Source organism: Peromyscus californicus, unplaced genomic scaffold (genome assembly GCF_007827085.1).
Source record: "Peromyscus californicus insignis strain IS unplaced genomic scaffold, ASM782708v3 Scaffold_5__1_contigs__length_169319896, whole genome shotgun sequence".
NCBI lineage: Eukaryota > Metazoa > Chordata > Mammalia > Rodentia > Cricetidae > Peromyscus > Peromyscus californicus.
In genome coordinates this window covers 33904900-34049078 of record NW_026294573.1, presented here as the reverse complement: position 1 = coordinate 34049078, position 144179 = coordinate 33904900, and the positions used below count along the sequence as shown (strand labels likewise).

At 41.7% G+C, this 144179-nt stretch overlaps 2 protein-coding genes and 1 long non-coding RNA gene across 3 annotated transcripts; 2 read left to right on the top strand and 1 right to left on the bottom strand.

Annotated features, from left to right (window-relative positions):
* Positions 1-29767: 29767 nt before the first annotated feature.
* Foxj3 (forkhead box J3) lies at positions 29768-130674 on the top strand. The gene is given in 14 exon segments (XM_052715576.1): positions 29768-29910; positions 49966-50026; positions 68301-68625; positions 81975-82049; positions 100509-100592; positions 110437-110472; positions 110474-110539; positions 116685-116813; positions 119648-119822; positions 120273-120686; positions 122895-122996; positions 124229-124420; positions 126036-126143; positions 127880-130674. Coding segments are annotated over 13 exon segments (1866 nt in total). The 5' UTR covers positions 29768-29910; positions 49966-49982; the 3' UTR covers positions 127996-130674.
* Positions 130675-132522: 1848 nt separating this feature from the next.
* Positions 132523-140416, bottom strand: LOC128097420 (uncharacterized). Its single transcript, XR_008213859.1, has 2 exons — positions 140304-140416; positions 132523-138073 (listed from the first exon to the last, which is right to left on the bottom strand). It is a non-coding gene; the product is annotated as an uncharacterized LOC128097420 (long non-coding RNA).
* Positions 140417-140767: 351 nt separating this feature from the next.
* Guca2a (guanylate cyclase activator 2A) lies at positions 140768-142836 on the top strand. The gene is given in 4 exon segments (XM_052717913.1): positions 140768-140839; positions 141598-141691; positions 141694-141804; positions 142164-142836. Coding segments are annotated over 4 exon segments (342 nt in total). The 3' UTR covers positions 142229-142836.
* The last annotated feature ends 1343 nt before the right edge of the window (positions 142837-144179 follow it).

The following is a 144179-nucleotide window of genomic DNA, read 5'->3' as shown; positions in this document are numbered from 1 at the left end:
TATGACCAATACCCCTATCTGCTACAAATTCTATTTTGCCAAGTTTTCTCTTTAAGACTCTTAAGGTACGACACACAAGAAGGAAATGAATAGAAAACAAGAGGTTGGGACTGCAGAGATGGCTCAGTCGGTGAGATGCTTTCTTTGCAAGCACAGGACTTGAGTTCAAATCCCCAGTACCCGTGTAAAAAGCCAGGCAAAGCAGCACTCATCGACAGTCCCAGTGCTGGGGAGGCAGAGGCTGGAAGGGCCCTGGGACTTCCTGGCCAGTCAGGCTAGCCAAACCCATGAGCTCTATCTCAGATAAGCTGGGGATCAATTGAATACACTCAACCTCTGACTTTCATACACATATGCACAGATGTGTACATGCACTTATATGCAGGAATATCACATGTGTGTGGGCACAGACACACACACACAGGAACCAAAAGATCATCTGATTCTCAGGTTAGCTAACAGCAAATAGCCTATAGGGCAGAGTTCAGCCAGCAGACCAAGTCCACTCACTTGGCAAATTTGGAGACAATATACTTAGACTGCCTGCAGGAAGAGGGGCGCGCTTATCCTACCTGCAAAGCAGACCAGCCTCTTGGTTTGTTTTTGAAATGTGGGCCTTGTTATGTTGCCTGACTAGTCTTGGACTCTTGAATTCAATGAGCTCCTCCAATCTTGACTCCAAGGTAGCTAGATATATGTACATAATGTACTGCCGTGCCCTAACAGAGCAGGCCTGTTTTACTTAGCTGAGCTTGTACTATTAGGAGACCTATTTTGTATGGTCTAGAGAATGATCTGGGATACCCATCTTCTCAGTTTTGTAGTGGGTTTTTTAAGTATACAGTATGCCAAAGTAAAAGAATTAATAACAAGTAGCTGACTGACAGACAGACAGCAAACCTCATAAAATGCGTTGCTCAAAGCATCCAGCAGAAACCATTTGAGGAAGCTCTATTGAGCCAGCCAGAGTTCCCAGCAGAGTCTTGGGCAGGGCAGAGCATCCCCTTGTCCCCTAGCGTGAGGCTTCCAAGTAAAGGAAGAAACAGCCACAGAGAGAGATAAGGTCATTGAATTGAGTGCTCAGAGCATCCTGCAGAAACTGAGGCAGTCAGCCTGAGTTGAGCTTCCAGGAGCTGGACTGCCCACGGCTGGATTTCTCCTTCTCCCACAAGCCCTTTTGTATCGTGGACAAACACTAGTAACCTCTGTGGGAGACAGCTGTCCTCAAGAGCACCCCGCTTTCACTCTTGTTCTCTTCCCTCTTGGCGGTAGGGTTCGAAGGCCCAGCCCATTCTGGACAAGGGGTCTTGGAAGACGTTTAACATAGCCATGTTCAGGTCTGAAAGTGGGAGGGGCCTACCCTGCTACCAGAATCAGCTTCTCAGTGAGCTCAAAAAGCACACAACAGTTTACAATATAATGGGCACAAGATTGGGCTGGGTTTACACAATAGGAAATGGGTAATCACCTTTTAACACAGTGACACCAACCCTAGTGAAATGTGGACTAGTCAGGTCCATGTTTTAGGGCCAGGCAAGATGACTCAGCAGGCAAAGGCTCTTGCCTCAAGTCTGACAATGCAAATTCAATTCCCCGGACCCACGAGGTGGGAAGAGAGAATCTACTCCAGCAGGTTGTTCTGTGACCTGCACATGTCCACTGTGGTACGCATGCATTCCACACCACATCAATACATAGCGTAATAGTAATAAAAACAAACTCCTACTTTAGTCTTTTTGTAGATTCCCATATACACTTCCTAAAACCATTGTAATTTATTGAGAAGTAGGAACATCATTGGCCAGCTTTGACTTTTTAAAGTATTTATTTATTTATTATTTGTTTGTTTGTTTGTCCCCAGACTCTGAAATCAGCCTCAGGAGTGAAAGAAATGAAAAGAGTATGGGTTGTTGCTAATAACAACCACATTTAAACTCATGTTTATGAGGCAACTTTTGGAGTGCCCAATGGGGAGGCTGGTTACCAGAGCAACGAACCACATGGTTAGAAGGAGGGAACATGCAATCTCTAAGAGGAAGAAAGATCTAAGGCTGGGTGATCAGTGGCTAATGATGTAACCAACCATGCCTACTTAATGAAGACAGTCCATAAGACCCCATTGGCATTGCCAGAGTTCTGAGCTGGCGAACACTGTGCACTAGGAGAAGGCACAAGGTTCACGTCTCTCACCCCAGACATGCCTCTCTTCTGCGTGGTTGCTCCTGAATTGGATCCTCTAGAATAAACTGGCAACTGTGAACGAGATGTTTCTGTGAGCTCAGTGGACCATCCGAGCAGGTTGTCAGACCTGGTGCCAGAGTGATTGGGAATCCACAGTTTACAGCTGGTGAGTCAGGAGTACAGGAGGTGGCTGGCAGCTGAAGAGATTACAGTCTTTGGGGCTAACCTGTGGGATCTGATCCTAATGTTGGGTGAACAGTGCTAGGATTGCATTGAATTATGAGCTAGCCATATAACGACCACAGGTTATTGGGTAACTGCTTGTTGTAGAAGAGATATGCATATGTAGTATTAGAAGTATTGTGTGTGAGCCAGGTGGTGTCGGCACACGCCTTTAACCCCAGCACTTGGGAGGCAGAGGCAGGTGTATCACTGAATTTGAGGCCAGCCTGGTCTACAGAGTGAATTCCAGGATGGTCAGGGCTACACAGGGAAACCCTGTCTTGAAAAACAAAACAAAACAAAAAACAAACCAATCAAACAAAAAATCAGACAAACTAAATAAAATGAACTTCCTGTCTGGGATGGAGATGTAGCTCAGTGGCAGAGAACTTACCCAACATGTATGAGACACAGACTTTGATCTCCAGCTACAAATACACACACACACACACACACACACACACACACACACACACACACACACACACACAGAAGTGGGGAAGGACAACACTCCCATACTGAATTCTGGCATAGTCAGAAAGAGCAGAGGACACAGGAGGGGAGAATTCCAGCAGCCTGAACACACCCAGACACACATTCCTTAAACCACAAGTTCTTAAACTGTCTTTGAGAGAAACGTCTCCATTCAAGTGCAGGTTGAAGCCAGTTCCCCAAGAATGGACATGCGCAGAAGTGGACATCCGGTCCATGGGCATCTGGCAGCACAAGCTAGAAACCTCCCAGGCAGAATTAGATGACTGCCTCGAAAAGAAAACTGAGACCTGTGAAGCCCTCCCTGACTACTGGAGCTGAGCAATCCTAAGTCCCTTCTTCACACTATCCAGCTGGCAAGCAGCTTCTCCCCTCTCCCTTCCTAGAAATTTCCTCAAAGCCAACTGACAGGAGAAGCTGAATTTTTATTTTATTGTGCCACTTTCATGGCTTTTGGCCTCTTTATTGGTTGATGCCGAAAGAAAGCTTCATTTATTTATTTATTTGCAAGAACTCAGCACCATGGGTGGCTTGTATGTATGTTGGATAGTGGGGTCTTTTCTATGTTCCCACAAATGTGTGTGCCATGACCATTTGCCCACCTAGACAGACTCTCTCAAGAGCCATGTATTATGCGTACTGTTTCTACATATAGTAGGCATTCAGACACGTGTTGATAACAGTTAGGCATCTAATTGTTATCTTGATGGGGAAAAACCCATGAGGCCTCAACCCTACACAAAGAACTACAGGCAGTTAGGTAGTGCTCGGAGCGTGAGAGGTGGTGCGCCCCAGAGAAGAACACACCAATTGGTTGTCCAGTATCCAACGGTCAGCCCTGAAGACATACATACAAATAACATCATATGGATTCAACAGGCTATATTTAGGAATATACATATATATGTATGTATGTATGTATATGTGTGTGTGTGTACATACAGATGTGCATGCAATAACAAGGCAATAAGAATAAGAATAAGAATAAGAGGCTATGAATTTGAAGGAGAATGGGAGGGGTATATGGCAGGGTTTTGTGGGGCATACATGGGCTGCAGAGAGGGTGCCAAAAGAAATTTAGATAAACAGAGCTTAAGCTTTAAGCTGTTTACGCAGAGAGTGGATACAAATGGTGCCAGAGGAAGTTAGTTTAAGCTGTTTGTGCAGAGAACAGATACAAAGGATGGCTAAAAGAAAGTTAGCTTGGGTTGTTTGTATGGAGATTAGAGGCGAATGGTGAGGAAGGAAGTTAGCTCAAGTTATTTATGCTGAGATAAGATACTAAAAACAAAAAATAATGTCAGGACATAAACAACTTGTAAATAGGGTGATCTTTAAAATGATTGGTTGGTTCCTTCACCCCCTCCTAGGGTTCTGAGGTTTTCTGGTATAAAAGAGGCTTACTGCCTATCAATAAATGAGTTCTTGCTTGACTTGACTCCCCGCTGCATCTGATTGTCTCCGGGTAAGAGGGAGTCTGGTACGCACTTGCCTTTCCTCGGTTCCAGGCCACCTCTTCACAGGTGACCTTAGTTCCCAGTGGGGCAAGTCCCCACAGGGTTTGGAGGGAGAAAGGGAAAGGAGAAATGCTGTATAAATTACAATTTAAGAGAGAGAGAAGGAGAGAGAGAGAGAGAGAGAGAGAGAGAGAGAGAGAGAGAGAGAGAGAGAGAGAGAGAATGAGAGAGAGAGAGAGAGAGAGAGAGAGAGAGAGAGAGAGAGAGAGAGAGAGAGAAAGAATGAGAGAATTGACCTTAAAAAGTCAGGAGTTTAGTCAGAATTGGAAGACCTTGGCAATATTTAAGGAATGAAGAGACAATTAGCTCTGTCAGCTTTTGTTTTTCAGGGTTTTTGGTTTGTTTGTTTGTTTGTTTTTATATGCATTGCTGTTTTGCCTACATGTATCCCCTGGAACTGGGGTTATAGACAGTTGTGAGTTGCATGTGGTGCTAGGAATTGAACCTGGGTCCTCTGGAAGAGCAGCCAGTGCTCTTAACTGCTGAGCCATCTCTCCAGCCCCTGTTTGTTTTTTTGAGACAGGATCTCTTTGTGTAGCGTTGACTGTACTGGAACTAGCAATGTAGATCAGGCTGACCTCTAACTCATAGAGATTCTCCTGACTCTGCCTCCTGAGTGCTGGGATTAAAGCTGTGCACCATCACTCCTGGTAATTTTTTTTAGTGTGAGTGAGTGTGTGTGTGTGTGTGTGTGTGTGTGTGTGTGTGTGTGTGTGTGTGTGCCTGACTGAATGAGTTTATGTGCACCACATATGGTGGAAAAGGCTGGGGGAATCAGACCCTCTGGAACAGAGTTACAAGTGGTTGTGAGCTGCCTGATGTGGGTGCTAGAAACAGAAACCAGGTTCTTAACCACTAAGCCTTCTCTGTAGCCACAGCTCTAGTGTTCTTAATGAACTGAAAGATGGATTGGTCACATAAGATAGGTCCCAATTGGCTAGCTCAAGTACTCAGACCTCTTCCAGGTTTCTTAGAAGTCATTCACTTATAAATGACAGAAAATAAATGTAAACCAATATAGGAAAAAGGGAATACACTGGCTTATAATCCTTGGAAGGCTAGAGAGGCCTCAGTCTCAGCTGGACCTGGGAATGGAAGGTATCCACACTGACCAAACGCACTGGCTGATTTTGTGTGTCAACTTGACACAAGCTAGAGTCATTAGAGGAAGGAGCCTCAGTTGAGGAAATGCCTGCATGAGGTCCAGCTGTAAGGCATCTTCTCACCTAGTGATCAATGGGGCAGGGCCCAGCCCATGGTGGGTGGTGCCATCCCTGGGCAGGTGGTCCTGGGTTCTCTAAGAAAGCAGACAGAGCAAGCCATGGGAAGCAAAGCAGTAAGCAGCTCCCCTCCATGGCCTCTGCATCAGCTCCTGCCAACAATAAAATAATTTAAAAAAATGTTTACGTCTCAATTTTCTTTCACTTATTCTAGTGGTGGCTCCCTCAGTAGCAATACAGAACAGGTAGGTTGCACTATTCATGTGGTTATTTCCTAGTCTAGTCAAATGACCCTTGAATATGAATGGCTAAAGCTCTGAGCAGAAAAGGTGTATGCATCTAGCCTAAGGTTAAATAATTGTGATTTTTTTCCCAAATAGAAAAAATTGGAATTAAGAAACTGAGTCTCATAAATTTAAAAAACGCTCTTTATTAATTGTCCTTACTATTACCACCTCCCACTTGTCTGTCTGTTGGTACATGCTAGATGGCAGCAAAGTAAATAAGCAGAAGGTAATTAATATTAATAGAAAAAAAGAAGAGACAAGAAACACATCACAACCAGCTCAATAGCTCATGGTGTTTTCCTATAACATTGTATACAACTAGTAGAGAAATATTTTGCTAGTCACAATGCTCCTGTCACTCTATAATTTGGACAAAAAAAAAAGATAAATAGCTTTCCCTAAGTATGTGGGGGCCAACTACAGTGTCATCAGTAGTGGAGGGAAGCTGCCTTCCAAAAGGGCACTAGCCCCACCTTGTAAATGAAAAACGTCCTCCTGGAGGAACAAGAATGGATACATCTGAATCTGATCTTCTGAGTAGGTGTATGATTTAGACTATATAATTTGTTTTCATGTTTATGAGTGTTGTGTGTCTATGCATCATGTATATGCCTAGTACCTATAGAAGCCGAAAGAGGAGGTCGTCAGATCCCCTGGAACTGGTATTACAGGTGGTTATGAGCTGCCATGTGGTTCTGGGAACCAAACCTGGGTCCTCTGCAAAAGCAGCAAGTGCTCTTAGCTGCTGAGCCATCTCTCTAGCCCCTGAATATATCATTTAATTGAATACTTTGAATTAGTTAGGTATAACATTTGCTTGATCATTATTTTAAAAGCAACAAATACAAAACCCATTTCTCCCTCAAAATAAAGAAGTGTGACAGCTCATGATTGCTGTGGTGGCTCCTTGGTCATGGAACCTCCCAGTTCTTCCTTCCTGTGTACCCATCATCTCCAGCACACAGCCTGCCTGCTGGCCATTACTCATACTCAAATATAGATTGTGAAGCTGGAACCATTTATCTGTCTAAGCAGCAGGAAAAGGGATGAAGAGGTGAAGGACAATTAAATCTTCCTAGGAAGTCCTTCCCAGTGACTTCTGCTTACACTGGATTGATTAAATCTACAACAGAAATATGAACTTTGGCTTTCCATCGGGGTACATGGCTTAGTGTTGTAGAATATTAATTTAAGATATGTTACATTCATTTATGCTGTGGAATATTTGTTTAATGATGCAAAGATGTGTTGCATTCTTTTCTGTTGCATTTGTTTAACTCTGTGAAACTGTGTTACTTTGCCTGCCTAAAACACCTGATTGGTCTAACAAAGAGCTGAATGGCCAGTAGGTAGGCAGGAGAGGGATAGGTGGGGCTGGAAGACAGGGAAAATAAATAGGAGGGAAAATCTGGGGGAAAAAGAACAAGGAGGGGAAAAAGGGGGAAGAGAGAAGGATGCCAGAGACCAGCCACACAGCCACATAGCCATAATAAGATGGAAAGAAAAGATCTACAGAAATAGAGAAAGGTAAAAGTGTTGGGAAATATTATCTTAAGGCATGTTTTCTTTTGTTTGTGTTGCATTTGTTTAACTCTGTGAAGCTGTGCCCGTCTAAAACACCTGATGGTCTAATAAAGAACTGAAGGCCAATAGGAAGGCAGGAGAAAGGATAGGCAGAGCTGGCAGGCAGAGAGTATATACAGAAGGAGAAAACTGAAAAAAAAAGAAGGAAGCAGCCAGAGGAGGAGGACATCAGCGCCAGCCACCCAGCTATACAGCAAGCTACAGAGTAAGAGTAAGATTTACAGAAGTAAGAGAATGGGAAAAGCCCAGAGGCAAAAGGTAGATGGACAATTTAAATTATGGAAAAGCTGACTAGAAACTAAACCAAGCTAAGGCCGGGCATTCATAAGTAAGAATATGCCTCCATGTGTGATTTATTTGGGAGCTGGGTGGTGCCCCCCACAAAGAGAAAAAAAAAAACCAACATATAAGCCCTGAGGCAAAAGGTAGAAGGGATAATTTAAGCTGGCTAGAAATAAGCCAAGCTAAGGCCTGACAATCATAGAAAGAATAAGTCTCTGTGTGATTATTTGGGAGCTGGAGGGTGTGCAAAAAAATTAAAAAACAACTACAGCTTAGAATTAGGAAGGAGGGCATCACATGTTGGATACAGTAATGGGCATTCTGTGACCTTCCATGTTCATGGTATTCTTCTTCTAGTAATTGAACCACCTAGGCCATGGAGCCAGAGGCTAAATTTTTTTCAGCCTCCTTTACAGTTATTTGCATCTTTAAACAACATAAAGTGAGCTGAAGCATTTGTAGAAAACTGCCTGTCCTTCATCTTTCATTTCTCCCTGCCCACAGGTGATACACAGAGGTGTGGTGGACAAGTCAGCTATGTATATGTGAGGACAACACCTTGGGTGAGGGTGCAGTAGCCGGACAGAAGGTACTGTGCCCAGATAACTCTGTAGGTAGAACTACCTACCACTCTGGACCTTCTGCCTTCTACATCTTTTCAAGTCCCTGCACATTGGTATTCTTTTGTTATGGTGGCTTAGCTTGTATCCAAATACACTTTCTTTGCCTTGCTTTATTTTTCTGTGAGATGGCAACGATGTGATGTATTCTACTAAGTTATTGGAAGAATTAGAAGTAAGGTAGCATTGGGATATGAGTATGATACATCACAGTTAATAGCCTAGACATTGGGAAGCTGATTTTTAGCACTTTTAGGAAGCGTGTGGCATGTTTTCTTGTTAGCATAATGGAAGATCATTGCTACGATTTGGTCCTTGACTTAGAAAAGCATGAGATTTATACTTAAGAATAAAACCTCTCATTTAGACCAGGTTGCATGCTGGATTCACACTTTCTGCTGCCTAGGGTAAGTGAAATGTGCTTACTTTCATTGCCCTGAGTTTGGCGATCAGCAAGTGGGTCTCAGGGAGACTGCCCACTCTGGCCTGTCTATTGTGCAACATGTTAGGAACTGCACATGGGCAGGAAACAGCTTGAAGAAATCAAGGCACTTCCCTTGGTGGCCTAATAGAATGACTGCTGTGACCAGTGCTAAAGAGGCAAGGCTATGATTTGTACAAACCCAAGCCTTGATTTCCCTCCATTCCTGTGCAAAATGTGCTGTGATTGGTGGAAACACAAACCTTCATATATATGTGAGTTTGTGCTGTGACTGATCCAAGTACCCATTCTGTGATTAGATAAGATTCTCTTAGACAGCCAGCTTGGGAGACATCGTCCTGTGTTGCAGCATAAGACCCAATCAAAAGCTTGTCTCCGGTGACCTTCTTGACCAGTTTTAGCAGTATGGATTGGGCTGGTAATGTGAAGCAGCAGCAGAAACAGCCAAGAAGTAGTGATCTAGAGTCAGCAGTGGCAATGCGGCTAAGTTCATTCCCAGGCTGAGTTGCCGAAGTGGCAAGGCAGCCTTCAGCCTGACAGCTGAAGGAGAGGCAGAGCTGAGTGGTCCAGAGGCCGAGCTGTAGAGCCGTGAGGTGTCTAGCTGCTTAACAGCTGAGGGAGAGGCACATGACCAGTTCAAGACAGTGGCCGGGGCAGGAATGAGGGCCGGGGTGGGCAGAGATAGAGCAAATGAAGTGCTGAAGCTAAAGGAAGCTGTAAACAGAGAAAATAAACTGCAGGCCCTGGTTGGAAGAAGAGTTTCAGAGCGCTGTCGAAACTTTTGGGCCAGCCAAGTGTCTGAGAAACCCCTAGCCCAAGAGATAAAACACTGGCTGCTGTCAAGTGCTGAGGAACCCTAGTGCACAAGCCTCCCCAGAAGCTCTGATGCTGGTTGCTGCCAAGAGCTAAGGAATTCTACCTAACCTCCTGTGTGTGGTGGTTTGAATGAGAATGTCCCCTATAGACTTAAGTACTTGAATACTTGGTCTCCAGCAGGGAAGGCACAGGAGGCAGGTCCTGGGGATTTAAATGCTCCACTACTTGCTACTCTGTGTTTGCTCTCTCTGCTTCAAGCTTGTGTTTGAAGATATGAGCCCTCAGCATCTGCTTCCTGAGCTGTGCCCTCTCTCTGTCACTATAATTCTCTGCCATGACGGACTCTCATCCCACCAGAAACATAAGCCAGAATAAACTCTTCCTTCTATAGCTTGCTTTTTTATCACACCAACTGAAAAAAAACAAACTAGAATACCAGATCTACACGAGAGTTAAGGGCCCCACTTCCCAAGGCTGGCAGAAAGCTGTAATCCCAGAGGGTACCTACCACTGCTCCTGTCTAACTGCTATCACATGCTGCTGTCATACCAGAGGGTACCTACCACTGCTCCTAACTGCCATCACATGCTGCTGTAATACCAGAGGGTACCTACCACTGCTTCTAACTGCCATCACATGCTGCTGTCAAATACAGGGACACAAGTGCTGCCAAAGGTACTTGAAGAGCTCCTTCCTCTTTACCTACCCATGACTCCCACCCAGGTAGAGCAAGAGGACTTCAGCCAACTGATGAGTAACATGTTAAATCACTTCTGTCAGGTGTTCAGTTTCACCTTACACATGTCTAAGTAACTTATATGAGGTGCTGTTAGTGATCTAGAGATGCCTTACCGCTATGGGGGAATGTCTATAGATTATACACCATTTTATTTTTTAAAATTATTTTGTTTTATTTTTGATTTTTTTTTGAGACATGGTCTCACTGTGTCCTAGAACTATGTGGACCAGGCTGGTCTTGAACTCATAGAGATCCCACTGCCTCAGTTTCCCGAGTGCTGGAATTAAAGGAATGAGCCATCATGCCTGGCCCTTTTCTTTCTTCTTTCTCTCTCTCTCCTTTTTATTTTTATTTTTTTGTTTTTGTTTTGTTTTTTTGTTTTTGTTTTGGACAGGGTCTTACTGTGTAGTCTTGGCTAACCTGGAATTTGCTATGTAGATGAGGCTGGCCTCAAATTTATAGAGATCTGCCTGCCTCTGCCTCTCTAGTGCTGGAATTAAAGGAATATACCACCATGACCAACTTTGATTTTCTTGATTAATGTTTGATGTGGGAGTGTCCAGCTCACTGTGGGTGGTGTTACCCTAGGCAGGTGGCCCTGGGTGAGATAAGAAAGCCATGGGGAACAAGCATGTAAGGAAAAAAAAAGAAAGAAAGAAAGAAAAATTTCGAACATACAAAGAGGAAATGGAATGGATGCCTGTTCCCATATTCAGCTACATGGATGCTAGTTTTTTTCTTTTTTTCAAGACAGTGCTTCTTTGTGTAACAGCTTTTTCTGTCCTGGAACTCACTCTGTAGATCAGTGTAACAGCTTTTTCTGTCCTGGAACTCACTCTGTAGATCAGGTTGGCCATGAACTCACAGAGATCCACCTGCCTCTGCCTCCCGAGTGCTGGAATTAAAGGTGTGCGCCGCCGCCGCCGCCGCCGCCACCGCCGCCACCGCTGCCACCACCACCACTCAGCAGATGCTAATATTTTATACCCATACTTGCTTCAGATTTTTCAAAAAGGAGTAAATATTGGAAGCAGAGGCAAAAATCTATAAACACCACGATAACTTCACTTCTGTCCTTCTCTCCCGCCTCTAACAACTATTATGAATTCAGTGTCTTTGATACTTATGTTTGTATGTGTGCCATAACATGTTTTAAACATGGCTGTATCTTTATGTTGATGGTACTTTACTCGACATCTTATTCCGAAATTCGATTTTCTGTGTTTGAAGTGTATCCTTGTCGATATCTATCACACTGATTACTTTATCTGAATGCTGCATAGAAAACTATGTTGTGATGTGCTGAAACTACACTTTTTCTTTTGTTGGACATATGAGCTGTTTCCCTTTTTATTTATTTTTTTTATTTTTTTGGTTTTTCGAGACAGGGTTTCTCTGTGTAGCTTTGCGCCTTTCCTGGATCTTGCGCTGTAGACCAGGCTGGCCTCGAACTCACAGAGATCCGCCTGGCTCTGCCTCCCGAGTGCTGGGATTAAAGGCGTGCACCACCACCGCCCGGCCTGTTTCCCTTTTTAAAATTACAAACAATACTACCATGTTTCATGGTGTGTGTGTGTGTGCCCACAAGCACGCGCTTGAGTGTGGTATTTGTGTATGAACCCAGGCCCTCAAGCATGCTCAATATGTATTCTACCTGTGAGCTATAGCATCAGCTTGATCATTCTATATGTGACTTTGTGTACATATGTGTGAAGGCTTTTCTAGCCTGACAGAATAACAATTACAATGGAATTAGTGAGTCAAATGGCAGGCCGGTTTTCATTTCCCCAACTCTCCTGGCAGGTTTTCCTTTCCTTCTTGAGACAGGGCCTTACTAAATCACCTCAAGTGTGTAATACTCACATCCCACCCCCCTGAGCAGCTGGAATTACAGGTATGCACCACTGCACGCAGCTGTCAAATTATCTTCTAATTCGGCAGAAAGAGCTGACACCCTGCCCATCAGCACGAGAGCCCAGCGCTCCGTATCCGACACTTGTACCAGCAGCCTTTTTTACTTTCCTACTTAGATGGGTGTGAAATAGTGTCCCAAAGGCTTTCTTGATTATGGGTAAGGTATATTTTTTGCATATTTATTTGCCACTCAGAAATCTTCAGAAATTACCTCTTTTTTTTGCCTCTTTCCTCTTTTTTTGTCTCATATTTATTACTGATTTGTAGGAATTTTATTATAAACTTGTGTACCTCGCCTTGTCAATAAAAAAACCAAAAATTCTCAGATTGAAGTTTGTAATTTATCTTTGTTTCATCTTTGGTTGAGTAGTATTTTAATTTGTAAAGTTTTAGCTAACATAAAATTATATATATTTTGGGGCTGGCAGTGTAGTGTTTTGATACACATGTTTAATATGTGGTGGTCAAATTAGGATAATTAATATTGCTATCTGCTCACCATTCCTTTCTTTTTCCACTCTTTTATACTATTTTATTTTATGCTTGTGGATGTTTTGCCTGCATGTATGTCTGTGCACCATGTGTGTGCCCGTTGTCTGCAGAGACCAGAAGAGGGCATTGGATCCCCTGAATCTGGAGTTATAGATGGTTGTCAGCCACCCTGTGGATGCTGGGAATTGAACCCAGATCCTCTGAAAGAGCAGCCAGTGCTCTTAATCACTGACCATCTCCAGCCCTTCACCATTTGTTCTGTGTGGAGACTGTGAGCTTCCTCCCTGGTTCTGCCCAAAAATAATAGGTTGTTATGACAACAGTCACCATGATGTTCAGAACCCATAACTCCTTCCAGTCTGTTTGGAACTTGCTTCCTGACCTACAGTCCTTCTCCTCTACACTTTCTGGCTTCTAGTGATCACTATTCTACTGTCTTTTACTTTGAGTTAACTTAAAAAAAAAAGATTTATTATTTTATACAGTGTTCTGCCTACATACATGCCCGCATGCCAGAAGAGAGCACCAGATCTCATTCTAGATGGTTATGATCCACCATGTGGATGTATGTATGGAGACTTGCCATGCTGTGAGCTGTGGGTTTGACTGAGAGAGAGTCTACCTTATTGGGTGAAATGGAAGAACAATGGGGGATGATTCCTGATCAACACAAGCACACACACACCAACATGCATGCACATCCATACACATGAAACATGCATATGCAGAAAAGTGGAAAAAGAAAAAAATTTAAGGTTGGATTAAGGTCGCTAACATTGAGATGGGGAGATCGTCCTTGATTGTCTGGGTGGATCCCCTGTGATCACAATGCAGGACAGATGTGAGAGGGAAGTGACAGGAGAGCTAAACTGGAGGGAGGCACATCAGAGAGCTGACCACTGCTGGCATTGAACATGGCTGTGCATGAACCAAAGCACGCTGGCAGCTTCTAGTAGATGGTAAAGGCAAGGAGGCAGATTCTTTTCTAGAACTTCCAAAAGAACCTAGCCACGACCTTGTTCATAGAACAGCAGGACTGATTTCTGACTTCTGACCTTCACAATGATTAGACAACAAGTTTGTGTTATTTCAAGCTACCCAATCTGTGACAATTTGTTATAGCAGCAATAAGAACCTGCACAAAGTGTACTTACTGAAGGCAGTCAGAAAAAGACCAACTTTTGAATGAAAGCTCACAGTTTTGTCCACTGCTGGTTACTTGCAAGTTATTGGAAATGTGGGTTTGAATCCTAGAGGAGAGGCTGGAATTCAAGATTTTAGAATCATTTCATGGAGAAAATACTCGACACCTAGAATGAATGTGAGAGAGTATTAGTAAGTTTAGAACTGTGCTGTCTAATAGAGTCATAACACAGTGAATACAAGTCACATGCCATTCAAAAATGCCATCAACTGGGCCCAGAGATGGCCCAGTGGGTAAAAATGCTAGCCATGCAAGCCCAAAGACCTGTTTGTCGAAGAACTCATATAAAAAGCTGGATTCCGGGGCTGGAGAGATGGCTCAGTGGTTAAGAGCACTGGCTGTTCTTCCAGAGGTCCTGAGTTCAATTCCCAGCAACCACACGGTGGCTCACAACCATCTATAATGAGATCTTGTGCCCTCTTCTGGCCTGCAAGCATGCATGTAGAGAGAACACTGTATACATAATAAATAAATAAATCTTTTTTAAAAAAAAAATAAGCTGGATTCCATGGCACACATCTGTAATCTTAGCACTCTTACTGTGAGATGGGAGGCAGAGATAGGAGGATCCCCTGGATACCTGCAGGTCAGCTTGCCTGGAGCATACAGTGCAGAAGAAAAACAAGAGGGACCCTGGCTCAACAAGGTGGAAGGTGAGAACTGACTCTAGAATGTTGTTCTCTGATGTCCACATTCATTCCATGGTATTCACATGCCTACACATATGCAAGCACAAACACACACACACACACACACACACACACACACACACACACACACACAAATGCACGCCAGCAACCATATTAAAAACATACAAAAGAAAAAGGTGATGTAGCACGAATCTTAAAAGGTCGTATTAATAAAAACAAATGTGAAGCAAGGTATTGGGGTGAACGCTGGAAGATCAGAGAAGCAGAACAAGCCACAACCACCTCACCTTGCTAATTCCTCAGCTGATCCTGTTTCCTCAGGCTGGAAGCCTCTGAGTTCTCATCCAAATGGATCTCAGCTGAACTGCTGCTCAAAAGCCTAAAAGCTTAACCAGGCCAAAAGCTTCTAGTTTCTGGTCCTCATGCCTTAAATACCTTTCTGATTCCTGCCATCACTTCCTGGGATTAAAGGTGTGAGTCACCATTCCTGGCTGTTTCCAGTGTGGCTTTGAACTCAGAGAGATCCAGATGGATCTCTGCCTCCGGAATGCTAGGATTAAAGGTGTGTGTGCCACCATTTTCTGGCCTCTATATCTAGTGGCTGTTCTGTTCTCTGACCACAGATAAGTTTATTAGGGTGCACAATATTTTGGGGAACACAATATCACCATAGTGAAATTGCCAGATGGTGGTGGTGCTCACCTTGAATCCCAGTACTCAGGAGGCAGAGGCAGGTGGATTTCTGTGAGTGTGAGGCCAGCCTGGTCTACAGAGTGAGTTCCAGGACAGCCAGGGCTACAAAGAGAAAGCCTGTCTTAAAAAACCAGAGAAAAGGTGAAATGTATGTTTTAGTATACTAAATATGTCCAGATTGTTGTCATTTTAACATTTAATTGGCACAAATGTTACTAAAGAGCTCTTTGACATCAATTTTTTGCAAGTCTTTAAAATTCGTGTACACCTTACACTTGCAGCACATCTGAGTCCATCGTGTCTACAACTACTTTCAAGGGCTCAGTAACCTTCACTGGGCTGGTGTATAGCTGTATCAGGCAGTGCAATTTAGAAGGAGAGCAGACAACAAATGGAGCCTTGCGAGACACCTGCATTTGAGAGATAAGAGGAGCGAAAGAAGTCACTGAACGAACTGACAGAGGCAGGAGGATAATCAGGACAGCATAATGTCTAAAAATTCAAGTGTATTTCCTAGGGAAGTGCAGGGAAGAAGGTTGTCACGCACTTCGTTCAGAGCGAAGGCTCCTTCGATCTTGAATTTGAGAGGGCTTCCCCTGCCGTAGTGTGGCTCCGCACAACAAAATCACTCTCATTTGCTGTGGCTTTAGTAGTCTCGTGTATGGATCCAAATGTGAGTTTAGGAGCCCTACGGCCGGTGGCTGGAGATAACAGGGTGACTGAGGGACAGAAGAAAGGAACAGTGAGGTGGTACAAAGTTGTCAGAGGGTGTGATGATTTAAAACAGGTGCCTGGTGGGAGTAAGATGGAGATTGGGTTACCATGACAACCGATTATTTCATTGGTCCAATGACCAGTTGCCATGGAGACAAAATCTTTGTGTCAGTGTGACATAGATCCCAAGGGAGAGGATGCTTGTGCAAAGAACCCCATGCTCATTGGTAAAGTTTTCACATTTGCAATAATTTCTGCACTGCTTGATGAAGTCTCTCTCTCAGGCACGCCAGTCAACATGGATGTTCTCCTTCTTCTTTGCTGTGCATTTACAGCAGTCATTGCTTGCAAAATGCACACATTTTTCCTGTTCTACATAATGTCTTCCTGGTAAATACTTTAGTTGTCTTTGTAATGTAGCATTTTCTCTCAAAAGACGTACTTCCCTTGAAGGCAGGGATCATTCTTACAATTGAGTTGCATTTTCCAAGGACTCAACATATTATGCTCACTAGACAATGAGCCAGTAGAGAGCTAGTGGGAGCCACTGGAAAGAAGAGGACCTTGGGAGCCAGCCAGATTTTGGGTTGCATATCTTCTCTGCTTCTTCCATCTGCCAGTTGTGTAGACCTAGGAAAGTTGCCCCCACCCCCAGTCCCCACCCCCGAAACTCCCCTCCTCCTCTTCTTTGAGAAAGAGTCTCATTATATTGATTTGATGTTCTGGAACTCACTACATAGATCAGGCTGGTCTTGAATTCACAGAGATCTGCCTGCTTCTGCTTCTTGAGTGCTAGGATAAAGGGTGTGTGCCACTATGTTCCAGTCCCTGGAAGAAGTAACTTTTTTTTTTTCTTTCTTTTTTTTTCTCCGCCAGGCAGCGTTTTTCTCTGTGTAGGCCTGGCTCTCCTGGAACTCACTTTGTAGATCAGGCTGGCCTCAAATTCAGAGATCTGCCTACCTCTGCCTCCCGAGTGCTGGGATCAAGGCATGTGTCACTGTGGCTGGCTCAGAAGTAACTTTTAATGTAAAAAAGGAAATAGAGGACACACCAGTTTTCATGTGTGAATCTTACTTGTGTTTTGTTTCAAACAAAATTTTAAGAAACCCACCAAGTGACTGGATGTGTAAGCATTGGGAGGGAGCATCAGAGATCTATCTTATGACAAATAGGACAGTGCGGAGCTGTTAGCAGGGTGGACAGGCTATGCAGAGATGGACAGGAAATCTTGGCTAGTTGTCCTTAGACAGAGCATCAATAGCCAGAACATATAAAGAACTACAAAATAGAATAAAGAAACTGCTGATCAATAAATGGGTCACTGAATTAATAGACAGTTCTCAAAAGACGGCCAATGAATGTTTTTAAAAGTGTTCAACATCCTTAACCATCTGGGAAGTGCAAATTAAGACCACTTTGAGATTCTAGCTTGTCCCAGTCAGGATAGCTGCCACCAAGAAAACAAATTGAAACAGATATTAGATGTAGGGAAGAGGAACCTTAACTTAATCCTTACTGTTGTAGAAGTGTAGACAGTGTGGAAATGAGTGTGGAGGTTTCTCAAGATTTGAAGACTAGAAGCACTGTGGGAGCTAGCTCTGCTCTCCCTGGGGTCTATTTCTACTACAGGTGCATTTGCACAGCATTCCGTTTGCTGCAAGGAAATGAAATCATTCTAGGTGTCCATCCACCAGCGAATGGAAAACAAAAAACTGGGTCATTGAATTTATATTCACTTACAAAAAAGGTAGAATTATGGAAATTTCAGGAAAATGGATGGAACCAGAAAAGAATATGTTAAGTGAGGTAATTCAGCCAGGCATAGAAAGGACAAGCACCACATATTTTTCTCTTCTCTGCAGGTCCCAGTTTCTACCTCCTATACATGTGTGTTTATGTGAGAGAGAGAGAGAGAGAGAGAGAGAGAGAGAGAGAGAGAGAGAGAGAGAGAGTGTGTGTGTGTGTGTGTGTGTGTGTGTGTGTGTGTGTGTGTGTGTGTGTGAAGAGAAAGGGGCTCATGAGTGGGGAGGGTAACAGAGGACATGTGAAATGAAAGTGCGGAAGGGACTATTGGGCAGAAGGGTAAAAGTGGGGGGGGGAGGAAGCAGACAGATGGGGGAGAGAAAATGAAGGGGGGCAACCAAAGCTACATATATATGAAAATGACATAAAGAAATTAAGGATATTTTTATGCAAATTGAAATAAACTAAAATAAAGCTATATATCTTAAAATTTTATACACGAGAGACTCTGAAGACTACCAGGAAAACTTAGATATGAGAAACACTTTAAGCAAAGTGGCAGGATATAAAATTAACATGTAAAATTAGTAACCTTTCTGTATATAAGCATGCCAAGAAATAAGAAAAAGAATTCCATTCAAAATTGCAGTAGGGCCAGGCACGGTGGCATATACCTTTAATCCCAGTACCTAGGAGGCAGAGGCAGGTGAATCTCTGAGTTCCAGGACAGCCAACAGCTACACAGAGAAATCCTGTCTCGAAAAAAAAAAACACCACCACCACTACCACCACCACCACCACCACCACCACCACCACCACCACCACCACCACCACCACTACCACCATCAAAAAAAACCCCCAACCAACCAACCAACCAAACAAACAAACAAACAAACTAAAACACATCTCTTTGGGGCTGGAGAGATGGTTCAGTGGTTAAGAGCACTGGCTGCTTCCGGAGGACCTGAGTTCAATTCCCAGCAACCACATGGTGGCTCACAACCATCTGTAGTGGGATCTGATGCCCTCTTCTGGCCTGCAGGTGCACATGCAGACCAAGCACTCATACACAAATAAAAACATGTTTAAAAGAAAAACAAATGCAGGAGTCGGGGAAGAGGATGAGGATAAGGTGGCTGCCACCTGTCTTGGAATAAAGCTAACTAATGAAGTAAAAGACTCCTACAATAAAAACTTTAAAACACTGAAGAAATTGAGGAAGACACAAGAAGGCTGAAAGATCTTCCATGCTCATGGATAGGAAGAATTAATATTGTGAAAATTATTATCTTTTATTGTTTTTTGTTTGTTTTGTTTTGTGAGATGGGGTTTGCCTGTAACTTCCCTGGCTGTCCCGGAACTCACTTAGTAGACCAGGCTGGCCTTGAACTCATAGAGATCTGCTTACCTCTGCCTCCCGAGTGCTGGGATTAAAGCCACCATGCCCAGTAAAAATGGTTTTCTTAGCAATAGTAGTTCAATACAGAAGGTTCAATACAGTCCCATCAAAATGTCAACATCATTCTTTTTTAGCAGAAAGAGGAAAAACAATCTTAAAAATTCACATGGAAACAGAAAAGACCCAAGATCCTGAGCAATGCTTAGGAATATCACCATGTCTGATTTCAAGTAATGCAACAGAAACTTAGTAACAGGTAGCTCAATGGGACAGGATGGAGGACCCAGATATCTTTATTGGCCATTTGTACTTTATCTTTTGAGTGTCTGTTCATGTCATTAGTACATTTATTTATTCATTAATTTTTTTTTATTGTAAGACAGGGTCTCACATACCTCAGGCTGAGATATGTGACAGCTACTTGATTTTTGACAAGCATGCCCTAAATACACACTATAGAAAAGACAGCATCTTCAATAATGGTGCAGGTAAAATTGGATGTTGGTATGGGGAAGAATGAAACTAGACCCTTATCACTCACCCTGCATATAACTCCACTCCAAATGGATCAAAAACTGCCATATAGGATGTGAAACTCTGATACTATTAGAGGAAAAAGTAGGAAATACAGCTCAAGATACAGGTATTAGTAGGGACTTCCCGAACTGGAGTCACCCAGAAAATAATGCCGACAACTGACAAGTGGGATTATGTGAAATGACGGCTTGTGTACAGCAAAGGAAAGAGCTAATGGAGGCAGGGGCAGCCTACAGGTGGGAGAAAAGTCTTTGCTAGCTGCGCATCTGACAGAAGACTGCTATCTAGACTAGACAAAGGACAAAAAATACCTAAATAAAGAAATCAAATCACAGGGTTGATGAGCCAGCTAGTTGGGTGTGGTGGTATATGCCAGTAATCTGAGCAGTCAGGCGGTGGAGGCAGGAGGATCGGGAGTTCAAAGTCCTCTTCAGGTACATATCTTGTACTAGGTTAGCCAGAGGTATTTGAAGGCCTTGTCTTACAATAAATAGATGAACGAATAAGTAAATAAATGCGCTAATGAAATGAACAGACACTCTACAAAGACAAAGCACAAGTGACCGATAAATGTCGGAAAAATGTTCAAATTCACTGGTGACCAGAGAAACACCAAACTACACTGAGATTCCATCTCTGTCCAATGTTACTAAGAAACCAACAGATGCAGCAAGGACGTGATCAAAGGGAAGCTTCGTGAACTGCTACTGGGGATGCACACTAGCTAGGGTGCTATGGAATTCAGAATGGAGGGGCCTCCAAAAACTGAAAATAGATCTAGCCTGTGACCTGATTATTCATTTCCGGGTATTTATCAAGAGAATTCCGGGTCAACACACCACACTTACAACAGTACTCACAGTAGCTAGTTGTGGGGACAACTGTAGCTGTCCATTAACAGAGGAAGGGTAAAGAAAATGTCGTATACACATACAGAATGGATTTTTTTTTCAGTCATAAGGAAGAATGAAGCCATATTGTTTGTAGGAAAATGGATGTGTCTAGAGGCAGTCTCAGAATGTGTTTTCTCTCACCGCAGTTCCTAGATTTTATGTGCACAAATAAAATCATGTGTGTGTCTATGACATGGAGTGAAATTGTCGGGGGACAAAGGCAGTTAACAAAACAGAGGAGAGTTAAGCAGGGTAGAGAAATATGGGGGATACACTCAAAGTACATTGTGTGTAAATGTCCTTATGTAACCATTACCATATAAGTCCATATACACTGATAAAAATAAAAATATATTAAAAACATTTAATAACAATAACTTCATAAATGCATGTTAAGATTGTAGACATGATAATATTTTGTTGTAAAGAGAATTCATATCTTTTGTAGGTATGTTTGAAAAAAATGGGTGTATTAATTTGTTTGATGTCTGGAGTTTGCTTCAAAATAACTCAGAAGGTACAAAGTGAGGGTGAGGGCAAGCTGTAGATGAATCTGGCCTGCCTGCCACTTGACAGCTGCTGTTACAGTTGGGTGTTGAATATGAGGAGTTCCTGGCATTTCTTGTCATTTGCATATGTATTTGAAGTTTTCCAAGATGAATAGCTTGAAAAAGACAAGGAACTCTATATTTAGAACATTGGTAGGGACAAAGTATATAACCTTTAAACATACAACCCCCAGTGACCTACATCCTCCAACAAGGCCCCACATCTTAAAGTTTCCAGAGCTTCCCCCAAAGATGCCAATACATGGGGACCAAGCGAGTATTCACAGGAGCCTGTGAAGGATGTTTCACTTCCAAACCACAACAAACATTAAGCTTCTCTATCCAAAACTATGCACACAGAGACCGAGATGTAAGAAAACAAAGACTATTCCCTAGTATGGTGTTGGACACACTGTGAGGTTTTAGCACCTATGTTAATGTTTCTTCCAGTAGTTCTTCACAGGGAGGTTTCTATGTTGTAAACAAAAATGATACCTCATTGTTAGATGCCTTTATAAACAGACTCTGAGAGGAATTTTACAGGCAAGAGGTATGGTTTGGTGGGGTGGGGGGCTTCTGTGATCAACCTTGGTGGAGGAATAAAACAAGTAGAAATGGGCAGAGGAAGTTCAGCTGTGATGTAGCTAGCATACAAGTCTCACTCACTTCCTCACCGAAGCCTGGGGAGTGTGAGAGAGGGAAGTGACCCTCTCATGTTTCACCTTGAAAACTGGAACTGAGCCTTTTTTTCTGGGAACCCCTCCCCTGTGTGTCTTGCTTCAAGCCCTGATACACTTTTCAAGGCTAAGTTCAAATGTTCATGTATATGCAAACACTTTCTTAAGACCCTCATCTCCAGTCAGATTAAATTCTGTCCTCCGCTGTCCTTTCTCCATGAACCAAGCAGGGAACTAGGAACAGTTACTACTCATAGCTCTCCTGGGTACTCTTGAGTGTTTGTGCTTTCTCTTCATTGACAGCATACTTATGAAGAGCTACTATCATTATTCCAATTTGCAGATGAGAAAACTGAGCTTCCAGACATTAAGAAATTTGCCCAACTAATGTTATGGAGCCCAGGGTGGATTTTAACAGCAGATGGGAGCCCATGTTCTTGATCACAATTATGCTATACTGCCCCCTAGCTACTGCTTTTATCTTTGTAGTATCTTCACTTTTTAAGGGAATGGTAATAAGCAGGTTGAATCTCTCCCTGCTTTTGGAGGATTCATCCACAGGTTTGGACAGGCTTAGTCTGTGGTGTTCTCCTCAATGTTGCATCAAGAATATCCCATGGAAGGTTTTTTTTTTCTCCTCTACTCACTGCCTCAGTACTGGGGATTGAACTACTAGGGGCCCCGGACATGCTAGGCTATAGGCTAGCCTACCACAAAGGTCTTTAAATCACCATTCTTTACTCTTCGAAAAGGCTTAGAAAATGTTAAGCCTTGGGACTCTCTGACCTGATGTTCATCGGAGTTTAGCGTTTACCTACATGTTTTCTTTGTCCAGTCCCATTATCACCTTGATCAAGCTAAATTTCCAATTGCTAAGCCCTCTGGAATCCTTAGTGCTTTTCATAGCTCTATAATGCCCCAGGAGAGTATGTGTGTCTTTAATGAACTCCTACTTTGCTCTAAACCCCCCAGAGCCCATGTCCCATTCTTCATTTGTGTGGCTTTTAAATAGAATTAGAAGTATGACATAAAAATAAAAATAATCTCCTAACCTAAGTTGGCAACAAACTGTAGCATAGCAAGAGCCTTTGCGGTGAGTTAGGAGATCTAAGTTACAATTCTAGATCATTTTGCGACATTAGTTTGACAAAAATATGGACAGTACCTAGCAGATGTCGGGTATGATGATGGTACCATGTTTAGAAACAAATGTACATGGTATGTTTGAAAAACAGGGACTGAATTCTAACCACCTTCATAACTTCCCTAGGCCGTGTGGCACAACAAGGCTTAGAGAGGTCTGCTTATGTCCACAGATCAAAATGGAATTTAATTTTTTTTATGTCCCATTTCCTTTTTCTTTTCATACTCCCCATGCAATCTCTTTACCTGGAAAAGATACCAGAGCTTTGAGAAACTCCAGAAAAAGGTTCAGAAAATGTCTGTATCAGTCAGTATAAGCTCTGTTATGCTACAGGAATGATCCTCAGGTCTCAATGGCCCAATGGGTTGATGTTGTTTTTCTCATTTGTTGGATCCTTTCCAGGTCAGCTGTGACTTTGCCATAGGTGGTTTCCATTCTGGGTCGGGGCAGATGGACTAGCTTTCACCTTGAGCAGTGATGGTCATCAGGACAGCAGGAATAAAGGAGAGCATGATACGGCACACTGCCTGAAGGCTTGGCTCATACTGCCACTCCCATTCTACTAGGCAATATAAGTCATGTGGTCAATTCTGCTCTCAAGGGGAAGGTCTAACCCAACCTTGGGAGGCATCGTAAGCATTTGGGAATGGTAATCTAGTCAACCATACTGTCTCTTTAATTTAGGAATGGTAATCTAGTCAACCATACTGTCTCTTTACACCTTTACTCATGGTGCTTGGATGCTAAGACATCATCTTGAAATGGCTAGGCCCAGGTACTTGCTAATTTCACGTCAACATAAACAATGATTGGGGGTTTGGAGAATCTTTGAAAGTGGGCAAAACAAATGATAAGAATCAGATGGTTCTGGGTTCAAATCTTGACTCTGTTTGCTCTTCTTCAAAACTGAAAAAAAATTCCCAGTTTTGTTGTAAAGATTAAATAAAAATACACAAAGGGTACATAAAGGATATCCAATAGGTGGTAACTACTCCTTATCACTGTCTCCCAGCACTGGAGCTTCTCGAAGGTTCCTATTTAGTACATAAGGCACAAAATCAGACAATAATGTCATACCTTGAAGCTAATCATTTAATTTCCAAATTGTCACCCACAGGGTCAAGTTACCTTGAGCTACAAACCTTGGTGACATGCTCTTGCTAACCAGGTTCCATTCATTCTAACATTCACTAACTGGTGAAAAAGAGGCCTTCCTTGTGGTCCCTCTATTTGAACACTATTTGACTCACTCTTCCAAGTGCCATTTCATCTATGCTATTGCTTACAACTAATGTAACTACTTCATTCAGTCTACACATTTGCTCATGTTTGCTTGGCTGTCTTGGTGCCTTTGTGTTTCTCATTATGTTTTTTAACTAGCTTGGTTGATTCTGAGAGTGTAGGTAAGATAAGGTTTGAGGCAGGTTATAAGGAACCGAGGACACGTGTGTGTGTGTGTGTGTGTGTGTGTGTGTGTGTGTGTGTGTGTGTGTGTGTGTGTGGTATACTAGTGCAAATTTGTTGTCAGGTTAGCAAATAAATTATCTTGGCTTTTTACTGGTGGTGATGGACTTGAGTCTAAGCTGAACCTTTCTACAGAAAATGCGTGGCTCATACAGTTTGGGAAACTACCTTTTGTTTTACCTATACAGTCAGAAGCTAAAGCCAAGCTACTGGAGGGGAGAAATCAGTTTAAGAGTGGTTTACATAGAGAATGTGGTCTAGCTCTGGAAGTTAGTTATTGCCATCAGCCATGAGTATTTAACGACATAATAAGACTCATTTTTGTGGCTTGGCTCTTGTATCCACCCAACCTTTCCCCGTTTATATACGCTGTTCTGTTTTTTCTCCTCACTTCAGCTTTTCTCTATTCCCAAGGCTGCCACTGTCTCAGGACAGCAAATTTCTTCTCATTTATTGACTTAACCCTATTCCTACCTTTTAAGGGGGAAGCTTTCTTTGCCCCTCCAGGTCTATAGCTTCCTACACCAAACTGAACAGTTTGCCTTGCTTCTTCTCCGTTTCCATGGCACAAACACAAATCTTTGCTGAATTGCATTGAAATGAATTGTTTATCTATTCATGTTTAACTGCTTGATATTTAGCACAATGCTTGGAATGAGTAGGCACTTGATAAATGATTGTTGATCGCTCTTTAAGTATGTATAGTGACTCAAGTGTTGTGATTAAGTAGCTGTAAACAGTGCTAAGAGCTTCCCAATGGCCTATGTGTACCTTTTTATATTTTTTTTACATATAATACATGAAATTATGTATTATATAAAGATACCCAAGAAATCTGGAAGGCCCTACCTCATGTTTCTCTCTTCTCCCTCTTGCAAATCTTGGCTCATTTTAAATTTATTTCTCATTTTCCTTTTTTTTTTTATTTGCAAAAAATACAGACAAAAGGATCAGAAGGAATCTCGTTTGTCTAAGTGGCTGTGGGGTCACACACTTGTCAAACATCCTGCCATTGAAGTACCTAATCTTTGGTTCATAGGGTTCTTACAGCTTGGCACTGGACTATATCCTTTTCAGGGAATTTACAATCCACACAAAGCTGGGGAAAGACTGCAAACAATAAAGAACAATAACACCTTCATCTCTCTGCTTTGCACAATCTGTCTCTTAAGGTCCCCAGACTTACCATCTCCTTTTTGAGGGCTGGCCTGCTCCACCTTCCCTCCCAACCTATCAGCATCAGCATCCTGCTCCACCTTCTCTCCCAACCTATCAGCATCCTGCTCCAACTTCCCTCCCAACCTATCAGCATCCTGCTCTAACTTTCCCTCCCAACCTATCTGTACCCCCCAAGACAGCACACTACTCTTTTCCTATGCTGACTCTCACCTGTGTATACAGTGAACAGTTGTCTTTGGGGGCTCTGACTTGGTGATAGCCTGTTCACAATCTCTTTGGCTAGGTCTCTGTGATTAGTTTCTAGTTTGTAGATACAGGAATAGAGATGGAAAGAAACTGTATTTGATATAGGCGACACAGGAAGTTAAGGAAAATTAGATTTGTACCCAGGTCTGCCCTTCCAATCTCTGTTTTAGATGTTTCTTCCTTGCAAGGTCCCAGAACCTTTCTTGTTGCTATGGCCATTGCAATCTTTGTGTGTGTGTGTGTGTGTGTGTGTGTGTGTGTACATATTTCTCTACATGTTAATTTTCTTAAAATTAATTTTTTTTTTTTTTTAGTTTTTCAAGACAGGGTTTCTCTGTGTAGCTTTGCGCCTTTCCTGGAACTCACTTGGTAGTCCAGGCTGGCCTCGAACTCACAGAGATCCACCTGCCTCTGCCTCCCGAGTGCTGGGATTAAGGGCGTGCGCCACCACCGCCCGGCTAAAATTAATTTTATTGTGTATGTTTAAGGTATATGTGGGGGACCATCCCCCACCTTTTACCCAAGGGTACTCTTGAGGAGAGAGGGATAAGAGATTTAGACAGAAGGATAGAGGGGAGAGAAAAAGACAGAATCAAGATAGCCTCAGGAGGGCCTGGGTCCTTATCCACCAGCCCAGAACTTTATTCAAAAGGCTTTTTATAACAATGCCAAGGGGCAAGGCAAAAGACCTCCCCCTTGCTAGATACAGCCAAGTGTAGACTCTTCCAAACACCTGGTACCCAGGCCCGTGATCCAACCATCCTCTTATGCAGCCCTGTTGGTAAAGCAAGCTCAGATCTCACTAGGAAACCTCTGTGGGATACTACAGTGTAGTGATATATTGTGCCCCCTAATAAATTTGCCTGGGGATCAGAGGACAGGGCCAGCCACTAGATTGGACATAGAGGTCAGGCAGGTTTGGCACATATCCTTAATCCTATCACTTGGGAGGCAGAGATCCATCCGGATCTCTGTGAGTTCAAGGCCACACTGGAAACAGAGCCAGGCAGTGGTAGCACACACCTTTAATCCCAGTACTGGGAAGAACACACTCCTTTAATCCCAGGAAGTGATGACAGGGTGGAGAAAGGTATATAAGGCATGAGGAGAGGATTTCAGTCAGAGGATTTGTGGAGTTGGTGAGGTGAAGTTGGCTGTGGCTTGCTCTGCTTCTCTGATCTTTCAGCGTTCACCCCAATATCTGGCTCTGGGTTTTTTATTATAAGAGCATTTAACATTTGAACAACACACAGGTGTACAGCACAATGTTATGGGATGAAAATCCATGGTAAACAGGTTACTATAACAAAGCAAATTGATGCATCTATCCTCTTACCACTATTTATTTTTCCTTTTGTTTCTGTCGCCAGACCAGCTATAATCTACTCATGTAGCAGGAATCCCATATAAAGAACAATTTTATCAGTCTTCCATCTTTTGAATCTCAGTGGCTTCTGGTTCTGTTCCTCAAAAGTAGTGGCTTCTCACCCCGCCTTGCAGGTATGTAAATCTGTTCTTTCCCCAGTTCTGTGCCCCCTGTAAACCAGAATGCACATTCCTAGGCAGTGTCTCAGAAAGCCAAACCAGTGAGACATGTCCTGCCCATGGCTTGTGAGAGGAGGTAGTGAATGGGTTTGGAGCTAAGTCCATGTGTGTTTTGTACTTTTGACTCCGTCTTGTGGCTGACTCTCCTCAAGTGTCTCAGGGAGATTTCTGACTATGGTCTTTCATGATCCTGATCCCAGGTTAAACCCTGGTGACTCCTGGCTTCAGTTCACACTGACAAATGGGAACAGTTGCATCCATCTCTTTAAATATGTGACCCAGGCTGTTCTTTAGTACATTTCTGTCTATAGCTCAGGTGGAGGAAGGTCGGCTTTGAGACCTGAAAGGCTGGGAAGTCTAGTTAGTGTTAATTATGTTCCATTGAGGATCCACCCAATAGAACAGCAAACCAGGAAATTCCAATTCCCTTGATGAACTGAAGCTCTCAGAAAGGCTGGAAAGGAGGGTGGGAGCATCCTCTTTGGGACTATGTTTTTCTTATCACTGTGGTGTTATGTGATTGATTAATCTATTTATTTCCCACTAGCCTGAGTTCTTTGTTGGTGAGACAGGATCCATGTGGGCCAGGATGACCTCAAACTCATGATCCTCCCCTATATCCTCTCCAGAGCTGAAGTTATATATAAACATGCATCTAGATATTTTTAAAAATTATTTATTGTGGGGTGTATGTGTGTATATAGGCACATGCCATAGCCCATGTGAGGAGGTCAGAGGGCAACCCTGTGGAGTCGGTTCTCTTCTTCTACTTTTATGTGGGTTCCAGGGATTGAACTCTGGTCACCAGGCATGTGCAGCAAGCAATCTCTTTTACCTGTTGAGCCATCTTGCTGGCCCCTAGTCTGAATTCTTAAAAGTAGACAACTATATCTTATTTTCCTGCACACTACAGTCCTAGTCTAGGCCATCTGTTGCAGAACATTTAACTATGTAAAGGTGTTATATATTTGTTTAACTCTGTAAGGATGTGTTGCTGTTTCACCTTGCCTGCCTAAGGCACCTGATTGGACTAATAAAAAGCTGAAGGGCCAATAGCTAGCCAGTAGTGGGATAGGCAGGGCTGAGGGGCAGAGAGAGTAAGTAGGAGGAGGAATCTAGGCTAGAGAGAGAAAAGAGAACTGGGGAGAAAGAGAGGGAGACCCCCGGGGCCAGCCAGGCAGTCGCCAGCCAGCCAGATGTGGAGGACATAGAGAAGGAAAGGCAGACAAGAAGCCCTAAGGCAAAAATGTAGACAGAGAGAAACAGGTTAAATCAAGTTATAAGGCTACTGGGACCAGCATAAAGTAATGCCGAGCATCCATAATCGATAATGTCTCTGAATCATGATTTGGGAGCTGGTTGGTGGCCCAAGAAAGCCTACTCCAGTTGTCACCTTGTCCCTGGATAATGTCAACTCTTGACTTCCTACCCTGTACTCTAAGCAGAGCACTCAACTTCTGTTTAAAGCTCTGCAGAGACTGTTACAGCCCACAAGATCCCGCTCGCTCGTCTTTCACCTCTCCTGGCCTCACTACTACTAACATCACAGGGATGCTTTAACCACAACCACACTGAATCCCTTCACTTCTTTCAAGTCCCTGATTCAAGTTGCCTTATGAATGTGGCTCACCCAGACAGCTCTCTTTAAAAGGACTATCCTTCTAGTGTTCCACACAGCTCTGCCCTGACCTGGTTTTTTCCCTATATCATTCAACGTTTTCTAACATATTACAGAATTCTTTTTATTTTTATCACCTTTCTCTCTGTTCAAGAGAGAATGATAGTTCCCCCCTCCCTTTTGTTCACCCTTTCATCTTAAGCACTTGGGGTATCATGGAGAAAAATGGAGACTTTGAATTCCCATTGCTTCAGATAAAAGTGTTGAGTGATGATGGCATGGAGGGAAGGCTTCATGCTGTCTAAGCTCAGCAAAGTTGTCAGGGACAATTCTCTCAGACCTTAGCTTTCTCATTCAACCAAACTCACTGACATCCATCTAATAAAACCGAATGTAGGAATACTGAGCACCTGCTGTGAGTTCACAATTGTTCTTAGTGCTGCAGGGAGCCTACGACTGTGACTTAACATCTGCAACAGCAAGTAATACCTCCCAAGGTCATTAAGTGTAAAACGATAGGGCAGGTTGTCAATGCTAAGAGTTCAGAGGTAAGATCAGTGAAGACTGAAGGAAGTCCAAAGTTTACCAGAAGTCTGAACAACCCTGCTAAACGCTCCACCTGTTGACAGCAAAGCCACAACCCGGCCAGCGAACTTGAGATGGAGAGGATGACGCGGCAGGGGCAATGACAAGATGACATGCCTCGGTAGGGAGGGGCCTCGAACCCCCGCTCTTGACATCCCCAACGCAAGCAAGGTCCAAAGTGCCCCGGTGGCGGCCGGGAGAATCCAAGCTGTGTGCTAGTCCGGGCGGCGCAGTGGCAGAGGTTGGAAGGCGGAGGTCACGAGGTACATTTCTGAGGAGCTGGAATCCCGGGAGAGGGCCCGGGGCCGCCTCGGCCGCCCTTAAGCGTGAGGCGCAAACACGGCAAGGCGTTCCGCGCTGGCCACTGTCGGTTCCCGCCGTCCGCGAGCGGGCGGAGCCGCGGCAGCCCAGGGGCACTACTTGTCCCCGCGGAGGAACCCCTCGCACATCGCGGTGGCCGCGACGGGGCGGACCGCCGCGCGGAGGACGCCGGGCCGGCAGCGCTGCGACGTCGCGGGAGGCGGGGGTGGGAGGGAGCGGGCCGGGAAGTAGTTCCGGGTGCGCGGCCCCGGATGTTGGCTGCTCCCGCCGCTGCCGCCGCCGCCGCCGCCGCCGCCGTCGCCGCCGCTCTCGGCGCCGCTCCGGGCCTGGGCCGCTCTCTAAGGGCGCCGTTGGGACCTTTCGCGGGGAACGGAGACGCACGCAGCGGCCGGGGGCTCGGCCGGGCCGTTCCGGCCTGCGCAGCCTGAGGTGAGCAAGCGTCGCCAGGGTCTCGTCCGGGCTGGGGCGGCTGGCGGGGAGGCGGGGCTGGGGCATCTCCTGGGACGCGGGCGGGGGCTGCCCTGGGCGAGCGGCGCTCGCTCCCCTCCGCGCACGCTCCCCGTGGCCCGCGGTGGGCGCCGCGCCGGGCCGGGCTGGGCCGGGTCGGGTCGGGTCGGGCCGGGCCGGGAGGGAGGTGCCTTCCCTCACCCGCGGCGCAGCTCCTCAGCTGCCGCTGCCCCTCAGCCCAACGCCGCTGGCGCCTGCCCCTCCCCCAGGTGGGCCCGCGCCGCGGGAGCCGGGGAGGCGGAGGACCGCGACAGTCGTGCTCTCATCGCTCGGTGACCGGCGCCTGGCCCGGGCTCGTCCGGTTCCCGGAGCGATGCGGCGTCCTCTCTTCGCGCTCGGGGCTTTTTTTCTGCCCGGACGGCGGCCAGTGCTCTGCGGGTCGGGGGTGCCCTGCGGGGGTGAGGAGGCTCGGGCGAGGGTCCCGCCTTCTCGCCCATCCTGTCGTCGTCGCGTCCTTCTCTGGCATTGGGGCAAAGGCAGCCTTCGCATGCGGACGTGTTGCTGCTGTCCTGCGTGTGTTGCATCCTGCCCACGTGGTAGTGTCCCGTCCCTCCCACTCCCTCCATTTTTGCAGTTGGTCAAGAGGGAGTTAGCGGGATGGCTTTTCCCCCCCCCTGCTGTACAGCCCCCCACCCCCCCGTGATTTCTTCCGGGCAGCGTGGAAGGTGTTAAGGTCAGTTTGTTTTGCTGAGAATGACTGTTTTATGGAAGAATCAAGAGTTGTACTCTTACGAAATTGAGACCAGTAGGGGACATACCAGACCTTAGTTCATTGACATCTTTTCCACCCCAGTAGCTCTTGTTCTTTTCTCTACCGCTTAATCCTCCAGAGAGCAAGCACTTGCTACTGGTGTGTTGATGTGCACAGTATTCCGTTCTCTATTCTACTTTACGTGTCTCTGTGGCCTAATGTTTTCCATTCTGTGTTGGTGCAGTGCTCTGGTGGTTGCTAGATTCCCTGAATGAGTCGTGTCAGGAAGCTCGAGATTGGTGGGCTTCTGTTCGCCTTTCACTGTTTGTCTTTATTTTTTCCTTATGTTTTATTCCCCAGTGAGAACGCATGCATGCATGTTCTTTGGGCCTTAGTTATATACATAGGTTTTCTTTGGCAGGTGGATTAGGTTCCACTTGGCTGTACTGAAAGTTCTTTTATTCCACTTTTCTAAAATGCACTAGGTACTGTTGGGCTCTGTCTAACACTGGTTTTGAAACACGTGGGTATTGTTGTTCGTTTTGTTTTATTTTCCCCTAATAGCTGTCTGTTCCAGGTTAAGGTTTCCATCTTGGCTATGTTTTGCTCTTTGGAGACCACAGATTACACTCTTTCCAGTAGCACTGACAGGCTTTTTATTCCTTTCAAACCATAGCATGTATTTATAGAGAAAACGATAACTGCTCCCCCCTCTTTTTTTTCAGGCCAAGTGATCTCCATCTTTATGTTAGGAAGGGGTGTAGATGTGGTTGAATTTTTGAGTATTTAGATGAGCTTGGAGGTTGCTGATTCCTGTTTGGTTTTGTTTGGAATTGAGATGAATCTTGTTCTGTGCTTGTTTTGTGCTGCTGAGGAGTTTCTCATGCCTTTATTAGATGTTTTGTGGACGAGATCGAGATGTTTATTTTGGCTTTCAGTTTATTAGTTGGGGTAAAATGAAACTTAACTGTTTTGAAGTCATTCTTGTGAAAATTTCTAGTATTCTCGTTTTTCACACTAAAGCTTTTCCTTTTTTATTATTTATTTATTTTTCAATTTTAGACAGTCTTATATAGACCAAGCTGACTTCTAAGTCAGTGTGGTGAGGACTGGCTTTGAACTCTTGATCATGCCTTCACCTCCCAAGTACTGGGATTACATACCCTTGTCACTACTATAACTGGCTACATTGTAGTCTCAAAATGCTTTTTTTTTCTTTTTTCTTTTTTTCTTTCGAGACAGGGTTTCTCTGTGTAGTTTTGGTGCCTGTCCTGGATCTTGCTGTGTAGACCAGGCTGTCTTCGAACTCACAGAGATCTTCCTGGCTCTGCCTCCCAAAGCTGGGATTAAAGGCATGCGCCACCACCGCCCGGCTTTAAAATGTATTTTTGATAGTGCCTTTTCCCTTTTTTATCTGATACAAGTGTGAGTATATTCTTCCTTTTCCTTCTATGTAGAATAAAAGTATTTAAATACAGATTCTGCTTTCATTATGCTAACTTTGGGTGGGGCTGTGAAAATAGAATGTTGTTCTGATACATTCTGAGGCACATTTTTATAGTAAGGCTGTCAGCATTTGTATACTTGTGTAAAGTACCATGCTGTGAAGTAAGATATATAAAGACACACAAGGACTAAAATAATGGGTGTCTGAAAAAGGAGTGGAAGTTGTCTCTACCTTTGGAGGAGCAGCCTTATACATCATATGTACTAAACAGTCTTTCCATTTGAAATAACGCAGCCAAGTAAGTGGTGTGAAAAAGGAATTTCCAATGGCAAAGAGGCTTATTCAGGAGATTAAAGGGACTTGTAAAGGCAGAAAAGTGGCATGATACCAAGTAGCTTGATGGTCACAGAGCATTTTATTGGTGGATAAATATATGTACTTATACGTTTGTTTAGGGTACATTGGTTGAGGATCATCAAGGATAGAGGATTTGGTTTGGTAGGGTGCCTTAGTACTTTCTCAAGACGTGAAACGATGTATATTGTATCCAAGAAAGGTTTCTGTGTCAGCTGAGTGTGCAGGAAATGGGGAAACTGACTAGAATGTTCTTGGAAAGTTTTAGGAAGAAGATGATGGTCTGATATAAGAAACTGGTTGTAGAGCTGGGCGGTGGTGGCGCACGCCTTTAATCCCAGCACTGGGGAGGCAGAGCCAGGCGGATCTCTGTGAGTTCGAGGCCAGCCTGGGCTACCAAGTGAGTTCCAGGAAAAGGTGCAAAGCTACACAGAGAAACCCTGTCTCGAAAAACCAAAAAAAAAAAAAAAACAGAAACTGGTTGTGAAAGTAAATAACATTTATTGAATGCTTATAGCATTCCTGGAATTATTGTAAGCTTTTTACATATTTTTAATTTTTACGTTTTGGAATCATCAAATGACTTAGCAGGGTCCTAGCTGTGTGCATTTAATCATCATTTATGGTGGGTGGTCCTGTGAGAGACACATTTGCAGTGATGGCCTGTAAGTGGAAGTAAAGCACTTGAGTAGACACTTGTCAGGAGGGTTGTAGGACAGTGGGGGACTCTGCAGTATTTGGGGTTTTACTTAGGCTAAGAGGAAAATGAAGCATTCTGAGAGGAACCAGGAAGTAGTTTCTGCCATCGAGGCCAAGAATAGGAAGATTTTCTACAGGGTAGGATTGTTGACAATATTTAATTTAGTTTTAAAATTCATGGACAGCGACCTTAATGCAAAGACATTGAACCAGACCAGAAGGAATTTTGAAAGGAAAGTAACAGATTGACAAATTATGTTTTCACAGGTTCTGTAGAGATTTTATGCTGGTATGGTAATATTTTAGTATTTTCTCCTAAAGTTTCTTCTGGTATTATTATTGATCATATCAGAGTTACTCAATTGTCAAAAAATGAGTTTGTCTTCAAAAAAGAAACTAGTGTTCCAAGCCGGGTGGTGTTATTGCATACCTTTAATCCCAGCACTTAGGAGGCAGAGACAGGAGGATTGCTGAGTTGGAGACCAGCCTGGTCTACAGAGCAAGTTTCAGGACACCAGAGTTACATAGAGAAAACCTATCTGGAAAAACAAAAAACAAAACAAAAAAAAAGAAAAAGAAACTAGTGTTCTCAAGATAGTTACTTTTTACTTTTAACTATTCTTTTGTTTGTTTTTCTTTCTTTCTTTTTCTTTTTTTTTGGAAATAGGTTTCTTTATGTAGTCCTGGTTGTTCTGAAACCCTCTGTGTAGATCAGGCTGGCTTCAAACTCAAAGGTTCCCTTGCTTCCGGCTCCTTCACCACCACCATGCACCAAAGGATCACACTGTTTCACACTGACAGTCTCTTGTGTCTGACTTCTTTCTTGATTAAGGGTTGTTGATGTAGTAAGTCAGTGTTTCATTGCCAGATATTCTACAGTATAGATATATTTTTATCTAGTCTTAACTCATTTAAGCCCTTCATCAATGTCATCTAGTCTTCATTCTACCAACTCTTACAGCTTAATTTTTGGTTTATAAACTCTGCTGTGCTCTACTAGGCATTAGGGATCCAGAGGTGTAAGCCATGGTTGGTCCTTGAACATGTGTAGAGCTTTTATGGTGTGTGTATATTTTCTCATTCATTACCTCATTTGATCACACAGCAAACTTCAGTGTAGGGAAAACATCTTAGGGACGAACTGTGTTGTTAGATGACCTGCCCAGGATTGCACTTGAACTGCTGGAGCAGATGTCATCTTTGTTAATTTTTTTTTTCTTTCCTTTTTTTTTTCCTTTCCATTTCTCCTATTCTTTACTTACTACATCAACAACCCTTAATCAAGAAAGAAGTCAGACACAAGAGACTGTCAGTGTGAAACAGTGTGATCCTTTGGTGCATGGTGGTGGTGAAGGAGCCGGAAGCAAGGGAATCTTTGAGTTTGAAGCCAACCTGATCTACACAGAGGGTTTCAGAACAACCAGGACTACATAAAGAAGCCTATTTCCAAAAAAAAAAAAAGAAAGAAAGAAAGAAAAGAAAAACAAACAAAAGAATAGTTAAAAGATCCCTGTGTAAATTTCTGAAGAGACAAGGGAACTTGGAAATCCATATCACTTGGAGAAATAATTTCATTTTTTGGTGCCCCTCCCCCCCCCAAAATGCTGTGTTGCTTTGAACTTGAAGCTATTTTCTGCCTCTCCCTCATTAGTATGGGATATAGTATAGGTATGAACCACCACATCCAACCTGGGAATTACTGAATTTTCGTGAGGACTCTTGGGGACTCAAAGTGAAGACTTAGCAGAATTTTGTTGCTTGTTTGCTCTGTTTAGACAAGTCATTTTATATTTCTGCCCTTCCTCCTAGAACTTGAATGGTATGGAATGTGATGACAGTAGGTAATGTTAGTAATAACTACACTAACATTTTGAGATCTTATTTTAGCAAAGAAGTATTCAGAATACATTCAATATACGATCCTTACTACGGTCCCTAAGTAGTAGATTTTATTATCAGATTTTCACAGATGAGGAAATAGACACTTTAAGGTGAAATAACTTGCTTAAGGGTACATAGCTAGGAATGGAAAGAACCAAGTTTTGAAGTTTTCATAGTCTAATGTCAGAACTCGGAATTAATCACTGTACTGTTTTGCTTACTGATTATGAATTAATAAAAGGTAACATTTCAAAGAAGAGCATGATTGGAATATGAAGATTGGATTTTGAATATAGTTGGAGAAGCAGTGAAAATGACTTGACATTGCATGAACATTTCTTTTAATGTGGACCTAAAATAAGATAGATGCTTAGACATCAGTGTGTGTTGTTTGTTCGAACAGCTTATTCCTAGAAACTACATACTGAGTGCTCTTCACTGTTGGTGTTTTCTGCCCGGTAGCTTCCCTCTTTGCTGCTATGCAGAAACTTTGCCCCTCTGTCTGCAGTTTTCTCTGAACTCAGACTTTGCTTCCACTTTGAACAGTTAGCTTTTTAGTCCAAGAGGGAGGCACTCTACCTCTTTCTCCTCAAAACTCATGAAAGCATCACAGTGGCATTTCATAATAAATTTGAAAATTTTCAAATATCTTAATTGGCATAACAGTATTTCAGTGTACAAAAAAGAACCAAAGTACAGTGTTTTGGCTTTAGAGATTGACTTATACTGAAATTGGGAACGGCATCCGTTGTACAGGATTTTTGATTTAATAGAATTTGTTATAACCAGATCAGCAAAACATTATTACTGTAGGCCATCTGTTGGGAAATGGAAATAGCTTTGTTGCGAGGAACCAGATGTTGTACTTATATTTATAACAATGGCACTCACTCTACTTATTTTAAGTAACCTTTTGCTGGTAGGTACCTTTGGTTGCTATTCTATTTGATATATGAGAACTCGATGTTTTTCAAACTGATGAATACTCTTGTACAATCAGGTCAAAACAAATGACTTATGGTGCCAAACTTTAATACTACAATAAGATAAAAATTTTTACTCTGACACTCTTCCTAGAACCCCAGTTTCTAATACTTTCTAGGCTACTTGGGTTGCTTTAAGAATTTTACCATAAATCTAACATGATTCTGTTTTGGTGTGATTGGATCTATATTAATATTACATTGTCTTTATTTTCCATCTTCACTGAATGAAATACTTTATGACAGATTCAGACTTATGAAGTACAATTAGAGGAACTATTAGAATATAGTCTTAGCTGGTAAATAGCTCAGAGATTAGGAATGCTTGCTGTGTAGTTATGAGAATGGAGTTTTTAATTCCAGCACCTATATAACAAGCCAGATACTCTGCAAATGCCTTTCTTTACTCCCAACTCCAAGGAATTCAACACTCTCTTCTGGCATCTATTCGAGTTAAGTCACAAGCCTGTGTATGCACGTTTCCATATACTCACACAGACGCATACATGAATAAAATCTTAAAAAAAAAAAAAAAAAAGACTGGTGAGGTAGCTTGGTTGGTAAAGGTGCTTGCCACCAAGCTTGATGACCTGAATTTGGTTCTCAGAACCCACATGGTGGAAGGAGAGAACTGACTTCTACAACTTTCAGTCAAAATTTTCACCTGGAGTGCAAAGCAAAGAGCTGTCAACTGAATTCCTAGTCAGTAAGAATACTGTTAGTGGGATAGGATTAAATTCAGATGAGTATTCTGATTGACTAGAAGAGTTTAGTGCTAATGTATGTATTAAAAACCCCAGAAATTGGAATCAGCTCTTGCCTTAGGTTGAGACCTGACCTGACCGTTTAAACCATCAATAGACCTTAGTTTCTAATCGTTACTGTGAGATTTGTGAGAGGAATGTAGTAGTAAGTAAAACTTGTGGCTTTCAGTAGTGGTTTCACATTTTGTTTGCTTACAGAGAACGAGTTTGGGAAGAGGTTATAGTATGATAGAAATAGGTTATTTACATTCTAGATTTTGGGTGATTATTGAATTATTAAAAATATTTTTTTTTTTATTTTGCAACACAGTTCAGCTCCACATATCAGCCACGGATTCCCCTGCTCTCCCCCCTCCCGCCCCCTAAAAATAATTCTTGTCAATAGACTTCATGGGTTACCCTACTGTCACCCATGGTGAGTCCAGAATATACCTCATTCACTTTCTGTCCTATCTTGTATTACCAACAGAAAACTGTCTTATGATGTGTTTCAGATTTATATACTTTGCACCTTTTAGTGACTTTCTTTCCTGAATTTCTTTTTTTTTTTTTTGGTTTTTCGAGACAGGGTTTCTCTGTGTAGCTTTGCCCCTTTCCTGGAATCTTTTTTTTTTTTTTTTTTTTTAAGGAATACAAAGCACACATGCACACAGTCCTAAGGATTCAAACACTAAGGAAATTATCATCGAGAAGATAACTTTTTTTTTAAAGATTTATTTATTATGTATACAGCATGCATGACTGCAGGCCAGAAGAGGGCACCAGATCTCATTTCAGATGGTTGTGAGTCACCATGTGGGTGCTGGGAATTGAACTCAGGACCTCTGGAAGAACAGTCAGTGCTCTTAACCTCTGAGCCATCTCTCCAGCCCTTTTCTGAATTTCTTACAAAGAAAACTATAACTATCTAATCTTCAACTCCCTCAGAGACCCGAGAAGGAAATAATACCTTAAAAATAATTACCTAGTAAAACAGGAAGTGCAAACAAGTGACTTCCAAAAAATGTGAGTTATGACAGAAACAGCCAGCTTCCTGGACAGTCATCCGAGGTTTCTCTGCAATGTTGGGGCATCATCTTCGGCCTACGGCTTAGCATATTCACTGACAGACTCATTTGTGAAGCAGGATATATACAAGGCCTATAGCTTGACCCACATTTGGTGCGAGTATTCCATTTATCAGGTAAACTTGAATTCCGCCAGTGTCATGTCATAATTCAGGATTTTAAATTCTGGAAATTGCTGGTGTTTTTGGAATTTGGCTTCCCATTCTTCTTGGCTTGCGGGTGACTTTATCTCCTTTATTAAATGCCAGTCTACTATTGAGAGACCAGACTCTGTCAGGCTAGTTACTCTTCCAAGAATAACTGTTCCAGCTACTGTTCCACTGTACACCAGGAGCTATCAGTTCACTGCCTGTTCAGCAGCCTTCGAAGGAAGGGGCACTGTACCATTTCTGGATTGCAAAGGCACTTTGGCAATGGTGCCATATTGCCCTGGCCTCAGAGGATGCCTGTTGCCAAAGCTGCAAGGATCGGCAGTCCGTGTGTGTGTGTGTGTGTGTGTGTGTGTGTGTGTGTGTGTGTGTGTGTCCGTCCGTCCGTCGGTCCGTCCTGCTTGTCCATTTTGGGCAGCATACTGTCAGCAGTTGATGTGAGGGCACTTTCTTGCCCAGTGGCTAACTTTTGCCACTGTGAAAGTAAACTCCATGTGGAGGTTCTTCAATGCTTATATCTTCTGTACTTACTATGCAGAACATGTAGGCATTCTTACATATTCAGTCAAATAGTACATAAGAAGGCATTTTGTTTTTCATCTTAATTTTAAGAATTTTAGTATTGTTTTAAATAGTGTGTATCAAGTTACCCTTTTAGCTGGTATGATGAAATAAATACATTGTAGTTCCTAGAATACTGAATTTATCATTCAGGCCAGTGAACTTTCCTATTAAAAGACTTAGGATATGGCCATTTAGTTTCTCTTCCCAAGCCTGCGTTCAGTGGTAGTCTAATAAATAAGGCATGGTACACGCCTGTATTCAGCACTCAGGAAGGGAGGCAGAGGCAAGAGGTTTGCTATAGACTTGAGGTCAGCCTGTTGTACATAGTGATTGAATGCTAGCAGGGAAAAAAAAGGTAGCCTGTTTGTTTTATGTAGGCTTTAACTGAAGCAAAATGTACTTCTAACCAATCTCTTTTTCCTCTGTGGAACAGTGGAGCCTGTAGTCTGCCTTCTTTCACAAGAGAACCCTTCAAGTATTTAAAAATTATTATTTCAACAGATATTTTGATGCAGTGTATGTAAGGCATTGTCAAATGGCAGCTCAGAGGCAGTTCTGTTCCCAGTGACAGGTGTGGATAAAAGATCTATGGGTTTACCAGAAAGTAATGGTTTTGTTTCTACTGATGAAGAAAGTTTCTTAGAATAGGTAGTATTTGAAATGAGATGAGATACGGGCATTTTAGGCTAAGAGAATAACCAGAAATGTAAAAGATGAGGCACAGTGGAAATTAGAGGAAAAGAGGCTTCCTAAACTGTGTATCAGGATATTAAAAATGTTCACTGTTGTTTTCTCAGTACTTGAAGCGTGGCAAATAATTATTAGAAATCAATAAATTGTCACATTTGGAAAAATACTAAATACCTTTTCATGCACATTCCAAAGTAGTTAAGGTTATTGAAATTTTTGATGTCTTTTGGAGTGGAAAAAAATGTAATGTTTTTCTCACTTTTTTGAATACTCACTAGCAGTTGGGAAGCCTCAGGAAAATAATATGCTCAGCCTGTATATTAGAAGTGAGTTGTAAACCTGGAAAATGTTTTCTTCTCTAAGCTTAATAGACCTAGCTTCTTAGCTTCTTCAGTGATTCTCCACTTGACTTGGTTTCCTTTTTTTGTTTTAAATGAAGACAGTCTTACTACACAGCCTTGACTGCCCTAAAACTTGGATTGTAGGCTAGGCTGACCTCAAACTCATAAAGATCTACTTCCCTCTTCCCTCTAGTCCTGGAATCAAAGGTGTGTGCCACCACAGACCATGGACTTTTGGTTTCTAATCTCCTCACTCATATTATGAATCTTTCCCTGTGAACACTCAGCTTTGTAAGTGTTCTTAACATGTCCTGCTCAAAACAACATAGTACTCGGTATGAACTAAGTGAAGAGTTTATGAAGCTGTTAACCTTCTTGGTCTGGATTCTAGCTTTCTAATGAAGCCTGAGACTATTTACTTCTTTCTAGTAGCTGAGGCACTACCCTGGCTCATATTTAGTTCCCATATTGATTTACAAGGATTTCTTTGAGTAAATTCATAGAGAATTCTTTTTAGTAGAGCTATCAAATGAGTACCTGTTTTCTTCTGAATGAATATGTGTGTGTGTGTGTGTGTGTGTGTGTGTGTGTGTGTGTGTGTGTGTATGCTATTTTCTCAGGAATAATAGTCATTCATTTTTGCTTCCTGAAATTTAGGAAAAGAAAAAATAATTAATTGTGCAAATGCTGGAGTTGAATAAATAATACCCAAAGAGTCTACCTGGTCTATTGATTCTATGCAGAAGTATATAAAATATAAGTTGGGTCTGTAATTACAGCTGCTTGAGAGGCTAAGGCAATAGGATCATACATTTAAGGCCTGCTTGGGCTACAGAATGAGTTCAAGGCCAGCTTGGGCAATTTAATGAGCTCCTGTCTCAACATAAAAGGTAATAAGAGGTCTTAGGGTTATAGCTTAGTGAAAGAATGCCTATCAAACATGTGGGGTCTTGAGTTTAATCTTCCATTCTCTCGCCCAACCCCAGTATATAAAATAAAATGATTCCTCATCTATTGAGGTTCAAAAATTGAGGGTTTTTTTTTTGTTATATACCTGAAGTGTCTTGTTTTCTTTTGTACTGATGTTATTTTTTATTTTTATTTTCTTATTACTAATATATTTTTTTGAGACAGGGTCTCACTATATAGCCCTGGCTGTCCTGGAACTTGATATATAGACCAGGCTGGCCTCAAATTAAGGAGATCCATCTGCCTCTGCTGGGATTAAAGGCATGTGCAGTCATGCTAGACTCTTATATTATTATATGTGCCATTATTGTCTTTAACAAAATTGATGGTATTTTCTTTTTTCTTCTCGTGTATGTATGTGGGGTGCCTGTGTGTGTACATGAATTTGTGTGTGTGTGTTGTATGCACATATGTATATGTGTATGAATGGGCGACCAAGGTTGACATTGAGTATTCCTTAATCATTCTCCTTATTCATTAAGGCAGGGTCTTTCATTTGAACCCAGTGCTGTCCCATAGTTTTGCCTGAGGGAAATCCTGTCGTCTCCTCGTATGTACTGGAATTATAGATGGGTGGCTGTTAGGCCTGCCTGAGTTTTATGTGGGTTCAGTGGATTCAAACTCTGGTCTTCATGGTTGCACAGAATTGCTTTAATTAACTACTTAGTCATTTCAATAGGTGTGGGTCATCTTCCCCTCTAATTTAAATTGACAGCATGTCATGGATGTCTTTTGATTTCCAGTGCATAACCAAATTCCTGATTACTTTAAAATGCCTTTTATGATTGGCTTTTAGTTGAATTAAGATCTAGGCAAAGTTCATACATTACATTTAGGGTTTTTGTGTGTGTGTGTGTGTGTGTGTGTGTGTGTGTGTGTGTTTCCTTTTTAAAAAAAATTATCTCAACCATAGCTCACTTCCCCTTTGATTTTTGAGACAGAGTTCTCACTATATGTAGCCCAGGCAGTCTGTGATGGTTATAGCATTAATTGTCAACCTAACAATCTAGAATTAGCTGCTGAGGAAATGGGCCTCTGTGCACACCTTTGTGTGGGGGTTTATCTTGATGCTATTATTTGGGTGACACTGGAATCCTGGAACTGAGTAAGAAGTAGTTAGTACTCATTCATGCTCTCTGCTTTCTGATTGTGAATGCCATGTGACCAGCTGCCTTAGGCTCTGTCACCCTGACTTTCCCACTATGCGGGACTGTGCCTTGAACCATAAGACTTCTCTCTTAAGTTGCTTTTGTCTGGGTGTTATCACAGCTTCAGGGAAAGAAACACAGCTACTGAGCTAGAACTTGCTGTGTAGCCCAGGCTACCCTTGAAGTATCCTCTTGCTTCAGCCTCTAAATGACATCATTTTAGGTATGAGTCAATATGCCTGAGCTTCCTCCGTTTTACTTTTTTGTCAGACTTTGACTCCTTTAGTTCCTTTATCTGTCTCTTATACAAAATTCTTTTATATTGCTTTTGGAACATATAACTTTTTTTTCATCAGTTCAAGTGTTTTGGAACATTAAGTATAAAACATGTGCCAGGCATTGGAGGTAGATGGACGTTATTTGACATGGATTAACCCACTGGAACTAGCATTCTGGTGGCAGAGACATGTGCATAGTGAAACAAGGAGTACAGGGTAGACTTTTTTGCCTTCAGTTTCATGTAGTCCAGGATAACTTTGAACTCGGTATAGAGCCTGGGACCGCCATAAACCTCTGATCCTCCTGCCTCTACCTCCCAAGTGATAGGATAACAGGCCTGTGCCATCATCATGCCCTGTTTTAGAATCATCTGAAAACATCCCTTTAATCATGTCCTGATCAGAAACCCATGATTGATTGTCTCTTGAATGAATCCAAATTATACCCTTTTTGGTCTGGTCTGTCACTCATGGGTCTACTGGCTGTTTTTAAAACCACTTTAATTTAGTTTTATTGTTACTGTGGTGCTGAGGGATTGGACCCTTAGCCTCATACATGGCTAAGCATATACTCTTCCACTGCACTGCCATCCAGTTCTCACTGAATCGTACCACCTTTTTTGAGTGGAACTAAAACCAAGTTTATACTATGCATGTAGCATTTTTATTCTTCAACGAGTTCACAAACATCTTTGAGAGGAAAAAATATATATTTGTGTGTGATTCTAGGACTAATTATGAGTACTCAGAAAATCACAGTTGATGCACCCAGCCTGTTTCTACCTTCCCTGAATCCAGAGTTTCTGCCACTTCAAAGAGAATGTCCTGATCTGGATCTCTTGTTCATTCAGTGGTTCAGATCAGAGATGACAGGTATACAGTTTTTATGTCAACTGCTTTTCTATCACTTTAGCTGTGGGTATCTATTACCTTTTGGTTCTGTTCAGAATTGACCTCAGGCAGCCACTGTTGGTTGAGCAGAATTGAAAATGACGTGAAACCTTTCTGATAACTTTGCCCTATACCTGAATTAACTTATATATCACCTGATAGAACTTTTAATTGACAGACACCCTGGGTTCACCCAGCAATAATGAATTAGGATTTCTAGGAATGGGACAGAAATGATAGCCGGGCAGTGGTGGCACATGCCTTTTATTCCAGTGCTAGGGAGGCAGAGGTAGGCGATCTTTGTGAGTTCAAAGCCAGCCTGGTCTACAGAGCGAGTTCCAGGGCAGCCGGGGATACACAGAGAAACACTTGTCTTAAAAAACTTAAAAAAAAGTCAGCAATGGTTTTTAGACTGATTTTAGGTAGCAGGGAGGTAATTTTTATTTTTATTAATTCTAGTATTGAAGACCATAGTTTCCTGTCATTTGGGGTATATTGCAGCATTTATTCCTCTTGACATTCAGAAAGTTCTGATAGGTTCATTTTATTTTTTAAGGGTATGATAGACTCTTGATTTGAATTACACTAGGCAAAGCACATGAATCCAATGCCCAAGATAAAGATACAGGATCCAGAGAAATGGCATGTTAGTTTTCTAAATATAACTGAGCTCATATTTAAAGCTCGGAACCCTTGAGCTTTCTGAAAGCCAATTCTATCTTTGTTTAATGAATACCTTTAATAATAATTAAAATGGAAGGGCTTAATATATTGGGAGTGGATAGTTTTTTAGATTTTGAATATTTCATGTATATCAATAAAGGTGATTCGAACAAATAACATGATTTAATTTACTGTTGTCACATTTTCCATGAAAATAAGTATATAAATTAGAGGGGGAAAAAGGTCTTTTTATTGGATCACATGATTTGATTTTTGGGTCCGGATGTTGTGGTTAAATTACTGAGCAGAGGAGAAAGACTGGAGCTTCAGGATTATCAGTGAGTTAACGACAGACCCAAAAATAGAATCCTGCTCTTTGCTTGGTTATGATTTGGTTTGAAGAGGGGGTCTGTGATCTGGTTAGATAATTGCAGGAAGTAAGGTTTGGGGTTTGGAAGAAGTTAGAACAACTCTGTTGTGTTTGGCCAAGAAGTCCTCTCTCTCCCTTGTGTTTACCTCCTGATTTAAGACCATGGTTTGAAGCAAGAGGGAAGAAAAGAGGCCAGTTTTAAACTTCGTGCTCTTAATCTTAAAAAGCTGAAGCTAATGGTTGCTCTCTTCCCCCAGCTCATCTTTGTCTCGTTTTGTTTCAGGAGAGGGATATATACTATGTAGTTGATCCATAGGAAATAGTGGTGGCTTTCTTCTGTTTTTTTTTGTTTGTTTGTTTTGTTTTTTTTAAGACTTATGAACCTTAAAAAATTATTTTAATTCTTTGACCAATTTCATATATGTATACATTGATCATATCCACCAACTCTCCCCTCCCACTTGTATGAACTTTTGTAATGGGCTGTATGTGTGTCATTGTTTAGTGAATAGAGTATGGTTTGGAAATAGTGGCGACCTCAGAACACACTGTTGAATGGATCAAGGGGTATCAATTTAAAAGTGATTGTTAGGAGGAGAGTTGCTTTGTAATGACATCATTGCCTTACTACTTTGTTCTGTTCTACCTTTGGATCTTGGGGCAAGTACTATATAGGAAAGAGCAGGAACTTGACAGAATAAAAACGTGTGTGTGGCTGCTGAACTCTTCCCTCTAAACAGATATGATGGGATACAATTCACTCATCAGATAGTTCATCCATTTAAAGTGTAAAATCCAGTGTGTTTTAGTGTACTCACAGGTGCAAACAGCACTGCAATCTAATTTTAGAACTTGTTCCTCCCCCTCTAAGACACTCCATACTCAATAACAGCCAGTCCCTGTCCTCCATTTAGCTAGCCCTTAGAAACTAAGAGTCTGATTACTGATTCAAATTTGCCCAATTTTGGATACTTTGTATAAATGGAATGGTATCATATAATTATAGGGTTTTTTGTTTGTTTGTTTGTTTTTTGTTTTTGTTTTTGTTTTTGTCTTTTTTTCCCCTTTAGCATAATGTTTTCAAAGTTGTAAGCATTGTAGCCCATCAGTACTTTCATATTTAATACACTATTCAGTTACTCATTGGTTGGTGGGCATCTGGATTGTTTTACTCTTTTGTTTTTAGGATTTAATCTTCTGTTTAGGTTTTTCCTGTGAATTTATATATTTAGGGAGGTTTTCTTTCTTTTTTTTTTTTTTTAACCCTTAGGAGTAGAATTGCTGGATTATATGGTAAGTCAGTGTTTAGCTTTTTGATGGACTGATGGGCTTTTCAGAGGAGCTACACAAGCACTAGAGGATTTTAAGAACTTTAAGAAGTTTAAAATTTATAAACTATTTAACTGTTGTTATATCTAGGTGCAGGTGTTCCTACTTTTTCCATCATGGCTTCTGGGGGTCAAACTCAGGTAGTTAGGTTTTCATGACTAGTTCCTCCCCCAAGCCAGCTTGTCTGCTGTGATTATGGTTTTGATTTGTATTTCTTTTGTGGTAAAAAATGCCAAATACCTATGTATTTGTGAGACATCTGCCTGTCTTCTTTGTAGCTAAGGCTGTTGAAATCCTTGCCTGTTTTTAAATTAGATTGCTTTTTTAATTATTGAGTTTGAAGGATATATGTATGTATGTATGTTCTGGATAGAACTTGCTTTTCTAATTTTTCCTAAATTATGTTGAGATAGAAATAATAGACATAAAGACTGGATTAGAGATCCAGTCAGTTTCAAGCAGATCTTACTTTAACTTGCTTTTTAAAAAATTATCTGTGTTTATCTGTACATGTGTGACGATCAGAGGCTGTTTTTTGTGGAGTTAGTAGTTTAGGTGAGGTCTGGGGATTGAACAACGGTACCAGGTTTGCAGAACCATTTTACTAGTTCGTTTTTTAAATTTTCCTTTTTTTTTTTTTTTTTTTTTAAAAACTCTGGAAGTGGGCCGGGCGGTGGTGGCGCACGCCTTTAATCCCAGCACTCGGGAGGCAGAGCCAGGCGGATCTCTGTGAGTTCGAGGCCAGCCTGGTCTCCAAAGCGAGTACCAGGAAAGGCGCAAAGCTACACAGAGAAACCCTGTCTCGAAAAACCAAAAAAAAAAAAAAAAAAAAACTCTGGAAGAAATGGATTGATTGATTCATTGAACAGATAAAAGTAGCAGTAGTCAAAGAAACCTCTTAGCAATCAACCACTCCTTACCTGCTGTCCTCCACACCTGGTCTCCTGGCAACAACATTGTCATCTACTGTCATGTCCTAGATAAGAGTTTGGTTATTCTGTACTGTTTGTGTAAATGGAATCATATAATATGTGGCATTTTGTGTATGAATTTTCACTTAGAACAGGCTTTCAAAAGCTCATCTATATTGTAATACATAAAAAGATGTCATTCTATGGTGCAATAATATATTACATATGTTGTCATTGCTATACTGATACACATTTTGTTTCCTGTTCATTAGCTGATAGTAATTTGTTCTTTAATTATGAATATCCAAATGCTATGGAATGTTTAAATACAAATTTTTATAGGAATATATAAATTGTCTTGGAGATACATATGTCTATAAATAGAATTGCTCAGCCTATGGTAACTTTGAACTTGTAAAAGGAGTGTGTGTGTTTCTAGGGATTGAATTTAGGGTCTTTTGCATGCTAGGTAAGCAGTCTGCCACTGAGCTATTTTCTATCTCCTTTGCCTTTTTAAAAAGTAGTTGATAGAGGAGAATATGATTTCTAAAGAGTTAAAGAGTCAAAATGATTTTGGCTAACTCCACAGCTCTTCATTGCCACCTACCTATGGAACAGACTACCAAGGGTGATGTTTGGGTCCGCAGAGCAAATGCACCCAGATTACTGCCTCACAGTCCTGGGTGAAGAGGGAAGAGACCAAGTCCTAGATGGTCACATCTTTGATTAAGTTCTACCCACTTACAAAGTTACTTCATTGGAGAGGAGTAGACTTAAGAGGCCAAGAGTGTTAAGAGAAGGTGTACTTCATAGAAACCAAGAGTTAGAAAGAAGCATTGGCTCTAACAGCATTGAGGTAGAGCCCTGAGAGCCATCTTATATGAAAAGACTGCTGTTTTATCAAGATGATGGAGTCACTTTTAAGAATGATAAGTTTAGGATTTTCAGGAGGTAGTGTTTTGTACATGGTTGGAGAACTGAGGGTACCCTGCTGGAGAAAGAAGGGTTTGATCTGCATTTGGGCATTTAAAATACAGTGCTAGATAAACTACCTGTGACGTAAAACAACAGAGAAAGGTAACCTTGCGCCTGAGCTCTATGGTTTGATTGTGCTGATACTTCTCCTCTATCTTACTATGGGTGGCCTGTTTCTGATTTTTGTGTTTTAGTTGTGAATTCATTATTCACATGCATTATTTTGAACCCCTGCTTGGAAGATTTTTTTTCCAGACCTAGATCAAGGGGGAATTTCTCCTATATCTTATAGGCACTTTAAGCACAATTCTAGCTCTGAGCTTGTGTGCACTGCTGTACTAGCCCCCCATCTCCTTGCCTCCACTTAGTGCCAAGGATTAAAAAACACAGTTTTCCTTATTTCTCTTGGATAAGACCTGTATTTTGCTGCTTTAACTTTTAGAGGTCTTAAGTTTGTCCAAGAAAGGCTTGTTTTAGTACTTCTTGTCTAGTTTTACTTCCATCTCTTATTTCATACCAAGTTTTTGGTTCTTTTATAAGGGTTTTAACATATGTAGCCAGCATTATAGTTATTTTCAGTGGTTATGGTCATCCCAACAAAAACATAAGTTTCTGTCTTTAGTTAGTTGCTGAGAACCCATTTAAGTTTCTTAAAGGTTATAAATTTAGATCAAAATCTAGTGATTTATTTGGCCCTTTTAGTGTTTAGAAAACAGGAGTCAGAGTTCAAGCAAGGTTTTGAATTTCTTCTTTTGAAAACTTGGAAGTTCCTACAACACTGTCTAAAATGCTGCCTAGCAGCACTGGGCTGGAACTGGGAATGAACAGGCTTTAGAGTAAGCACCCCTTCAGTTGCTCACATCTCACCATGTTCACCTGCACGTTGTGTACCCGGCCTGTTCAGTCTTTCTGTAGTACCTGTTAATCCTAGACATTTGTGGATTATATTTGTACCTAGTAAAAATATGGACATTCTACCGTTAAGTTATACAGTGTGCTAGTAGATACACGTACATTTATTCATTTATTCTAAACAAATCTGTAATGGTTAATACATAAAATTAGATGGGTGGTATTATCCTCAAGTTTTTTTTTTTTTTTTTTTTTTTTGGTTTTTCGAGACAGGGTTTCTCTGTGTAGCTTTGCGCCTTTCCTGGGACTCACTTGGTAGTCCAGGCTGGCCTCGAACTCACAGAGATCCGCCTGGCTCTGCCTCCCGAGTGCTGGGATTAAAGGCGTGCGCCACCACCGCCCGGCAATCCTCAAGTTTTAATGAAGAAAATAGTAGTGTATCAGAATCTGAACTACTCAAGTCCCCTTTTACTCAAGTGCTACTCTGCTCTTTCTGATTTTGCAGTTCTTCAGATCAAGTATTAGTGGCATTTAATACGCAAAAGCAATAAAGATAGCAGTTTTCCTTGAAGACTAGTTGCATGGAGGAGATGATGTGGGTGTAGGTACTGGCATGTTCAGTGCTAATGGTAGCTTTCAGGCACCTTGCTGGAATGCTTAGAATTCTACTGAACACTTTGGACACAATTTATTCTGTGACTCATCTGTTAACTATGAGGTCTCATAATATGAGGTCTCAGCACTTTTCAGTGTCAATTACATTGTTTCTCTCTCTCTCTCTCTCTCTCTCTCTCTCTCTCTCTCTCTCTTTTGGTTTTTCAAGACAGGGTTTCTCTGTGTAGCTTTGCACCTTTCCTGGAACTCACTTGGTAGCCCAGGCTGGCCTCGAACTCACAGAGATCCGCCTGGCTCTGCCTCCCGAGTGCTGGGATTAAAGGCGTGCGCCACCACCGCCCGGCTTGTGTCTCTTTTATGTGATTGATATGTGTGTCATTGATACTATTAGTAATACTTTTCATTCATACATGTTTTATTATTGGTGATTCTTTTAGCTTTTGATTTTTGTGTGGGAGGCCAGCTTCCACATTTATTTACCCCAGGGACTCTTGAGGACAGAGGAATAAGAGATTTAGATAGAAATAGAAGGAGAGAGAAACAAACACAGGATAGCCTCGGGTGGGCCGATATCCAGCGGCCCCTTCTGTCTCTTCTAAAGGGCTATTTATAGGAATGCAAGGGGTGGAGCAAGGGCCTCCCCCTAGCTCAGCCAAGGGCAGACCCTTCCAATCACCTAGAAACCATACACATGGTCAAGCAATCCTCTAATGCAGCTCTGCTGGGTAAAGCAAGCTCAGATCTCACTAGGAACCTTTGTGGGCCTCCATATTTTTGTTCAATATTTTAATTAGAATTGTAGTTGTTATAATTTAATTTACTTTGAGGCATCTAATAATGAATTCTTTTTTACTTTTAGATTCTCTTTGTGGCCAGATGGGTTTGTATGGACAAGCTTGTCCATCTGTAACTTCATTAAGGTGAGTACTTTCTTTTTTTTCTTTATTGGAACATCTCACATTTGGAAAGTTACGTTGGTCATGTCATATTGTAGTGAAATTCAAGGTGAAGGCTCAGTATAGTGGGTTTTTTTTTTTTTAAATAAAATAGCATCACTCTTCATCTCTCCAGTGAAGTACAATAAATCACCTTTGCTGTAGAAAAAAATACTGCTATTTTGTGACATAGTGCATTTTGGAGTGGGAGGTATTTATGCTTATAGAGATTTTTGAGAAAATGGGATTTAGCTCTGTTAATCTCCAGGGATAATTTTGACCATGAAACAACATAACTATACTTTTGTTGTTTCTTAAAAATTTAATCTGCTTTCTACTTGCTTTAATTAAAAAATACATTTCTGTTGCTTTGTAGCAGATTATTAAGTAAGACTAAATTACTGATTTTAACTTATTTCTGAAGAGTGGTATAAAAACATGTAATTTAGATTATCCTCTTCTACATTAAATTAAGCAAATGAAATTAAAAAGTAGGAATTAAGTTGTTTTATACAAGCTAGTGATTTCAGATTTTTATTTTTTTTTTTTTTTGGTTTTTCGAGACAGGGTTTCTCTGTGTAGCTTTGTGCCTTTCCTGGATCTAGCTCTGTAGACCAGACTGGCCTCGAACTCACAAAGATCTGCCTGCCTCTGCCTCCTGAGTGCTGGGATTAAAGGCGTGCGCCACCACCGCCCAGCTAGATTTTTTTTTTAAGTTACCATATTCTTTGAATCCAGTCTCCTGTTAGATCCAGTGGGTAAAGCACACAAGTGTGAAGCTTTCCTAGGCTGCCATGTTCTATTCTTTTAGTGGCCTCTGAGGGGTTGTTGTTGGTCCAGGAGCAGGTTTGAAAAGTAAGCTTGCTGGGTGTGCTGGCTTATGCCTTTAAACCCAGCACTCGGGAGTTTGAGGCCAGGGTGGTCTCTAGAGCTAGTTCCACTGTGTTATTTTGAACCGGGTTAAAATAACCCAGGGAAAGCTTCACTGAAAAGGAGACATTTGAGTGAAGAGCTGGAAGAGTGATGGAATGAGCCAGATATATATTTGGTATGCAGAGAATGAGCATTCTAAGTAGAGGGAACCTAGAAATTGCCACAGTAGGAGGCTGTTCTATGTTGGAGGAACATTATGCTGGTCAGTGTTAACTGGAGCAGAGTAAAGGATGACTCGAGGGCATGAGGAGAGAGAGAATACATTGCTAGAGTCATGAAAGTGAAGTTAAGGAGTGTGTAGGTTTGGGACAGATTCTCATTTTCTATAGTGACATGGAAGGAAGATGAACAGTGAGTTTGCCCTTTTTTTTTTTTTTTTTTTTTTGGTTTTTCGAGACAGGGTTTCTCCATGTAGCTTTGCGCCTTTCCTGGAACTCACATGGTAGCCCAGGCTGGCCTCGAACTCACAGAGATCCGCCTGGCTCTGCCTCCCGAGTGCTGGGATTAAAGGCGTGCGCCACCACCGCCCGGCGAGTTTGCCCTTTTGTGTTTTCAGTGCTAGCATCCATCAGAGCGAAGCTCCTTGCTGTTCTGTGGAAAACTACATGCCATTTAACCATGAGAACACATTTTCCACTTACGTAGCTTGAGTGTTTTTCCTCCCTTTGAAGGCAAGGGATACCTATATTGTTCTAGAAGTCATTTTGGAAAAAAAAAGCCTGCCACTATTTCTTATATCTCAGAACTGCTCTAGAACTAATTTGACTTAATGGTGATTTCTTTTCATGTCATGGGAGGAATCATTTTTTTAAATATATTTAAAATTTTGGGAATGGTTATATCAAGCTGTTTTGTAGACTGCTCTTCCACTGAATAGATTTCATTAAAAATAACTTATAATGATATGCTGGAACAATCATGTATAAAAGCTATTGACTGATACTTTAAAGTTGTTTTGAGTATTTATGTTTAAGTTAAGGCCTTATATAACCAACGGTTAAGTTGCATGCTTGCCTAAATTTTGCTTGATAAGGTTACAGAACTGGGATAAATAAAATTTACGCACAGTGTGCTGTAATTCTTGTATATAATATTCTAGAATCAGAATCTTTTACATACAGTTATAACTCTGTCAACTAGGACATTGAAGCCCAATAGCATCAGAGTTACAGTAGAGACTTTGATTTCTGCAATGTTCTGTGTGGGTCCTCTTAAGAAAACAGAGGTTCCCATTCTCAGAGAGATGTATGCGAAGAAGACTGTTGTCTGTCATTGGTTTTTGTAAGTGGAAGCTGTTTTCAGATAAGAAAGGAAAAATACATCCTCCTTTTCCCAGGAGGATGTTAAAAACTTGATTACTTATAACAGCTAACTATGCCCTTCTCCAAACCAGAAATGCTTGTCTTGCTGTTGTGACAAAGTATCGGACCAAAACAAAAACAAAAAAATCCACACACACAGAAACCAAACAAAACTTAAAGAAGAAAGGGTATTTTTGGCTTTAAGCTGCTGGTCACATTGAGTCTGCAGCCAGGAAGCACAGAGTGAAGAAAGCTGTTGTCTTTCTCCTTTTTATTCAGTCCAGGATTCCAGCCCATTAAATGGTGCCTCCCATACTTAGGTGTGCCTTCCTACCTCAACCTAATCTAGAAAGTTCCCTAAGAATTGGGCAGAGGGGGCTGGAGAGATAGCTCAGCAGTTAAGAGCACTGGCTGCTCTTCCAGAGGACCGGGTTCAATTCCCAGCACCCACATGGCAGCTCACAACTGCCTGTAATTGCAGTTCCAGGGAATCTAACACCCTTACACAGATGCACCAATGCAAATAAATAACTCATTTAAAAAAAAAGTGGGCAGAAGCTTGTTTCCATAGTGATTTTAAGTCTCATTAAATTGGCAATCATTGACCATCACCTCCTAGATAAGAGCCAGAGTTCTTGGAGTAGCTTGGACCCACAGAGACAACTTCTTGTTTTCCTTTCCACCCTTTGTATGTATCTCCATGTACTTGTATACTGTCTATGTCTAAAGTGGCTAACCTAAAGTTAGGAAGTACATGAGCTGGTGGAGAAGAGCCATATCATATGTATGACTGGTGGAGGTTTGTAATTACAGTTATGAGTGGAAATGGACAATATATGTGTAAGTTAAGTCAGAGAGTGGAATGAAAGAACCAGGATTGTTGGCACATATGTGTGATTCCAGCACCTAGAAGGCAGAAGCTGGAAGATTTCGAGTTCAAGGCCAACATGGGATGTATGGGAAGACTCTGTCTCCAAAATAAAACTTTTTGGGTTTTAGTGGGGGAAGATAAGGTAAATGGGTTAAAACTGCACCCGGCTTCCTTAAATGTTTATAATTTTTTTTTTTTCTTTTTTTCAAGACAGGGTTTCTCTGTGTAGCTTTGCGCCTTTCCTGGAACTCACTTGGTAGACCAGGCTGGCCTCGAACTCACAGAGATCCACCTGCCTCTGCCTCCCGAGTGCTGGGATTAAAGGCGTGCGCCACCACCGCCCGGCCAAATGTTTATAATTTTATTTGGGAGGCCCATACCAGATATTTGGACAGAAGATATCTTAGTAGAAATTATCTAACTAGGTATAAAGTTGTTAACTAGGCAACAGAATGATGAAAGTAAAACTCTTAAGGTATTGCGAAGAGAGACATAAGGAGACACCAACTACTCAGGACTCAGGGGCCAGAGAAACATTCAGTAACATAGAAGATGAGCCTTTAAAATGAGAGTGGAGGAGAGGAGTTGCTCCGTGACTGCTTTTGGTGTCTTAGCTTGCAAGAGAGTGTGTGAGACTGAGACCGAGACTTCTGAGGAAGATGCTGGTGTTTCTGAATTGGGTGTGACAACACTAAATCTCAAGTGCTAGAAACACTGAGAACTGGATTTACTTGGTCCTGTGGGAAGGTGGTGGGGGAGTGTGTGCATGTGTGCATGCCTGCCTGTCTGCCTGCTTTGTCTGTTATTTTATTTCGACAGGGTTTAACTATGTAGCCCTGGCTGACCAGGAATCTATTAGGTAGACCAGGCTGATCTGGAACTCACAGAGATCTGCCTGCCTCTGCCTCCTTAAATACTGGGATTAAAGGCATGTGCCAATCCAGCTATGAGAATGCTTTCTTGAATCCCAGAGACTAGACCGGAAGCTATAATTCACTTCTTCCTTTTCTAGCCTTGCAATCTGTTGTTTTGGTTATTTTCTTGGTAGAACTTTTAAAAAAGCCAGCTGGCAAAGCAGAAGTGTGGTTTGCAGAGAATTCTAGCTCCATTTGGCAAAGCAGAACATAGTGGGGTAGTGTTGAAGTTTGCAGCTGAGAGGCAATGACTTAATAACTGTCATGCTTGTTCCAGAAGACTGCTCAGAAATGTGGCATAAAAAGATGTTTTCTAAGATCTGTTTTAGCCCATCTTAATGTGATTTTGGTAGAATGCCTGCATATTGCTGAAAAAACTTTAGTAGGTCTTGTAAATCATGTAAAAACGTTAAAAAGAAAACCCCTCAAGATTAACAAGTACTCCTGTAGTCTGAATCTGTTGCATTTGTATGCTGAGTTTGGGTGAGAGTCTGAATAGTGAGGATTACCAGGTCATCAGCATCCATTCAGTTGCTGAGTTTGACATGGCAGTGGTGGAGTTCAGGTCCTGGTGGACAGTTTCTGTCTGAGTTGATTCTTAAAAATTTTCAGATTCTGTTTGGTTCTTGAGTTTGGATAAGATGGATTTGAATTTTGTGATGTACATAAATTTTTATGTCTGAGTATAGATTCGTCAAGAGTGAAAACCTCGAAACAAAGCAGGTTTTCCTTGAGCATTTACTCTATAGACAAATGTGCATATATAACATGACTTCTTTTCCTAATATAGCAATACACTTGGAATTTGGTTTCCTCAAAGCAAAAATAGAGGAATTCTTTTATTCAGCATAATTTTGAGGTTATATCTGTGTTGCTGGGTATATCAGGAGTTACTCAGTTTTGGATATGTATACTCACAACAATTTATTTATCCATCCACCCATTGATGAGTGTTTGGGCTGTTTCTAGTTTTATCTATTATAAATAAAGATGCTATGAAAATCTGTGTGCACATATATGTAGCTGGAGAGTTTTCTCTCCAGGTCCCACCAAGCCCCGGCAGTCCAACAGCCCACTTATAAAATAAACACACAGACGCTTATATTATTTAAACTGTTTGGCCTAATGGCTCAGGCTTCTAGCTATCTAGTTCTTACATCTTAAATTAATCCATTTCTATAAATCTATACCTTGCCACGTGGCTCGTGGCTTACCAGCATCTTCACATGCTGCTTGTCATGGGGGCAGCTGGCACTGTCTCCCTCCGCCTTCCTGTTCTCTCAATTCTCCTCTCTGTTAGTCCCACCTATACTTCCTGCCTGGCTACTGGCCAATCAGTGTTTTATTTATTGACCAATCAGAGCAACACATTTGACATACAGACCATCCCACAGCACACATGTCTAAATATATTGTTTATTTTTGGGTAAATACATGAAAGTAAAATGATTGAATCATGTGATGGATTTGTGCTTAACTTTTTAAGAAACTGCCAAATGTTTCTAAAGCAGTTGCACCGTTTTATATTCCTACCAGCAACACTTAATTTTAGCTATTCCGGTAGGTGAGTAGATATCTCATTGTAGTTTTTGCATGTTCTCAGTATCTGATGTGCCTGAGCATCTTTTCAGGTAGTTACTTGACATTGTGCATCTTCTTAGTTCAAGCATCTGTCCAAATATTTTGTCATAAAAAATTGGTTTGTTTTCCTACTGATTTGTGAGAGTTCTTTATAGTTCTAGATACAAGTGCTTTTAAAGATGTTTGTTTGTTTTTACAGATACCCTCTGTCTACTTGTTTTAGGGTTTCTATTGCTGTGATGAAACACCATGACCATAAAGCAAGTTGGGGAGGATAGGGTTTATTCAGCTTACACTTCCACATTACTGTTCACCATGGAAGGAAATCAGGACAGGAACTCAAACAGGGCAGGATCCTGTCAGCAGGACCTGATGCAGAGGCCAGGAAGGGAGCTGTTTATTGGCTTGTTCCATGTGGCTTACTCAGCCTGCTTTCTTAGAGAACCCAGGACCACAAGCCCAGGGATGGCACCACCCACCATGGGCTGGGTTCTCCTCCATTGATTACTAATTGAGAAGATGCCTTACAGCTGGATCTCGTGGAGACATTTTCTCAACTGAGGCTCCTTCCTCTCTGATGACTCTAGCTTGTGTCAAGTTGACACAGAAAATCAATCAGTATACCTGTCCATGTTGTGTTTATATTCTTTTGAAGAACAGAAAGTTTCAAATTTGATAAAATTTATCAGTTTCATATTATGAACTTTGTGTGTGTGTATATGTGTGTGTGTGTGTGTGTGTGTGTGTGTGTGTTTACAATTTCTTCTATTACTTTTAGATTTTACATTTAGGTCTATCTCCCTCCCTGCAGCATCCCCCCACATTTTTGTAAGAGATGTGATGTCAGACCATCCCCCATACAGATATGAACCTGTTGTTTGAATATCATTTTTAAACTCAGAATTTTTTTTAATTCAGTGATTTGTTTGGGAATTTTTATTGAAAGGCAACTGAAATTATATGTTTGAATGTGTTTTGGGCTATATTCTGTTGAGGTAGCTGTATTATTGTAGTTATAGAGTAAGCTTTAAAAACTGCTAGTCATACTTTTTAAATTGGGGGGAAGGACCTGATATAGCTTACATTTGTTAAGTAATAACTTGAAAATTAGATAACTGTAGTGTCTTGAGCAGATGAAGATAAGTTTCAGCAAGAGTTTTAGCTAGGCTTAGTGACTTATGCCTATAACCTCAGCACTAGGAGACTGAGACAAGAGAATTGTTTGAGTTTGAAGCCAGTCTGGGCTACATATTGGGGTCCGGAAGGTTTTTATGGGTGCTAGGGATAGGCTGGTCAGTGGATAGGATATTGCCGTGAGATAGGAGGAATGTGTTGTAGTGTGGTACCATGCTGCATGGTTATGGTAAGCACTTGGAATTGGTTATTTCAAGGGGGCCAGAGGGTAACAGACTGGGGAAGTGGAGAGTCTTGAGGGTTCCCACTACAAAGAAATAAGTTAACCATGATGGGTATGCTAATGCCCTAATTTGATCATTGTATGTACCATAAATATGCATGCTCTGGCTGACATGGAATAAAAGACAAATTTAAAAACCTATGCAGAAAATTTAAGAGAAACTTCATTGTATTTTATTTACCATTTTGTAGCCCCAACATTTAAATACAATTTTTTCTTTTTTTTTTAGATTTATTTATCTATTATATATATAATGTTCTGCCTGCATGTACACCTCCGGGCCAGAAGAGGGCACCAGATCTCATTATTGATGGTCGTGAGCCACCATGTGGTTGCTGGGAATTGAACTCAGGACCTCAGGAAGAATAGTCAGTGCTCTTAACCTCTGAGCCATTTCTTCAGCCCATAAATATGATTTAAAAGCTATCCATTGTACAGTTTTCTTACAGCGATGTTAATATATCATATAACAATTTTCACTACTTGGTAACATTTAAATAATACCTCCTTAGGCTTCATTCCTTTTTGCCATCTTTCAACTGGTTTGTATGTGTGTGTGTGTGCACTCTAGTGAACATGTTTTCTTTTATTGGGACGGCAGTGGGTTTGAGACATTATCATTATGTAATTTTGGCTAGCAAGAAACTCACTATGTAGACCAGGCTGGCCTCTATCTCACAGAGATCTGCTCACATAGAAAACATCAATTCAGTCAGAAAACACAAGGATAAAGTCAGAATGGCAAAGCTGAGAGGCCCTCAAATGGTGTCAAGAAACAAAACACAAACAGCAGAGTCTTGAAAAGCTATGTCTCCAGGCAGAGACTCAGGGTCAAAGACGTTTTAGCAATAAATAGCATCTCTATCCATGATTTCTTGGTAGCCATTTCACCTCAGATAGCTCTGGAATTCCCTTCCATACCTTTTCACTCAAAATAATTATAATGGTAATGAGTTGGTGTTTTATGTAAATTGGTAACTACTGATATGCTCTTAAAGCAAAAGGTCTGTTTATTTAGTTTTTAGATTAATGATTACATTTACAAAATTTAAAACTCATTAGTTAAATTATAGCCTTTTAGGAGTCCAGATCAACTCATTCTATTTTTTTTTTTTTGGTTTTTCGAGACAGGGTTTCTCTGTGTAGTTTTGCGCCTTTCCTGGGACTCACTTGGTAGCCCAGGCTGGCCTCGAACTCACAGAGATCCGCCTGGCTCTGCCTCCCGAGTGCTGGGATTAAAGGCGTGTGCCACCACCGCCCGGCTAACTCATTCTATTTTTAAGTCAGAATGATTGTACTCAAAGTCTTGCCTATGCTGTGAAAACACTCTACCATTGACTTACATCCTCAGCTCTTGAGGTTTGAAAATGTCTTCCTGTGTAGTCAAGACTGGAACTGGAGACCTGCCTCAGCCTCCTGAGTGCTGGGATTCTCTGTAGTATGCCTCTGTGCCTGGCTCTATTTTCCATTCTATCTAATATCATGGTTTCTTCCTTAAACATCACAGTCTTGAAGGAGCTACTCATCTCCGCCTTCAAGGAAGCTGTAGTTAACATTTTCTAAAATTCTCGTGTTAGTTCTCTACATTGATTCTTCCCTCTCTCTACCCCTTTTAATATTTTTGGTCCATGTCTTATAAAAAATTAGAGTGATTGTATGTAGTAGATTACATTTTATCTTATCTTTCTTTTAAACCAGACTTGAAATTGTAACAAGGAACCTAAAAGTAGATACTATATAGTGCATTTATAATCCTCTGGGAATACCCTTTTAAGTAAACACAGATATTTATCATGACCATTCTATGCATTGATACTATAATATAAATGATAGTTAATAATTAAAGCTCTTTATTGTCATACTCTAGTGTGTCATATTGCTGATTTAAGACTTACTGGTAAATTGTAGATTAAAAAACAACCTTCCAGGTTTTATGTAGTGTATGAAAAGTGCCATTGTAATGACTTCTTGTGGCTAGGAAGACTTTCATGATAGATAGCAAGGGTTATTTTGCCTTGGTTTTAAAATCCATAGTGTAGCATTGAATCCATTTAGATATGCTACAGTCTGTACATTGAGAACAATGAGCAAGCATATTCTAATCAGTATCCAGCTTATCAGTAATAATGGCTGACATGAATGAATGCTGCTAATGTGCTCATACTCACTGTGTACTGTGTTCCTACATATTTTGTGATGATCAAAATGAAAATGACAGTACTAGCTTCTGAGCTAGTTCTGACCATTTACACCATTGTGAGAGGCTCTCTGCACTGGTGGTGACATTTTGTTTGTGCTCTAACAAATAAAGCTTGCCTGGAGATCAGAGAGCAGAGCTAGCCCTTAGTTAACTGTAGTGGCCAGGCAGTGGTGGCACACACCTTTAATCCCAGCACTGGGGAGGAGGAAACAGGAAGTGATAAGGCTGGGCGGAGAGAGGAAGTGATAAGGCAGGGGAGAGACAGGAGCTTGGCACCTTTTCAGGATGAGGAGTTGGCGAGGAAAGAGGTGGCTGGCTTTTCCTTTACTTCTCTGATCTTTCAGCATTTATCTCGATATCTGGCTCCGGGTTTTTTATTATTAAGACCAATTAGAATTTGAGCAACATCAGACTATATTCCGAGAACTGCTTAACTATGGAAATTACAAGCAGCAGTATAATCTGTTTCTTTACCATTGTCAGTGCATCATCTTCTCACCCTCATTGCTAGCATTGGTGCTGCCTCACTGGTATAATGTCATAGAGGCAGAATATCTAAGAGATACTGGATGATGATCAGAGACAGAGTAGTTTCAAACAGAGGCAAGGATAAAATTTAATTGAACAAAATGAGTGTGGGCACAAATAACCTAGCATAAGAAGTGTTAATAGCAGATTCTGTTTTGGTTTTTAAGTATCAACTGCAGGGATGGTTTGGATGATATGTGGAAAGGGATTGGTGGTCATTAGCCTATTATCTACTCGTATAATTCCATAGGTAGAGTTTTGAATGTAGTGTATTGCATTCATGATAGATTAGTTTATGTCCCTAAATGTTATTTTTCCTCTTTATAAAGTAAAATAGTTTTTGTTTTTGTTTTTGGCAGGGTGTTGCTTTGTATCCCTGATCCCCTGCCTCTGTCTGGAATTAAAGGCATATACTACACCCTGCCTAAAGTAAAACAGTTTTAAGACAAGAATTTCATATAGAGTAAAGATTACTTTTGGGCTGGGGAGATGGCTCAGTGGATAAAGTGTTTTTTGCACAAGGATGTGAGGTTAGATTTTCAGTACCCACTTAAAAAGCTGGTAAGGCTGGAGAGGTTGGCTCAGCAGTTCAGAGCACCAACTGTTCTTGCAGAGGCCCTTGGTTTGGTTCCAACACCCACATGGTGGCTCACAACTGTAATTGGAGTTCCAGGGGATACAGCACCCTCTTCTGGCATTCTTGGACTCCTGTATACATGTGCACATATCCTCACACAGCCCCCAGTAAAAGCTGGTGGGTGCAGTGGCAAGTGCCTGTGTAATCTTGACACTGGTGAGTCAGAGACAGGTCCCTGAGCTTTCTTACGATTCAGTCTCTCTGAATTAATGAGCTCCAGGTTCATGAGAGACCTTGTCTTAGTGGGGAAATGTTAGAGGTCAGTGGAGGAAGAAGGCACCTGACATCTGGCCTCCACACATAAATATACTCAGGTGTATACTTACCTGTGCACACACCAGCAAATACACATACTACATACATAACGAATTAAAACATTTTGGCTCTATGACCTGTAGCTTTGTACTCTAAACAGGGTTCTAAATTGAGAGTATGGTTTGCATGACTTAAGAATTTTATGAATTAATATAAAAGAGTTGAAGGGTAATTTGGAGAGCATCTAGAGAAGAACAGTGAATATGCTGTGCTTATTAAATTGTGTAGAAAGAGTTGGAGTAGTTACAGACTTTTAACTTAGAGAAGAAGGAACCTAAATGACATTAACTTGTAAAATGTGGCATCATTATGAAGAGAACTCTAGCAAAAGACATTTTTCTCTGTATTCTCCATGGTAGTAGAGATTTAGATTATTCTGAAAAGTATTTTAAAAAGCACAGTGGACTGCCTAATCTAGGAAAGATTGATTGTGCTGTAATTTACTACTTTTGGAAATACTTTATGAGTGGGGTTGGGCTGGGGGCAGGGTCTCATGAACTTGGTGTGGAGTTGAGGCTGGCGCTGAACTGCCATGCCTGCTCCTACCTCCCGTGCTGACGTGATACATGTGCACTGGCTGTCCTGGAACTTGGTCTGTAGACCAGGCTGGCCCCAAACTCAGAGGTCCATCTGCCCTTGCTTTCTGAGTGCTGAAATTAAAGGTGTGTGCCATCACCACCCAGCGGAATATTGTTTTCTAAAGCAATTAATAGGACTTTACAGAATAACCTCATGGGATTCTTTTCTATCTGTTTTTGTGATAGGTGCCTTTGCAGTCACATTTTGTTTTTTTGTTTCTGTTTTTGCTTTTCTGATGACGGTTCTCACCAAATCTCATTAAAAAAGTTTTAATATGCTTTGTATTGTAAAAATTCGTAGAACTTCAGAGGTGAAAGAAAAGTTATGAAAGTTGAGTTGTAGTACGTGACCTTTTGTTATTTATTTGCTGAATTCTCTATCTTTAAATATAATTCTTGTTTTTATTTTCACTTCAGACCAAAAAGGATTTTCTCTCTTTTGGTTTGTCATTTGAAAAGGTTGTTTCTTAAAGGAAAGTTTTTTTGCTTGTTCATTTGTTCTGTTTTGATTGATTGTTTTTCCAAAGACAGGGTTTCCAAAGACAGGTTTCTCCGTAGCCCTGTCTTGGAACTCACTTTGTAGACCAGACTGGCCTAGAATGCATAGAGATCCACTTGCCTCTGCCTCTGAGTGCTGGGATTAAAAGTGTGCACCACCACCCTGCTCTTAAAGGAAGTTTTAACAGATCAGTTATTCATGCCTTAGTGCAAAGTAGTTTAGTGCTGTTCCTTCTTCTCAATGGAACAGGGAACAACTCCTTTAAAAAAGTGTTGAAGCGCCGGGCGGTGGTGGCGCACGCCTTTAATCCCAGCACTCGGGAGGCAGAGCCAGGCGGATCTCTGTGAGTTCGAGGCCAGCCTGGTCTCCAAAGCGAGTTCCAGGAAAGGCGCAAAGCTACACAGAGAAACCCTGTCTTGAAAAACCAAAAAAAAAAAAAAAAGTGTTGAAGAAAGAACAGTGTACCAAGGCAGTTAGAAACAAACTATACTGTCAGGATTAAGTAGGTTCTGCACCAAGCAAATAACATTTTCTTGGTTACACCTTTGTCTCTTTGCTGAAGATAACCAGCTATGGCTTTTCTATATCCCGAGAACTATAGATTCAGAATTCCTTTGTGGAGGAAGGAAGTCTTGTGGACTGTTTCAGGAATCATTATTGTAAGATCTTATTTGTGGAATCAGTATATTTTAGTTTTCATGTGCAGTCTACAAAATTTAAAATCGCCTCTTGGGTGACTTTGAGTAAGTAGTTGTGAAGGGTTCATTTTCACTGAAATTGCTAGATGATTGTGTGATGTAGGGTGTGTATATTTAAAATCACTGAGTAGCAATAATTCATACTTAGTATAATTGGTTTACTTTGTAATCTTAAATATAAATTATAAATTGTGAAGAATAATTCTAAGAAGGGTCCATAGACTGCTGAAGGGGTTCCATTGCATCAAAATAAACCCCCAAGGGAAGCAGAGCCCTAAGCTGGCCTGAACTCATAGAGATCTGCCTCCCTCTGTCTCCTGAGTGTTAGAATTAAAGGTATAAGCCACCATGCTTGGCAACATTTCTTAAAGATTTATTTATTTATTATGTATACAGTGTTCTGTTTGCATGTATCCCTGCAGGCCAGAAAAGGGAGCCAGATCTCATTACAGATAGTTGTGAGCCACCATATGGGTGCTGGGAATTGAACTCAGGACCTCTGGAAGAACAGCCAGTGTTCGTAACCTCTGAGCCATCTCTCCAGCCCTTGGCAACATTTCTTTAGCTAAGGCTTTAGATTGCATTTTAGAAGTAAGAGTGTGTTTTTCAGTCTAAAGTAGTGCTTTAAATTATAGGACGCATAAGGCCATAGGCAGGCCTGCTGTCTAAGCTGAGGATCTATATTTTATTTCTTCTTATAATTCTTTAATTAGTTTATTTCTCTTCTAGGGCATTTTGTTTATGTGACAAGAAGGAACCAGTTTATTATGCACAAAGATTTCATTTGAGTTCTCTGTTGTGCAATTTTTTATCTGCTGCCAAATCTCTAGGTAAAATACCAGGTTCTAGGAATGAAGAGGAAGGGCTCAGTACCATTTGGGTCACAAAATCATCACCCTCATTAGGTTTATTCTTTTTACTTTCCTTTGTGTCCTCTTCTTACCCTATTGGTGATAAAATATCTCCACCATTCTATTTCCTTGTTCGAACTGTAAAGCTTTCTGAATAAGCGTGGCTACTCCTTGTGAATGAGGAAAATTGCAGGCAGAAGCCAAAGAAGTGTGATATGGTAGTAAAAGCACATATGAGGTCATATCAGTGGTGTTTTGTAAAGTGAAATTAGTTCCCCATCTCCTTACTCACTGTCCTGACTTAGTTTTGAGAAGTGTTTTGTTGGTTTTTGTTTTGAGATGGAATTTTATTCAGTAGACCTAGCTAGCTTTGAACTTAGCACTCCTGCCTCAGCCTCTTAAGTGCTGAAATTACAGGCATAAGCTACCACACCTGTTGTGTTGTCATACGTGGACATTCTTTATGCCTTACAAGTTGTGAAAAAATTTCTTTTGGAAGCTCTTTTTTTTTTTTTTTTGTTTTTTGGTTTTTCGAGACAGGGTTTCTCTGTGTAGCTTTGCGCCTTTCCTGGGACTCACTTGGTAGCCCAGGCTGGCCTTGAACTCACAGAGATCCGCCTGGCTCTGCCTCCCGAGTGCTGGGATTAAAGGCGTGCGCCACCACTGCCCGGCCTTGGAAGCGCTTTTAAGTAAAACAGTTGCAACATCAATTTCAGAACTTTAGACCTTAGTTCTTCATTCCTTTTTCTCTGTTTTCATTTCTCCTACAAGCAGTGTGTTCTTTTTTCTTCCATCTTAACCATTTTTTTCTCTGGCATTCCAGTTGAATTGTTTGTGTCAATCTGTGTTGGGCTGTAACTTTCTCAAGTTATAAAGGACCTTGCTGCTGGCAGTATCCCTCCATATGCTGTCCAGTCTACTTTTTGTTACTTCCTTTTAGCCTCTAACAAGTATTTTGTTTCTTGACAAGTACTCTGGTCTGATTAAGCACTTGTGTGAGTGCACACGCAGACACACATACACATCTGAATTGGGTAGTCACTTGTTTTAACCATTGGAGTTCTTTCTTCCAAGGTGCTGAGGGACTCCATGATACAGGGCATTAAACTTGGATATAAATTCTGTGCTATTTATTTAATTCATGCCTTATAAGAACAGGATCTTACTCAGCTTAGGAGATACAGAGTGGAAAGAAATAATGGACTAGGCTTTGTATAGGGAGAGATGTTTGGTTTGAGTGGAGAGACCATTTCAGATGAGAACATTTTTATTCCGTATTGAATTAGTTATTTTTTCAGATCATTTGTACCTGCATTTTATTAGGTGGCATCAGAGATACTAGTTTATGGTCACTGTCCTCAGTGGGGATGTATGAGAGAGGGGTGAAGGTAGAAAGCTTAGGTATATGAAGTGTGTTAAATGCCAAATTTAGGCTAGAACAGCTCTAGGAAATTGAGAGAAGAATTAGTAAAGCAATAATAAAAGCTAAAACTTTTGAAAATATGTCTAGTTGTAGTGTCAGGAGAGAGACATCAAAAGTGCATGGCTGTAATGACGTGAGAAGAGTGTTGCTAATTTCTCTTTGAATGTGTACATTGGACTTGAGGGGATTAGCAGGGAGGGATGGGGAGAAGTCAGTCCAGGAGGCCAACTAGGAAGGAGGCTTTGGGAATGGAGTGAGGTAAAGTGGCCTGGCATTTCCTAATCAGCTCTCCAGAACCAGATTCCTCAGCGCTTTTGGTGCTGTTTTAAAACATCCCACCACCTGTCCCTGACACTAGTGGACTTGTGCCATCACTGTTCCACCAACAGGTTCCTTTCTAAAGCTCCTGGTGAGCTGGCCAAATGTAATGGTCAGATTTGATGTTTTTGCTTGATGGAGACTCACTGCAGCTTCTGGCTTAAGTATCACAGTGGAGGCCCTTCCTGCCTTACTGCCAAGAGTATATAAACTTTAATACATTAGAAACAACCCTGGAACTTAATGGAGTACTTAACGTTTGCCCTAGCACAGAGATAATTAGAAGTACCACATGCCATAATTCTGACACAGTATGGCCTTCTTTCCAGGCTGTTTAGAGCTTCACTTTCTTTAAGATACAGATTTTTTTTTTTTCCTGCCTCCAGGACTGCAGTCTGTGTTTCCTTTATAGTACTTACATTTAATGTTGCTCCTTCATTCAGTTTTTTTCATGCCTGATCTTGATTAAACTGTCGGTTCCCCGAGGGCCAGAAATCGATAATGGTTCTCTGTGTTTATTACTCAAGCAGTCTCATATACATGTATAATTATGAATTCTTGTTAAATGTATTGCCACACATTTAAATACCTCCTTTATGCTGACATACCCCAAGAGTGTTAAGTTCTTACACTGGTGCCAGTTACATTTCAGTTTAAACATGCCTTTATATTAACGTGGGAGTTGTGTGTAACAACTGCTGCTGTCTTAAAATTTGAACAAGGTAAAACTGTGTGCAGAGAGAGACCAAGACAACTAGAGCAACAGCATGTAGGGGAATAATAGCCAATACTTCTTTGGTGCTGAACAGTAATAATAGCTCTCATTTTTATGATCATCATCCGTTGACCTTTAAAAAAACCCTTTTTCGCCGGGCGGTGGTGGCGCACGCCTTTAATCCCAGCACTCGGGAGGCAGAGCCAGGCGGATCTCTGTGGTTGGCCAGCCTGGACTACCAAGTGAGTCCCAGGAAAGGCGCAAAGCTACACAGAGAAACCCTGTCTCGAAAAACAAAAAAAACAAACAAAAAAAAAACCCCTTTTTCTCTGACGTTGTTCTAAGTGCTTTAGATCAGTCACATAGGTACAGCTGTAATTTTCCTCCTCATTTTACAGTGAAGAAGCTACAGAAAAACTATTGACTTGGGCATTAAGAGACCTGGGCTCCTGTCCTAGTTCTACTTGTGCCTGTGTGAAAACAAGCTCTCACGTCAGTGGACCCTTACTTAGTCTGTCCTCTTTAAAGTGAGGGTCAGAGGCTGTAAGCTTCAGGTACTTTCCCCTCGTTTGCTGTCGTGTAATCTTGAAATTAGCACACCTTTATGGCACAGTCTTTATAAGGGACTCGTGCTGGGCCTGAGCATTTCGGACTGCTATAGTGTGGTGGGATCATGTGAGTTTATTTCTTTGTTTGAGGTGCCATTTAGGGGAATTTAAGTTTGGTTTTCAGAAAAGGAGGAGAGAATTTGGGAAACAAGGTAAAACAGTGGCACAGAGCATTAGGAAAATAAGATGAGACTAGGACTCTAGGTCTCTGTGTCTCTGTCTCCTTCCTCCCTGCCTTTCTCTTCCTCCTCCTCCCCTTCTTTACCTCCTCTTCCCTTCTGTCTTCTCTTCTTCCTCTGTCTTTTCCCTCTCCCCCTCTTCCTCCCCCCAACTCAAAGGTGTATTATTAGTACCTTACCTTCTCAAGACACTCCTAGACTAATACTACTAACACCTCCTGAGTAATTGCTTTGTGTATGCACGTGTGCCTTATCAGATAGTATTTTAAGTGTAGGTACTTTGATTGTTTCTTTGTATACATGAGCAACTGGAGTTTCAGACAGTGAACATTTTCACAGGCTCCCAGCTGGAAACTGTTGGAGCCAGTCCCTGAATTCTGATTCCAAACCTGTGTTGTCTCTCAGAAATTGGCTCTGCCCAGGACTCTAGGTTGCTTTTTGCTAGGAGCTACTTGGGATGAAGGACCTATGTGAGGTGTTCCCTGCCACAGATCCTCCTTCTGCTTGGCCTTTTTTCTTTGTTTCTTTAGTGTTGGGGAGCAGATCTAGGACCTTCAGTATGCTAGAGTGTTCTGCCACTGAGCTGCGCTTCCAGCTCTACAGTTTTGACTCTAGTGCTGTTTTGTACTTTGGTATCACTTAGAAGTCATTTTTATCTTCCTCTTTGTCAGTGGGTTACTATTCTTGCTTTTGTGACCCTGGGACAGAATGTTGGTGTGCTCTGCTTGAATACCAGCAATGCAGTCTGAAGTGTCAGCATCCTTTCTGTGTTCTCATTCCACTCTCTTCGGTAGCTTATTTCTTTTGTTCTAGAAAGTGTGTTAACCTGGTGAAACTTCTTTTTCTTCTTGGGGTGGTGATGGTATGAGGTTTTTAGCCTCGGAGAAAAATACATTAGAAGTTCCAACTTGCAGGGCGTGTATTGAAGCCTGGGCTTGTGGTGTGCTTTTTGACCAATTGTGGCTTACTCTCTTATCTTATGCTCTTAGGTCTTCAATTTTTGTAAGCTGGTTTCTTGACTTTGGTTTTTACTAACTGCCTGGTACTGCCTGTCCTCCTTTCCTTCCACAGCTAGCTTGTCTTCTACTATTCCGTTCTGCCCTGCTTTTATCTTCCTACCCTCCCTGCTCAACTTTACCTTCTTGACCTAATGCTGATTCCTGCATCTGTTTCTCAGGTCTCTGAAATCTTGCCTTCACCTTAGTGTTGGTACACCTTTGTATAACTTCTAAAATTTGTGTCCAAGAAATGGAGATAGAAGTGTACAGTTTGAATTTTAAGGGTTTGTGGTGTGTTGGTGAGTAAGGACTTGGGCTGCTGATGGAGTTTTCATACCAAGATCCTGCTGTCCACCCCTCCCCTCCTTTCCCCTCCCTTCCCTCCTCTCCTCCCTCCCCTTCCCTCCCCTTCCTCTCCCTTCTCTCCCCCCCTTTCTTTCTGAGAAAGATTGGCATTAGCAGTCAGTTTATGTATTATTTTGTATTTTAAACCCTTTACGATTGGAGAGAAAAAAGATAGGAAGTGTTGATCCCTTAAATATTTAGTTTGGTCATTAATGTAACTCAGTCTTTTCCCTCCAGATTTAACTCAGGCTTTCCCTCACTTTGGAACTCCTAGATTTGTGAATATTGGATTATTTTGAGAAGCAGGGGTTGTTTTCTTGATATTCACTAAGGAGTCTATTTACCTTCAGGATGACATCTGAACTGGAGAGCAGCCTAACATCTATGGACTGGTTACCACAGCTCACCATGAGAGCAGCCATCCAAAAATCTGATGCTACACAAAATGCACATGGAACGGGAATTTCTAAGAAGAATGCACTCCTTGACCCAAACACCACACTGGACCAGGAAGAAGTCCAACAGCACAAAGATGGAAAACCTCCGTACAGTTATGCCAGCCTCATTACATTCGCAATTAATAGTTCTCCCAAAAAGAAAATGACTTTAAGTGAGATTTACCAGTGGATTTGTGATAACTTCCCGTATTATAGAGAGGCTGGCAGTGGTTGGAAGGTAAGAATTTTGTTTAAATTATAGCTTTTGTGCAATAAGCAATGGTAATAGTGTTAACTGCTATTGATAGTAAAACTTTGTTGAAAGCCATAAAATTATCTGACTTAATCATTTTTAGGATGCCAGAAATGGGAAAAAAATTGGATTCTATTGATTGATTGATGATGTGAGTGTGTGTATGCCACTGTGCACACATGGAGACCAAGCACCAGCTTGTGGGAGTTGGTTTTCTCTTTCTACTATATGGCCCCAGAGATCAAACTCAGGTCATCAGGCTTTGTCAGTAAGTGTCATTACCCACTGAACCATCTTGCTGGCCCTGGGAATTTGTAAAGTTAGTGATGGACTTATTTTTGGAATTAGCATGGGAGAACTTTATTATGTCCTGGGACTGATGTAGCATGGACTGAGCGAGCGCACTGAGGGCACAGCCGTCATTAGGAAGCGATACCTCGTGTGACACTGGGGTAGACAACAGAACTATAGTATGGTGATCAAAACCTAAAGTTTGTATGGTTAGAATACTATTGACCAGATGATAGGCTTTTTTCAGATTTCGTAATGTTTTCTTCAGTGTTCTTTATGTTGCAATTCAGTTGTCATTCTCTCCGTTCTCCTCTAATTTGTGAATGTCCCATACTCTTGTCTTTTGTGACTTAGACATTTTTAAAGAGTTTGTCAGAAATGTGGAGTTTTCCTTGGCTTGGTGGTATTTTCTCATGATAGAAGTAGTGCATTTGGGGCCGAGTAACAAAGAGGTGACATACCCCTCTGCTTATCACAGGGCATAAAATGTCAGCACAGCCATAGTTCTTGGTTAATGTGATTATCTCTGGCTCTCCACTAGAAGGCTACTGTTAATTGTTGTATAAATACAAAGTTTTGGGGAGATATTTTGAGGGCATGTGAACATACTTTCTTTTTAAACTTTGCCCAATAATTTTAGCATTCATTGCTGTTTTCTAATGGTGATTTTTTTTTTCTGTAAAATGAAGAATATTATTAGTTTTCTTCAGCAAAAATGAATTTTCTGCCAACCGTGGTGGTTGTTCATGGCACCTTTAAACCCTACACTAGGAAGGTGAAGGCAGGCATGTCTCTTTGAGTGTGAGGTCAGCATGGTCTACATAGTGAGTTTCAGGATAGTCAGGGCTATGTAGAGAGATCCTGTCTTTAAAAAAAAAATGAAACAAACAACAACAGCCTTGCTGGCTTTTCCTGGTCTTGTTAAATGTGTACTTGTGGCTCTTGTAGATGGTTGTAGTTTTTATCTCAGCAACAACCTGTAACTGCAGCTCCAAGAAATCCAGTGCCCTCTTCTGGTCTCCATAGACACATGTACTCATGTGCACATACATACAGGTGTACACATATAGTTGAAAGTTTTCCTGTGTCCCACCTGGCCTATGGTTAGGACAAATGTCTCTCACCCTTAGGTCCCGCAGCCACTCAGACCCAAATAAACACACACGGGCTAATGTTATTTTTAAACTGTGGCCATGGCAGGCTTCTTGTTATCTAGTTCTTATATCTTAAATTAACCCATTTCTATAAATCTATACTTTGACACATGGCTTGTGGCTTACCAGTACTTTTACTTACATCTTGCTTCTCATGGCGGCAGCTGGCAGCGTCTCCTCCGCTCTGTCCTTCTCCTCCTCTCTCTCTGTTTGAATTTTCCACCTGCCTCTAAGCTGCCTTGTCATAGGCCAAATGGCTTTATTTATCAACCAGAGCAACATATTTTCACAGCATACAGAAAGACATTCCCCCATCAGACACATAGAATACACATTGGAGAAAGAGGTTTTTCTTACTTGTTTAGTCATGATAGTAAGTGCTTGTGGGTATTCTTTGTACTAGCATTATCATCCTTTTTTAAATTTTTTGCTTGTGCTGAACTATCTTAGTCCTTTTTTCAAGACAGGGTCTCACTATGTACTCTGGGCTGGCTTCCAGTTCACTTTGATTATATATAGTCAAGGCTGGCTTTGAACTTGAGATCCTTCTGTCTCAGCGTCCACATACTGTGATTATAGATGTGTTTCAGTGCTGTGGGATGTTCTGTATGTTAAATGTGTTGCTCTGATTGGTTAATAAATAAAACACTGATTGGCCAGTAGCCAGGCAGGAAGTATAGGCAGGACAAGGAGAGAAGAGAATTGTGGGAACAGGAAGGCTGAGGAGAGAGACACTGCCAGCCACTGCCATGACAAGGGAGATGTAAGGTACCGGTAAGCCATGAGCCACGTGGCAACTTATAGACTAAAAATATGGGTTAATTTAAGATATAAGAAGTAGATCACAAGAAGCCTTCCATGGCCATACAGTTTGTAAACAATATAAGTCTCTGTGTGTTTACTCGGTTGGGTCTGAGTGGCTGTGGGACTGGCACGTGAGAGAGATTTGTCCTAACTGTGAGACAGGCAGGACCAAAAAACTCCAGCTACAATATGTAGTCAAGGCTGGCTTTGAACTTGAGATCCTTCTGTCTAAGCCTCCACATAATGTGATTATAGATGTGTTTCATGCCCAGCAAAAGCTTTATATGGAATTTTCACTTGTTATTGGTGACTGAGCCTAGGGTCTCCAAAGTTCTAACTAGGCAAATGCTCTACTACTGAGCTATATCCCCAATCATTGTCCTCCAAACTGCCACCAAGCTTTGACCATTGGGAATGATTATAGGATAATTTCATTCTTTTGTTTCCAGAGTAATTTTGTATCGCCATTGTGTCAGTTCTGGAGTTCACCACTTATTTAAGGAGCTTTTGGAGACTCCACCACTTTAGTTGCCCAGTGAATATGTTATATAACAAGCTACCCAACTTGATTTCTTTTACTTTTGCACACATTTATTCATATTTATGTTTTACATAGGAATTAATCCAGCTGTGTGCTACGTGGGGTGTGTGCATGCTTGTGTGTGTGCATGCTTGTGTGTGTGTGTGTGTGTGTGTGTGTGTGTGTGTGTGTGCGTGCACAAAAAAAGATTTATAGGGTTTTAGGTTTATATTAAATGGTAGTTACTTTTCAGTTTCTTATAAATGTTTTTGCTTTACTACCTTTTTACATTCTTATAAAATTTTAAAGATCTGTGCTTATATACCATGCACCTCTGATATGCCATGTGCTGTGGAAGATAGGCACATGTCTTGAGGGGAAGGATTATGCCACACTAGGTTTTCTGTCTCTTAAGACACAGCAGTGTTTGTATTAGCTTCAGCTAATGCAGTTTGAATTGAAGTGCGATTCTTGCTATCAGCCTTCCTTTCTACCTTCCTTTCATACGCCTTTTTATCTTGCTATTTGTAAACATTATTGTTGTTATTTTATATCTTTCTTGTTCTTTATCTAATTGGTGTTACCTTATTGCTTCAGCTTTCTTTTCCCTATAAAGTGAATCTTTTTTTTTTGTTTTCTACATTCTTTATTGATAGCAATATTATAGAAATTATTTTTGTTTAGATAGCCTGTGTTTTATTATTATTTTTTCTGTACTAAAATACTCAAATTATAGCTGCATTTTCAATTTTCTATGTGCCAGACATTATTCTAAGTACTTTTGTATCATTGTTTCTTTAAGTCACACAGCAGCCTTATTAAGTAGATATTCTTGCCCAAATGTAAAGGTAAGAAAACAGAGGCTTAAAGATATTAAGTAATTTTCCAGAATTTCTCAGGTAGAGAACGATAGAATCAAAACTCAGTACCATATTTGGTAATTTGAGAGTTTTAGCACTTGTTCTTAACCAGTAGTAGATAGCTCATAATTTTGCAAAAACTACATAAGTAGTTGAATTTAATTTGCAGATTTTAAATCCCTCTTAACTGGCTTACTAGTATGAAAAATGATTTTTAACAGCATACTTTTTTAGTAAATCTGCTTTAAGAATATTTCAGTTGGAGAAGTACATTATTTAAGGTTTATAAAAACTATTTTTATGTGTATTAGTGTTTTGCCTGCATGTGTGTCTGTACACTACATGCCTTCCTGGTGCTCATGGAGGCCAGAAGAGAGTATCAGATCCCCTGGAACTAGTGTTACAGATGGTTGTGGGCCACCTTGTGGGTGCTGGGAACTGGATCTACTAGAAGAACAACCAAATTCTATTTTCTCTTTTTTTTTTAATTTATTTATTTATTTTTATTTTATGTGCATTGGTGTTTTGCCTGCATGTATGTCTGTCTGAGGGTCCCCTGGAACTGGAGCTACAGACAGTTGTGGACTGCCATGTGGGTGCTGGGAATTGAACCCGGGTCCTCTGGAAGAGCAGTCAGTGCTCTTAACCGCTGATCCATCTCTCCAGCCCCCTATTTTCTCTTTTTACTACCAGACACTGTAGGTGCTTTTTGTCAAGGTTTGGATTAGTGAGATATAAATCTGTTTAGCAGCAGAAAAACATGGTGTCTGTAGAGAAAAAAAAAATGGCCAAAATTTGAGTAAGAAAGCTTGTCAGAGACTTATGTCAGAGACTTTATCAGTGGCTGTAAACATGAATTCCTGAAGGTATCAGACAGGTAACATAATAAGTCCAGAGGTGCCAAACCAGTGGCTGCATCTCTAATGGGTTCTGGTTATATCTTTCCTCTTAGGCTACATAGTGGACATCTCAATTTTTCTTCCCTAAGGGAAGTGAGAAATCTGGGTTTCTATGTAGAATTTCCCAATTTCCAGATGTTTCTAATTACAGGGTTCTTAATCTGCAATGTAATAAATGTGTCTGTTTTGATTTTGTTTGGTCTGTGGGCTACCAGTCTTTCAGTTAATTTCATTGTCCTTTCATTAATTTGGAAAGGACTTTCTCCTCTTCACTGTGCTTGGGTTTAGTAACACTAAGAAACTTAGTACAGGGTCCCTAAGGGAGTTCATCCTCTTTATTAGATGAAGATACATATAATATGCAACCAGGAAGCTTTATAAAAAGCTCTTGAGAATTATTGTTGACACAGTTGGTCACAGCTACGGTGTATAAGTTATAGTCATACCCATTTTGTCTGTGACCTAGTAAAAAGTGTTAACTCTAGCCGGGCGGTGGTGGTGCACGCCTTTAATCCCAGCACTCGGGAGGCAGAGCCAGGCGGATCTCTGTGAGTTCGAGGCCAGCCTGGGCTACCAAGCAAGTCCCAGGAAAGGCGCAAAGCTACACAGAGAAACCCTGTCTTGAAACCCCCCCCCCCCCCCAAAAAAAAAAAAAAAAAAGTGTTGACTCTAAAGGGTATAGTTACTGAGAACCAGTCGGGAGTATACGATTCTAAAGTGATTGGTACAAAGAATAAAGTGTAACCAGAGTAAAAGGAAGAGGACTTACTAGAAAGCTATTAAAAAAAAGCGAAATAGCAATTTATTTTGAATATTTAGAGGGATATTTTAATTAATTTATTTATTCATCCATCTATTTTTGGTTTTTCGAAACAGGGTTTCTCTGTGTAGCTTTGGAGCCTGTCCTGGAACTCACTCTGTAGCCCAGGCTGGCCTCAAACTCACAGAGATCCTCCTGCCTCTGCCTCCCGAGTGCTGGGATCCAACGCCACCACCGCCTGGCATTTTAATGTATTTTTTTTTTTTTTTTTGGTTTTTCGAGACAGGGTTTCTCTGTGTAGCTTTGCGCCTTTCCTGGAACTCACTTGGTAGTCCAGGCTGGCCTCGAACTCACAGAGATCCGCCTGGCTCTGCCTCCCGAGTGCTGGGATTAAAGGCGTGCGCCACCACCGCCCGGCTTAATGTATTTTTTTTTTTTTTTTTTGGTTTTTCGAGACAGGGTTTCTCTGTGTAGCTTTTCGCCTTTCCTGGAACTCACTTGGTAGTCCAGGCTGGCCTCGAACTCACATAGATCCGCCTGGCTCTGCCTCCCGAGTGCTGGGATTAAAGGCGTGCGCCACCACCGCCCGGCGACTTAATGTATTTTTAAACACTTGATTATAGGGGCTCCTAGTAGAGAGTTGGAATGAACCAGATTATAGAGACCTTAAAATATATGAAAGCCCAGCTGAAGAACTTGTTTCAATTTTTAGGAACAGTACGTAAATTTTGATTATGTTCCTCATCAATCTGCTTGTCCTCACTGTCTTATAAATTGTAAATCTGTTTATTTCTTGGTGATTATTATCTCAAATCATGGTGGGAAATACCTTGAGAAATAGTGATATATTTTCACCTGGAAGGTATGTAGTTTATATATTAAGATATGGTTGGTGGAGCAGGGAGTGGGAGTGAGTGGGAAAGTATGTTTTGTCCCTAAAACTGAAAGAGTCCCCAAAAGATTATCTGGTACCATCTGCTTCAGGCAGACCTTCAGTATCTCTCGGGATTACTATTTCATACTCATTAAGTTCTTTCTCTCACTGAGTTTTAAAACATTGGATGCCTAGAATTTACTGTGCTGACTTTAATTTTCCTTTTTGTAGATATAGGTAGATTTTGAGCATTTCTATGGAGACCAAAAGCTGGGTGTGGTGGCACACACCTTTGATCCCAACCCTGGGGAGGTTAGCTGCAAGTGAATGGATCTCTGTAAGTTCAAGACCAGTGTGGTCTACATAGTGAATTCCAGGACAGCCAGAGCTACAAAGTAAGACCCTGTCTCAAAAACCAAACCAAAACAAAACAACAACTAAAGGAGACCAAAGAGAACTGATTTTTCTTTTTTGTTAGAGGTCTTTGTTTTCATAAATCCCCATTCATTCTCCTAGATTTGTTAAGCAGTTCTATGTCCTGCTGCTTCCCTTCTTTCAACATAAGGAGGAGGTAGATTGGGGCAATTGGAAGGGCATTTACAGCTTGTGATGTCTGTGTTGATTGAATAGAAGGTAGGAAAAAGATTTTAAAGCAGCCACAAACTGTTTTAGAAATGTAGTCACCCAGAATAGAAAACCTTACTATGTTCATTATAAAGGGTCAGATAGAACCTTAACATTCAGTTAAAACTTCCTTTCATGTAAGGTCATTGAAGGAGATTACATTATTAAAGGTAACTCTTGAGTATTCCATAATTGACTTATTTATAATCTGAAATAGAGGAAAAAGAATTAAAATTTTTGTGTTAATCATTTTACTGAGGAAGATTAACCCTACAAATCATTAGGAATTAGGGTAACAAAAGATTGGGGGGAAGGAAACCTTAAAACTAAGTATAAGCAGTAGTAATTATGTCTGATCACATTGAAGAAACTCGTATATAGATGTGCATGGATGTGGAGATGTGCTTGGGTGGATGGGTGCAGTGAAGGCTAGATATCTTCCACAGTCACTTCTCCAGGGTCTTTTTCTTGAAACTGGAGCTTGCTGTTTTGGCTAGACTGGCTGGCCAGTAAGCCCCTGGAATCCTCTGGTCCCTGGCCCCAGTGCTGGGGCTCTGCCTGTGCACTGCTGCACCTGGCTATTGTATTTGCATACTGGGGATCCAAACTCAGATCCTCATGCTTGTATGGCAGGCACTATCCCAGCCCCTTAACTTTTGACCAGAGCAGTCCAACAATGACATACTTTCTCAGGATACAACATAAGGTTGGAGATATACAGAGGAATCATGACTTACTGGATTTGTGTTTGATGGTGTTACTTGAGTAAAGGCATTCTGCACTTACTAACTCCCAACAAAGAAGGTTGGATGGAAGAAGTTGGGAACTATTCTGAAACTTTTATGTGCCTGATAGGTTACATACAACAGATGAGCACAGACTGATATATTCTCCTTCTGCACTGCCCCTCTCCCCTCTCTGTTCTCCTTCCCACAGGGAAGGATGTGGTGATATATTGTGTACCCTAATAAACTTTGCCTGAAGATCAGAGGACAGAACAAGCCACTAGATTAAACATAGAGGCCAGGTAATGGTGGCACACACCTTTAATCCCAGTACTGGGAAGCACACTCGCCTTTAATCCCAGGAAGTGATGGCTGGGCAGAGCAAGGTATATAAGGCGTGAGGAGACAGGAACTAAAGGTTTTTTTGACAGAAGCGTCCCTTTCAGCTAGAGGCTTTTTCAGGCTGAGGAGTTGGTGAGGTAAGAGGTGGTGGCTGTGGCTTGTCTCTCTGATATTTCAGCATTTACCCCAATATCTGGTACCAGGGTTTTTATTATAAGACCAATTTAAGATTCGAGCAACAGAAGAACACTCACAATGGGAAAAGATACAGATAGATAAATCTAATGTTGATTGGATTAGAGGTGCCAGTTTAAAATAAAAAGCAGTAGAGTGCTTTTAAAATTTAGATTCTTGAACTGCAACTCAAGAGATTTTGAATTAATTACTTTGGATGGAACCCAGGAATCTATACTAATACATAATGAGGTTTTAAAAAAATTTTTTTTTATTTTATGTATATGGGTGTTTTGTCTTCATGTTTATCTGTACTATTCACCACACGTGTGCCTTGTGCCCATGGAGTCCAGAAGAGGGTCAGATCCTCTGGGATGGAGTTACAGAGAGCTATGGATGCTTAGAATTGAACCTGTGTTCTCTGTTAAAGTAGACAGTACTCTTAACTGCTGAGCCACCTCTCTAGCCCCATATCTTGAGTTTTTTTGATAAATTGTTTTATGGGATGGGATTTTCAATGCCAAGCAGTATGTCTTAAATACATATTTACCCTGAGGCGTTTTTCTCTAGGCCAGCTTAGGTCATTCTAACCGCTACATTCCTAACTTTCCTGGGGTTATTGGAGATAGACACCAACCACCCAGGTTGGGAAGCCTCAAGCAGCAAAGACTGAAGCAGTGACATGTGTGGCGTATTACATATGGGTGTTTTTATTACACTTCTGATACATGTTTGAACAGATTTTTTGATGACTGAAAAAGCATTGTGATCTAAGTTCTAGTTTGGTGGGCAGGTCTCAGTTCTTAATGAGGCCTTTTACATTTTGTTTAAGAATACAGTGTGGATTAGGAAACCTGTTAAAGATAAGAAGTTAGGAGATCTGACCTAACCATTGAAAGTCAGTCAGGGCTTCTAGGAAGAACTGATTCTGAGGGATTGGAGAAATGGCTCAGTAGTAAAGAGCACGTGCTGATTTTCTAGAGGACATAAGTTCGAGTCCCAGTAACCCATATTGGATAACTCCTAACCTTCTGTAACTCCATTTTAAGGCGCTGCAACACTCTTCTGGCTTCCATGGACACCTGTACATATGCTGCATACACCCACAGACACACACAGAGAGCTCTGTCTCAAAAAATGAGGGGGGAAAAAAACAATATGAATGTTGGTAGGCTTAGTAGGTGGTCTACTCCTCACCATTCTGCTCCTGACATTCACTTCTTTCTTCTGTATTACCATGGAGACCTACCCTTCTGGATGATTTACCCTACTCTAATCTTTCTAATGAGCACATGATAAATGCTTATGGAGAAAAGGTTGAGAGTGAGTATAACTCTGGGGCTATTGTTACTATAAACTGACTCACTAGCCCCAAACCTTGGTTTTTTAAAAGTTTAGTAAGTTTCGGCTGGGTGTGGTGGCTCACATCTTTAATCCCAGTAGTCTCATTAGGTGCCTTATGATCTGAGATCTGATACAGCTCCAAAATAATTGACTTTTAAAAAAAAGTGTTTTGCCATTGTTAGAGATGAAGTATTCTTTATAGTTGGTTACATTCTAAGCAGAGGTAGAAGTATCATTTTTAGATTGTAAATTTACAGTTTGGTAATGAGATGGGTTTCAAAATAAAGTCTGTATACATCTCTTGATAACAATGTATACAGTACATTTTTGAGAGAATATTTTGAGATATTATATTCTTTATACATAAACTTTGGAGAGGAAAGTTCTACTGTATTCATTCTTAGACTAAAGGCTCTTTAAAATTTTTTTTTTCTTTTCTTTGAGAACTTGATAATGTATTTTGGTCATATTCATCCCCATCCTCTTCTGTTTCCTTAATCACCCAGCCTTACCCCCTCCCCTTAATTAAAAAGCCAGTTTGAGTTGTCTGACTATTCTTGGACATGGAGTCTGCCTTACAGTGTGGTCCATATACCAGGTGTCACTCCATTGAAGAATACTGACTTTCCCTTCTCCTCACAGCAATGAAATGCTAACAGCTCCTTAGTTCAGAGTGGGACTTCCTGCTGAGCTTTTCTCCTTGTGGGACTTTGTCCAGTTTGAGCTTACGTAGGTCCTGTGTATGCTGCCAGAATTTCTCCTCCTCTGTGCTGCATCTCTCCTGTTGGGTCTGGAGGACACCATCTCCCTAAGTCGTCCACCACCTCTGGACAGTCTTTTTTGTCCCTTTTCTGCATGGAGTCCACGAGTCTTGAGGGAAGGAATATGATATGAATACTCCATCTAGGGCTAAGCACTCTGAATAGACTTCAGAACTTTAAATTAAAAATAGACATTATGCCAAAAATACAACCTCCAAAGATACCATTTTAAGTAGTGGCTAAATGCAGACGGAGCCCTCTCTATCAAATATTTGACCATTCGAGGATAAACAGATAACAAAAGTTATTTGGGAATGGATTTTGGAGCATTTAATTGGAAAAAGGGAGGCTTTGTGATATTTTCTGTTAAGAATCGTTGTCTAGTCCATTTATTCATGAATAGATGATTTCACAAACACTCCAGTTCTCCAAAGGTATTTTTCTGTCACCTAAGTTGGTGGTTCTTTTCTGCTATATTGAGGAATTTAGATCTTTTCCTTGCCTTCTGTACCCAGCATAGTTTTTTTTTTCTTTCTCTTTCTCTTTCTCTCTCTCTTTTTCGAGACAGGGTTTGTCTGTGTAGCTTTGCGCCTTTCCTGGAACTCACTCTGTAGCCCAGACTGGCCTCGAACTCAAAGAGATCTGCCTGGCTCTGCCTCCCGAGTGCTGGGATTAAATTAATAAGATAAAATTATGCAGCCGGGTGGCGGCGACGCAAAGGAGTGCCACCCGGCTGCATAATTTTCTCTTATTAATTTTTATTCTTTGACACTTTAATGTGTCCTGATCTGTCTATCCTAAACTCCCTTCTTCTCGCAGACCTCTTTCTCCTTCATGTCCTCGCCCTCCTGTTTTAATAACCCACTGACCCAATATCTTTTCATGTAGTTTTCCTATTACAAATAGAACCTTGTTTCTATATGCCTTTGTAATGGAGCAGTGGAATTGGTTTACGTTTCAGAGAAGCGATTCTTCTGTTTTTTTCCAATTTTATCACTGTGTATTACAGAGCAAGGGATTTCATTATGATACTTCTGTCCATACATATGTACTCTCTTCATATTCACCACCTCTGTTACTGTTTCTCATTCTTATCCTCTTTCAAAAAAATGACTCTGAAGGGCTTTGTGGGTCTGTGAGATGGCTCAGTGGGTAAAGGCACTTAACCACCAATTTGTTGACTTGACTTCCATCTCTGGGATGATGGCAAGAGAGAGCTGATTTCCACAAGTTGTCCTCTGACCTCCACATGTGCATACTCATGTGTGCATACATAAGTTAAATAAATAAAAAATAAATGTGGTTTACACAGGAAAGTTTTGTGTACTTTCCCCAATAAGAAAGGAACAATAAGTCACCAGATATAATCTTTTTTTTTTTTTTTTTTTTTGGTTTTTGAAGACAGGGTTTCTATGTGTAGTTTTGGTGCCTGTCCTAGATCTCGCTCTGTAGCCCAGGCTGGCCTCGAACTCACAGAGATCCGCCTGGCTCTGCCTCCCGAGTGCTGGGATTAAAGGCGTGCACCACCAACACCCAGGTCCAGATACATTCTTTTACCTATATTTAAACTGATTCTCATTTACTTGTATTTTTTGTTTTGTTTTTTTGTTTTTGTTTTTTTTTCGAGACAGGGTTTCTCTGTGTAGCTTTGCGCCTTTCCTGGAACTCGCTTTGGAGACCAGGCTGGCCTCGAACTCACAGAGATCCGCCTGGCTCTGCCTCCCGAGTGCTGGGATTAAAGGCGTGCGCCACCACCGCCCGGCTACTTGTATTTTTTAAAAATTAGCTATTTAGTTAAAAAACAACTTTTCAAGGTAAAAGAAAGGGCCTCAGTTCATATAGGTATAGGTAAACTGGTGTGTTTATATCTTTTTCAGAAAACATTATTCCAAAGATGGCTATAGCTACTTGTGAAAGCCCCAATATTATCATTTAAACGATATCTGTATTTGCCTAATTTATTTAATTTAAGGTTCTGAACTATGTGTTTACCATATGATAGTTTTTCTCCTAAATGTTCCTATTCCAAGCTTACCTCTAGCGGAGTGGAATTTTACACTTTGTTTTGTTGGAATGCTAGAGAGTAACTCTGACTTGTGCATGCTGAGCAAGTGCTTTCTCTCTTGGTGTGCTGTATCCCTGGGCTTCAGCACTTTCAGAAACTCACTTAAAAGTGGTAATACGTGTACCTTATAAGCCATTTGGACCTTGTAGGAAAGTAAAAAGAATATAGTGATCACCTAAAAGCCTATGTGGAGTAGCTTCTGACATTTGGCATCCTGATTTATTTCCAAGAATAAACAAACATGTAAGTAACCACAGTTAAGAGGTTGAAATTATGACTCAGAGGTTAAGAGCACTTGGTGCTCTTCCAGAAGACCTGGGTTCAGTTCTCAGTACCTACATGGTGGCCCAAAACCGTCTCCTGTAACTCCAGTTCCAGGGGATTCTTCTGGCTTCTGTATGCACCAGGCATACATGCATGTGGTGTGCAGACATGTGCAGATAAAAACACTCACACATATAAAATAAATCTTAACACACACACACACACACACACACACACACACACACACACACACACACACAGTTAAAGCATATGTGTACAATTTTGTGTTCAATATTTAATGTTTAGCATTGCATCATAGGCATCTTTCTGAACCAGTGAAGTTTGTAAGCAATTAAATGCTACACACACACACACACACACACACACACACACACACACACACACACACCGTTATTAAATCTGCTAGAAATTGACGATTCCAATAACCTGTTTTCATTTACAATATGCTGTACTTAATTTGAAAACCAGAAAGGTTTAACTTTGAAGCTCATTTGTTTATATATTTTTTAAAATGTGTGTGTATATATGCGAGTCTGTATAGGTATGTGCATGTTGGGGTGGGTGCTCTTGGAGACCAGAACAGGGCATAGGATTTTTTGAAGCAGGAATTTTACTTGGTTGTGAGTTGCCTGATTTGGGTGCTGAGATCAAACTCTGCTCTTCTGCAAGTGCAGCAAGCACTCTTACCCACTGAGTCAACTTTCCAGCCCCTGAAGCACATACTAAAAGTTAGCTCTATTTGTAACTATTTCAATTCATAGAAATATATAGGTTTCTTATTTTGTATTTAAAGATGGGGTAGATTTTTTCATAGTTCATTGACCCAGCAATGGTTTTCTTCTTTAATTTCAGAATTCCATACGACATAATCTGTCACTGAACAAATGTTTCCTTAAAGTGCCTCGATCCAAGGATGATCCTGGAAAGGTAGGACATTTTCTTAAATTGAAGTGCTATGTCTCTTGGCACATATGAATCAAGACCTTCTCTAGTTCACTGATCAGTAGTTTCTTTGTGCAACAGCAAGTACTCCTGCCCACTCTTGCTTAGGTGATATGTGTTAAGGACCAGCTCTTTTTAAAAATTTATTGTTTTTTTGAGACAGGTTCTCACTATATCCTGGCTATCCTAGAATTCATAGATATCGACCTGCCTCTGCCTCCTGACTGTTGGAATTAAATGCTTTGCCACCCCTCACCCCCAACTTGAGAGCTCTTTTAAAGTAACAAAGAAGCCAGCGAGAGCTTGTCATTGATAGCTTGCCTTGCTTTACCTAGCTTTTGCTTGGTTGTTTTCTTAGTATTGTATGTGGAATCGTGGAATGTAACCAGTTGTTGAGCTGCTTGTCAGGAGCTGTAGTGGCTTAGCTGTTACTGCCTGGGTTGGAACTGTGCACTTGGCAAGTAGAAAAGTGCTTTAATGAAATAAAAGTTTGTTTCTACTCCATTCTCGGAGTTGCTTTATTATCTCCTGATAGAATTACAGTTTCAGTGTTTCAGCCAGAGGGGAGGGGGCCCCCGTTTTGTTTTAGTGCAACAGTAGTACAGCTACAGCTTTGTAGAATCAGTTCTTTTCTAAAGCTTAGATTGCTGGGTTGGATCATACTTGGTTGTCAACATGAGTTGCTAGATTTGGACTGTGAGACAGTTATGCCTGTTGGCAAGATAATGTTCTTATTTGAGTCATTAGGTGTCTGTTCTTTGTTAGAGAATATCCTTTTCAGTTTTACTGTTATTTTAGTTGTAGTTTAGCTCATTCATGGCTTATGTGAAGATCATCTGTACGTTTCATAAGCATGTCTTTTACATGGTTATGTTCAGTTCTTTCCCTCACCTCCTTTTGGCTAATTGCTTATCCCTCAGGATTGAGCTCTAGTACTACTTCACTGAAGTGGGGTTTCTCTCATTGTAGCCACTGTTACGTTACACCAGCTCCTAAACTGGTCTCTGTTTTAGGGCTTGCTGTCTCTGTTTATAGGATCTTTCACAAAGCAGCCAGCAGTCTTTCAGAAATGCTGACCCCATACCCTAGTGTTACTCTTCATTTATCTACAGAGTCTGAATATTTGAATCATGTTTATCTTGTCCACTGTTGAACCCTAGTTGCTTGCACAGCGGTCATTGCCATTGAGGAGGCGACACCCCTGTTGATGAGCATACTGTACCTTCCTTTTTTTTTCTTGACGTCCACACTCCTAAGCAGTGATGTTTCATAGCACTTTTGAGGATTTGCTCTCCCTATAATAGTCTTACTTTTTTACTTTTTATTTATGCTCATAACTCTAGCATTGTGAGTAGGAATTGATAATGAAAAATTTCTTTCAGGCTTGTTTTAAAAAGACCTAGTTCATTTTTAATGTCCCTCACAATTTTTTTTTTCTTTTAAAGACAGAATCTTACTCTATAGGCTGGTCTAGAACTTGATAAGTAGATTAATCTGGCCTCAAATTCAGAGAGATCTCTCTGCATCTGCCTCCCTTCCCGAGTACTAGGGTTTAAAATTGTATGTGACCACATCCGGCAGTTTTCATTATTAGTATACGAAGCACGTTGAAAACTAATTTTAAAAAACAAGATATAATTTAAAGTCTATGAAGGCACTAATTGGATTTTACAAACACTGATTCTGATTTAACTTTTTAAAAATTTGCTTGTTTCTGTGTTTTGAGACATGTCATACTATGTAGCCCTGCTGTCCTGGTGTTTGCTATGGAGACTAGGCTGGCCTTAAACTTGCAGCAGGCCTCTGCCTCCCTAGGGCTGGAATTGCAAGCATGTGCCATCATGCCTAGTTCTAACTTTTTTTTTTTGAGTTGAGGATCGAACCCAGGGCCTTGTGCTTGCTAGGCAAGCACTCTACCACTGAGCTAAATCCCCAACCCTAGTTCTAACTTTTTTTTTTTTTTTTTTTTTTTTTTGGTTTTTCGAGACAGGGTTTCTCTGTGTAGCTTTGCGCCTTTCCTGGAACTCACTTGGTAGCCCAGGCTGGCCTCGAACTCACAGAGATCCGCCTGGCTCTGCCTCCCGAGTGCTGGGATTAAAGGCGTGCGCCACCACCGCCCGGCCTAGTTCTAACTTTTAAAGGGAGTAAATAATCGATATAATTAATACCTGATTTCTAACTATTTAATGTAACTAAATTTTAACCAATTGGAAGGCCATTAAACACTTGACTGCCAGTTTTATTTTCTTATACACAGAAGGTAAAACCCTTTCCTTCTTTAATTAAATAGTATCGTGGAGTAAGGCTGATTTAAAAAATGTAGAGTTCAAAAAAAAAAAAAAAAAACAAAAAACAAAAAAAAAAAGCCGGGCGGTGGTGGCGCACGCCTTTAATCCCAGCACTCGGGAGGCAGAGCCAGGCGGATCTCTGTGAGTTCGAGGCCAGCCTGGGCTACCAAGTGAGTTCCAGGAAAAGGCGCAAAGCTACACAGAGAAACCCTGTCTCGAAAAAAACCAAAAAAATAAATAAATAAATAAAATAAAATAAAAAATGTAGAGTTCATTTTGTAGTTACCTTTTGGGCCTAGGTTTATTTCAGAATGTAGTTAAAATACAGAGGGACTGGAAAAATTCAGGGGACCTGAGTTAGGTTCACAGCACCTGTATTAGGCAGCTCACACTCACCCATAACTCTAGCTTCAGGAAATCCAACACCCTCTTCTGGCCTCCATGGGCACTTATATTCATGTGCACAAACCCATACACATACACATATAGAACACAAAATTAAAAAGAGAATCTTTTTAAAAAATAGAGATGAATACTGAGAGGTATGCGCTTTCAGCTTTTACCATTTGTCTCTAGCATTAATGTTTTATATTCATCAAAGCTGCCACTGTTCTCATTAATTTATTTAATCTCACAAGCTAGATTTATGATAGTATAATTGCTTTCACTTGGGATCCCAAAGCTAGGTTTGAGTAATATCCATTGTTCTTACTGATTTTGGTTAGAAGTTAATGTTGAGAAGTTGTTCTTAAAAATAACACATTTCTGTGAATAAAGTCACTTTTATTTGCTACTTAGAGTTTATTTATTTTATGTGTATGGGTGTTTTATCTGCATATAAGTCTGTTTATCACATGTCTACCTGGTGTCCCCAGAGACCAGAAGAGGTTGTTGAATACCTTGAGATTGAGTTAAAGGTGGTTGTGAGCTTCCATGTTGGTGCTGGGAATTGAACCTGGGTCCTCTTTAAGAGCAACCAGTGCTCTTAACCTCTGAACTATCTCTATAGCCCCTTTATGAGAATGAATGAAATTGTGCTTTAGAAGAAGACAAAATTCCATTGCTTTTAAGATGTTTTTGAAACCTCAGTGTTACCCCACTTTATAGAAGAGATAGTTAAGGGCAAGGCCAGGGTTCTACTTGTTCATATTCAGTTTGGAGTTAGAGACAGTTATTCTGGTCATAATTACTTACATAACAGTTGCAGAAGGCAGATTAATTTGAAGAGGAATTCTTCAGGAAGAGCTGCAACCGGCTCTTCAGTTTATCATTAGGAGTGTCTCTTTCCAGTCCCCAGTTCCACTAATTTTTTTTTTTTACTTTATTATTTTCTTGTTTTGAGACAGGGTTTTTCTGTGTAGTCCTGGCTGTTCTGGAACTTGCCCTGTAGACCAAGCTGGCCTCAGAGATCTGCTTGTCTCTGCCTCCTGAGTGCTGGGATTAAAGACATGCACCACCTCAACCTGCCTTGATGACTTGATCTTTTAGGTCAGTTAATGGCAGAGATTATTTTAGTGGCATTAGGACTTTCCTCTGTGTTGCTCCACCTCCTTTCAAGTAACCTGTGATCAGCACAGCAGTTTAGGATGAATGCTGAACGCGTGAGGTTCACTTGCTTTGTAGCTGAGTGCTTTTCCCATACCTGTCTTCTTGAGGGGAGGCCAACATGTTGGTTACGTTTGGGTAGTTATAAAAAATTGTTGTTGTTGTTGCTTTGTTTATTATATTACTGTTTTCTGGCATTTGAGAAGCTTTTCCAAAACCACCTTCACCACAGTAGGAGAAAACCATTGAGCCAAGGTGGGGTGGGAGTAGATTTTGGTTTGGGGTATAGAATGGATTTTGTCATCTCTTAGAATCTTGCTAGCTCTAGTCTTGGCCCATTAGGCCAAAGAGGTAGAAATAACTAACATAACATCTTTCCCCTTGTTTCATGCTGTGGCTTCTTGTTTGCTGTGTTACCAGAGAGGTATAAAGAGTAGCCTAGACCCAAAGTGCTTGTTGAATTACTTATTTCATCATGAAGAAGTCTGTCTTTCGTCTATTCTTTGAAATAATTTCAAAGAGCCATATTGTTGCTGTTTTTTTTCTTTTTTCCCTAAAGAAATACAAAATGAAATTATTTTGTCCCATAACTATTCTTTTTAGGAGAACTTTTTTTTTGGTCATCTCTGAGTTGGAGTCCTTTCTCCTTGTCTATGTATCCTGTATTTTTTGCTTAAGAATTTTTTTGTGTGTATGAGTATTTTGCTTGTGTGTAGCTCAGTGTACCATGTTTGTGCCTGGTGCCCAGGGAACCCAGAAGAGGGCTTTGGGTTCCCTGGGACTTGAGTTACAGACAGTTTTGAGCTGCTTCTGGAAGAGCAGCCTATGCTCTGAGTCAGTGAACCATCTCTTGAGCTTCTTTCTTTAATTTCTGACGACCATATTTTTTATCCTTGCTCATTAGGTCTGTTTTCCTTATTTTTGTTTAATTTATTGATCTAAAACTTTTTTGTAAATGTTTTATTGTTTAGTTTGTATTTGCTTAATAGTGATCTTAAAGGTAAGTATTGCTTGCATTATGAAAACACAGTTGACTTTCCGTTTAAAAATGGTAGCTGTGTTCTGTTTTCTGACTTAATCTTCTTTCAGCCTGGTTCTTTTTCCAGTTCAGAAGAATACTTCATTTGAAAGGATACAAAGAACTCTTGGAAGTAGCTTCGACAAGTAGCATGAATAGCTGTAGACTAATAATAGCTAAGAAGGTGGAATCTACCTGCCTGTTCTGGGGTGTTAATTACATACAGTTACTTCAGAAGAGGAGCTTTATGTAGAATGATGGTGGGGAAAACTGCCTGAGAATAGAAGGTCACCATGGCTCTGTAGATTTTGTTCTCATCTTACTTGTAAAGAGACAAACTTAGCTGCTTATAGAAGCAGTTTTGGGAACTTCAGAGATTGTGATTTTTTTTTTTTAATTCCATCCTCTGACTTAGTATAAAGGAACATAACACAGTTTAACTCTTTGCATTATCTTCAAAGGAAATTTTTTTGGGTGTCAGGTGGGTGATGTAACTGTAGATTATTCCATTTGGAACATCTTATTTTTAAAAGATATAGAGAAACTTTAAAGACAATGAGAACATAAAATAGAACACTAAGAGTTTGACAGTTTTGCTGGAATCAGGTATTTGTCCCAAAGAAGGAAGACCAAAACATCAACAACAACAACAAAAAAACCCAAAAAACAAAACAAAACCACCAGACTTAAAGTACATGCATATGGTTTGTGAGGAAGTTGACTGCTTATCTGTCTCTTTGTATAAAGCCAGAGAGAAAATAGGACATAAGGATAACCGAGAGTGTGGTTGGATAAAAATGAAGACATCCTATTGGAGTAAGATTTAAAAAAAAAAAAAAATCCACAGGTTTTTGTAAATGGTGTTTTAGAGTTTGCAGTTTTTGACGTATTTGAGTAGACTTAGTGGTTTTAAATCACTGTAGCTAAGAGCCCCAGCTGCCATCTGGTCATAGGACATAATAGAGTTTATTTGAAGGAGCAGTTTGAACAAAGTTCAAGTGAATCAGTGATTAAAGGATTTAATAACAAGGTCCAAAAGTAAAGAAGTGGATTGATGCCAGTGAGCGAACGTCAAGGCAAAGGTCAGTTGTGAATGTCATATCAGCTGTTAGACACACTGAGGTATGAAAGCCAAGGGTAGCTGGGCCTGGTGGCATGTGTACTGTTCCAGCACTTAGGAGCAGAGGCCTGTAGAGGTTACACATAGAAAAGGGGAAATGTGGTGGTGTTTTACTTGTACTGAAATGTGATTTTAATTGTATGTTAATAAATAAAGTTGCCCGTGGTCAGAGCTATTAGAGCCATACCAAGAGCGTGGCGGTGGTGGTGCATGCCTTTAATCCTAGCACTTGGTAGATAGAGCTAGGTAGATCTCTGTGTGTTCGAGGATACAGCCAACATTGGAGACACACGCCTTTAATCTCAATACCATAGAGGACCTGGAGGGCTGTACATACAGGCAGTGACGAGGCAGTCACGTGTTTGGGTTTACAACCAATGAGAAGGCAGAACAGCTAGACTATATAAAGACATACACATAGGAAGTAGGCCCTTTTCGGAGAGCTCTCTTGGCTGAAGAGGGTCGCTGAATCAGGAAGGGTGAGGCTCTTAGCTCTGACCTCTTGGCTTTCTTCTCTGAATCAGCTCTGTGTTTCTTATTTAATAAGACGGTTAGTTACATCTACAGAGGCCAGTCTGAGCTGCAGAGTGAGGTACTTCCATTCAACAACAAAAGGCTGGAAAGATTGCTCAGCTGCGCCCTTGCTGCTCTTGTAGGGGACCTGAGTTCAGTTTTTAGCATTCACATCTAATGGCTCACAACTGTCCATTAAGAAGCTCTAAGTCCAGGGAATCTAGCATATTCTTCTGGCCTCCATTGGCACCTCCTGGCACCTACACATACATATATAAAAATAAAATAAAATCTTTGAAAATCAAAAGCCAATGTTGATAATAGGTATTCCAAGAATTTGAAAGACTCATAAGATAGAGCTCCCAACCCCCACATTGCAGCATGCTGTGAGCAGTTTCCCCTCAGCACATGCAGTGTCACGCTTGGTTGTTATGTCCCCTTTCCAGATCTAATCATTTTATAAAATATTTAACCTGAAAGTTAATTTTGATGGCTATAAATGGTAATCACTCGCTTTACAATTCTAGAAAATTTGAGAAGCATATAGTGTAACCACTGTGATCAAGATTATGTTATTCTGTTGTTTGGGAGTCAGTCTCCTCTTTCTGAGGCCCTAGCAATTCCTAATGTGTTTTCTGTTTCTAGGAATTTTGCCTTTGTTGGATTGACATGTAATCAGTACATGGTCTTTTTAATTGCCTTTTTAAAATTTAGCATGATGCTTTTGAGATTCATCCATGTTGTGGGCATAACAGTTTGTTTCATCTTACTACATGTATTCCATCCTGTGGGTTTCCCACACAAAATGAGGCTATGAGAGTTGTTGCTATTAGATCATCAGATTCTTTTCTTTTAGGCTTAGACCAGATAATGATAAATATTGAGATTTAACAAACTAGTAGTCATATTAAAACAGCTAGTATTCATATTAAGCTGCCTTTTTAGTGGGTTACATATTAAGGATAGGTGAGCTGTGTGTCTCTTAGACATTCAGAATGATGTAGAAAAACTTTATATTCAACTATAAAAAATTCTGAAAGAATTAAATTAGGGCACTGATTAAATAAAAACACATAAGATACTTTTGCATATCTAACATTTAGAGAAGTCATTTATTAAATCAATATGGTAATTGCATATTTTAAATCTATTAGTTTAGGAGTAAATTACTTAGCTGTCCCTCTAGACTTCATTTACTTAATTTGATAATTAATGCATTTAAAAGCGATGAAATCTGCATTTGTTCCAAAAGGATGTTCCAGGAACCTAAGTTGGCATTGGGATAATTGTTTATACATTCATTCATTCAGCCAGCCAAGCAGCCTGCCTTTGAGAGCCTACTGTGTTCGATTACTAATAGGCTCCTTTGTGGTTGAAGAGAGTAGCTCTGGTGCCTAGAGTGACACTTCTGAGGGAAAGATGATGATGATGTTTCTTACACTGATGCGATGAGAATAAACCAGACTCAAGCCGGCAAGTATGGGGGCTTTTTATGTGGGACATGCAGGTTGCAGTAGCATCCTAAGATGCTGTGGGCAAGATGAATGGCCACATAGAAACTGGGAATGAGAAAGAAAAGATTATTACTATGTGATATAAAACTATGGATGTCGGGGATGGAGAGGGTCTGGTTTCGTTTTCAAAGTTCTTAAAATAGGTGTGCGTTGAGAGCTAAGGAAGAGTGGAAACTGAACATATGCTTCTCAGTGGGCTTATTTAAAACATAAAATTCACAGAATTAGCCATTTAGATTTGCTAGCCACTTAGGATAGGAATTGCTCTCTGGAAAAAAAAAAAAAAAAACTATTACTTTTTTCTACCTAATCAGATAATAACATTTTCTTTTCTTTCTTCTTCTCCCCGTCTCCCCTCCTCTCCCCCCCCTTCTCGAAATAGGGTTCCTTTGTGTAGCCTTTGGCTGACCTGGAACTAGCTCAGTAGACCAGACTGGCCTCTAATTCACAGAGACCCACCTGCCTGTATAGTTGTTGATATGACTTGATGCCTGTATTTGTATATTACTTAATAGAACCAGAGCTCCTTTACATGTTGATTCCAGATGAAATCTGGTCAAACCTGGGAACTTGTAGAGTTGTCAAACATATGAGTGTGCATGCTTTTTCACAGGGTTGGCAGCTTTCCAATGTTTTTAATTTTGAGTGCAAAGCAGTATCTCACCATGATTTTGATTTGCCCAGTCTTAATCACCACTTTTTAAAAAAGCATCTTTTTATGGCCATTTGTGTATATTTTTTGAAGGTTCTTTTCAAGCCTTTAAAAATTATTGATGTCATTACTGAGGGGTGTGTGTGTGTGTGTGTGTGTGTGTGTGTGTGTGTGTGTGTGTGCGCGCGCGCGCACATACACTTCATAGAAGTCTTTTGGTAGATTTATATTGTGAAAATACTTTCTCAGACTGAGGTTTGCCTTTTTATTATAATTATGCTGTAAAAAGAGTAGTCATGTTAAATGTTAATGAAATAAAATGTATTTTTAATTATTTGGTGATTTTTGCGTGTTGTCCAGGCAGACAACTAGTACATAAAGATTTTTTTCCTGTTTCCTTTGTAAGTTTGATGTTTTACATTTATGTTCATGATTCATTTCAAATTAATATTTATGTGTGGTGCTTTTAATTGTCCTTTTGAATTGTTCTTTTATCTTTATGCAATGTTCTTTTTTTAAAATTGATTTTTGTTTGTTTGTGTGTGATGCTGGCACATCATGCTGGCACACAGAGTGTTTGTGTGGCAAACACTTTGTCATTTAATTTATGTCTCAGTACCCACATTGGACAGCTCACTACCACCTGTAATTCTAGTCCTAGGGTATCTGACACCTTCTTCTGGTCTCTGAGCCTGCATGCACATGGTGTACATACATCCGCACATGCACATAAACTAGAATAAAACTCGTAGGAAGAAGAACCCTAGTGACTAGCGTATCCTAAAGGAAAGCTAGGACTTAACTAGAAATCAGGAGACGGGAATTCTTTCCAGGCACTACTTTGTTTTTTGACAGTGACTCAGCTATGCCATGCATAACCAGTATTAGGTTAGAGGTCTCTGACCCTTTTTTTCCCTGTCATAGTTATTATTCTATTGCTGTGAAGACCATGATCAAGGCAATTTTTTGGGGGGGGGGGGTTTCGAGACAGGGTTTCTCTGTGTAGCCTGTCCTGGATCTCTCTCTGTAGACCAGGCTGGCCTTGAACTCACAGAGATCCTCTTGGCTCTGCCTCCCGAGTGCTGGGATTAAAGGCATGCGCTGCCGCCACCACCTGGCCTTCAAGGCAACTCTTATAAAAGAAAGCATTTAATTGGGGGCTTACTTACAGTTTTAGAGGGTTAGTTCATGTCGAGGTGGGAAGCAGAAAGGCATGGCACTGAAACAGTAGCTGAGAGTTTTACGTCCTGATTGATCTGCTATGAAATCTCAAAGCCCACCCCCAGTGACACACTCCAGCAAGGCCACACTTCAGGTACACCTTATAATCCTTCCCAAACATGAGCCTGTGGGGGCTGTTCTCATTCAAATTACCACACCCCCTTGCAAATTACGTTTTTATCTAGATATGATTTGTATACCATCACCTTTTGTTGTGGATCAAATAACCGAGTAGTTTCAGCATATTTGTAAAGCTATTCTTTAACCCCCACTGCTGAGCTCTAGGCATTTCCATTTCATCACCTTAAAAAGGAACACGCCGGGCGGTGGTGGCGCACGCCTTTAATCCCAGCACTCGGGAGGCAGAGCCAGGCGGATCTCTGTGAGTTCGAGGCCAGCCTGGGCTACCAAGTGAGTTCCAGGAAAGGCGCAAAGCTACACAGAGAAACCCTGTCTCGAAAAAAAAAAAAAAAGAAAAGAAACAGTTTCCATTAATGTTTTCTTCTTGTTCCTCCCATTTCAAGCTCCTGGCAATCATTTATTTTCTGTATTTATGAATTTTCTTAATCTAAATAGGTCATACAAAATATTTCAAGGTTGTTTTCTGTTGGCCTCTATTATTTTGCAAAATGTTTATGAAATAACATTTATTTAAAAATTTATAACTATGAATAAAAGTTTATGGGAAACTGTAGTACTAGTTTTCTGGATACATTTGGAAGTAGAGTTGTGGTAATTGTTCATAATCTGACCATATCAGGGATTTGAATAAACATTATGGATTAATACATGATCTTAATATAACTTATGACCATCCGAATATTAAACTATGTTTGTTAGAAGTCAACTCAGTGTATTACTCAGAAAAATCTCCTGGCTACCTTGCCTAAAAAGATGAGAAACAATGTTGTTATGACTGAAGTAAAATTTGAAATTATCTCAGCTACTACTAAATGAAGTAGAAGGAACGACCTAATTTAGGAGAAATACATTTCAGAACAACTGTATGCATCTGTATGTACTTTCCCTGTTGGTACGGCATATGTATGAGACCTTGGTTTCAGTCCCAGAAAAGCAGTGTCCCCATTCAGTAGTTAAGATACAGTACATTCAAGTGATTATGAGTAAAATTTTATGAAAATAAAAATTTTCAACAAACTGGAAAATAGGTGAAGAAAACAAATAGAAAGTGTAGAGCTGAAAAGTAAATTATCTAAATGAAAAAATGCATTGACTGGCACATTGGTATATCAGGAATGTCTGAAAATTAGAAATATGTCCAAAACCAGTGCTTCCAAAGGAAAAACTAAAATCACCCTTCAGAACTAAAAGGAAAAGTACATAAACCAACAGTTACTTCCTGAGCAAGTAATTGAATAATGAGACAGAAAAACACCTAAGGATCTGAACAGCACACCTGCAAGTGTCAGGAATAATTTCTTTACCAGTGCGTATGAGAATGCTCATGAAGGTTGGTCATATAAGAAACCAGATTCAAGTAAGAAAATGAAATTAGAAATTAAACATTTCTAAAATGTCTTTGGTCACCAGAGCAGAAATGACAAGATATTGGAAAAATACTTTGGACTGAATGATAATACAACTGACCATTTGGGGTTTGCCAAGGCAGTTACTTTGAAAGAAGCTATAGCTTTAAATGCTTTATGCGGAAAGATAAGAAGAGTTTCAAACTTTCTTTCTTTCTTTTTTTTTTTTTTTTTTTTTTTAAGATTTATTTATTTATTATGTGTACAGTATTCTGCCTGCATGCCAGAAGAGGGCACCAGATCCCATTACAGATGGTTGTGAGCCACCATGTGGTTGCTGGGAATTGAACTCAGGACCTCTGGGAGAACAGCCAGTACTCTTAACCTCTGAGCCATCTCTCCAGCCCGGTTTCAAACTTTTTACCTACTCATATACCGTAAAAACAACAGGATGAATTGAGTCCATACCATAGTAAGAAGAAAGGAACAGAACAGGGCTGGCAAGATAGCTTAGTAGGCCCAGCAACTTGCCACCAAGCCTTGCAACCTGAGTTCTATCCCACATGATGGAAGGAGACAACTGACTCCCACAAGTTAGCCCTCTGACCCCTTCAGGAATGCTGTGCATACATCTCCCGCAGTAAAGGTAAACATAAAAATAAATTTTAGAATAGGAAAATAACAAACAGTGGTAATTTGAGTCAGGCCTAGTGGTGCAGGCCTATGATCCCAGATGCTCAGGAGGCTGAGGCAGGAGGATTGCAAACTCAAGGCCAGCCTGGACAAAGGTGAACCTGGAGCTGTAATAATAGTAAGGAAGAAGAAATGAACAAAGAAAAAGCAGTAATACCGACCCTACACATTTTTACATATATGTGTGTAAACACACACACACACACACACACACACACACACACACACACACACACGGAGGAAGAAGCAGTTTCCAGATTACTTTATGAGGTCAGTATAACTGTGAAAGTAAGGTTGGGCAAAGAAGAGATGAGGAGAAACTGTAGACCAATATTGAGGAACACATGTAATTTCTAAACAGTCTTATTAAGTAAGAAACACAGAGCCAAATACAGGAGTGAAAGCCATTAGAGATCAGAGAAATAGTGAGAGCCACCAGCTAACCTTAGCTCACCATACCGCCGTAGCTTCCCAAGAGAACCAACTTCTTCCTGTCTAACCTGTGCTTTTATTGCCTTGCTGTTCTGCCTTCTCATTGGCTCTTAGCCCAGCCACTTCACTTCCTCGTCACTGCCTGTCTGTATAGACCTCCAGGTCTCTATGATTGGTACTGGGATTAAAGAGACTGCCTGCCATGTGATTGGATTAAGGGCATGTGCTACCACTGCCTGACTTTTGTTTATGGCTGGCTATGTCCTCTGATCTCCAGTCAAACTTTTTTTATTAACATACAAATAAAATATCACCACATTTCAGCACAAATAAAATATTACAATTTTCCCTTTTTTCTAATAAAAATAAAAAATAAAAAAAAGTTTGAATCCTTAACCAAAAGTTTGCCAGTTGAAATTTTTGCTGTATAGAAAGGAGGAAATGGTGATCAGTGGGATTTGTCCCACTGATGTAATAAAGGTTAAAATTAGACCCAGTTGATGTGATTCACTGTATAAGAAAGAGAAAGCTGAAAAATCATACCGTTTCAGCTGTGGAAAAATAATTTGATAACATTTAATATTCCACAAACTAAGAATTTTTTAAATTAAAAGTGTATATGAAAACTATAGTATATCATGTTTAAACAAGATGTTAAATAATTTCATTCAGATTAAAAGTAGGGGAAGGATGCTTGAATCCACCTACTTTCATCAATAGCTGATAGTGTTAGGAAAGAAAAAAATGAAAACATCTAAATTTAAAAAGAATAAGTTAACACTCGGGAGGCAGAGGCAGGCGGATCTCTGTGAGTTCGAGGCCAGCCTGGTCTCCAAAGCGAGTTCCAGGAAAGGCGCAAAGCTACACAGAGAAACCCTGTCTCGAAAAAAAAAAAAAAAAAAAAAACCAAAAAAAAAAAAAAAAAAAGAATAAGTTAAACTCTGCACAAATTATTGTTATAGAAAATCTCAAAGACTCTGTGAAAGCAAGTAGAACAAGGATTTGGCATGGTCATGAGATGCAGGGCACATAATCTCTATGGACTAGCAAGGCCCTGGAAGATTTAACACACTCCATTTAACAGTAGCATCCACGGTTATGAACTGTATTAACAGATAGATGCAGATCTGCTTACTGAGACATTACCAGGAGAAAGAGAGGAAACCTACACAAATGGAGAGGTAGCAGCATGTTTGCAGAGAAGAGGACTCCTGCTATTGATTATGTGTGGTTAGGTAATACTTTATGTCAGGCCTGTAGAAATTGACAAGTGGGCTCACATGTTATTATGGGCAAAAGACCTGAAAACTCCAAAGTTTTAGGGTATATATTACTTGATTTCAAAATTTCATGCAGCTACAAAAATCAAGACAGTGTGGCATTGGAACACAGTCTAGATGAATTCAGGAGATAGATTGCAAAAATAGATTCATGTATACAGTAAGCTCACTTTTGACACAGGTATTAATGTATTCAATTGATAAAACAGTCTTCTCAAGACTGCCTAGTATATCATGGTGGAAAAAATATCCTTATTTACATTGAAAATCAAGTGAAACAGAGACCTAAGTATAGAAGTTGAGAGTATAAAACTTTTAGAAGAAAGCATTGCAGAAAATAATTTTCATCTTGGAAAAGGCTTTTTCTTTCCTTTGAAAGAAATTTGATAAACTAGACTTTATTGAAGTAAACCCCTTTTGATCCTTATAAAGTACCATTATGCAAGCATTGACTGGAAAATATTCACAGTACATACATCTGACAAAGGATTCGTTATTTAGCATATATGAAAAATGTATAACACAAATCAATGAGGAACTGACAAAAGAGAACTGTATTACCATTCATCAGGAGACTAGAACCGCAGAGACAAAACTACACTTGGACAGAGAAGCATATGTTGCATGAATGGAGAGTAGGACTCTCACATATTATTGAGAAGAGTGGGAAGTAGCTTAACAGTTTGAGTCCATTTATACAAAATTCTAGAAAGGGCAAAAAGCTAGTGTATAATGACAGGAAGCAGACTTCCGGATGTTCGTGAGGGAGGTGGTGGGCAAAGGAACATAACTCTCTTGCACCACACAGAGGCTTTTGCGGGTGATGGAATGTTCTTTGGCTTTGATTTTGATTAGTTACAGGGTGTGTACATTATTAAGACTTTTTTAATTACTTACTTAAAATGAGTGCATTTTGTTTTTTGTTAAAACATACTTCAGGGAAGTTGATTTTAAAAGTAAAACTTGGGTTGGTGAGATGTCTCAGCACATAAAAGTGCTCATAATAGATTTTGCCCCATCATTGATCTCTATGTGGTATTTTATGTACAAGAACTGTTAAAACATTTGTCTTTGTATTTTTTTCGTCTATTTTTTAGTTTATTTTTATTTTGTGTGTATGGTTGTTTTACCTGCATGTATGTATGTGCACCATGTGTGTATAGTGCTCATGGAGGCCAGAAGAGGGTGTTGGATCCTTTGGAACTGGAGTTACAGATGGTTGTTAGCTACCATGCGGATGCTGAGCTCGGGTTCTCTGCAAGAGCAACAAATGCTCTTAAGCACTGGGCTAGCTCATCATCTCCTGCTTTTGTATTTGTATTCAAATGTTTATAGTGATGTGTAAATCTACAGTTTGGACATTGAGTGATTTCCCTAGGTTAATACATATATACACAGTAATCTAAAACCAAACACAGGTGTTTATTATTTCCACGAACACTATTTTTGTTTTTTTTTCCAGTTTATACAACTCAGTAATTTTTTCCTACTTAGATTTCGAAATGCTAGCTGAACACTACTCATAAACTCATGTAAATTGTGCTTAAAACTTGATTTGTGAAATTCTAGGATATAGAAACTACTATGCTAATATATTACTTTTTTTTTTTAAGACTAGGATGTCATGATTTTAATCATTGTAAGCTTCCAGTTAGGCACTAGTTTATGCTTTTGAGAACATCCATGTTTTACATGGTTCTTGTCACATTTATATCAGATCTAGTAGACTCATTCATTGAAAAGCAGTGACCACTTGAGAGGGTAGCCTAGAGGCATGCGGCCAGTGGAAAGCTCCGTGTCTGAATAAACTAGCATGTAGGCCTGCCATCGTAACCCTCTACACTGACATTCTTGGTCTAGTTTGTTGAAGAATTGTTTTATGTTTTGTTTTGTTTTTTGTTTGTTTGTTTGTTTCAGTGTAGATTTATTTTGAGTACTTGGCTTTGTGTCTTACATTGCACCTGGCACTGTGGTCATTACAGTAATGAGTAAAGTAACTCTTGTCCTTTAGGAGCTCAGAGCCTAGATGAAACTATAGTAACTAATTAATGTGAAGTGCAGTCAGTGGTCTAAACAGGTAAAAATACACAACTGTTACAAAAGAGAGAGAATGAGTATGGCAGGAAGAACAGAGGATTTCCTTGGTTAATGTTTAGAGTAAGTTTGAAGGTGGAATATGGGTTGGTTAGTGGTAGGATGGATATTGTAGATAGTGCAACCACTGTCGAGGTTACAATGCAGATACATGAAACATGTTGTGTCTACAGGACTGATTGGGGCTACAGATGTAGTTCATTTGGTAGATTGCTAGCCCAATGCGCACAAAGTTCTGGGTTTGCTCCCAGCTCCTTGTAAACCAGACATGGTGGCACACGCACACGCACACGGGGCAGGGGCAAGCATCAGGATGGTGCAGCAAGTAAAGTGCTTACCATTCAAACCTGAGTTCCCTACCTGGTACACACATAAAGGTGGAAAGAGAGAACTAATTTCATAGACTTGTCCTCTGATCTGCACACATGCGCCATGGCACACACACCAACATGCCATGTGTACAGTAATCATGTCTGGCTAAAGTGTGAGCTTGAGAGGAGAGCTGTTTATCCTTTATTGTTAAGTGCTACAGAACAAGCAGATGAAGAAGATAAATGAAATACTGAAAGCAAGACTAAGTCTGAGTAATATTACTTCAGCTAATTGTGTAAATCTGGTGTATTAGTTATGGTTTCTGTTGCTGTGATGAAACACTGTGACCAAAAGCAACTTGGTGGGGAAAGGGTTTATTTCACCCTCACTTCAATATAGCAGTTCATTATTGAAAGCAGTTAGGGCAGGAACCTGGAGGCAGGAGCTGACATAGAGGTCATGGAGGAATGCTCCTTACTGGTTTGCTACTCACAGCTTGCTTAGCTTGTTTTTTTATGGAACCCAGGACCACCAGCCCAGGATGATACCACTCACAGTGGTCTGGGCCCTCCCACATCAATTGCTAATTAAGAAAAAAATGTTCCTTACAGGCCTACCTTATGGAGGCATTTTCTTTTTCTTTTCTTTTCTTTTTTTTTTACATTATTTCTTAAAGATTGATTTATTTATTATGTATACCTTATTCTGTCTGCATATTTGTCTGCAGGCCAGAAGAGGACACCAGATCTCATTACAGATGGTTGTGAGCCACCATGTGGTTGCTGGGAGTTGAACTCAGGACCTCTGGCAGAGCAGCCAGTGCTTTTAACCTCTGAGTCATCTCTCCAGCCCCCTGGAGGCATTTTCTGAATCAAGTTTCCCTCTGTTCAGATGACACTAGTTTGTGTCATGTTGACTGCGGGGGAGGGTAACACACTGTGTTCCCATTTTTGAAATGCATCTGTCTCACCTTTTTCCTTTCTTATTCCCTCTCTTCTCCCAGATGGATGTGTATGCACACATGAGGAACTAAGGATCAAGGCTCAGCAGTGCTTTTCTGAGCTTTGGTCTCCTCACCTGTATAATGTGCAGATTATATGATTTGTGTAGTTTTCTTGAGTATCTGAAACATAGTGGGTGCTCAATACTTAATTGTAAATGAATAATGGGAAAACTATCAAAGGATATAGTGAAAACAAATTATGACAGAATAAGCAATAAAAGATTTATGCACAGACCTCTTTAGAGTGCCCTTATGTAGATAGAATGTGTTCAAGTAGTTGTCTTTATAAATTTTTCTTCTTACATTTAGATTTGTGGGGTCCCAGGCTATAGAGACTGGAGTATCTTTAACTGTAAAATACTTTCAGGTGTAAATCTCTATATAATGTAATCACTGCAAAATCCATTACAGGGTCTGGGGAGATAGCTAGGAGGTGATAGTGCTTGATCTGTAAGTTTGAGGGCCTGAGTTCAAATTCCAGCCATTACCTAAAAAGCTGGGTGGGTATGGTTGCATGTTCTTGTAACCTCACCATTGAGGGATGGAGACAGACAGCTCTGGAGTGCTCACAGTCAGCCAGCCTACCCACCCCTAGGAAACACTGAGCTTCTAGGTCAGTGAGAGGCCTGCCTCGAGGCAGTAAGGTAAAGCATGATAGAGGAGACACCTGAAGTGGTGCTCTGGTCACAATATTTGTGCTTAGGAATGCACAACCACACACTGAAAGCACACCCCCCCCCCACACACACAGTTTTTAAATTAAAAATAATAAAGAATGAGTCACATTCAAAAAACACATTTGGTTGTTGGTTTCTTCTTGACTCATCTTGGCAAGAACCCTTGGACTGAGATATGCAGCTGTGGTCTCTTCGCTCTAGTAATTCAGCTGTGAGCTTCCCTTTTCTCAGTTTAGAATTAAAGTTTTGCTAGGCGAGGTTGTGCATACTTGTGATCACAACTGCTCATGAAGCTGAAGCAGGACCACAAGGATGAGGTCCTCTTGAGTAACTTAGTGAGATCCTATTTCAGGATAAAAACTTCCGAAATGGGCTGGACGTGGAGCTAGCAGTAGGGAACCTTTCCTGGCAGGTGGGAGGCCTGGAGCTCCGCCACTGGCACCACCTACACAAATGAGCAGCTGCGTTTCTTCTGTTTTTGTTGGTTGGTACATTTGCAAAATGTTTTGTTTTGGAGAAGATTATAAATATTTCTTTAAATGTTTTAAGGTTTACTGTAATATACAATTAATATCATTTCTTTCTTTATCTTTAGGGTTCTTACTGGGCAATAGACACCAATCCGAAGGAAGATACGCTGCCTACTCGGTCAAAGAAGAGGGCCCGATCTGTAGAACGGGTAAATTAACTCATTATCATGATTCATATCAGATATGACATCAGCTTATCAGAAGTGTAGACTCACAGTTCTTTTCCAGTAGAACAGGTGCAATCGCAAGCAAAGTAAGGTTTTGTTTGATACTGTTTTGTATTTTCAGAGCATTTTTCAGACCTATTTGTTTGGTCTTCATCCGTTGAGCAAGGGAGGCAGTTTAGGAATTGCTTGAAGGTTTTGCTCTATTAGGACACAGCTGACGTGTGAGACTCACACCCCGGGCATCTGAGCTTTAGTCGGGTAGCTTTGCTCTGCTCCTCCGACACTGAGGACTGATTTAAATAACAGCCATTGCACAAATGCTCTTCCTGGTTACATCACATTTTCTTCGTTGTCTTCACAGTGCTGTTCCCTACTTTCATCCATATAAGGATCACTTGGAATACAATCTGTGTGCCTGTGTTGCTATAAATCCATGGTTAAAGCTCATTTCCAAGAATGAAAGAAAAGACCTTTGGTTGATATTTCAGTTATGTGTTTTAATACGTATAGTCAACACTTCAACTGCCACCATATGTTGACTGCATCTCAGTTTTCCTCACCCTTTGTACAGTTGCATTATTTCAGCTAAACATCCATACTCATCCTCTTTGCTGTTGTGTTTACTTGCTTCAGGTGTTTACTACTTAGTAAAGCCTTTCCTCCTGTTTGCATTTGTGGTGGTGTAGAATTTTTGTAAAGTTCTTTTATAAAACCACGGCTAGTTTATAGTCATTTTTTCCTGTATTTTTCTCCTTCACTGGACTAATCTCCCCTTAAAGACAAAGAAGTCTCTAATCAAATCCATGTCTCTAACAGTGTGTGACACAGCCTAAGTATTCATGTCACACAGCCTAAATATTTACGTCTCTAATGTTTGTATGTTACACAGCCTGTAGTGGATAGTAGATGTTTGCAGAGTAGATCAGGAAGAAAACATGTAATGTGTGGTGAAATAAATTTGACATGTGACTGCCTATTGCTGGTAAAGGAATATAATTTCTAAGCCTTGACAATAAGGACCAAGGCTATATATAGTATGACTCTGTCTTAAAAAAAGAATCAGGACCTCAGATTACGTTTGAATCAGGGCCACATGAGGCATGGCCACAGAAGAGTTTAGATAGGCAGACTTTTTGGAACCAGGCATCAACTTAATAAAATTAAATGTGAATTAAATACAAAACATTTAGTATCTGTTAGCAGAAATTTGAAGGAAGGGAAAATGTGTTTGAAGTGTTTAGCCCGTGACATTCTCAAGCGGTTTGCATGGATAAGGTGAAGGGGCTGAGAAATCATGGTTGTTTTATTTTTTTTCTGTTATTTATCTCTTTGGAAGTTAACTGGAGTTTGACTTTATTTTTGGAAATTGGAATTGATAATAGGGTTGACAACTTTGCACACTTTTTAGATGTCAATCCTCTCTTTTACTCTGTTGTTAGAGAAACCTTGTTTACTTTTGAGAATCCTAGACTTCCCCTCAGACTGCTGACAGTTGTAAGAATCTAAAGAAACAGAAGATTCAAGGTGGAGAAGCAGGTGCTTTTGAATGTGAAATTTAGACATGGCACTTGGTAAATTCCATTTTCTACTATGTGCTTCTTAATTTTCACTTTTAAGATTAAAGTGGAAAAATTTCAAAACAAGACATCCACATGGACTACATTCTCTCAATATTGCTGATGCTTTATTTTGGCCAAGTTGTCTGTTAGTTGGCAGTGCGGGAAAGGAACTTATGTAAGGAGGTAAGCTGAGAGCAAGATTCATGTAATCAGGTGGACATGTGTTTTAATAAATATTCTGAAAGAGAGTGTTCTTTAAAGTCATGATAACTTCCTGCCTTGGTAAACCAATGTGACTGTTTTTAATATGGAGAGAATCTTAGGGGCTGGTTGTATATATGTACTGTTTTTCATCAGAGTTTTGTAGTATATATTGTTTTTGTTATAATACTTTACATTTTAAGTAGCCATTGGATTTTATTTAAGGAAACATCTTAGATCATGTATATCGTAGTAACATTTGTGAATCTAAAGCCCCTTAATTTAGTTTATCACAGAACAGTAAAATTAGGAACAAGGCAGGTTACATTATAAAGTTGTGATCTGTCATTCTTTTAAGTTGGAAAAACTAATTTTAAATTGTTATGTTATAGTTTAAGATATTTAGCCTTTGGGAGTATCTTTTCTTGTTTTTGTGTAGGTTTTAAGTCAGTTGTCAACTGTGATTAGGTTTACGAAAGAAGACTCCATTCTGTGGTTCCACAGGTCAATGCGGTGCTTCTGAAGCAGAGATATGCTTGGCATGGTTGGTGCAGGAGGGAAGGTCTAGGAGGACTGACTGCAGAAGTTGAAGGTGGAAGCTGGAGACAGGTTGCTGAGTCTTTATAACCCATTGTAAAGATAGATTGTAGGGGGTCGCTGTTGCAGGGAAGTGACAGTATGTTAGTAATGTCACTCTAGCGCCTGTGTGTGCAGTATAAGCTTTCAAGGAACAAAGTTGTTGGACCATTTGGGGAAATGGCTGTGGGTAGTTTTTTTTTTAAGTTCTCTAAAATACTATGCAAATTATTTGAAGGAAAAAGGCCAAGTAGTACTATATAAACTATTTAAAATACCTTGGCTTTAAAAAAAAAATAGAGGAGCTAGAGAGATGGCTCAGCTGTTAAGAACACTGGCTGCTCTTTCAGAGGACCCTAGTTCAATTCCCAGCTCACAGATGTCTGTAACTCCAGGGGATCTGATGCTTTTATACAGACATACCTGCAGGCAGAACACCAATGTACGTAAAATAAAAATGAATAAATTATTATTATTATTATTATTATTTTTGGTTTTTCGAGACAGGGTTTCTCTGTGTAGCTTTGCGCCTTTCCTGGGACTCACTTGGTAGCCCAGGCTGGCCTCGAACTCACAGAGATCCGCCTGGCTCTGCCTCCCAAGTGCTGGGATTAAAGGCGTGCACCACCACCGCCCGGCGAATAAATTATTTTAAAAAGAGTCTGTAATTACCCTTTTTTGGGGGAAACACAATGAAGTTGAAATACTTCATACTTTGTGGTGAAGAAAAACTAAATTGTGTGCAGTTCGGAATCACTTACATTGAATTAAGACAAGAACTGGAAGGTGGACAGATAGGAAAAGGATAACCTTTTTTAAAATGTCTTAATTTTATTCATTATTTTGTATGTATGTATAGGGGGCAGGGCACATAAGTATAAGAGCAGGCACATATGTACTGTGGTGTGTATGTGTGTAGGTCAAAGTACAAATTTTGGGATTTGTTCTGTCCTACCGCAGAGTCTGGGGACTAAGTCAGGTCATCTAGTTTGTGTGGCAAGTGCTTTTTACCTGGTGAGCCATCCCACCGGTCCAAGAAGACATTATTCTAGAGGATAGTCTGTATTTGGCCACGTTTTTAAGATTGTCATGTTATTATTTGTGACTCAGTTTCTCAGTTGAGTCTGAGAAAGAGTAAGGATGCCTTTAAAGGAAAGGTAAAAGTGAGCAGAGGAAGGAATGCAACCAATGCATCCTCTTTGCTATAGAATAGAACAGATATTTAAGCTGTGCAAGAATACCCAGTGTGCACTACTCAGGAGGTACTGCATGTTGCCTCCAGTGTATGTTTGTAAACAAAATCTTGTGGGGTTTTGTTTTGTTTTTGTCTTTGAGATAGGGTTTCTCTGTAGCTTTGGAGCCTGTCCTGGAACTGGCTCTATAGACCAGACTGGTCTTGAACTCACAGCTATCCGACTGCCTCTGCCTCCTGAGTGCCTGCGCCACTACTGCTCGGCTCCTAGGGGTTTTAGAAAAGAAATCCTGTGCATATTGGAAGGTTTCATATGCATGAAACTCATTCTAACGACTGGGTAGAATTTTGTTGTGTTTTGCTTTGTTTTTACGCTATTAAGGGATAGTTTGTGTACAGTTAAATGCATGAAGTTTTGTTACTTGAATGTTTTGATACCTTACTGTTTGTGAAATTTAACAAATGTTAAATGAAACTTTCTCATCATTTTCATAAATATTTCTACTCAGGCTACCACTAATCTGGGGAAAAAAGTATATCTTGATATTTACTCCAACCTTTGGATGGAATTTTAGTTTTCAATGTAAAGGACTTGCATATTTCTAGTTAGTTAGACTTAATCCTGAATATTTTGTTTCATAATGTTATTATAAATTGAGCTTTAAACATTCTCCAGTTGCTTTTGCAAATGTATAAATTTGGTTTTTTTGGGGGGGGGATGTGTCTGTTGGCCTTCTATCCTACAGTCTTGTTAGTTGTAATTATCATTTTAAATGACCTGGGATACTCTCTAAATAATTACATCGTCCACAAATACTGAAAGCTTTCTTTTCCTTCCAGTCCTTTTGCTTCCCTCTACTATGTTACTGCATTTGTAAGCCACGTTGACTGAGTCTTGCTCCTGTGTTTCTATTTGACATTTGCTGCTTTTTTATTGGGGCTTTTTTTAAATGTTTAATTTGTTTGGTTCATATAAATTTATAGTATGTTTTTGTTCGAAACCTTTTTTTAGTTTAGATATATTTTAGTGTTCTGTGCTAATTTGTTTATTGACTTTTTAACTATATCTGATTATATATTTTTTATATTTATGGAAATCTATAATTTCACATTCACAGTCTACTTAGAGTTAGTATTGTACTTTTTCATGTACTTTCCTCACCATGAGTCTCCTTTATTGTAATATATTACCTGTATACACTGACAATTCTTGAAAAGACTGTTTTATTATTTTTGCCTTGAAATCAATCGTACATGATTTTTAAAACTTAAGAGGAAAATAACAGTCTTCTGCATCATTTTCCGTCCTCTGCTGCTTCAGTGTATATACCTCAAAGTTCCAAGTTGTCTGAATGCTATAATTTCCCTTTGGCCAAAAGAACTTTTAGGTATATCTTTTACCAATAAATTCACTCATTTTCCCATCTCCGAAAGGAATACCCTTATTTTTATCACATGAGTATATATATGTGTGCACTTATTGCGTGGGTATATTGAGATAGATTCTTACTTTGTAGCCTTCGCAGGCCTGAAACTTGGGAGTCCTTGCATCAGCCTCCAAAGCACTGGGATTCACATCATCAAGTCACACCATGCCCGGTGTGTTGCTTTCTTGAAAGTTTACATTATGGGTTGGCTTACTTTTGTTTGCTGGAGTTTTGAGATTTTTTTTTCACTGTGGTACTCTGTTGTTTTGAGGAGAAACCCACAGTCCATTTTCCTACTAATAGTCCCCCTGTTTGTAATTTATTCTTTTTCTTTAGATGTTTTCTGTAGTTATTTTCCAGAATCAATTAGATATATCTAACTAAGTATAATTTTCTCTTCCCTTTGTGTTTGTCCTTGTGGTTCACTGAGGTGCTCAAATTTTCAGATTTGTCTTTTGATAAATTTCCAAATGTTAGTTATTATTTCTTTATATTTTTTCCTTTCCCTTTCTCTTTATTCTCAATCATACCAAGTAGATATTTTTTAAAAATTGTATTGATTAATGGTGTTTACAGTGGTATTTCCATGTCGGAATGAATGAGTTGATTGAGCCTTCTACTCAGTCATCAGTATTCATCACTCTTCTATTTGAGCTTGCAAAAGCAACTTAAGGATTCGTTTTAGTTTCTACATATGGGGATATGTAAGCATTACACTTGTCTTTCTGCATCTGCCTTATTTCACTTAACACGATATCCTTCATTTACTGCAAATGACAAGATCTCATTCTTCATGGTTGAAAGATAACTCCATTTTGTGTGTGTATAAATATATACATACATGTATATATGCATACTATATTTATCTACAACTATTGATGACTGTCTCTTAGCTATTAAGAATGGCTCTTGGGCTGGAGAGATGGCTCAGTGGTTAAGAGCACTGACTGCTCTTCTGGAGGACCTGGCTTCAATTCCCAGCACCCACATGGCAGCTCACAACTGTCTGTAATTCCAGTTCCAAGGGACCTGACACTCATGGCAAGCATCAATGCACATAAAATAAAAATAAATAAATTTAAAAAATTATTGTTGTCTTCATTGTTGCATACCACAGAGTAGGAGAGCTGAGTGATGTGTTTCTGAATATATTTATTTTATTATTTTATGTGCCTGAGTGTTTTTGCCTGCATGTGTGTCGGCAACAAATGTGTGCTTGGTACCCATAGAGGTCAGAAGAGGGCATTAGATCCCTTGGAGCCTAGACTTAAAGACAGCAGTTGTAAACTGCCATGTGGGTACTGGGAACCAAACCCTGGTCTTCTGGAAGGACAGCAAGTGCTCTTAATAGCTGAGTCGACTCTCCAGCTCCTAATTTTAATTTTTGAGGAAACTTCCTACTGATTCCTGTAGTCGCTTTGCTTTCATTGCTGCTGACAGTGATGAACATTTCTTTGTCCTTACATCTTATCAGCATTTTTCTTTGTTTTGATAAGTAGCTGTTTTGAGTGGGATGAGGTGGTATTTTTTATAGCTAATTTGCATTTTTTCATTCTTAATCATATTCAATATTGTTTTGATATATTTTTTGTTTTATTTTTGATGCAGGGTCTCTCTGGCTGTACTCTGTCTGGCCTAGAGCTTGCTATGTAGACCAGGATGGCCTTGAATTAACAGAGATCCTCCTGCTGCTCCCTCCCCAGTGTTGGGATTAAAGGCATGCTCTACCATGCCTGACATTTTCATGGATTCTTTTGAGAAGTGTATTTTTAGAACATTTACCACCTTTTAATTGGACTAATTGTTTAGATACTAGCCCTCATCAGATGAATAGCTGACATCTTCTGTTGTATGACTGACTCATCACTGTTTTGCTTGCTATACAGAAGTCTTTTAGTTTGATGTGATTTCATTTCTTAATTATTACTTGTTTTCTCTTCTTCCATAGTCCTATCCAGAAAATCATCAGCTATGTTAGTGTCTTAATACATTTACCCTATGGTTTCCTGTAGATGTATCCAACCGTCTTATTAAATAAGAAACACAGAGCCGATTCAGAGAAGAAAGCCAAGAGGTCAGAGCTAAGAGCCTCACCCTTCCTGATTCAGGGATCCTCTTCAGCCAAGAGAGCTCTCCGAAAAAGGACCTACTTCTTGTGTGTCTGTCTTTAAAGTCTTCCTGTTCCGCCTTCTCATTGGTTGTAAACCCAAACATGTGACTGCCTCGTCACTGCCTGAATGTACCGCCCTCCAGGTCCTTAAAGGCGTGCGCCATCGCCGCCACGCACTTGCTATGACTCTAATAGCTCTGACCCCCAGACAACTTTATTTATTAAAACATACAATTAAAATCACATTTCAGTACAAGTAAAATACCACCACATTCCTTTCCTTCTAGAATTTTCAGTTTTAGGTCTTATATTAAAGCGTTTGACCCATTCTGAGTTGATGTTCGTTGGTCTTCAGTTTCAGTGTTCTGCATATGGAAATCCAGTTTCCCCTGGCACCTTTTGTTAAAGAAGCTGTACTTGGTCTGGTGTACTTGGCACCTTTGCTTAGATTTGGGCAGCTTTATGTCCTAGTTTGCATTCTGTTGCTTTGATAAAGACCATGACCAGAAGCAACTTGTAGAGGAAAGGATTTATTAGGTTTACAGATCCCCATCAATCCATTATTGAGGGAAGCCAAAGAAGGAACTCAAGCAAAAACGGAAGAGGAGGAATGATGCTTGCTGGCAACCCAGGACCATTTACCCAGTGGTGTCACTGTGCACAGTGGGCTGAACCCTCTCATCAGTCACTAATAATAGTAATAATAATAATAATAATAATAATAATAATAATAATGCCCACAAGCATACCTGCAGGCCAATCTGATAAGGGGGCATTTTATCAATAGAGGTTTCGTCTTCCCAGATGACCTAGTGTGTATCAAGCTGATGAAAAAAATGGACCAGTACATTGAGAATGGGTGAATTTATTTCTGGGTTGTCTGTTCTGGGCCATTGGCCCAAGTGTCTGTTTTTATATTGGTATTGTGCTTTTTTTGTTACTGTAGCTCTGTTGTATGTATGGACATCATCTGCTGTGATACCTATAGCCCTGTTCTTTTTGTTCAAAATGGCTGTGTTTTGTTTTGTTTTCTTCTGTCTAAGTTTATGTTGATTGGTTGGTTTTCCTGGTTCTGTGAAGAATGCTCTTTTGTATTTTGAGTATTGCATTGAACTAATAGCTTAGGTAGTGTGAACATTTTAACAGTGTTCTTCTCACACACGTGACAGGCCTTTCTGCCTTTTTAGTATCTCCTTCAGTTTCTTTCTAAAGATCTTTGTAATTTTCATTGTAAAAGTGTTTCACTTTGGTTAGCTTGATTAACAGATTTTGGTGGGGAGATCTCATGAGTTTATGCAAATTCATTGTTGGAGTGTAGAAAAACTACTGGTTCTTAATACATTTTTGTATCCTCTTTATAAAAAAGCACTTAATTGGTTCTGATATTTTAGTGAAACCCCTGATTTCTGGGACTCACAGAACTTCTAAAGCTCTCTGCTTCCTCTAGTTGTTGTTCAGGTTAGATTGTTGCTGTTGATAAACCTTTTCATTTGCTCATTCTTCCCTCTTTCTCTCCCATTCTTATATAAAGCCCATCCTACTGATTATTTGTGTTTCACAAATAGTATTTACCTAGTTTTTATTTTACTCATTTTTGTGTTTTTAATTCTTCACTGAGCTTTTTCTTGTTTTTGTTCAAATGTTCTTTATTTCATGAGCATATTAATAGCCACTTTAAGATCGGTTTCATTCTAGCATTTTAATCTTAGGCATCTGTAGATTATTTTTTCCTTAGGGCTTCCTGTTGCTTTGTGGGGGTAGGATGAATCCAGAGCCTTAGACCTCATGCAGGCCCACAGTTACTGTTACTAAATGATGCCACTAGCCCCAAGTATGACCCTTTAAGAGTCTGTGTTCAGTTGTGGCATGTGAGGGTGAGAATTCTTGCCAGAGAAACTGGCACCATGGTCACAAGTTACTCATATTTGGCTTTCTTATACTTTTAACATTGATGTTGAATTTTTGAGACATATACACTCTTTAAATGCAGACAGCATTGTGTGCTGTTTGGGAAACTCAAGTTTAACAGTGCGTTGGATGTATTGTTTAGGATATTGTTTTGTCGATTTTATGTGCAAGCAATAACAATAATATTACATCAGAGAGGCTTAAACTATAGATGTGTATTTCTCAGGTGAAGGCAGAGGTGTAGATTGGATCAGAGAGATACACAGTCCAGTTGCATGCTGTCATTCAGATGTCCAGATTCTTTTTAATCTTCTTTTTCTAGTGTTTTTCAGTTATTGCCTAACTCAGCTTTCAGGATAAACAAGACTATTCCCATCATATGTATATTCCAGTGCACAATGTGAGGGAGAGAGATTGCAGGCAAGCAAAGAAAAGCTGCAGATGTTCCACGTATTACTCACATTCCATTGACCATTGACATAGTCACATGGCCACAGCTAGCTGCAGATAAGTCTGGGAAAGGTAGTCCCAAGCCTGCAGCTATGAGTAGATAACTAACTGGCTGAAAAGGAGAAATGGGGAAGGTTGTTAGAGTCTAGCTCCACCCTACACTGTCCTATCATGAGACTCACTGAAGTTGTAAGTGGGTAGTTGTACCAGTAGAATTGATGGGATTAGGGCCAGTAGCATGCCATAATACAGTAAGAATGTAGACGAGATTTTAATAGCTACTTATTTTCATATCTAAAAAGCACAAAACTAGATGTTGGAGAATTTGATAAAATCCCTTCAGACGGTGTCAAATTGTTGGATATGCGAGCTAATAATTGTTTATTTTGTTCTTGTATTTTAGGCCTCAACTCCATATAGCATAGATTCAGATTCTTTGGGGAATGGAGTGTATTATTTCGGGAAGTGCCTCTCCAACTCTGGCAATCAACACTGTGACTAACAAAGTAATTTCACTTTTTCAACATTTTAAAATATATTTAGTTTACTTTTATATTTGCAATGGAGTTGTGTATGGTGAAGTTTATATATTTGTTGGGAAAAATTGGAAGGTGCTTACAGAGATCTTATGTGCTAATTTAAATTTCTGACTCTGCTGGTTCCAATTGATAGAATTTCTGAGCTAGTATTTTCTTTTATCAACTTGTTTTGAAAATTTGATTGGCTTTCCAAATAATGTGGTTGAAGGAAAAATTGTCAAATTTTATGGAATTTTTCTGTTGTAGTTTCTTTTCTTGTTGATTTTATAAAGTACTCTGACAAATAATTTGAGTGAGAAAGGGCTTATCCTGACTCACAACTTAAGAGTACAGTCCATCATGGCAGGGAACTAGGGTTACAGAATGATGAATGTCAGTACTTAGCTTGATTTCTCCATTTTTACATAGTCCAGAATCTCCACCCAAGGAATGGTCCTACCCACAGTTAAGAGGCCCCATCTGCAGTGATTCTAGATTCTGTCAAGTTGACAAAAGTAGTCGCCACAGGAGTCAACAGAGTCCAGTAAATCAAGCAATTTGCATGAGTCTAAGAGCTGTATAAAGATATTGTAACGGCAGTCAGCCTGTTTTTGTGATATTCAAGTCTGTAAATGCACCCAGAAATTGCATTTGGTAGTCTGTTGTATTTTTGGTGATGTTGGCGATTATATACATAGTGGAGTGCAATCTTTGTCAGAAGTCTGAACATGCTTTGACTCTTCCTCTGGACCACGGAGTCTTGAGGCCTTGCATCTTTGTTCTTTATGCTCACACTCTTCACTCTTGCTTTCACCTTGTCCCTGTAGCTTTTGCCCTCTTCTCTTCTAGCCTGTGTCTGCACTGTTTCTTCTTTTCACTCTTCCATTTTCTCATGCACATATGTAAGTACAAATGTATATATCATGCACCTATGGGATTTGTTTGTAGAAAGGTAAAGATTGTCAAGGTCCTATTCGTGACATAATCAGATTTCAATTTTGAAAGGATACTGGGAGTGGAGGTATAATATTTTTTCTTTCCACATGGCAATTTGTGGAATGATCACAGTCACTTAAGGGGAAGGGGGTGTTTGTGTTTCCTGGTGGTGATAGAGTTCTGTGATGTCCTAATAGTTTGGTTACTCTATCTTTGTGAATAAGCCCTACATAGACATCTGTACATCTGAATAGCATCTCTAATGATGGGCAGCTAAACTGAAAAATTTCTGATGAAGTGTATGGATTGAAACCAGAAATCTCTAATACAGCTTTTGCAGTAGTCTTAAGAGATGCTGAGGGCCTAAACATGGACAGCTAAAGTTATTAGGACCCAGGAAGAAATAATGTTAGGACTTTCTGACCAAGTCATATGATGTCCAAGAAGCTGCAATTTTGTTGTTGTTGTTGTTTGTTTTTGTTTTTGTTTTTGTTTTTTTCTCTGTGTAGCTTTGCGCCTTTCCTGGAACTTACTCTGTAGCCAGACTGGCCTCGAACTCAAAGATATCTGCCTGCCTCTGCCTCCCAAGTGCTGGGATTAAAGGTGTGCACCACCACCACCCGGCAGAAGCTGCAGTTTTTAGATTTCTTTTTCCAGATACCCAATACCAGAAACACCGTTCTGCCTGTCTTTCCCCACCCAACACGTACACTTGCACATGTGCATAAGGGGCCAAAGAGGAAGGCAGCGATGGAGACAGAGACAGTTAGTGATTCAGGGACCGGGAAAATACAGCTGCCTGGAGCAGGCCTGAGTGAGGATACAGAAACCAGAGGGAGAGAACTATGAAATGAATGGATGGATATTTAGGAGACAAGATCCTGAGGACTCTCAGGAGTTGAGGTTTCTGTACGTAATATCAACTTTTAAGTATTTATTAAATCCAAATTCTGCAAGCTTGGGCTCAGATTTATAAACAAAGTAGACTCACTACTAGCCAGAATCTAGCAGTTTTTCCAGACAGGGGACAAAAATTGCAATCTTCAATGAGAGCTGTGGTGAATACTGCAGGCTGCCAAGTTATATTGGGTAGAGTTTGTTCTGTGAATAAGGAGAGGTGATGATAGACTAGCCTTAACTGTTTGTAGAGTGGTGGTGGATGAGTATTCTTATTAGAAGACAGCTGAATTCCATTTGGTGATCATCCAGAGCTATAATTTTCCATAAATTACTGATCAAAGTTCCATGCCTTTATAAACCACTACTACAGGTTATTAAAAAAAAACAATAAAAAGATCAAAGAAATATGATATAAATTAGAAAATGCTTGTAAGTCAATGAAAAATACAAGTGACTTAAGCCTATGATATATAAAGTAATGGCCTCAATTATGTATAATAGGCCTCAGAAATGTTAAATATTAATGACTTGAGTGTCTGAAAACAAGCAAAACAAATGCAGTGAAGGACAATGGTAATAAAATGAGAAGTCAGGAAGTAGAAAGTATTTTAGATTACAATAATCAACGAATGAGAAGCCAGAGAACATTTATAAGGACACAAAAACATGTCTGGAAAAGGTGAAAGTCACAATGCCTGGTATGAGGTAAGAAAGTACCAGGCAGCTGGGTGTGGTGATGCACACCTACAGCTCTAGCACTAGTCTCCAAACAACAGAAAGGTCCAGGAGGCAGAGAAATAGGAAGGAAGAAAAGAGCCATGTGGAGAATTTCAGCAGTCAGACCAGAAATAACATGTATGGTTGGACTAGTCTAGGAAAGATCATTAAGACTGTTAAGAATGCTGTTCACAGAGAAGCTAAAAGACATGTTGAAGATTTTATGTAGACACATGGGGAAATAAAAGAAGCTCTTAAGTTGTCAGTCACAGATATAACTTGATTGTTTACATAGAAAATTCAAAAGAATACTAATAAAACAATAGTGTTTTAAGATGTAAATTTAGTAAAACCTCTTGATAGTAGACTAGCATTTGATCTTAGAAATCAGTTGTATTTCTATAACTATCCACGGGAGATTTTTTTTTTATTTATATTAATTAACTGTGGGGAGGAGGACCACTGCACATGTGTGGAGGTCAGAGGATAACTTTCCAGAGTTTTTTCCTCCTTCCACCATGGAGGGTCTAGAGATTAAACTCAGGTCATCATATTTGGCAGCAAATGCTTTTTCCCATTGAGATATCTCACTGGCTTAGGATATTTTAAGGGAAACATTTAAGTTAGCATTAAAGTATACCAAGTACCTAGAATTAAATAAAAGATGAATTCTACATGAAACTTTAAATTTTTTTTTTTTGGTTTTTCGAGACAGGGTTTCTCTGTGTAGCTTTGCGCCTCTCCTGGAACTCACTTGGTAGCCCAGGCTGGCCTCGAACTCACAGAGATCCGCCTGGCTCTGCCTCCCGAATGCTGGGATTAAAGGCGTGCGCCACCACCGCCCGGCTGAAACTTTAAATTATTATTGACAGAAAATAAAGCCATAACTAAGTAAATACACAGTCCTTATGTAGAAGACTATTATAAAAAAAAAAAGTCAGTTTTTCTTCATTGATGCTGATGTGATGTCAGTCAAAATCCTGATATGCTTATGGGGAAGGAGGGAGGGAGGGAGGGAGATAGGTAGGTAGGTAGGTAGATAGATAGATAGATAGATAGATAGATAGATAGATAGATAGATGACAAACTGAGAATGTGGGGAGCCAAATGGCCAGAAAGAAAATATGGGGCTCAGTTGGTACAGCAGTTGCCAGTTGTAGTAGTTCCTTGCTTATTCGTGTGACAGAGTCCCTGACTAGAAAGAATTTAAGGGAGGAAGGTTTTCCACTCACTGTGGTGGGGATGCCATGGCAGCAGGGGCCAGCTGGTCACATTGCACCAGCATTCAGAAAGCAGAAAGTGAACAGTAAGTGGTGCAACACTATAGAATCTCAAGGTTCACACCCCCAGGAGACCTCACAACCTTCCCAAATGGCACCACCAACTGGGGGCCAAGTGCTAAATATGTGGGTGTGGGGGGACATTTCCTATTCAAACCACAGAACCTTACAAACACGAGTGCCTGGGTGAATCCTAGAACCCTTGTAAAGATGCTGGGCATGGTGATGTGCATTGTAACCCTCACACTGAGTGGGTGGAAAAAGGAGGATCCCTGGCTCAGTGGCCGTCCAGTTTAGCTTAATTGCTAAACTAAGTCAACGAGAATCACTGTCACAAAGAAGTAGATAACATTGCTGGTTGATCTTGGCACCTGAGGAGCTCCGGTCTGCACACACAAACTTAAAGGAGAATTTATTCTTCCAGATATTAAGCAAGAGAAAGCCTACTGTAAATGAAACTGTGGTGCTAACATAATTATAGACAGACTCTTTGAATAAATCCAGCAAGGTCTTCATTAAGTATACAAGGAAAAGTCATCTTCTGTTTAGAAAAGCCAATTGTAGATAGATCTGAAGTCTAAATTATAAAAGATAATGATAAAGTTCTCAGTCAGATAAAATATTTTTAATAGGCAGTAATATTTACAGCAGATAATGCAGTAGGAAATAAAGCTTTGTGAAAGAGTAAGCATAAATAATTCTAAACTAGGAAAACCTGTCGGTAGTTGTAGATATCCATATAATGAAACAGGAGATGAGGGTGACTGCTGACATGGACGGTTAGGAGAAGCATCAGCAGGGCTTGGGGAAAACTGTGAGGTAGTGTCAGCAGTTCCGAAAATGTAGTCAGCTATAGATGTCCAAGGAACTCAGTCCTTTGTAGTGAGTCCATTGAGGTCAGAACTTCATAATAACATATTTGTTGTTGTTGGGTTTTTTGTTTGTTTGTTTTGATTTTTTGAGACAGGGTTTCTCCGTGCAGTTTTGGTGCCTGTCCTGGATCTTGTTCTGTAGACTAGGCTGGTCTCGAACTCATAGAGATCTGCCTGGCTCTGTCTCTGAATGCTGGGATTAAAGGTGTGCACCACTGCCGCCCGGCATATTTGTTGGTTTTGTATTTGTATTTTCACTGGAGTACCAAAAGCGGTAGGTAAATTAGCCTACTGGCATGTTAGCCTACTTGAGGCAATGGCACCCTCTGTATTAGAAGGGCTCTGTATTTTTCACTGCCACAGAGCTCAAGCTAAACAAAACTTAAAACTAGGTTTACTTTGGTAAAGCAGGAAAAGTAGTTTTATTAAATTGTTACCACAGAACACGAGTCTGTTTAGTATTTATGTGTGTGGTTAAGTTGAAAGCTCCTGTGTTCACAGATTACTGTTTTTACTTGAAAGAACAACTGTGACAGATTATTTAGTTTGAGTGTTGGCAAATAATTTTTTACAAATGAACACAGTGATTCTGCTGCTCCAAGGAAAACAGTCAGCATTATCTGGTTCTTGTGGTGAAATCTTAGCTTTCAAATGAAAAACATACAATTTTAGGAGACTCCACTACAGTGAGTCTGCTACCTTTTCACTGCGAAGATGTTTCTAGTGGAATTGGGGTGATGTTAACAGGTATGATAGTGAAATATGTCAACACTTAGAAGGTCACTTACGAAATTATATTCCAGATGATGTTATAACGTGTAGATAATAATGTGCAGTTAATTCAAAGTACAAGGTAGAACAAATTTTAACTGAGTATAAAAAGTTTATTGCCATGGTTTCTAATTCCATATTTCAACTTCAGTTTTTAAAAACTCGATACTTGGTATGTTTTGATGTATCAAAGACTATCCACAGTTACGTGAGAAGTTCATTAATGTTTTTTGTACTTGCACTTAAAGCGACACATCAACAGACTGCATGTGGAAGCAGCTAATAAGGAGCTTGCTGTCTCCTATCAAGTCAGACATCACTCTTTCATTTTCTTCTTCACTGGAATGAAAAACTTAATATTAACATGTAGTTAGATTAATGACTATTTTAATTACCTTCTGATATTAAATGTTTACTCCTCCTACATTTTGTTTATGTTCTAGACAAGTATGTACTTTAGATTGAGAGCAGTAAGAAAATGGTTTCATGGTGATAGGGAACTGACATTTGAACGTGGAATCGGCACAAATGCTGAAGAAAAGACCACTGGCTTTCTGTTTCTTGCTGTAGGCTCCGTTGTGGTTTTGTGGTGCTACTTTCCAGCCCTCTTCACTTTAGGAACTGTGTATTCAGATGTTGCTTTTCTTTTCATTCCAGGTGACATTGTACAACACTGATCAGGACGGGAGTGATAGCCCACGAAGCAGCCTTAACAACAGTCTCTCAGACCAGAGTTTGGCATCTGTTAATTTGAACAGTGTTGGAAGTGTGCATAGTTATACACCGGTAAGTCCTGATGAAGTTTCTTTGTTGGATATTCATTTAGTACAAAAATTCAACCAAGCATACTTGAAATGCCAACTAAAAAAATGAAAATGTGGCCTAATGAGGTAGCTCCATGGATTCCATCCCCAGAATCCACATGGTGCAGGGGAAGAACTGACTTCTGCAAGTTATCCTCTGGCCTCCACATGTGTATCATGGCACATGCATGCCAACACATACATATAAATAAGATGAGTGAAAGATGAAATGTATATTTTTCTCTAATCAATTAATTCAGCTGGTAGAACAAATTTATTTTGTATTTTAGTCTAGAAAACAAAGTCTTGCTGTGAAGGGATTTGTTTATATAAACATCTTACTCTTGTATTCATTTACTACCTCTTAGAAGAAGATGACCCTTGGGTTATCAGATGTTCTTTTTGGAGGATCTGGTTACAGTCCTTCCTGTTAAACATGAGACAGACTACATGAATAGTGGGTTGCTCTAGAGGAGGAATCAATTTTATATGGCAGCTGAGCAGTTATATGACATGCAGTAATAGCCATTTGGAGACTAAGACAGACCTATCCCTCACTGAACCAGGGAGACCAATGAGAAGCTGCCCTATGGTTGCCTCACAAGATAGGAAGGCAGATGAAAGCTTACTCTTCACAAAACCACTTCTCATCACAAAGTCTGACATTAATATTCTGCCATTGAGCTTTTCCTTTATAATTTGTGTGGTCATGTATAAGGTCACCAGGATGCAGCTGGTGGAGCCATTCTCCTTCATAAAAGATTTTTAAAATATAAAAAGGTTTATTTTTATAATAAATTTATTTTATGGGTGTTTTGTATTCATATGTGTCTGTGGATGTGTATGTAAGGGCCTTTAGATTCCTTGGAACTGGAATTAGAGAAACTAAAGAAAAAAGAAAGAAAATTAATATTTTCCTTGTTACTGCAAATGGCTTATGGGCATCATTTTGAATAACTAATTTTCAGTGAGTGTACAGACCTTAAATTGCAGAACACTAAACAAATGGTAATTTATCACTTTTTGATAGAACCCTTCAAAAATACAGATGATAAAAGGCTGTAGGTGTAACTCAGTAGCAGAGCATTTGCCTAGCATGTGCAGGGCCTTGGGTTCCATCCCTAGCACCACAAAAAAAAATAAATATAGTCATTTTAAAAAAAGCTCATTTCAGGTTGTGCTGTTTTCAGAGATAATTCTTGTTCATAGCTGCACGATGCAGACTAGATGAGCTTTGAGCTTCCCAGCATTCTCCATCTTGTCCTAGGCCTGCTGGGATTCCAGGTGGATGCTCCTGCATCCAGTTCTGCTTGGATTCCAGGGACCCAAATTTCAGTCCTCATGATTGCATACATGTCATGGTATGCAGGCAGCTAACTCATGAGAGCATAAATGCACAAATATGCCTTTTAAACTTAACATACACTCAGTGCTTCTTATTTTTGAGGTGTTGGTGGTCTTTCACTGCTACCTGTATAACTCAAGGCTCCTGCCTGTTCCCTTTTGTTCAGGATCTCCTTTGGGTTTACAGATTTGGGAGTTGTTTTGGGTTTCTTTAGAGGGCAGGAGTTGGTATTAGGAGTGTTCTCAGGGTCTTGTACATTTTTGAGCAGGCCCTCCAGCAAGGGCCTTACAGCTCCAGTCTTCTGTAGTGTTTCCCTCTTCCATTCTTTTTTTTTGTTTGTTTTTGTTTTTGTTTTTCGAGACAGGGTTTCTCTGTGTAGCTTTGCGCCTAAAGATTTATTTATTTATTATGTATACAGTGTTCTGTCTGCATATTTGCCTACAGGCCAGAAGAGGGCACCAGATCTCATTACGGATGGTTGTGAGCCACCATGTGGTTGCTGGGAATTGAACTCAGGACCTCTGGAAGAGCAGCCAGTGCCCTTAACCGCTAAGCCATCTCTCCAGCCCTTCCCTCTTCCATTCTTGTCCCTTCAGTTCCTTCTTGGAGTAGAATATTATTTTAAGGTTGTTACTTTTGTTTATGTTGCATTTGTTTAACTCTGTGAAGCTGTGTTACTGTGCCTGTGTAAAACACCTGATGGTCTAATAAAGAGCTGGCCAATAGCAAGGCAGGAGAGAGGATAGATGGGGCTGGCAGGCAGAGAGAATATATAGAGGGAGAAATCTGGGAGAAGAGGTCTTGCAGCCAGAGAAGGAGGAGGACTCCAGAGGCCAGCCACCCAGTTACACAGCAAGCCATGGAGAAAGAGTAAGATTCACAGAAGTAAGAGAAAAGGAAAAGCTCAGAGCCAAAAGACAGATGGGATAATTTAAGTTAAGGAAAGCTAGCATGAAACAAGCCAAGCTAAGGCCAGGCATTCTTAATTAAGAATAAGCCTCTGTGTGTGATTTATTTGGGAGCTGGGTGGCAGGCCCCCCAAAAGAGCCAAAACAAAACCTTCTAGAAACGAAGAGTGCTGTTTTGGGCAGTGTCATATGTCTGCTGATGGTATTTGAACTTATATAAAGATGATACAAAGAAATAGAAACAGTGTTGGTAGCTTTATAGTATAGTGCAGTCCATAGAAATCACGATGAAGAGATAGGGAGAATTTCTGTCCCAGCAAGTCTCTCATGTGCATTGTCTTCACAAGTCATTGAATTTCTTTGAACTTACTGTCTTTCTTATGCATGTGGGGGCTGGATAGGATTTCTGTGGTTCCTCAAGATCCATGTCAATGATTTTTCTCTGTGACACTTAAAAGGTGTGCCTGGCTAAAGGATGGGAAAGCCATAGGCTGAGGTTATTGACTTGGATTCCAGAGCTGGCACTAATATCAAGCCATTATATTCATTGTTGTTTTTTATTAGGTGACTAACCATCCAGAACCAGTCTCTCAATCATTAACGCCTCAGCAGCAGCCACAGTACAATCTTCCAGAACGAGACAAACAACTGCTTTTCACAGAATACAACTTTGAAGATCTCAGTGCCTCATTTCGGAGTCTTTATAAGTCAGTTTTTGAGCAGTCACTCAGTCAACAAGGTGAGCTGCTTTTTAAATGTCATTGGTTTTTTTTGTAATATAAATGTTTTAATTTCACTTGCTTTATTTTAGAGTCTCTATGATGAGGTTTGGGTGAGGTTGTATTGTGCCTCTGGTTGCTTACTGACCTCTGTGTAGTTATGTTGTGGCATACAGAGTTTACTTGATTATAAGGGCATCTTCGAGCACTGTGCTGAAGAATTCTCACACCACAAGAATACATGGGTTATGTTTTTGTTCTGATTAGCATTAACAATGAGGTAGCCACTGGAGTTTAATAGCACCGTGTTTGTGGGTTTGTTTATGGCACTTTTTAAAAAGTGTGCGTGCGTGTGTGTTCACATGTTGTTTCCTTGCATGTGTATGCCTTGCTCTGTAAAAAAAAAATGCTACTGCAGGTGTCATACGACAGAAGGAAATGTGACTGTAAATGATCTTCTTCTGTTGTAGGTTTGATGAGCATCCCTTCTGAATCTTCCCAGCAGTCCCACACTTCCTGCTCCTATCAGCACTCTCCTAGCAGTACAGTGAGCTCTCACCCACACAGTAACCAAAGCAGCCTGCCCAACAGTCACAGTGGCCTCAGTGCCACAGGTAGTAATTCGGTTGCCCAGGTCTCACTGTCCCACCCCCAAATGCACACACAGCCCTCTCCACACACACCCCATCGACCGCATGGTTTACCACAGCACCCACAGCGTCCCCAGCACCCAGCATCACACCCACAGCAACACAGCCAGCTCCAGCCACCTCACTCCCAGCACCCCTCTCCACATCAGCACATACAGCATCATCCAAACCATCAGCATCAGACGTTAGCACATCAGCCACCCCCACCCCCACAGCAGGTATCCTGTAATTCTGGTAAGTTTCTTGTGCTTGTGTTTGAATAACGGAATTAGACCTGTCCTTTGTTATCTGGGTCTCGTGTAGTACTTACTACTGAAGCCCTTTCTACTTGTTTCCTTTCTTCTTTCTTTACTGTAGTCCTGTAATTACATCTCATTCAACCTATGGGTGACCTGAAGATTTCCTTAATTGAAATACATTGGCAGTATAGGCAAACTCAGCCTCACAGGGTTGTTGATTTTTTTTTTTTTTTTAAAGATTTTTGTATTGCCCTAGCCACTGCTTCTAGTGAGATTGGAAAGAGTGGAATGTGTGTGTAATCTGTTTGCAATCTTGTGATTCCATGTAAGTGTAAAAGAAACAGCACAGGTTCGGCTGTAAAGACTTGTACTTAAGTCCTTATTAGGCCCTTATGACAGAGTAAATTGCTTATTGTTTTTTTGTTTTTTAAGAGTTTCTCAGCAGGTAGTCTGATCTAGTCTCAAACCTGTGGTCTATCTTTTATTTTACTAAAATAAAAAATCAAAATGAGTATTTTAAAAATTTATCAGACAAAAGCTTTTTAAATTTTTTGTTTGACTTTAATGGTTGATTTTGTTTTCCTAGTTAATAATTCTAAGTAGATTCCATAATGTAATTGAAAATTTTCTTCCTTAATGAAATATTTCCTAGACATTTTGCAGTTATTTTAGATACATGCCTTGAGAAAGTTGTATTGTAGAATTAAAACTTTTTAAGGACAAGGCAGATGGTGTTGTATGCCATATAAATATCAATATATTCTTCAAAAACTTAAGCCTGTTGTTCATATGTTCTGAGGGAATGGTTAATGAACAGATTGGGTGGTTTTAGGAAATAGAAGTCTGTGGTGCTGCCGGGCGGTGGTGGCGCACGCCTTTAATCTCAGCACTTGGGAGGCAGAGGCAGGCGGATCTCTGTGAGTTCGAGGCCAGCCTGGTCTACAGAGCGAGATCCAGGAAAGGCGCAAAGCTACACAGAGAAACCTTGTCTCGAAAAACCAAAAAAAAAAAAAAAAGAAGAAGTTGTCGTCTGTGGTGCTAGGGAGAAAAGTCCAATTGGAATTAATGATTGGTACTCTCATCTTTGCCAGTGGTACCTTACTGAGAAGACAGCCCTAGGGAGTCAGAAGTAATCATAGTGTCCTGATACTATTTCAGTCCAGTGAATTACACCAGGTGAGGTGAGACTAGACAAATTTTCCTTAATAGAGGGGAATGGAAGGATGAGAGCAGGAACGGAAGCTACTTGAGTACCCATTGTGTACTAGACAACCAGATACATTATCATTCTTCTCCAAATCATGATTCTCCAAATCAAGTATAACTTAGCAAATTTTATAGTAGGAAAAGCATAGCTCTAAAGAGCTGAAGCTGTTTGCATAAGATGACATTGACAGTGGGTGGTGGAACTTAGATTCATAATGCTGACCTGACTTTGATACCCATAACACCAGGTATTCAAAAAGGAATAAAGCCAGCAACATTTATGCAGTGGGTAGCATTTACTCACTTCTGGAAGACTATGTTAAGGCATTTCTCATTCCTAAGGTTGCCTGAGCTTGTTAGCATCTCCTCTCACTGTATGATCCTATCCAGTCCCATAAGTTGGAACATTTCTTTATACTGTGTTGCTTCTAAATAGAAACTGTCCTTTATAACTTAGGAAGAGAATAGCTTTTTGGTGATGTAGGAGATTGAACCTATGGCCTCACCACACACTAGGCAAGTGCTCTAACACTGAGCTTTATCCCCCAACAACAGTGTATCTTCTAAGGTCAATTACAGAGTAGGAAAATGAAATTTGAAAGAGTCAAGAACACTCATTTGCATGAATTTCTCTGCCTGGTTATTATTTATACTGTACAGATGAAAAGGGCTAGTACCAAGTTTTGCTTATAAGGTGATTTGGCTGTTTGCAGACTGCCAGAATAGAGATTAGAAGACCAGCATTAAAGCTTTAAGTTCGTTGCCAGGATCCTACATTACATGTCTGTGTTCTGTTTCTTTTACTTGTAAAATGGAGAGAAATGGAAAGTTTATCTCTTTTGAAGGAGATTGACTCAAGGCCTAATACAGTTGGTAAATGTCCCTTTCTAAGACTGGACAGGGATCAGCCACTGTCAGAAATAAGGCCATTTCCTGCATGTATTCTTCCAGCAGTCACTATCCCAGAGTTAACAGTATTGTCAACATTACTTTTTAGGGGTTTCAAGCGATTGGTATGCAACACTCGATATGCTGAAGGAAAGCTGTCGAATTGCCAGCAGTGTTAACTGGTCAGATGTAGACCTTTCACAGTTCCAAGGTAAGGGCTGGTTCCTTTCACATAGAACCTCTTTTCTCTGAAACATTGTTTCTTTGTTGTTGAGGTCAACATCTCCTCCCAGGTATGTTGGTATGTGCCTGCTCTCCCAGCACTTGGTAAGCTGAGGTAGGAGGATCGCTGAAAGTGAGTCCATCTATGGACTACATAGCAAATAGTCCTCTAGCAGGGACACATAACAAGATTCTGTCTCAAAGAAAGAAGCAGCACCATCTTATATAAAGGCATGGCTTATGCAGTGGCAGTGTTCTTAAAGGACATTTGTAAAAACTTATAATAAATTGATATAGGGAGACATTACATACAAGATTTCTGCAGGAATATTAGCCATGTTTAAAAGAATCAGGTTTTGCCTCATCCCTTTCCTTTTGCTTGTGTGTTTGCATGTTTGTGTGTGCAGTTACTTTTTGAGGCCGTAGGACAATCACGAGTGTTGCTCCCCAGTTACTATCACCTTTTACTTTTTTCCCCATTTATTATCGTATGTGTCTGGTATGTGTATAAGGAGGGCCAGCACATACATACATACATGTGCACAAGGTGCACATGTATAGATCAGAGGATGATTCTTGTGAATCAATTCTGTCCTTCTACCATTGGCTCTTAAGATTGAATCCAGGTCAGCAGGCTTGCACAATGAGCATTTTTACACCCTGAGCCTTTGTAGCAAGCTTTCTCATTGGACTTTCTTTGGACCACCAGCCCCCAAATAATAACACGGAGAGTTACTATTAGTTATGAATCCTTGGCCTTAGCTTAGGTTTATTCCCAACTAGCCCTTATAACTTAAATTAACCCATTTATATTAATCTATGTGGCTCGTTACCTGTCCTCCATCCTGTTTCCATGCTCCTCAGATTCTTTTTTGAGACAAGGTCTCTCATTGGCCTGAGCTTACCAGGTAGGCTAGACTGGCTGGCGAGTGAGTGAGTTCCAGGGACCTGTTTTCACTTCCCCAAACACCAAGGTTACAAGGATGCCACCAGATCTGGCCCTTTTTTTTTTTTTTTTTAAATGCAGGTTTTAAGGCTTGAATCCAGGTCTGAGTGCTTCAAGCCTAGTACTTTGAGTCCCTTGGGTATTCTTAAATATCATAAACTGCTACATCAGAGGAACTGAGTGTGTGGAGACTGGGGGTTGAGAAGACTTACATTGGTGCTCCCGTGAAGTATTAGAGTTGTTATTCTCACTGTATCCCGCATCTTTCCTTGTAGGTCTGATGGAGAGTATGAGGCAGGCGGATCTCAAGAACTGGTCATTAGATCAGGTTCAGTTTGCTGATCTCTGTTCCTCTCTTAATCAGTTCTTCACACAGACTGGCCTTATCCACTCACAGAGCAATGTTCAGCAGAACGTGTGCCATGGTGCCATGCACCCAGCGAAGCCTTCCCAACACATTGGGGCAGGTATGGGCTTACATACACTTACATAAATTCACTGTCCTAGGGAACAGGCATGTGACGTGTCACTCAGGGTGATGTTGATCCATGTACATTGTGTTGTTTGTAAGAAATGAGTAATGGCAAATGATTTAAGTGTGTCTTTGAAAATTTGAGGTAAAAGACTATTCTGTTGTGATTTGTGTGAATTATTTACTATTATCCTTTAACATTTTTAACTTTTTATTGTTATTAAACAAGTCTCTAAAAGATATTTGCATTTTAAAAAAACATAGTTATGAAATTATTTCACTTTAAGTTTGTGTAGACTTGCTGCAAAAATCAAAATGTTCAATCTTCTAAGGATGTTAAAATGAAAAGTTCAAGGTTCTTTTGAAGAGTGCAGATAATGTCAAGTTGTCATTGTGAGGCTCTGTAATGAGGGCATGGAAAAATGAGAAATTATTGCATGTTTTTGCTTGTTTGTGTCTTTGTTTTGTTTTTCCCTGTGAAAATACAAGTGTTAGGAAAGTGACAGAATTTCAGCAAATTATCTTGGAGGTAACAAGCTGGGACTTAGACTTAGAGTCTGCTCCTGTTTCCCCATGTATGAGTAGAGGGGGTGTTGGACTAGGTCATCTCTGAGGCCATCTCAAGCCTGGGCACAGGTCAGGTTTTCCTATACTATTGAAAACTTGGGAGCAGCCAAATCTGGTGTGCCTTACTTTATTAATAGTAGAGACAGGCTTTTCTTTCCTTCCTAGGAAACATAGTGGTTGCTTTTTAGCTTTATTGCATTGGTTGAATCCAAGTGTAATTTATGTGAGACACTAGCATCCCTATGACGTGACCTTCTCAAAATTCTAGGTGGTAGGATGAAGGCTAGCTTTATGGCTTTCCTTCCCTAGAATTACTAAGGAGGGTCATGATGCTGTTTTTCTCAGTATTTTCCATTGTGATTCGATGTATTTGACCCTTTTGAGCTGTTAACCTTGATGGGTCTTGTAGTGAAAATGCCTTAAGAATCCCCCCAAATTCCATTTAAATAAGGTCTATGCTTCTCATCTGCAAACTTGTGATACATTTTAAAGTTACCTTTGCTTGGTTTAGCATGCCTTTGTGCACATCTTTACTGTTACTTTGTGTCTTGGCCACTTAGTGAATCAACCTGTGCTCACTCATATGGACAGTCAAGGGGACAATTCAGGCAGTAGAGATATGGGCAGCAGCAAAAAGAGCTTTTGAGCCAGAATGCCTGGATGCTAATTCCTGGTTCTGTGGGACTTGTGTCCTTGGGGAGCCTACTTAAATTTTTGAGCTTCCTTTGACTTCTGTAGAAAGAAGTGGGTGATTCCTGTCTGGCCTTCTGTGTGGGTAGTGGGAGGGTCAAGTGAAGTCATGAACATGGGTATAATTTTGAACTTTAGTGAAGTGGCAACTGCAGATGTCCTTGCCTCTATGAGCGTACGCTGGTGTTTCATAGACCAAGTCCATTTCAGAAGGATCCATTTCCTTCCTCACTCTGACTGCCTTACCTGCTTGGCTTCGTGGAGGTCACCATTCCATCAAGATTAGAATGCTTGCTTTGTTTTGCTGATAGTGGTAACATGTTTTCTCTTTTTCTGTTTTTTAATTTGATTAGGAAATTTGTACATAGATTCCAGGCAAAATCTCCCTCCTTCAGTGATGCCGCCCCCTGGTTATCCTCATATCCCACAGGCACTCAGCACTCCAGGAACTACGATGGCAGGTAGAGTGTGTGTACTACTACATTTGGGACCTCGAGTTTAACGCTGAAAAGCTTGAGCTGCATCGCAGTAAATGAGGCTACTTTGAGAAGGCATGAGCTCTCTTTTTACAGCCTAGGGTGCAGAGTATCTTTGAGGCTTTTTTGCTTTGACAGGACCTAATGCAGCTTTCAGAGGCCTGCTTTGACTAGCTTCTGTGGATTCTGTTCTATTACTTCCAGAGAAGTAATCCAACTATAGTTTCCAGGCTAAAGGTATAAGTTACAAGTAGCTAGAAGACTAGGGCATGCTATTAGAACTGGAAGGAACCTTAAAAATCCCCTAGATGAGGAATTGAGGTCGGGAGAGAAGCTGCCCAGAACTCCAAGGCTGACGAGCGGTTAAACTAAGACTCAGGTCCTGACACTGCCTCTCACTTACTTTACCTATCTGAGAAGAAGACAGTTAGCAGGCTTTGCCAGTGAGGGTGTGTGAGACCTGGAGAGAGCTGTGTGCCGAGCAGTGGGGAAGGAAGGGGCTGTACTCATGGATGGGCTTTGGATGAGGGGGAAGGAATGTGTCTCCTGTTACACAGCTATGATGTGTGCATGTCTGTCTGTCTGTCTGTCTCTCTCTCTCTCTCTCTCTGTCTCTCTCTCCTCTCTCTCTCTCTCTCTCTCTCTCTCTCTCTCTCTCTCTCTCTCTCGCTCGCTCACACGCACGTGTACGCTCACACGCACGTGTGCGCACACACACACAAATGATTTGTAGGCACCTCGGTACTGTGGCTGGAGCTCAAGCCAGAAGCCAGATTGCCATTCTCCTGCTTTGGCTTCAAATTAGCACCTGACGTTCAGGTTAACTAAAGACATGTTGGCACTTGTGCTGCTACAGTGTGATACATTGACAACCTTAGCATTTTGTAAAATCGTATGTTAAAGGATTCATGAGAAAAATAATTAACGGGTAGTTTTAAATTTTGTTTTTCAGAGTACAAACAACAGTAATATTCCAGTAAGAATTTCACAGCATTTCAAAGGCTTAAGTTCTACCAATAGAAGGACCGCTGTTAGTAAATTCTGTTACATCCAGTCTAACTGCAGTGGTGCACCAGTTACTTCTTTTTTTATTAAGAAAGATGTAGGTGTATGAGTGTTTTGCCTGTGTACCACTTGAGTGTCTGTTGCCCAAGGAGGTCAGAAGAGGGTGTCAGACCCAGTGGACTTGGAGTTGTAAGCCACTGTGTGGTTGCTGGGAATAGAATGTGGGCCCTCTGAAAGAAGAGCCAGTGCTCTTAACAGCTGAGCATCTCTCCAGTCCTCTGCTGTCATTCTTGATTGATGTAGTTGGGATTGAGCATTGGAGCAGAGCAGACTAGTGAACTGACTGTCAGCGTTTCTCTCGTGCCTTCCCCACTGCAGGCAGAAGAACAGAAGACCTGGTTTTGAAGTCAGGTAGACTGAGTTTAAACCTTGTGTGTTTGGAGTCAGTCTGTATAGCCCAGCCTGACCTTGAGTCTACGATCCTTCTCCCTGTCTCCTGAGTGTTGAGATTGCACGTGTGCATCATTATACCTGGAGTTTTGTTCATTTCTTTAAACCTGTTCTTACTAGAAAACAAGGACTGGAAAAACAACTTTGTTGAAGGCTTTTGATGGATTCCAGGCAGTGTCCCTATTCAGACCTCCTCTTTGGGGCTAGTTGGTCTCTTCCTGACTTCCCTCCCCAGGTCACTGCTGACCCTGCCTTCTTCTTTCCAGGCCATCACGGAGCCATGAACCAGCAGCACATGATGCCTTCCCAAGCCTTCCAGATGCGGCGCTCTTTGCCTCCAGACGATATCCAGGATGACTTTGATTGGGATTCAATAGTGTAGGCTTGTTTCTGCAAGACAGCAGACTCCAGCATCCTTTCTGTTCAGTGGAAGGAAGGACTAGAGTCCAGTTGAGGAAACAAAGTGATGTTACCAGTGCTATCTAAATTCCTTTTTGAAGACAATCAGAGATTCTAGCTGGGTAACTTACTGCTTTTATCTGACCCAAGCAAGAACACGTTTGTCTCCCGCCAGTGCCCTCTGTAGCTCCTAACTGTTGTGATTTGGACAGCTTTTTGCATATTTGTGTCAGTTTGATGTTAACCACAAGTGCCAGACTGATTTTTCAGACAGAGCCTATTTTGCTGCAAGCAGTTTATGGATACATATGTGTAAATACGTGTACAAACATTACTGAAAGGCTTCAAGGTTTTTTTCTAATTGGATTATTGTGTCTTGACAAGAAAGTTACTGTCAGTTTTTATTCCTCTTTAGGCCGTTTTCTGCAGGATGCTTTCAGACGATGTAGGGAGCTGAAAGGAAATTGGTCTTTCCAAAGCCCAGTTTCCTTTATTTAATATTCAGAAATAGGAGTAATCATGAATTCCAGCGAGTAAGTCAAGGAACCTGGAGTTGGTACTCTCCGCAGTGCAGAGGTCTGTTGTTCTTGAGCAGGCTTGTAACGCAGGGAGTTGTAGAGTGTGTGTTGTTTGTTTCTGTCAGTGTGTTTCCTCAGCCGCATTTGGACAGCTCTGAAATGTGTGGACAGATTGAAGCTGGATATTGATTGGCTCTTCAGACAAATCAAGGTCTCCACATTCATTTAAGTATTTATTATTCAGAAGTGTTATTTTAATATTTATTGCTACTTTCTGTGAATGCACAGCTCTTTTGGGTTCACTAGGGAGAAACTTGTCTGAAAGCATGGATATTTTTTTTCCAGATAAAAGTTTACAGACAAAGACAATCAGAAACATTTGTCATTCTCTTTATCACCACTCCTTTTACCAAGTGAGTATGCTTCCTATCTTATTTAGCCGTCCTGCTGTTGGAGACTTAATAGCTACCTAGGAATTTCCTGGAATCTGAATCAGAGTCTGTTTAGGCAGCAGGATATGGAGGCAGGTTTATACAGCAGTGTCCTCGGTGTTTTAGGTAACGCTGGAAGGGGCTGTAGCTCCAGAGTCTGTCTGCTGACGTGCTGGTGGGTCTGTGTGCCCAACAAAGAAACACTTAGAGCTCTTATCAGTTGCTTGTTCGTGTTACGTCACAGTTTGCATGGGTTGATTGTGTTGATTTTATAATGAAAGTAGAAGAAAGGAGATTCTCCTCCCCACAGTGAATAGATTTTTAATTGTTCTTTACAAAGAATCTGTTTTAATGAGGAAATAGTCTGTCAAATCAAGGAAAAATAACTGCTCACCAGTTGCTTGTTAGTGTCTCTGGGCTCAGCAATGGTAAATCATGTAACTAAGCCTCAGCAAGTCTATGGTTGAGTAATCTCTACTTGAAGAAAGGTGTGTGTGTGTGTGTGTGTGTGTGTGTGTGTGTGTGTGTGTGTGTGTGTGTGTAAGAGAGAAATATTGATGGATTTCTGTCTGTGTACTCATGGAGTGTTGCCTGGAATGAATCACTGAGAAGAAAGCAGAGCTTTGTGCATCTCTGTTGTTTGGGTCCCACTTGGCATGAAAAGGAAGCTCAGGTACAGCCCCTCAGATAAGTGAAAATCAGAGGATTCTCAAACAGCAGCCAGCAGGCCTCTCTTGGAAGGACCAGGCAAGATGAGATGAGATAGATGGCTACCTGCAGAAGAAAGCATAGGAAGATGGGGTTCCCAGTAGTTTACCCAAGTCTCGGTTTTCTCCAAACACCCAAACAGCTGCCCCATGACTAGGATTGCTCCCAGCAGTGTGCACTTGAAATAACGGGTGTTGGGTACTGCAGTCTCTGAAACAGAAAGGCTTGGGTGGGACCACTGGTGATGATTTTACAAATTATGTGAAGCTAGTATCCCATTTGGCAGTTATTTACTGATTTGCAGTGATTGGCATATTTATTAATATTTGAACTGACCAAGAATGGCACTTGAGACCAGACTCGTCACTCTTCTGTGACCCTGTTCCCCAGGGGCTCAGAGCAGGCCCCAGTGGGCTGTGGCCAGACAGGGCTACCTGGTGGGTGCAGAGTCCCTCTAGTGGCCATTTCTGTTGGTAATTGATGATACAGAGCAAGTTCTCTTAGGCTTAAATTGACTGGAGACTAATAACCGTACATAAACAGATGAGGTGCTCTGTCCAGGAGAAGAGTCCGACTGGCATTTGTGGTAGTGTTTGAAATGTAAATGTATTCTTGTGTGTTCCTGTAAATATTTAATACACGTCTCTCAAATGTCCTTTGAAGTGGGAGGGGATCGACCTTGGGATAATTTCAAATGGAATAGAGTATTTTGATATGTTCATCGAGAGGGTGATGTGTACATACCTATATTGTATATATGTGGTGACATGCATTGGCTTTTGTGCAGAAACAACCTGCTCTCTGTGCTGCTGTTGGACAGTCAGTGTTTTAATGTTTCTACAGTTTTCCTATTGCACGATTTCATATTCTGCCGATGGTGAGTGGCACCCATTCTTTGTAACCGTTTAGTGCTGTAAAGAAATATTCCAAGTGTCATTAGGATCGTCGCTGCCAGAACTGATATGCATGGATGGCACTTAAAATAAATATATTATGATAACTGTATTTGCAGCCTGATGGTCTGTGTCATTTGCTGCAGTTGAAGGGCCAGATTGGAACCTGTGGCCAGGCCAGGAGCCCTTGGGAGTCTGAGACTTGCCTGTGCATTGCTGCCTTACACTGGGCTGAAAGTTGGTTTAGTCTCTGTACTGCACTTTTCTGAGCAGACACTTGGGGGAAGCTCTCCAGAGAGAACCCCAGAGCTGAGGGGATCCCAACCCTGCCTTTAATGAGTAGAACCAGGAGCAATGCAGCAGCTGGCCCGGGAGGCCACTTGGAAGTTTCTCTGGTGAGGAGAACAGTGGCCTAGGGATGCCCCTCAGAGAAGGCATTGCAGCTCAGCCTCCAGAGCGCCCCAGGCCAGAGGTTAGGCTCCCTGACACTGGTGTTCGCATCCTGCCTCAGGACTGGATTAGAGTGCAGATTGTGGGTTGAGGCGGGAACAGGTTCAGAAAAGGCTGAGCAGTAGACTGGCAAGAAGCCTGGAGACCGGCACTTGGACACGGAATCTCCCTTCATCTGTGAGAGCAGAGCTTCCTACCACTCTGCAGTCTGTCCAAAGCTTTTAAGTTACCCTGCACACACTGCAGGAGCATCGGTGTCTTGTGTTTAGAGGTGGGAACAGGCTCGGAAAGGAGAGCCCGCCTCAGCTTTTGCCACTAGTTGTGGATTTAGGATGGTTCTGTCTGGGGCAGACTCCAAAGCTCTCTTCAACTCCACAGTTTGCCAAAGCCAAGGACAGTGACTACTCAACCATTTTGTGCATGTGTGTGCGTGTGTGTGTGTGTGTGTGTGTGTGTGTGTGTGTGTGTGTGTGTGTGTACAGATCTCTTAAGGCAAGCCTGGGCCATGTTCCCATTGCAGGCAGGTTTTGGTCACCTAGTGTTGATTGGTATGCAGCGAGGGTATACCTCATCTGCTCAGAGGAAGTGGAAATAGTCATTGTGCTGCATGTGTATTTCTCCCAACTTTAACATGTAACTCTGAGGGCTGGTCTTTACATGTGACCCTTGCCAGCTGGTAAACATCCTGGACAAACTATGGGAATTCAGTCAGTCTTCATAGACTGGGTATTCAAAACTTCACACTGGTGAGGGCCTTAGAAAAGTGATTAATGATACCATCGTGTTGTGTTTTGTTTATTATTTCCTATGCATTGGTGTTTTGCCTGCATATATATCTGTGTGAAGTCATACAGGTTCAGATCCCCTGGAATTGGAGTTAGAGACATTTGTGAGCTGCCATGTGCCTGCTGGGAATTGAACCCGGCTGTTCTGGAAGAGCAGTGAGCACTCTCAACCGCTGAGCCATCTCTTCAGCCCCTATCATATTTTGTTGAGAGCATTTAGACCCAGTAAAGGAAGCAGCTTGTTCCAAGTCACACAGCTCCTTAGGGAAAACTGAGGGAAAGGATGGAGAGCCGTCGACCTAGCAGCAGGTCAGATTTCCTATAAACAGGTGGGAGGGATGGCTCGGGAGGCAAAGCCACTTGCCCCCAGGATTGATGACTTGAGTTCAGGCCCCTCAGCTAGTGCTGGAAGGAGAGAACCACCTTCCACAAGTTGTCCTCTGACTGACTCCCCATGTACACCTCGTCTCTCTTGATCGACCGTAACCTGTTGGTGTGGTGTCGTGGCCCTGTTGTGTGAAGAGGAGACAGCTTTGGAGACGTGAGGAACACTGCAGCTGCAGCTCTCTGGGAGAGCATGGAGACTTAAAGGTTAGCACTGTGTGAGATGGAATGTACGTGTGAGCCGGAATCCCACCATGAGTGTGCCCATGGTTGGCGTGCTGTGCCGTGTGCACTGCTCTTGGGGGCAAGTCTATTGGTGAAATTATTAAAGCCACTCCACGTAGTTAAAGGGAGATTTATTTAATAGCATAACTTACAAATTAAGGGATAGGTAGGTCGCGGAGTCTGGGGAAGGTGTATCACAGTCCAGCGGTGTTCTCTGGAGCTCTGCTCGGTCCACCTCCACCGTCCAGGGTCCCGCAACTGAGAGAGCGCCCGCCGATCCAGATCTCGGGTCCCCAGGCGCCTCCCTTGGCCCCGCCTTGTAGGCGTGACAGTTGCCGAAGTCTCAATGGGGGTTGGAACTTCCAGATCAAAGCTGGAATGGCTACCCACTACACAAGTCAGCAGCCTCTTCTGGAGTTGGGGATAGTCTGCAGCCAGGTAGAACAGCAGCATGTTGGCTTGCTCAGACAGTCCCTGCGTGGAGTAAACTCAAGAGAGTTTTGAACTTCCTCCTGTGTTCCCCCCCCATGTCTCCTCTCCCCCCCATCTGATTAATTGACAAATCAACATGGGAAAAGCAATTGGCTGCATGCAAACCAGATTCCAGCCCCCATAAGGGCAGTTGCCAGATCCCAGCTCTTGAACAATGTCCCAAACAGCATGGACCCCAGGAATGCAGGATGGACAGCTGCTGTTTTTCCCAAATACCTGGAGTAGATCCCTGGGCCTGATTGTGGTATCTCCACTATGAGGTACTGCACTCAAGAGGCAGAGGCAAGAGGGTCTCTGAGTTCGAGGCCAGCCAGATCTACACAGCTAGTTCCAGGACAGCAGGGCCATGTAGAGAGACCTTGTCTCAAATTAATAAAGCATCTGAGACACAGAGATAACTAAACTTACCTGCCCAGGGTAACCCTGCTCTAAGTGGCAGAGCTGGTAATCATAGCAGCAGTAGGGCTGAATGTCAAAGCTAGTCCAAGTAGCCTTGGACCTCTGTTTTCATCAGGTTGCTGTCTGTCCCAGGGCTTCCTAACTGTCTCTGAGTATTGAAGAACTTCAGAAAGGCAGGGCTGGAGAGGGAACTTAGTGGCTAAAAATGTGGTCTCTTGTGGGGGACCCTAGTTCCTTTCCCTGCACCTGTGTCGGGTGGGTTCAGTGGCTCACAACTACCTGTAACTCCAGCTTCAGGGGATCCAGTGTACTCATGCACAACAGACACATACACGTAATTTTAAAATAATAAAAGTAGGTCCTTAAAATCATGGCAAGTGCCTTTAATCCCAGCACTCGTGAGGCAGGGGCATGGATCTCTGAGTTCGAGACCAGCCAGGATTGTTGCACAGAGAAAACGCTGTCTAGAAAAACAAAAACAACAAAAATCATATAAAGCAAAGGCTACACAGAATGCCTGTGACCACCAGGGGGCGGGATTGCCAGCCGCTTGCCTGTTTTCCAGAAGGGTTCCTTCAACTCTGAGCTGTGCCAACCCTCCCTGTCTGGGCCCCCTCCTCTTGCAGGGTAACTCCGCTGGCTGGAGAAGCCCGATCCCTTGCAGTTCTCAGCCTAAGCTCCAAGTGGGGTTACTTCACAGCTGCCTTGGCTGGACTATAATGTAGCTTACCACCCCCAGGAATGTCACCCCAAATCTTCTGCCCCCCGGGACCTGCTGATGGAAGGACGGACATTCTTCCCACAGGCGCCACTCAGGCAGGTCCCACACCTCTCCCTCCCCAGCCCTGCCTTTGAGCCTGCGTGGGCCTGGATGGTGCCCCATGCACTGCTCTGTCAAGTGCATAATGATTATTGCCGCCATTTGCCAGCTCCCTGCCCGGTACTTGACAGCCATTATCTGCCCCAGCACTCCCAGCCACCTCGTAAGGTCAGTGCCATTATCTGCCTTTTACTGCTAGGTATTGCCACTCTGAGAGGTGAAGTGGTGGCCCAAAGGTCACTGCCAGTGTGAGGGGGAGGACAGAGCCCAGATCTGCCTCATTCTGGTCTGTGCTTTCCAGAGAGGCCGATTTCCTCTTCCACAACAGTCCCAGGTGCCCTTGACCTCCCTCTTCCCAGCCCACCCTACCCTAGAGCCTGCCCGCTTCCCTACTGAATGTCACCTCTTTGCCCTCAGGCCCCCCAAAAGGTCAGAGGGCAGCTTCCCATCCCAGACAAATAATAAAGCTGCCCAAGGACATTTTTCACCTTCCTGTCCCATGCCTGAGTGATGCTCAAAATGGCAGGAATGGCCCTGGTTCACTCAAGCATAGGTGTGTGAGGGTGTGTGTGTGTGTGTGTGTGTGTGTGTGTGTGTGTGTGAGAGAGAGAGAGAGAGAGACAGACAGACAGACAGACACCATGATGGTTGAGTGGATGTCACTGTGTAACCCGAATGGCTATAACTGATTTTATTTCCCATTGTGTATGTGTGTGTGTGTGTTTCCAGTTTGTATGTGTGGGCACACGTGTGGATACATGTTGATGTAGATGAGGATACTTGTGGAGGCCCCTGACTTGAGGTCAGGTCAGTGAACCAGGTTCTCAGTCAAACCCAGAGCTAGCTGATAAAGGCTAGTCTTGCTAGCCAGCTTGTCTGGGGGATTCCATCTCCACCTTCCAAGGCTTGCCAACCCACCCACCCAGCATTTAGGTGGGTTCTGGGGAACCAGACACCAATTCTTAGGGTTGCTCAGCAGCTTGGAGGTAGAGGGACAGGTCGGGGGTGGGGGGTGGGGAGGCTCCTCAGACTGCTTAGGAGCATCTCTCTTCCAAGCTCCTGTATCCTAGGCAACGCTCACCTGGGATCAGGCTTCTTAGCCAGGTGCTGTTGGAGTTGGGCCCTGGAGTCTCCTGTAGATATGTTTTCTCATCGCATGTCTGGCTTGTCCCTGTTGCCTCTCTCCCTTTAGTGTTGTTTTGAGCTAGACAGCAGATGTATACCTGCGCCTGCCCAGGCCTCCTCATCCTAGCAGAAGCCGATCCCTCACTTTCGGCCTGTGGTTCAGATTGCTGCGGACCTGAGGGCCCAGCACAACCGATGCTTAAGGCAGCGGGGGAGAATGTCAGCTGTGGAGTCAGGTTCTAGGATTCTTTGTGAGCAAGACACCACCTTCCCTGAGCCTCAGTTTCCTCTTTTAACATGGGAACAAAACTCCTTACCTCAGAGTGGTGTTGAGAAGCTGGCTGGAAGACACATGGCAGCTGGGCATGACACATAGATCCAGAGGAACTTCCCTTCTTCCCTACTTCCCTCTGCTCTGACCAAGTTGCCAAAAATAGCTGGTCCCCTGCCCCCCACACCCTTGCCCATACCTGCTGAGATGGGCTATTCCTTTCTTCCTGGATGCTTGCTCAGCAGTGGGAGCTCACCATCTACCCCCAGCCCTCGACCGAAGCGTCTTTGTACACAGTGGCCCTGCCAAGGTCTTAAACCGTTTCTCACTGTCATCGGGCCAGTGCCCAAGCTTGGTGCCGTTTGAGCCTGGCTGTGCTCCAGCCCAGGCAGCTCTCCTCTCCTGGACACCTCAGGGAACTGAGCCCAGAGCTTTCCTCTCACGGTTCCCAGCATGTCGCACAAGGAGTCCAGTGGAGTCTGTCCACGTCCTCTCCCAGCTTGGGTTTCTCCGAGAGTGTGTGTGTGTGTGTGTGTGTGTGTGTGTGTGTGTGTGTGTGTGTGTGTGTGAAGGGCACTCCTGAGGGTGCACACTCTACCTGAGTCTCTCCTTCCTGCCCTCCAAGGTGTGAGGTTGTCTCAGCGAGATGCCTCCAGAAGGGGGAGGAGGAGGCAGCTGCTGTGTGTGAATGGGAGAATGGGAGCAGATGGTGAATGGGTGCCCATCCTCTCATCCGGGCCATCCACAGGGGGATGACTGGACTGGGCAAACAAGCAGACACACCTTCTCCACTCCCCAGCTGCCCCCTGAAGCATCAAGAGAAAGCGCCCACCAGCCTGGGGGAGGGGAGCTGGGCTTGGGCTCTGGCCAGGGCCTCCAAGCCCCACCAGCTGCCACTTCCTGTGTGACACGGAACCCTCTGATGATCCATTTTCTCCTCTGCAACGTGGGCGTCGCCGACTCGCGGGCCACTTCTCTTTAAGGGGAAGTGTGTGTGCGGTGCCAGGAACAGTACAGGAGGCCCGGCATTGCGCCCAGGAGAAGAGCAGCTGCTTCTTTGGCGTTTGAGAAAATTGGATTCAGTTCTGGAATTTATAGCTATATGACCACAGTTGTCGCCAGGTCCACCCGGCAGTAAACCTGAAAAGTGGTGCCTTCCCCTGGCCTTCAGGGTGCCCAGAGTGTTTACACGTGTGCTGTTGGCCCTGTGCCTTCCTGCCATGCGGTCAATACAGCTGACCCAGCAGCCATGGATGTGTGTACCCTTGGCAAGTCGTGGTTTCTTAATCTCGCCGAGTTCCAGCTCACCACACCACCCCTTAAAGTGAGATTCTACAGTTATTTCTTACTCATCTCCACTTACTGCCAAAGCTGTTAGGAGGCTCACAGCCACTGGGATTCTCAGGCAGTTATGGCTTCCTATGGGTTCCCATGGCAACCAGAGATTGCTACACCCTCGAAAGCACATTTACAAGCTTCGCAGGTTGGACCAAAATGCAGACCACACCTCTCTCAAGGTCACACAGAGCAGGCTGTTTCTGGGCCTTGTTTGGTTTAGGCCTGTGGGCTTACAGGCAGGAGTCCTGTGAGTGGTAAGTCTCTAGTGGACTTGACCTTAATGGTAATCACAATGAGGTCATCTAGACACAGCCTTTAAACCAAATGTGCTAGCCAAAAGGAATAGTGTCAGTCTACTTGGGAAGCCCAGGGTGCCCCCACATCTGGCAGAACCCCTCCCAACCTCCAGCAGTGGGGGTGAGGGCCATTTGTATTGGGAGTAGTGTCAGTCTGATCCCCAGAGTGCTCTGTCTCAAGAGTTGTCAGCCACAGTTGTTAACTGCTGTGGATATCAGTGCCTAGGGCAAGCCCTGCCATCTTCTGGATTCCCTCTAGACATGGGGGCATCCACTGAATTCCAGGCCTTGTCTGAGCCTTGGGCATACAGCGTGTGCTGCTGGCCTCGCGGAGTGTGATGGGAAGGCCTCCAGAGTGCAGGCAAGTGGGCTTACCTCCGGGGTTCAGGGGCCCCCGAAAGTTGCTAGAAAACACTGAACTCTGCAGTGGGACGGCCCTCTTCACCTTTCTTCAGCGCAGAAGCTGAGACTCTGGTTATGTGACTTTGAAAAGCTGAAGCTGGGATCAGACCTAGGGGCAGCCTAGCTCTCGGGCCTAAGCTCTGGCCTCCCTCCCACTCCTGTGTAGTGCTTTGAGATCCTGGTTGGACGGCTACTCAGCAGGGGCTACGTTATGACCTTGAGTGCCAGCCAGGCAGTCTGGCTTTCCTCTGAGGTTTGGTGAGAGCAGCTGGTTGTCCCTAGATGGTGATGCAGCCAGGTCCAGGAGGTGCTGTGGCTGGAAGGCCATGGAAGTGTGCTGGCTTGCCAGAAGAGGTGGTCTTGGAGTATGGGAAACCCAAACAGGAGTCACGAAGTGACCGAGAGAGGCATGCAGGGTGCTGAAGACAAGCTCCAGATTCAGGGTGCAAGCTTGGGATTCCAGGAGTACAACTACGCTCCAACTTGTAGCAGCTTCAACGCAGGCTGATGAGGTCATATGTTCCCTATAAAGGAGGCAGGGGGACTGAACTCAGAACTGGCCCCAGGTTGGGCAGGGGCAGTAGTGGGAAAGGGAGAAGAGGAGGGTCCTGCTTCTCAGAATAGTCCCTGGTGTTGGATAGGGATAGGACCTAATAGCTACTTCCTCTTTCCCACAGTGTGGAACTGCGTCATCCTGATCAGCAGAAGAGGCAGCAGGGGTGGAAGAAGCCCCCGCCCCCTCCCCCAATCCCAGCCACACCTTAGGAGGGAAGACAAGAGCCACTTTGAGTCGGAAAAGGGTTCCTCTAGCCCAGTCCCACCCTAAAACCAAATCAAATCCCAGCAGAGGTCTTACGTTCCCACGTCATCCCAGACCTAACCCAAATCGTAAACTCAGCCCCACCCTCCCTCCATCCTCACTGCAAACTCTACCCAATTGCAATGGTACAATTAATCCGAACCCAGCCCAGCGTCTTCATGCTCATTAGTATCCACCTCAAGCTCCGTCCTAACTGGGAATCCACTTCCAAACCCAACCCTAACATCTCCATCCCCAAAGGCCAGCTCAAGCTCTAACAGGAGCTCCCAGCCGCTGACCTGCCTACTCTCAAGTTGGCCAGTTTACCCCTGCCACCCCATGCACCTCTCAACAGTCCCCTGTCCTTTCTGCGACACCACATCATTCCTCCCGTTCACAGTTCACAGCATCAGTGACCTCACCTCCAACCCAGCTCACTGCTACCCTGCAGCTGCATATCCCTGCTCCGCTACACCCTTGCTAGGCCCTTGAGCACACCTAACACTCAGCAGAGGCCAGTGTGGAGCACATGGACTGCACATGGACTTGTCTGCAGGCACACAGACACTGTTCCCCGAAGTACACACCCACCTCCTCACATACATGTATAAACATGGACGAATACACATACACACACTTTAGTGTGTATACACACTCCTAGCATATACACATCTCCATGTTCACACACAGGCACCTCATTGCGAGCATACATACACACACACACACACCACACACACATTCATCCTTACCATAGATAATACTCTTTAGTGTACTCATGCTTATAATCAAGCATATACAAACACCTCAGTGTATGTAATACTCGGGTATACATAGGCACACACATCAGCACCCTCAGTGCCCCTACACACAAATGTACACACACTCTTCAGTGCCCACAACACACCTTTGCACAAATCCCTTTCAGAATACCTACATATGTCCTTCAAAACACACCTCAATGTACTTATACACATCTCAGTATATGCACACATGCTCCTTCAGTGTACACACACACACACACACACCTCTACGTACATACAAGATACATCTCAGTGCATGCAGGCATTTGCGCATGACCCCACAGTGTGTGTGTGTTGGGGGGGGGGGCGGGGCTGGGATGAGACGTAAGTCCAGTCTAGCGTAGGACAGCATTGCAGGACTAAAAATTCCCTGCCCCTGTCCCTCCCCTGCCCCTCCCCCTGCCCCTGGGTTAGGCACTTTCTAGTTCCTTCTTCCCAGGCTCCTCTCCCCCCAGGTCCTTCTTCAGTACTGACTCTCCCATCTAGGGATGCTTTCCCTCACCCTGGCTATGTGGGTATGCAGCCAGTGTGGTGGAGCAGCAGGAAGAAAAGGCCCCGGGACAGTGTTCTCTAGGGCCCTGGGGCTCATACACCCTAAGTCCTGCAGTGAGCACACACACTGCATTAGGCATCTCAATCCCAACGGGCCGGATTGGAGGGGCCCAGATCCACACATCCATCTCAGCCACTGAGAGCAGGGTGGGGCAGGGAAGAGGGGCCAAACCACCTGAGGACCTGCTGTAGCTAGACTAGGCAGCTGGCCATCAGAGGAGACAGCGGGGGACCAGGAGCTGCTGCCGCTGCTGCTGCTCAGCTAACAGCACCTTCATCAAGGGCTTCCTGTGTGCCAGGGACTAACTGCACAGAACACCTGAGTCCTCTAGACCCCTACCTAGCACAAGGGCATCTGCCAGCCAGGGAGGTATTCACATTGGTCTGCCTAGAGAACCTGGTGGGACCATGAGACTTGGAGGGGAAACATCTGCCAGTGACTTGCTAACATCAAAATCAAGCAGGTGGTGGGATTTGAACGCACGCCTGAGAACGGCAGAGTTGAATCACAGAGACCAAGTCTGTGTTCCCAACCTCCCCTTTCTCCTTTCTCTGGGCTCACTTACTCTTCACATCCCCCTGAACATTCCAGGCCCGGCTCACCTCTCGCTCCTAACACAGCCTCTGTGGACAGAAGCACCCCATCCTCAGGCCTCTGCATTGACTTGAGCTCCTTGGGGAGGCTTCCTGTCCCTGATGGGAGATGCCGCTTTCAGACTCCCCACCCCCCACACTAATGGCCCTCTCTCTGTTGTCATTGTCGTCACAGTCACCTTTCTGGGCCTCTTTCTTCAAGGGCAGGGTGGGGTCTGCAGGGCCTGGCCCAGAGTAAATGCAAGAGCCCAGCCCAGCTGTGGGTCAAAGTAGTGCCCAGGGAGGGGCTGGGGCTCTGTTGATCTCTTATCTTCCAGGCTCCCTTGGCCTTATCTGATGAGGCTCAACAGGCAGCTGATGAGGCTGACCAGGCCCCAGGGTTACTGAGTAACCCCGGCCTCTTTAAAAGTCCCACTGTTTACCTCCGACACCCAGCACTGGCCAGTTCTGTGCACTGCACGCTGCTGCCATGAATGCCCTGCTTGCTCTCTCTGCTGTGCCTCCTGGGTGCCTTGGCTGTCCTGGTAGAGGGGGTCACTGTGCAGGTATGGCCCCATCCCTACTTGGTCTGGCCCTTCCTTGGAATCCTGAAACGAGGGATGGGCTTCCTCTGGGACCCCCGAGTCCTATTAGCCATGCAATTTTCTCCCTTCAAACATGGAAGAGAAAACAGACAGCACGAAGTAACAGCTGGGGTAGACAGTGGCAGAGTGCCTGGAGTCTGGCTGCTCCCACGTCCCACTGCAACCCGGCAGCACAGGAAGGAGGGGTTGCTGGTGGCATTTAACGGAACAGAAATGTGAGCTTCACAAAGGTTCCAAAACAGCCAAAGCCAGTGGCTGGGAAGGGAGGTGGCTGGACTCAGATCCAGGCCTGGTTCCCCCATCTTGCACTTGCCTGGAGCACCAGGCTTGGTCCCAGGCTTCGACTGCACAGCATGAAGACCTAGATGGTTGGGCAGACATACCGGTGACACCAGACGCAAGCTGGGTTGTCAGCAAACAGGGGTCCTGCTTGCTCGGGGAGACCTCTGGAAGCCTTTCATTGCTTCTTGAGGTGGAGACCCTCTGGTAAGAGAAGTCAGGCTGGCCTGGGCTAGCTTGCTCACAGGTCAGCCACAGCATCCCTGGCTCTCCACAGCTGCCTCCCTATTCCTCACACGGTCGTGTGCAGAACTTCGGGCCTCTTGCAAGCCCAGGGACACAGAGGTCTGACCTCATGCTGCCCCACAGATCGTCCCAAGCAAGCCACCCAGGCTGGCGTCTCCTGCAGCCTGGCCTCATGCTCTGGCTGTCTCTTTCAGGATGGAGACCTGTCCTTTCCTCTAGAGTCAGTGAAACAGCTGAAGGACCTCCAGGAGGCACCGGAGCCCCTGCTGGTGAATCACAAGAAGTTTGCTCCAGGCTTGCTGTGCCTGTGGCACCACAACTGTGCAGCCATGCTGCATTTCCAGAAGCGCTGAAGCCCCTCTGCAAGAAACCCAACGCAGAGGAGATCCTGAAGAAGCTGCGTGAGTGGCCTCTTCGCTAATGTGCCTGGGGTGTGCTCTGATTGGTGGTGCTTGAGGAGGAGGTGTGCTCTGATTGGTTAGTTCTAATCGGGTAACTGCTGAAGCATGGGATAAAAGGAACCCCGTGTCCCATCTGATCATAACTCCTTCTTCTTTCTGGGTAGAAGCTGCACTTGTTGGCAGGTTTCAGTAATTCATATGCCCCATGTGAGGCAGAAAGCCCAGAGGGTCAGAGGGAGACAGGCTCTCTGGGATTATCTTGGTGGCTGGTGACAGATGTCCAAAATCGAGTTGAAGAGAGGTAGGGGCAAGGTGGGAAGGGTGGCTGTCTCTCACCAGGCTCCTCCTCTCTTGACCAGAGGCCATCGCTCAGGACCCAAACACATGTGAGATCTGTGCCTATGCCGCTTGCACTGGATGCTAGGATGGCATCGTCGGTCTTCTCAGCCTGCATGGGAGCAGGGGGTGCTGACAAACTCCCGCCCCCAGCATCTCACCCTACCTTGCCCAGGGCAGGGAGGGAGGCTGGGGAGACAGTCACCTGGAGAAGTCCTACCTGGGGGCTGTGCTAACCCTCAGCCAATAAACCAGACTCCAGTACTCCGTGCATTTCGCCTTCATTTCTTCCCTCCACATCAGTCTAGCAGTCCTGCAGCGCTGTGGACACTCACCTGCCCTCAGAAAGTTGGGGTTCAGTATGCAAAGTAGAAGGCTCCACTTCCTTGCTGAGTTCTTCACCACACAATGATACAGGGGGACCACCCAAGAGGGTGAAACCTTGACTTTTCTTACATATCTCCCCTGCGGTCACCAAGCCGCTAAGTCACGTGTGAGGACAGGAATCTGAGCTGGTTTGGGTGTCCCATACTCACCGCGTTTGACCCACCACTCAGGATCTGGCTCCCTCTGACCAACGCGGCTGCCTTCTGCCCTTCCTGTGATCCCGTTCACAGCAGCACCTCCAGCCCTCTTCCCGCACGCCTAGCTAGGTTACCAGCCCAGGTTCCATGGCTGCTTCCCCCATGGCCTTTCCTGATCCTCCCCAAGAAGAATGCTTATGCCCTGTGGCCATCTGTACCTCTTGTACAGCTCGGACGGCCCTGCTGATGACTTCTGTGCATGAGGAAGTTCTTCCATCCTCACTTGGGGTTAATCTACCCCCAGTGATGATTGTTGAAAGAAGAACAGTGTGGGAGGAAAATCCAGGGACTCTGCGGGTCCCAGCCTCTGGTCTTCCACATCCTGTGTGATGTTAGGGAGACCACTTCCCTTCTCTGCTTTGGTTTCCTTCTCTGTAACAATATCTAGCTTTAGACTCTGAAATGATGCATTTCAAGCTCCCACTTCAGGCCTGATAGAAACCTAAGAGGAATTCTTTAAATAGTTTTTAAAGAAAGCAAACAAACAAACAAAAAAGAAAGCAAAGTCAAGGGTCAGGCTGAGAATGGTTTAAGCAGGAGACGACACAGCACAGGAGCCGTACAGTTAGCAAGGATCTGGGGGACAGAGAAAGGAGGCCATTGGGATCTGTTCTAGGGGAGTGTGAGGAGGGGAATTACCGTGGGGGGGGGGGGCTTCAGACAGGCTTCCTTCCCGTAGTCTGGAATTGAGAGGGTTCCCAGGAGGCTTTGCGAGGAGGAGGGTTTTTTCATTGTCCTGGGATCTGCAGTGGGATAGATGGATTTCAAAACCAATACGAAATAGGGGAGAAGAGAAACGTCCAGAAGGTAGGGATGGTGGGAAGACATAAAGGCACTGGGGTAGTTCAGTCTACACAGTGTTGTTGCTAAAGTTTTCCTGCCTGGCCCACAGTCAGGACAAATCTCTCTCACCCGCCAGTCCCACAGCCACTCAGACCCAACCAAATAAACACAGAGACTTATATTGGTTACAAACTGTATGGCCGTGGCAGGCTTCTTGCTAACTGTTCTTACAGCTTAAATTAATCCATTTCTATTAATCTATACCTTGCCACGTGACTCGTGGCTTACCGGCATCTTCACATACTGCTTGTCATGGTGGTGGCTGGCAGTGTCTCTCTGACTCAGCCTTCCACTTCCCAGCTTTATTCTCCTCCTTGTCCCACCTACACTTCCTGCCTAGCCAATGGCCAATCAGTGTTTTATTTATTGACCAATCAGCAACACATTTGCCATACAGGACATCCCACAGCACTTCCCCCAATTTTTTTTTCAAAAAGGAAGGTTTTAACCTTAACAAAGTAAAATTACATATAATTTGGGAATTTGGGCGTCGCTTCTCTTACTACTTCCTGCTGGAGGGGGGCGCTGTATCTTATGGGGACACAAAGAAAACTTTAGGATTATGGAATAGTCCATGAGGCTGTATCGTCTGAGCCAGTTGCCTTCAAACCA